The sequence below is a fragment of the Rhinatrema bivittatum genome, chromosome 3 (genome assembly GCF_901001135.1).
Source record: "Rhinatrema bivittatum chromosome 3, aRhiBiv1.1, whole genome shotgun sequence".
Taxonomy (NCBI): domain Eukaryota; kingdom Metazoa; phylum Chordata; class Amphibia; order Gymnophiona; family Rhinatrematidae; genus Rhinatrema; species Rhinatrema bivittatum.
This window is the reverse complement of record NC_042617.1, coordinates 494,573,902-494,718,080: the sequence shown is the minus strand read 5'-3', so window position 1 is coordinate 494,718,080 and position 144,179 is coordinate 494,573,902. Positions and strand designations below refer to the sequence as shown.

The window sequence follows — 144,179 nt, the reverse complement described above, 5'->3', positions numbered from 1 at the left end:
CAGCACATCATGCTAACTGAGAGCACACTCACAGCGATGATGTTTCTAAATAGTTTAGAAGAATAAATCATGAATCTGCTGCTCTTAAGTCACAACATGCGTATATGAAAGTGAACAAAACAGGAAGTATATAATAAGAACACTATACATGTATATATAGTACTGCAATTGTATTCTGAAATCTTTCCATAGTTAGTAGATGCCTGACAGCAACCTGACAATGAAAGGTAAGAAATACCCTTGTTTTTGGTAATGCATGTCACATTTTAAAGTAGCATATTACGGGCCACATGTTAAATGGATTTCTTCTATTTTATGCTTATGGGAAAAATGATCAGTACCTCTATCACTATGAGCTTTTATTCATTTAAATCCTATAAAACAATTGTTTTAAATGTTGTTTTTTTTTTTTAATTTTTTATTTATTGAATTTTTCAAATATTTCAAAACATTGAAACTTTAACAAGTAAATAGGGAAAAAAAAACCCAAATACACCTTTCTCAAGTAATACATTTCCCAAAAAGCAAATAGTTCCCATATTATAAGTAAATGGGAGACCCAGGAAAATATAGCGATAGTAGAGGCAATTTTCCAAATAATATTAACGCACGGTTATTTGCTGAATTTACTACTTCAAGCTAACACTTCAGGATATTAATCAGAGTGAGAGTCTAGATATACACGCAATTGTTCCAATTCAGTAAATACATATCTGTTATTATTGTGTACCAAAATACACCAGCAGGGGTATTTTAAGAAAAATTTTGCACCCCTAGCTACTATTTCATTCCTCAAGGAAAGAAAGGCTTTCCTTTTTTCTTGAATTTTTCTTGTAACATCCGGGAATACTCTAACTTGGTATCCATAAAACAATTCAGACTGTTTCTTAAAGGATCTCCTCAGCACTTCATCTCTATCTGACATTTGTAGAAAAGTTAAAGAAATAGTTGCTCGTTCTGTGATTCTTGCTTCATAAGATTTTTCAATAAAGTCTGTTAAATTATCAGGGGAAATAACTTCTTCCGACAAGGCTTCTTGATGTTCTCTCTCTTTCACTTTCCCTCCAAAAGTGTAATACATTCTTGTCATAGTTGGTGTTTCTTCCGTAAAAAGTAAAACATTTTTAAAGTAACTTTTAATTAAGTCCCTTAATGGTAGCCATTTTGTTTTTGGAAAGTTTAGTATTCTTAAGTTATTTCTTCTTAGTTGATTCTCCAAGAAATCTATCTTTCCATTAACATATGAATCTGATTTTATTAAGTTGGTATTCACTTCCTTGATATTTCTGATATCTTGCTCTAGCGATACAATATGTGAGTCATGTTTCTGCACTTCTTTTTCCAAGCACTTAGATGTTTCTATATTCTGTTTCACAACATTAGTTAAATCTACTATAGCTTTTTTCATTTGCATCAACGCCTTCCATATTTCTTCAGATGTAATCTTTTTTGGGGTTGTATTTATATTAGGGCAAAGTTTTTGTACATTTTCCTTGTTATTCAGTTGATATTACTGATCTTGCACACTGCAGATATGAAATTTTATAATTAAAATCTGCTGGGGTTTTAAATACTGGTAGAACCCTTGGTTGGATGTGGTGGCAGATGGGCGATAAGGGGGGAGAGGGGAGATTTCTTGGGACCGATGTTCAACCACTTTTCTTCTTCTGTTTGTATAAGCTATGGAGATGGGTGGGGGGTTGCTATGGGGAGAAAAATGTAATGATTGTAATGATCTGTATTACATCTGTCCTGGTGTGTATAAGAAAGAACTGCACACTGGGTGTTATTTCTATGGTTCTTGTATTATATAATAAAAAGATTTAAAGAAAAATAAGCATTTACAAGAGGACTAGGTGTCAAGATAAATGGGACATGATAACATACCTTTTACTTCTAGGTCAATAGTTCAACTTAACTCAGGTTGGTAGAGACCAAATGCCTTTACTATATGTAAGTTATTTGGTGATCGTATTGAAAAAACTGGTGGTCTCAGCTCTGCGTCAAGTAGTTAGACATCCAGATTACTAAAATGGTCATTATAATTTGAAACTATTTTGCACTGCTTATTTAAATGATTGAATTTATAAGTCATTTCCATATCCAAAGCTTCACTCCAAGCAGGGAGGCCAAAATTATAGGATCAATGAGCATAGGTGGAATTTAGTAGGGTGTGGTGGGAGAAATGCTCCCTCAAATACAAGAGACCAGTCTGAGGCTGGATTATGTTGCCAGTAGCAACAGCAGTAGCTCATTATTAAAACATTTGCTCCAGAGACTGAGCTAGCATGCTCCTGTCAAACTCTGGCCCCACCGTTCCAGGCTTCTGAATGGACCTGGAAGAGAACAAACTAATTCAGTTTCTAGCCATCGGCCTTCAAAATGAGTTACTGTTGCTGCAACAACTGGGCTAGAGATTGCCTCTGCTGAAGAAAAAAAAGATACCCAGAGCAAGCGAGATTGGGTGTTGCTGTCTATAGAAGATGGGGGGAGGTAGATGGAGAAATGGGGACGAGTATGTGGCTGGGATAGATTTGAAAAGAAGTGTGCGAGCACTACCCAGTGCGCGGACATATAAGCCCGATTTTATAACATGCGCGCGCAGGCACGTACATGTTATAAAATCCGGGGTCGGCACGCGCAAGGGGATGCACAATTCTGCAACTTGTGCGCGCCGAGCCATGCTGCCTTCCTCCGTTTCCTTCCCCCTAACTTAACCTTCCCACCCATTCCCCTAACCTTTCCCCCCCAGCCCTACTCTAACCCCCCCTTGACTCTTGTCTTACCGTTTGCGCCTGCTTCCAGGCAGGCGCAAGTTGTGTGCACCAGCAGCCTGTCGGTACGCTGTCAACCGACAGAGCAGTAATGGCCGCTCTGTCAGTGGCCTCTGGCCCCTCCCCGCCCCTTTTTGCAAGCCCTGGGATTTACACATGTCCAGGGGTTTTACGCATGCCACAGGCCTTTTTAAAATAGGCCCGGGGCGCGTAACCTTTTGAAAATCCGGCCCACTGTTTCTCAATCATCTCAATCATCATGGTGGCAATCATGATGGTGGCAAAAATGGGTCTTTACATAATATACATATATTCATATATACATATATGTATATATGTATCTATATATGTGTATATTTATACATGAGCCTATACATACATAAGAACATGCCATACTGGGTCAGACCAAGGGTCCATCAAGCCCAGCATCCTGTTTCCAACAGTGGCCAATCCAGGCCATAAGAACCTGGCAAGTACCCCAAAACTAAGTCTATTCCATGTTACCATAGCTAGTAATAGCAGTGGTTATTATCTAAGTCAACTTGATTAATAACAGGTAATAGACTTCTCCTCAAAGAACTTATCCAATCCTTTTTTTAAACACAGCTGTACTAACTGCACTAACCACATCTTCTGGCAACAAATTCCAGAGTTTAATTGTGCGTTGAGTGAAAAATAACTTTCTCCAATTAGTTTTAAATGTGCCACATGCTAACTTCATGGAGTTCCCCCTAGTCTATCTATTATCTGAAAGAGTAAAAAACCGATTCACATCTACCCATTCCAGACCTCTTATGATTTTAAACACCTCTATCATATCCCCCCTCAGCCGTCTCTTCTCCAAGCTGAAAAGTCCTAACCTCTTTATCTTTCCTAATAGGGGCACTGTTCCATTCCCCTTATCATTTTGGTAGCCCTTCTCTGCACCTTCTCCATCGCAATTATATCTTTTTTGAGATGCGGCAACCAGACTTGTACACAGTATTCAAGGTGTGGTCTCACCATGGAGTGATACAGAGGCATTATGACATTTTCCGTTTTATTCACCATTCCCTTTCTAATAATTCCCAACATTTTGTTTGCTTTTTTGGCTGCCGCAGCACACTGAACCGACAATTTCAATGTGTTATCCACTATGACACCTAGTTCTCTTTCTTGGGTAGTAGCACCTAATATGGAACCTAACATTGTGTAACTATAGCATGGGTTATTTTTCCCTATATGCATCATCTTGCACTTGTTCACATTACATTTCATCAATCATTTTGATGCCCAATTTTCAAGCCTCACAAGGTCTTCCAGCAATTTATCACAATCTGCTTGTAATTTAACTACTCTGAACAATTTTGTATCATCTGCAAATTTGATTGCCTCACTTGTCATATTTCTTTCCAGATCATTTATAAATATATTGAAAAGTAAGAGTCCCAATACAGATCCATGAGGCACTCCACTGCCCACTCCCTTCCACTGAGAAAATTGTTCATTTAATCCTACTCTCTGTTTCCTGTCTTTTAGCCAGTTTGTAATCTACGATAGGACATTGCCACCTATCCCATTACTTTTTATTTTTCCTAGAAGCCTCTCATGAGGAACTTTGTCAAACGCCTTCTGAAAATCCAAGATTACTACATCTACCAGTTCACCTTTATCCACATGTTTATTAACTCCTTCAAAAAAGTGAAACAGATTTGTGAGGCAAGACTTGCCCTAGGTAAAGCCATGCTGACTTTGTTCCATTAAACCATATCTTTCTATATGTTCTGTGATTTTGATATTTAGAACACTTTCCACTATTTTTCCTGGCACTGAAGTCAGGCTAACTGGTCTGTAGTTTCCCGGATCGGCCCTGGAGCCCTTTTTAAATATTGGGGTTACATTTGCTATCCTCCAGTCTTCAGGTACAATGCATGATTTTAATGATAGGTTACACATTTTTACTAATAGGTCTGAGATTTCATTTTTTAGTTCCTTCAGAACCCTGGGGTGTATACCATCCAGTCCAGGTGATTTACTACTCTTAAGTTTGTCAATCAGGTCTACCACATCTTCTAGGTTCACCGTGATTTGGTTCAGTCCATCTGAATCATTACCCATAAAAATCTTCTCCATTATGGGTACCTCCCCGTACTGGGGAGGTATACACACACATATATAATATGTGTATATGTATATATATATATATATATATATATATATATATATATATATATATATATGTGTGTGTGTGTGTATAGATACACACAGGTAGTCAAACCATAACCTAAAGTGATTCAATATAGACAAAGGCTAAACTAAGCACGACAATGAACAATAATGAAAACAAATATTTCTATTTAAATAAAAAAAAGTATATATCTTTTATTGCTTTTTTAACATACATTAAACAACACATTAGTCAATGACACTTTCCTAAAAATTTATTTGAAAAAATCTTTAGTTTTTACATGTTTTTACATGTTTAGTAAATCCATATTTACTAAACATGTAAAAACAAAGTAAATGTGAAAATCAAGCGAATGTCTTAAATCAATAATCCAATCCCCTGCTAATGTTCGAATAAAAGTCCTTGCACAACCACTTTTGACTCTTTAAAGTTATTGTCATCTGAACACCCAAATCTTCTTTTTATATGCAGATGGTTAGATGATATATCAGAGATCTTGTTTGAATCATCCCTCACATGTAGCTGATACTGAAATGTCACTTGATTTGTTTGGTGAGATTTGAAGCTCCCTCTAGTGTTGGCTGTTGGTAAGGCTGTCAGGGTGTTGGCCTTTGATCCTAGCCCCTGGGAGGATGGGAGGGGCTGCTCCCTCTTCCTGTCCTGGGCTGTATTGGGAGGTGCAGGTATGTGTGTGTTTAGTGAGAGACTAGGGCTGATTTAGAAGCTAACACCTCTGCTCTTCCCATGCCTTAAACATTTTCCTTGGTTCTACTAAACTCTCCCTGTCTTGAAAAAAAGGCTGATTGTGGCGCTGTGTTGTGCACCCCCACCGATCCTTAGCGTGGTGTGGGGTCAGGGGTACTGCTTGAGTTGTGCTTGGATACTTGTCTCTTCAAAGCACACTCAGCTTTGAAGAGACAAGATTTAGCATTACATTATCTATTTTTTCCAATAAATGGATCATACTTTGGGACAGTTGCAATTGGTACCTAGATTCTTTTAAATCAGATATCAATTCTTGCTTTTCTTGCTCTAACTTTAAATTGTCTTCATGTAACTTTAAATAATATGGGCATCCAGTACCTCACTCATCCATCACCGCCTTTCACATTCCAAATATTCACAGACACATTAGTTTGGGTAAACAAGGCCGCAGCTTTATTATATGGAAGGCCCGAGTCTTACATACAACTTAACACCCCCCCCCCCCTTTTTCTTCCAGCTTTCCCCCCAAACCCCCTCTATCCGCTGCTCCCCCTGGCAGGATAGCCTTTTCCAGCCAACTGGCTCACTGTTCCAGCACTCCCCCCCGGATTAAACTCCCGCCGCCTGCCTACAAGGAGCCAACCCGGGTGGACTCCCGCCGCCCACCTGCAAGGAGTCCGGCTGGATCGCTCCCGCCACCTCGAGCAAGGAGCCCTTCACGGACAACGGCACCCAGTTGTCAACCCCCCCCCCCCCCCTCCACCTTAGCTGAAACCCTCTTTAACCATTAACACAACTCCAAACAGTTCTGACTCGGGCCAACCGCCCAACAACCCCCGCTGCGACAACACCCCCAACCTTGAACACAGTACACACAATATGCACGAGGGCGGGTGGGAGGGAATCTCGCCGCGCTGCCTGCCCTTGCACCTTCCCGAGTCCGACTGCCTTCCCCCACGCCCTGCTAACTCCCTCCTCCCCCCTTGCACTGCCTGTCAGCCAATCAGGGCTGCCGTTGCCTCGCAATGCGCCCTGCCATGCCCTTCCTGTCCCTCCTTCATTTCCTCCCTGCTTCTTCGCCCCCCCCCCATCTCCTGCCCTTCCTCTGACCTACCGGTGCCCCCACGCTAACCCCACTCCTCCTGCTGCCCTCCCCCCCCCCCCCCCCGACTCCTGGGCGGCCCAATTCCCGAGTGGGCCTGGGCCCACATTATACTGCTCCGAGCGGACACTAGGTCCGCTCGGGCGCCATTCTTCCTGGAGTGGGTAATGATGAGCTGCATCTGTTTACTTTCTTTGTCTGCAGAGAGCTTCTTATCTCTCTCTATTCCAATAAGCATTTGAATCTCTGCAAGCTGGGTTAATTTTTTATTTACAGCTTTTAACAATTCAACCTCAGTAAGATGTGTCTCCTGAAGAGACAGGCTTTGGAATTCAAGCTGTTGGATTCTTTGATCCTTCTATTTTCGCTATCATTTGCAGCTAATTGTGGTTTAAATTCTGCCAACTGGTTTTCTAAAGACTTAATCTTTATTTCTGATTCTTCTTTCTGCATTTTAATAGCTGTACAAATTCTATAAATCACAAGTAGCTCAGAAGCTTAATGGCACAGACAGTTTAAGATATCAAACACAGAGTTCCTACTTTATAGCCTCATCCCATAGCTGACAAACGTCTGCATGTCGAGTTATGCACCTGTACTTTTTCTCTCACATAAACATGCAAAGACATTGCTACAGCACTGCTGACATCAGAGTGCTCACTTAGAAGGCCTTCACTTATTGTCTTTAGTGAAGCACTTGTGCAACATTGTTGCATTCCCACAATGGTCACAGGTCCTTACAAGCTAGCATAGCTCTTTGTGGTTGCATGCACCCATACATAGATGCTCCAGCTATACCTACCTCAGCTAATTGTCAAATATCATGTCCGGATGGTGAGTTCCTTGGCAGTTGGAATGTCATGTTAGTGAGGTAAGCTTCTTGGGGAGGCAGCACAAGGATGCTGGGCATACTATGTGAAGGCAGGATTGGGAATTAGGGATGTGAATTGGGCTTCGGACGATTGAAAATATCGTACGATATTTTCAAAATTGTCAGAAATCAGGGACCCCCCCCCCCAAACGATAGGAAAACCCCACAATATTGATCATGTGGGTTCTCTTATCATTTTGGGGGAGGGCGGGAAAAACGGCACACAAAAATAACCCCTAAACCCACCCCGACCCTTTAAAACTAATCCCTTAGCTTCCCCCACCCTCCTGACCCCCCAAAAAACTTTTTACAGGTACCTGGTGGTCCAGTGGGGAAGCTGTCGGCTGCCACTAATCAAAATGGCACTGATAGCCCTTTGCCCTTAACATGTGACAGGGTATCCTTGCCATTGGCCGGCCCCGTCACATGGTAGGAGCACTGGATGGCCCACGCCATTTTTAAAGATGGCGCCGGCCATCCAGTGCTCCCTCCATGTGACAGGGGTCGGCCAATGGCACGGATACCCTGTCACATGGTAAGGGCAAAGGCCATCGGTACCATTTTTATTAGTGGCAGTCGAGGGCCCGAGAGCGGGAGTTCACTCCCGGGACCCCCACTGGACCACCAGGTACCTGTTAAATGTTTTTAGGGGGGTCAGGAGGGTGGGAGAAGCTAAGGGATTAGTTTTAAAGGGTCGGGGTGGGTTTTTTGTTTATCGGCTCGGGTGCAGCCGATAAACAAAACCACGATCGGGCCGGACGAAAAAAAAACCACGATGTGAATCAGAACCGGAATCCGAACCGATTCTGGTTCTGATTCAAATCTCTATTGGGAATATATATTTGCAAGTCACCTCAGAAATGCCCTCATCTCAGTATAGTTTCTAATGACTCTAAGAGCACCCAAATGTCTCCTAAGAAAGGTTTACATCATTGAATTCAACACAAAGCTGTGTTATAAGCTATTTGCCTCACATGTCGCTGGTAGCCTTAGTCAGATATGGAGATGTCATGGTGCTGCAAGGTCGCTGGCCAGACAAGCTCAGGGCTAGTCATGTGGTGCTGTTGTATGTATGTGTGTATGTATGCACCTAGAAAATATGCTGAGTACTTTGCTTGTTGCATTTTGCGAGTACCAGTTACCATCCTTATGCTATCTGTGGCCATCATTGAAGCACATAGGCTGAGGACGCCTGAAACGAACTGCTTGCAGAATGATTCAATTCCAAGGTTGGTTACCACCTATCGGGGATTTTATAATTGCAGGCCCTTGCTGATCTATATGGCTGAGAGGACTTGGGGCCAAAAAGGAAAGGTTGCTGTCTTAAAGGCTGTGCCTCATGTGTTGTTTGTCATAAGAACATAAGAAATTGCCATACTGGGTCAGACCAAAAGTTTATCAAGCCCAGCATCCAGATTCCAACAGTAACCAATCCAGGCTTCAATAACCTGGCAAGTACCAAAATACTAAGTAGAACCCATGCTATTGATGCCAGTAATAACAGTGGCTATTCTTTAAGACAATTTGATTAATAGCAGTTAATGGACTTCTTCTCCAAGAACTTATCTGAACCTTTTTTAAACCCAGCTACACTAACTGCACTAACCAAATCCTCTGGCAACAAATTCCAGAGCTTAATTATGCACTGAGTGAAAAATAATTTTTTTGATTCGTTTTAAATGTTCTTCTTACTAACTTCATGGAGTGCCCCCTAGTCCTTCTATTATCCGAAAGAGTAAATAACCGATTCCCATTTACCCATTCTAGACCTCTCATGATTTTTTAGACCTCTATCATATCCCCTCTCAGCCTTCTCTTCTCCAAGCTAAACAGCACTAACCTCTTTAGCCTTTCCTCATAGGGGAGCTGTTTCATCCCCTTTAACATTTTAGTCACCTTTTACAGTTAGTGTTAAGCAGGACAGGTGTGCTGATAAGACTTTCAATCATCAGCTCTGTGTATGCTACAAAAGGTAGAGAAGCTGTTGACAGCTGATGACCTCAGGGGCCTACAACCTGCCTCATTGGGAAACTTGTCATTGGTGCTGAATGTCTGGGCAACTGCTCCCAGAGGTGTCATGTAGTTGCCATGATGGCTTATGCACTTTCTTTGTTGGCCTCTTTCAAGACAAGCATTTCTTGCTTTCTGAAGGCTTGAAGGGCCCATATCAGTATTTCTAATAAAGTTCTTATCAGATATGCTTCTCATGCTGGCAGGTGTATCTAATCTTCTGTTCATACTTTGAACTCTAATTCGCTCATTATCATTATCATGTAATGACCAGGCAGTCAGAGACAGAGCTGATGTTGGATAACAATCATGCTAGGAACACACTCAATGGTCATGTATTGATGCACAAACTGCTGGATGTAATCTGTCCCCATAAAAGGGCCAACAGATATGTGTGACTATATGCACCTGTCTTAGTGACATGCTGTTTTCGGCTTGGTTTTCATCTGTGTCTGTGGATGATATTTGTCTCGTTGTTGATTACCAAATCTATGCATACCCCAGAGTAGGCAATGTGTGTGTATCCATTTTGCACAGAGTGTCTTCCAGTTCCAACACAGGGGATCCTATGCTTCCACTGTTTAGAACGGAGGCCTCAGAGATATGATTGTATTGGTGGGGGAGAAAATAGGCTCACGGTTACTCAAAGATCATTCAACCTACAACTCACACTCTTTATTCCTTGCGTTGATGGGGTGGGGATCTGAAACTTAGCATATCTGAGGTCTGACACTGTTGTGTCACATTTCTGGATGAATAGATATCTTCCTGTTGTGTACACATTCCACCCCCCCCCCCCCCCCCCAAAAGCCTGATGCTTTTCCACCTAATACTTGGAGTGGGCCTAAATTTCCTGTACTTTCAGGGTGTACACAGGTCCAAGAGCTTCAGCTGTCAGCCGGGTTAGCTGTTTTGGAGGGAGGGGTTGCTTGAAGCCTGCTAACACTCCTATTAGAGGTTGCCTTTTTGCAGTCCTTGGCCTATTTACTCTCCTTTCTGTAGAACAGATCCTGGACACTCCACAATAGGATGTGCCACAACAGGCCTCATCCTTTGCGCCTTACTCTGCCAGCTGTATGGGCATATGTAGCTCGATATGTTGAGTGTACATATATAGAAGTGCTGGCACATTTCTGCAGTTGATTTTTGGGGACTGGGTTAGCAAGCGATTTTCCCAGCATGACTTCACTGTATATAATCTGTGAATTATACACCTCTGTCTATTTGCTGGCTCCTCTAACACCATATCAGCAGCTGTGTGAAAACTGAGGAGGAGTGATGGAGTTATTTAGGTAACATCAACCCCACAGCATAAGAGCAGACAGCTTAGATGCCTGCTGTTGCTTGAGAGCAAGTAGACCTTCACAGTCTGGCTGCCTCCCCTATATTGGCCTGACATGTGGATCTGAATAATACTTGTTAGCTAAGGCTGATATTTTGTCCAGATTGCCTTTTAGGTAAAGTGAGGACCCTAGTAAGGTTTCCAATGTAAAGTATTGTGGGGTGATTAATTGCCCTTAACACCACTCAGGTTTTACATTTACAGTATTTACTCTCTGTCTGTGACACCTATATGTTGCGCTTGGGGGTGGACCCTTGTCCTGGAGCAGAATGGAACGGCTCCCTGGTAGGGACGAGGAAGCACCTGCCCCACGGGGCGGAGCACTGGAGGAGACAGAGGTTAGGATGAGATTCACCACTGGAAGCCCGCGGTCCCCCCAGGTGGAGCCCATAGGGACCTGGGCCGCTTGGACTTAGGTGGGCCTCGCAGGGTCTCCCAGAGAGGTAGTAGAGAGGCGTGCCCATGAGCAGCAAGGGAGAGCAGTTGGTCACTAGGCTGTAGGCCTGGAGAACCAAGGAAGGCCAGTACAGCGTAGGCGATGACAAGGCAAGGGACAAAGCCAGAATCAAAGATATGGTCAATGGCAGCCGGGGTCAGTTCCGAGGATCAGTCCAAGGAATAGTCAATGAAGCAAGGGTCAGGGTTCCAGAGGTCAGATGAGGTCACAAGGCAGGCAGAGGTCAAGATCCAGGCAGCGAATAGAATGGTCAAGGAACAAGCAGAGGTCAAGATCCAGGCAACGAGCAGAATGGTCAAGGAACAGGCAGAGGTCAGTACCAGAGGGTCAGTCCGGAGGTATTACCTGGGAAGACAGATGCTGGAACAAAAGGACGCTGGAACAGGGCTGGAACAATAGGACATTGGAACAGTAGGATGCTGGAACAGTAGGACGCTGGAACAAGACTGGAACAAGACTGTGAATGCAGAGGCAAACTAGTACACTTACAGTGCCGACCCGATTGCCAAGGCAAGAAAGTGCAGGCAGGAACTTCCTTATATCATACGTTCAATCAGGGCGAGCCACGGAGCTAGAACCCGCCCTTGCCCTACAAGAGACGGGCGGACTGCATGCACATAGGGGCGAGGCCAATGCTACCGAGGACGCCGAACTCTGGCATGAGGCCTGGTGCGCAGTGGAAGGCCCGGCGACCGCCGCTGTGGTACGCCGAGACCCTGGATGAGTTCGCGACTGCTGCTGGGGAGGCCGACACGTGACCTGCAGAGGAGTTAGCGAGGTGAGCAGGCCTGTGCGCGGGCTGGGAGTGGACGTGGCTAGCAACAGTACCCCCCTTCTAGGCCTCCCTCTACACGGTCATGGCTTTTCAAGGTAGGTCCTGTAGAATGTCCTGAGAAGTTCTTTGTCAAGAATGTTATGGAATGGTTCCCATGAGTTCTCCTTGGCCCCATAACCCTCCCAGGCTAAGAGGTATTCCCATCTGCCTCGACACTGATGGAGGTCGAGGACCTCTTTTACCTGGAGTGACGAGTCTGGTTCGGTAGAGATCCGTGGAGGTGAAGGATCTCTGCGAGAAGATCCAGGAGAGGACCAATGGCTTCAAAAGGGAGACATGGAATGTGTTGTGAATGCCCATGGCATGAGGTAGTTGAAGTTGATAAGATATTGCTCCCACTCTTCGAAAAACTGGAAATGGGCCGATGAACTTGGGAGCCAGATGATGAGAAGGGAGTCTCAACCTTATGTGTCAAGTGCTTAACCACACCTCCTGACCAGGACGGAAGAGTGGAGCGGGTCGTCTGTGGGCATCTGAAGTGCGCATGGAGCGCTCAGCGGCCTGTGTAAGGCATTCTCTGACTTGATTCCACACCTTGCGGATGGTGTGGGCCATGAATTGTGTGGCTGGAGATGGAACAGTCAAAGGAACTGGAAGTGGCAACCGAGGTTGTCACCCGAATACCAAGGATAATGGAGAGACATCGGTGGCAGCAGCGACCCGGGTATTATGCGACAACTCAGCCCAGGGTAACAAATCGGACCAGTTGTTCTGCTGGTCATTCACGTAGGAATGAAGGAATGTTTTCAAGGTCCGGTTGGTTCTTTCAGCTTGATCATTGGCCTGTGGCTGATAGGCCGACGTGAAATTCAAGGCAATATTGAACTTTTTACATAGAGAGCGCCAGTACCTGATGGCAAACTGTGGTCCTCGGTCAGATATGATTTCCTTTGGGTGTCCATGGAGATGGAAAATATGTTTCAGAAACAACTTGGCTAATTCTGGGGCCGATGGGAGGCCCGGCAGGGGAATTAAGTGACCCATTTTTGAAAAATGGTTGATGATGACCCAGATTACAGTATTGTTCTGGGACAGAGGCAGGTCTGTGTTGAAGTCCGTTGAGATGCTGGACCATGGCTCGCTAGGTGCTAGAACTGGTTGGAGTAGGCCCAAAGGCCGTCCTGTAGGTGGCTTCTGTTGGGCCATGGGACATGAATCTACATAGTTACGAGAATCTTGCACCATGTTGGGCCACCAGTAATATCTCCGCAACATCTCTAGGGTCCTGGTACAACCCGGGTATCCTGCCAACTTGGAATCATGAGCCCATTTCAGAACTCGTTCACGTAACCTACGTGGAATGACGGTTTTCACAACTGGAACTGTAGTGGTCATGGCAAGGGATTATGCAGGCAGGATCTATGATGTGTCTGGGAACATCAGGAACATCCTCTGGTTTGAAGGATCTTGATTTGCATCAGCACGGAGGTTCTTGGAGGCTGGGCGATAAAGTAGTTAGAAATTGAATTGTTCAAAGAAGAGCGCCCATTGGGCTTGTCCAGGATTCAAGATCTGAGCTTCTTTAAGATGCTTCAAGTTCTTATGGTCAGTGAAAATGGTAAATTTATGTTGCGCCCCTTCCAACCAGGGGCGCCACTCTTGGAGAGCCAGCTTGACAGCTAGAAGTTCTCGGTCACCAACGGTGTAGTGCTGCTCTGTAGGAGAGAACTTGTGTGAGTAGAATGAACAAGGTATCAATTTATCCTTTGGAGAAAACTGACTTAAGATGGCCCCTGCTCCAATTGCAGAGGCTTCGACTTCTACGATGAATGGGCATCTTGGGTATGGGTGCTGGAGACAGGGACCAGAACAGAATGCTTCTTTTAGCATCTGAAAGGTGGCTTGTGCTTTGAGAGTCCACACACGAGTGTTAGCCCCTTTCTTGGTCATGGCAGTGAGTGGAGCAGCTAGGGTAGAATAATTGGCAATGAAGCTCCTGTAATAGTTAGTAAAACCAAGGAAACTTTGTAAGGCCCATAGGCCTACTGGCTGGGGCCAGTCTCATATCCCTGGACTTTATCTGGATCCATGGAGAATCCTCGATCGGATATGATGTACTCGAGGAAGGGTAAATGATTTTGTTCAAAGAGGCACTTATCTAGCTTGGCATAAAGATGATTTTCTGTTAGACGTTGGAGGACGATCCGAACATGATCTCGATAGGATTCAAGGTCATTTGAAAAGATCAGGATGTCATCAAGATATACGACTAGGAATGAGTACAGGAGGTCTCGGAGGATTTTGTTCATAAGGTATTGAAAGACCGCCAGGGCATTACATAAACCAAAGGGCATCACGGTATATTCATAGTGACCATCCCTCGTGTTGAATGTGGTCTTCCAGATATCTTCAGGTTGGATGTGTACCAGATTGTACGCACCCCTCAGATCCAACTTGGTGAAAATCTGTGCCCCTTGATGGCTGTCAAACAGCTCACTGATAAGGAGCAAGGGGTACTAGTCTTTTTGGGTTATGGTGTTGCGCCCTCTGTAGTCAATACAAGGGCGTAACCCACCATCCTTTTTCTTAATGAAGAAAAAGCCCATTCCGGTGGGAGAATTGGAGGGTCAGATGAATCCTTTCTCCAAGTTCTTTTTAATATACTCAAACATGGCTAGGCTTTCTGGATGAGACAATGGATAAGTTCTGCCCTTGGGAGGCATCATGCCTGGCAGAGGTTCTATAGGACAGTCCAACTTGCGTAGCGGAGGTAGAGTGTCAGCCTTCTGTTTCGAGAAGACGTCTTCGAATTCCGCATACTGGGTAGGCAAACCAGATAGGGTGGTAGACTTCAAGACGGAGACAGTTGGAGATACTTGGCGTAGACATGTCTTCTGGCATTTGGAACCCAACTGCACCAGCTTTAGGGAATGCCAATCAAACTGGGGTTCGTGGAGCTGGAGCCAGGGCAGACCCAGGATGACTGGATGTGTGGAACATTTTAACACATAGAAGGACATCTCCTCCTCATGGAGAGTGCCCATGGTAAGACGGATAGCCACTGTTCAATGGGTGATTAGCCCTGGAAGAAGTTCACCTTGAATGGAGGCGATGCAAAGGCACACATCTAATAGCTGGAGAGGAATGTTCAGAAGCTTGACGATGTCATCCATGATGAAGCTACCACTTGCTTCTATATCGACAAGAGCAGTGGTGGTGAAGGAGTGGGCCTCAATGCCCAGAGAGACTGGAAGCAGGAGGTGGGGACTGGTGACAGTAGCGTCTAGGCTCTGGACCCCCGCCAGGCTCAGGCATTGCAGTTTTCCAGATGGACCAGACAGGACTTCCGAAGATATCCGGAAGCACCACAGTAAAGGCAAAAACCCTCCTTCCTCTGACGGAGACGTTCGGTCAGAGACAATCGCCCACGGTTCACCTCCATGGGTTCCACCATGGAAGACAGCGGTGGCGAAGGAGGCTTAGCTGAAGGGCTCTGGACACACGTGAGGCATGGTGTACAAGAGCAGGTAGCCTTTACTTCTAAGTGCCATTGCCTGAGTCGATGGTTGATCTTCCCGCTGAGGAAAATCAGGTCCTCTAGAGACGTGGGAGTCTCACGAACAGAGAGTTCTTCTTTGAAAGCACTGGAGAGTCCATCTAGGAAGATGGCTTTCAGACAATCTTCTTGCAACCCGAGCTCAGTAGCCAGGGTCCTCAATTCCACCATATACTCAGAGAGGGTCCGTGACCCTTGGTGGAGCTGGAGCAGATTATGGCTGGCTACAGCTTGGCGGCCTGGCTCTCCGAAGGTCTGCTTGAAGAGAGCAACAAACTCAGATAACTTGGAAAGCATGGGATTGGAGTGTTCCCACAATGGAGAGGCCCATGCAAGAGCCTTCCCTTCTAGGCGGGACAGAATGAAGGCCACTTTGGTTGTTTCCTTCAGGAACAAGGAGGGTTGTAGTGCAAATTGCATGAAGCACTGGTTGAGGAAACCACGACAGGAGCATGGTTCCCCATTGTATCGTGGAGGTGCAGGGAGCACCAACGATGCTTTGGGTAGCATAGTGGCTGATAGGCCCACGGGATTGTCCAGGGCTGTATCTCGCAGCTGGGAATGAAGCTCTTCCACGGAAAGTGATTCCAAAGCCCTGTGATGATCTTGGACTGTGGTGGCCAAACCCGGTAGGGCCCTGGAGGCGGGAGTCTCCGCCGATTCCATGGCCTTGGCAACCTGTTACTCTTGGAGGTGGACCATTGTCCTGGAGCAGTGTGGAACGGCTCCCTGGTAGGGGCCAAGAAGCACCTGCCCCCATGGGGCGGAGCACTGGAGGAGACAGAGGCTAGGATGAGCTTCACCACTGGAAGCCTGCAGTCCCCCCAGGTGGAGCCTGTAGGGACCCAGGCCACTTGGTCTTAGGAGGGCCTTGCAGGGTCTTCCGGAGAGGTAGTAGAGAGGCGTGCCCATGAGAAGGAAGGGAGCATGGTCGGTCACTAGGCTGTAGGCCTGGAGAACCAAGGAAGGCCAGTACAGCGTAGGCGATGACAAGGCATGGGACAAAGCCAGAATCAGAGATGTGGTCAATGGCAGCTGGGGTCAATTCCGAGGATCAGTCCGAGGAGTAGTCTATGAAGCAAGGGTCAGGGTTCCAGAGGTTAGACAAGGTCACAAGGCAGGCAGAGCTCAAGATCCAGGCAGCGAGCAGAATGGTCAAGGAAAAGGCAGAGGTCAGTACCAGAGGGTCATTCCAGAGATACTACCTGGGAAGACAGACCGGAACAGAAGGACGCTGGAACAGGAGGACGCTGGAACAGGACTGGAACAATAGGACGCTGGAACAGTAGGATGCTGCAACAGTAGGACACTGGAACAAGGCTGACACAGTAGGACGCTGGAACAAGGCTGGAACAAGACTGGAACAAGACTGGAACAAGACTGTAAACGCAGAGGCAAACTAGTACACTTACAGTGCCGACCCGATTGCCAAGGCAAGGAAGGGCAGGCAGGAACTTCCTTATATTGTACGTTCAATCAGGGCGTGCCACGGAGCTAGGACTCGCCCCTGGCCCTACTAGAGGCCGGGCGTTCCACGCGCGAGCACATAGGTGCATGGCCAATGCCACTGAGGACGTCGAACTCCGGCATAAGGCTTGCACAGTGGAAGGCCCGGCGACTGCCGCCATGGGACGACGAGGCCTGGAGGAGCTCGCAACTGCTGCTGGGGAGGCCGACCCATGACCTGCAGAGGAGTTAGCAAAGTGAGCAGGCCCGTGCATGGGCCGGACACGGATGGGGCGCGCAACACTGTAGCTGCACATTTCTGCTCCCTAGAGATAAAACACACCTAAGGATTTATGTCATTTTCAAGTAGCCCTCTAACTGAAGACTTATGTCATGATAGTATATGGTGCCAGAGCCAGAGAGAAGGGCCATTGCTTGGACAGAGGTAATATATCTTCACAATATTACAGGCCAGAGGTTTGTAATAGGTGCACTATTACCTTTGCATAGCTAGACAATGCATTGGTCCCCAACAGAGTGAAGATATAGCAGCTGCACATCCAGGCATACATTTCTACACCTATTCCACCAGACTGCATATGGAGATGAACACTAGCTAGAGCAGAGCTTTCCAAACTTTTCATGTTGGTGACACACTTTTTAGACAAACATAATTTCGGGACACAGTAATTCATCTACTAGCAAACCAGAGGTTAAAGGTTAAATGAACAAAATGTATTTTGACAATTTACGTATGTTTCCTTAAATATATACATAATAAAATGTTTCACGACACAACCTATCTTGTGAAAACCTTTCATTTATATTAAAAATATATAATATTCCAAGATTAATGTTATTGTTATAATTTATGAGTAACAATAATAAAACAAAGTTATTGTGTTATTCAATTTACCTCTTTAATGAGATATATGAGCTTGATGGACACAGCTTTTGAATATTTGATGTTAATAAAAAAGTCCAAAAGGTCTTCTGCGTAATTTTAAAAAGCTGGCCAGTTTCACACTATAAAATTATTGATAGCCTCATTCAACTAATTCTATATGGCTATGAGAGTGAAGTCTGGAATTTATAGGAAGGGACAGAATGTCAATATAAATCCTGCACCTCCAGTTCTGTAACTCTCTGCATCCACTGAAATTCCCCCAAACAATGGAGCTTGGATGTTTCCCTTACAGCTCACCATACTAAAAGATATTTTCAAATTCTGGTGTCACCTCACAGTAACAGCAGCACAAACACCTTCCACTGCCAGGCACATTGTGAACTAACACAAAACCCCGCAAAAAAGACACTCAAAATCTATACTGCAATCCCATCATAACGTAACAGTAATAACACCAAGGACTCAAACAACAATACCCTACATGTGAAAAAGCAAGGGTAAATATTAACTGGGTCCTAGAATACCAATATACCACCTACTAAGGAAACAAAACAAACCAGATTGCTATAGATCCCTATGCTAGCAGAATCTCTCATCATGGTCACACACACAGAGCAGAGACAGACCCTCACCAAATACAGACTACAAAATAAAGGAGCACAAATTAGACAAAAACTGAAATGGAAATCCCAAGAAGCCAGACTCTCTGTATTAACAATGGAAAAACAGAACCACCATTTCTCATAAAACATAAAATCAAGAAACATAAAGCATCAGTTATAATAGTAAAACCATACTAATAAAAGAATATTTTAAAACTATTGATACATAGAATTTCTATTAATTAAAATCATATACATTTTTTACAATTTCCCAAACACCAATAAAATATTTCAAAACAGCACATTTATCAAATAACACCCAATAATTAAAACTAATAAGGATTTTAAAAAGCCCCTGCTGTCCATACTTTGGAGCTCTTGATTTCCAGTCACCCTGATATTGTCAAGGATTAGGAGGTTATCCTCTCTCTCTCACACACATACTCACATGTCCATTCTCTCTCACACATACACTGTCACATACATACACATTAATGCTCTTATATCCACCATAACCTCTCGCTCTCACAAACACTGACACACTCTCAGGCTCTAAGACACTCTCTTCCCCTCCACACACACCCCCCACACAAACTCTTACTCCCCTGGATTTTCTCATACACACTCATGCTCTCACTCTCTCTGGCTCCCTCACATACACACACACATACCCAGGCAAGTTCCCAATCATTCTCATACAAACACACACACCCAGGCAAGCTCCCAGTCATTCTCACACACTGAAACTGACCCCCAGGCAGGCTCCCATTCATTTTCATACCACTCCCTCACCATCCCCCAGGGATGCACACATTCATTCTCACACAGACACCCAGGCAGGCACCAATTCATTCTCACACACACACAGACCCCCAGGCAGGCACCAATTCATTCTCACACACACACCCATACACCACACACAGGCAGGCACCTCTTCTCACACATACAAACCCCAGGAAGACACCCATACATTCTCATACACAGACACACCCTCAGGCAGGCACCCATGCATTCACACACATACACCCCCAGGCAGACTCCCATTCATACACATGCACACGAAAGGCAGACCCCCTCTCTTTCTTTTGCCAGCAACCTCGGAGCCTCTCTCATTCCTCTGCTGCCACTGTCACTGATGCCACATGGCTACTGGGGTGGCGCTGATTGCTGCTATTGGCACTGAAGCCCATTCTGCTGCCTCCTCTGTGCAGGCCCCGTGGCTTTCCACTTCCTCCAAGTTGATCTCGTACATTGTGAGATCCGCATAGAGAAAGTGCTACTCTTGCACATTACCAAAGATTACATGTGCCAATCAGTAAAAAGTAATTTATTATTATTTTTTTTTTACCTTTGCTGTCTGATCTTAGTTTTCTAATCGGTTGGTCCCAGGCTTTTTTGTTCCACCCCCCCTTTATTATTTTATTTGCCAATTCCTTTCATATTGTCTTTTTTTCTATTTCTTTTCTCTCCATCTATCTTCTTCCCTCAAACATACAGTCAGGTTCTCATTCTCACATGCTTTCTCTCTCTCTCTCACACACACACAGGCTCTCACTGTCACATGCTCTCTCTCAAACAATCATTCATACAGTCTCTCACTGTCACATGTTCTCTCTCATACAATCATTCATCACAGTCTCTCTCTTGCACATGCTGTCAGACTCACACACACAGGCTCTCTCTCACTCCCACATGCTGTCTTGCTCAAGCACAGGCTCTCACTGTCACATGCTGTCTCTCACACACACACAGGCTCTCACGTGCTGTCTCTGCAAACATTCAGGTCCTCATTCCCACACACAATCTCTCAACTCATCTCATACACGCAAACAATCTCTCAACTCATCGCAAACACGCACTCTATGGGCCCTCAGCTTCTCTCTTACCTCTGGGCCTCCTCTTCACGGGTCGCTGCAGGATGGGCTCTGCAGCGGCCGCCCTGCTCTTCTCGGGCCGATCCGCGGCAGCGGCGGCCCTGCTCTTCTCGGGCCGATCCGCGGTGGGGACCCTGCTACCGGGCCTCCTCCTCCTCTTCTTAGCTAGCAGCAACAACGCTGCTCCTCTTCTGCACGTGGCCGACGCTCCTCCCCCTTCCTGCCCGTGCGGCTCCTTCAATATTTTTCTTCCGGGGCCGCATGGGCAGGAAGGAGAAGGAGCACCTGCACGTTTAGACGTCACCTTTTTCTTCTGGCCGTGGTGATGTGAGCTCCACCACGGCCTTGCCGATCTTCATTCCGGCACGCAGCACAGCGATTCTTCAGTACTAAGCCGCCAGTGGGATGAGGTCCACCGGCGGCCGCATTGGCTCCCACTTGCCGGTGTGTCACGTGCACCGGGCTTGCGCGACACACCGGCACACTGCAGGCGACACACTAAAGTGTCGCGACACACACTTTGGAAAGCTCTGAGCTAGAGAGTACCCATCTCACATACATGCCCATGTACCCAACAGTTAGCTAAGAGTACGCTCCCTGAAGAAGGCAACTGAAGCTACACAGTAAAGAGCTTCCTGTTGAGCTTTTGCTGTCTTCCTTGGGAGCATATAATCTGCTTTTGGTTCATATGGTCTTGCCTGCCAGAAAAGTGCCTACTTAGAATGGCCACTGGCACTTTAGCATGCAAGGTCATGTGGATCTCAAACCTTTCACCTAGTGTCCTTAAGAGAAAAAGCACACAAGAAAAACTGAGAAACAGAAAGTGTTCTTTCAAACCTGTGACCACTTTATTACACAACAAATGTCAACAGATTGAAAGCAAGTCAACATTTTTAGTAATTACATTCTGCAAGACCAAGAAATGTAATTGCACATGACATTTTAACTTAAATGAATAGCACATCGCTTGAATACCTCTGCATACATTGTTACAAATGGCAACATTACATATAAGTATTTGCATCTTATCCTTTTGCACATTCATGATTACATCAAAGAACCTAGGAAGTGGAAATGGCACTCCGGTAGCTACAGTACAGCCCAAATGTTAGCCGCACAACTATGTTATGTAAACCAAAAGGTTCCCAGATAGTCCATGTTGAAAGAACACACACAAAATGGGGACAGTCTAAGGGCCAAGGAGCAGAGTTCAAGTGAAGGCTCCAGACAGTGCATGTTGAAAGAGCACACTCCAAAGGGCACAGCCTAAGGGTCAAGGCAGGAAAGGTTAAGTTGCAGGTAGCAGGACCAGGACTATAGAAGGCAGCATGGAGGCCAAGGACCAGGCAAAGACACTGCAACATGAAGGCAGGAACACCAGGAGAAGACACAGCATCATGGAGGCAGGAGCTCCAGGCAAATAGACCACAGCATGGAAGTAGCAGCCCCAGGACAAGACACAATAGCATGGAGGTATCAACAACAGCAGGAGATGAGACACAGCAGCATGGAGGTAGCATCAGCATGAGATGAGATGATATGAGACATTGCAGCATGGAGGTTCCAGAAGCATGAGATAAGATGAGACACCAGCATGGAGTCAGCAGCAGGATGAGATGAAAGAGACAGACACCAGCATCAGGAACATGCAATGAGACATGATGCGAAGAGGCAGCATAAGAACATAAGAAATTGCCATGCTGGGTCAGACCATCAAGCCCAGTATCCTTTTTCCCAGAGGCCAAACCAGGCCACAAGAACCTGGCAAGTACCCAAATACTAAGAAAATCCCATGCTGCTGATGCTGAACCATGACTGGAGACTGCATCAAGGAGGCTGGAGTATGGGCAGAGCATCAAGGAAGGCTTTAGAACTAGGAAGCAGGACAACAGAGGCAGACAGAAGACCATCCCCTTCAGCAAGCTGGCACAGGAACTCTGTAGTGATTATGGACCTAGCTGTTTATTTTACATCTAGCTGGCACAGAAACTCTGTAGTGTGGATGGGCCCAGCAGTCTTCTTCCATCTAGCCAGCACAGGAACTCTTTTGAGAGTCCCAGTCAGGCTTGTTGAACAAGCCTTGTTTCTAGGCATTTCAGGGCATCATTTGTGAATGTTCATGGTCCTTTGCCACACCCTCGAGTCTTGGGATGCTGTGGAAGGCACTGGTGGAGGCATCATTTGTGAATGTTCATAGTCCTTTGCCATTCCGTGGAGTCTTGGGATGCTGTGGAAGGCACTGGTGGAGGCTCCGACATTAGTTGTAGAATCTGTGAGGACACTGGTGAGGTTATTTAAAGACATTGCCACTGTGGTGTGAGCTTTTGTGTGGGCTACCATCTGGTCACACATGTCCTGGATCTGCCCATCGACAGCCATCCTAAGGTGCAGTTGCTCTGCCAGTATGTGATGTAAATGGACATTCTGGCTCCTTTACAGCCAGTCTAGCTGTTCATGTATTGAGGCCTCGCTTGGTGCCAATTTTAGTGCTGGAGCTGGTGCTGTGTTGGTCATGGGCAGAGTGGAGGTTTAAGCCTCTAGAAGTGGCATGAGGGGAATGGTGTGATGCTCTGTCTCTATGTGTGCTGCCTCATGCTGGCCATGTGGTATGCTGGAGCAAGGTTGCGCTGGCTCAACTGTATGCCACTACAGGCTGGGTTCTTCCATGAAGCTGGAAAGATTTAGGCTCACATTGAGTGGGTTTGCTGAGCCAAGAGCTTGCAGGTTCTGGCTGTGCTAAGGAGGCTGCTGCTGCTCCTTCTCCTGCTCTTCCTCGCTGAACTGTGTATCAGTGTCCATAAGCAAGGGGACATGGAAAAGTGCTGCTGCATGGCTAGTAGGGGTGTGCATTCGGATTGACCGCATTAGTAAAACGCAACTCATATTTTTTTTTTACTTAAAAAATTGATTCGACATAAACGATCGGATTTCCCACATATCGAACATAGATATGTTCGATATGTGGGAAATCGCGATTGTTGAGCCAAAATAAAAATTTAAACCCCCTCACCCTCCTTAATCCCCCCCCAGACTTACCACAACTCCCTGGTGATCGAGCGAGGAGTGAGGACGCCATTTCTGCAATCCTTGGCGAGAAGCATGTGACGTCGGCGGCACGTCGAGTGACGCCGGCGTCGGGTCAGGAGGCCGGGTCAGGAGGCCGGGTCAGGAGGCCCCCCCAAGCTGGCCAAAAGTTCTTTTTGGGCCGAACGAGCCGTCCGGCGCGAACTCGCCGGGAATCACGTGACGCCGCGTCACTCGACGTGCCACCGACGTCACATGCTTCTCGCCAAGGATTGCAGAAATGACGTCCTCACTCCTCGCTCGATCACCAGGGAGTTGTGGTAAGTCTGGGGGGGGGATTAAGGAGGGTGAGGGGGTTTAAATTTTTTTTTTGCACATATGTACATATACCCAACTCATTGGATTTTTTTTATGTCCATATTGGCCGCAAGTGGGACCCCCTTTCGGACATAAAAAATATGAACATAAAATTTTGCTCTGCACATCCCTAATGGCTAGTCCTAGCTCTTCACTGCTGGTCCCTGGGGCTGCACAGCTGGGGCCAGCAGAGTTCTGGGTGAGAGCTGTGGAAACAAAGAAGAAGACAAAAGTTCCAAAGCCAAAGGTACACACATGGACCATTTGGCATGAGATGCACACTTTGCATGTCAATCAATTTGTACATATTATGCCAAATGTTGTGCATAATATGTACAAATGTTGTAGCAGCCTTGGCATTTACAGGTGAGGTGAACTTCCTGGCTGCAGCTTGCATGGTGTCCAGCGGCTCTGCTATTCCCTTGAACACTCATTATCAATGCCCAGCTCTACACTTTTCACCTTGCTGTAAAATTTGCATTAAAAAGACTTCCTGGATTGGTGAGTGTGTAAGCTACTCCCACTTTGGCCATATTCAAATCCAGCCTAAAATTTATTTTTTGTGAGGCTGCTTTTAAATCCTAGCCACTTCTCTACAATAATTACTTCCCATTGACTATTTTTTGTCAAACAAGTTTGTCTTGATCAGATTGTAAACTCCATGGAGAAGGCGCTAGATATTTCAGTTAGCTCTATAGAAATGATAAATAGTAGTAGGTGAAATAATAGGTGAATCTTATATTCCATATAGGACAGTAGGCCATAGCAGTTTAAAATTTTATAACAAGAAAGAAAGAAATTCAAAATTAGAAAATTAATAAAAATCACAAAATTGAACGATATAAAATGTATTTATTTATACTATTTTAAATTAAAAAGAAAACTTTTTTTAGTGCTTACTGGGAATATTGTGTTCTTCTTTTTCAGGAATAATCAGAGTGACAGCTTTTCTATCTATGGTGATGTTGCAGCTTTCACTTGTAGAGGTACGTACTGTACTTTAAAAAAAATATCTTGCTTTATTTATGCTTACAGATTTTATGGAATATATATGCTTACACATGTTCTTAAGCCCACTGCAATACTTGGTCTTTGGTTTCAAAATTTTCTGTGGGAGTCAGGGCAGATATTTTGGATGTTGCAGTTGGAGAATTTTTTTTTAATAATAGACAATTCCTCTTAATCAGTCTACTCCTTTTTTATTGCAAACAGCTGAAGGCAAACAGGACAAGCCATGAGCTTCTATATGGTCTTGTTATGTGCCCTGTCCGTGCCCGGTCTGCGCAGGGCCTGCTCACCTAGCTAGCTCCGCTGCAGGTCACGGGTCGGCCTCCCCAGTGGCATCCGCGAGCTCCTCCAGGCCTCGGTGTCCTGAGGTGACGGTCGCCGGGCCTTCCAGTGAGCACCAGGCCTCATGCTGGAGTTCAGTGTCTCCAGGGGCGTTGGCCACGCCCCTATGTGTGCGCGTGTGGTCCGCCCGGAATGTTGTGGGGCCAGGGGCGGGTCCTAGCTCTGCAGTGCGCCCTGATTAAATGTTCAATATAAGGAAGTTCTGCCTGCACTTCCTTGCCTTGGCAATCGGGTCAGCACTGTAAGTGTACTAGTTTGCCTCCGTGTTCACGGTCTTGTTCCAGTCTTGTTCCAGTGTCCTTCTGTTCCAGCGTCCTCGGCCTACCCTCATCCACTATCAAACCCTTACAGATGTTCCAAAATGCCATTGCCAGGGTTATCACCAACTCATGGAAAGCAGATCACATCACCCCTATACTTAAAGAACTCCACTGGCTCCCTATCGCATCCCGCATCCTCTTTAAAATCCTTACTATAGTACACAAATCCATCCACTCGCACAACTCTAACTGGCTTGACGAACCCTTCTATCCCATACGCTCTGATCGACCCATTCGATCTATCAATAAAGGTACTCTATCTATTCCCCCATTAAAAAAAGCCCACCTCTCCACTACAAGGGTTCGTGCACTATCCATTGCAGGACCCAAACATTGGAACGCCCTCCCCACCTCGCTCAGGCTTGAGCCATGCTACTCCAAATTCAGAAAAAAACTTAAGACATGGCTCTTCCAACAAGCCTACCCAGACTAATCTTCTCCACCCCCCCTCCCCCCTACCATCCTTCACCCACCCTGTACCTTTGTATATAGACCCCTGTAAGTAACCTGCTTAAGCCTCCTGTATATACCTGTAAATAGACTGCCCCTCTTGTTAATTGCTTTATTTCCTACCTTCCTGCTCTATGTATACTCCTCCCGGTTTCCCCTTCCCGTTGATTGTAATTTCAGCCTTCTAGTTACAATGTGAACTGGTATGATGTATGCTTACGAATGCCGGTATATAAAAGTTTTAAATAAATAAATAAATAAATAAATGTCTAGGCCCAAGTCCAACACAGAGGCCCAGCCAAGGATAGGTCACTTTGCTGATCTCCGGGCCTGGGACTTGGCCTAAGCCTGTTGTCGGGGTCCTGTCCGAGGCCAAGTCATTGTCAACAAGGCCCAGGTCCAACCTTGAGGGAAATCCAAAGGCCAGTTCCCAGTCGATGACATTACTGCGGTGCCAGCTCCAGAGCAGTTGGCACCAATTTTTATACAAGCATACAAATGTACAATTGTATGGATATATAACAAAATTGCACTATCCTATCTAGAGGAAGGCACCACAGTAACATCATTGTGGCATGTCCTCCTGGTGAAAGATTTCATTTAATCACTGGATTAAGAAAGAATATGCCAGACGGCCTACCCTTGGGCCTCTTGACTGAGGCCTGGGACCTGGGCCTAGCCTTGGCCTGGGCTTTGGTAACGAGACCTGGCCATGGTACCATCATTGCGTTCTGCATTGAAAATTATATTAGTGATTCCTATTCACAAACAGACTTGACTAACAGAATCTCATGAATGAATGTTTGGTGTTGGAGATTTATCATTGTGGACTTTGACCAGATGGTATACATCCCAGAGTGCTGAAAGAACTGTGAAATGAAATTGCAAACCTGTTATTGGAAATGTGTAAACTATCAGTAATCATCTATGGTACCTGAAGACTGGAGGGTTGCCATGCAATGCCAATTTTTAAAAAGAGATCAAGTGGTAATCCAGGAAACTACAGAGCAGTGAGTCTGTTGTCTGTGCCAGGCAAAATGGTTGAAATGTTCCTAAAGATCAAAATTGCTGGACATATAGATAGGCATAGTTTAATGGAAAAAAGCCAACACCAACATGGAATTAGCCAAGTGAAGTCTTGCCCCACAAATTTGCTACATTTTTTTGAGGGCATAAATAAACATATGGATATAGGTGAGCCAAATGATATATATATATCTGGATTGCCATAAAGCATTTAACAAAGTCCCTCATGAGAGAATTCTTAGGAAAAGAAAAAGTCATGGGATAGGGGGCAGTGGATTATTGTAGATTGCCAACTGGTTAAAAAATAGAAACAAGAGTAGGGCTAAATGGTAAAATTTCCCAGTGGAGAAAGGTGAATAATGGAGTGCCTCAGGGATTTGTTTTGGGCTACTGCTTTTCAATATATTTATAAACAACCTAGAAATGCAGGCAACAAGTAAGGTGATCAAATTTACAGATGACAGAAAATGATTCAAATTTGTTAAATCACAAGTGAATTGTGAGAAATTGCAAGAGGACATTGCAAAACTGGGCATGCAAATGACATATGAAATGGACAAGTGCAAAATGATGAACTTAGGGAAGAGTAACCCAAATTATGGCTACAAATATAAGGTTCAACATTATGAGTCACCAATCATGAAAAAGATCTAGGTGTCATCATTGAAAATAAAATGAAATCTTCTGCTCAGTGTGCAGCAGCAGCCAAGAAAACAAATAGAATGTTAGGGATTATTAGGAAAGGAATGGAGAATAAATCAGCGAATATCATAAGTATGCTCCATGATGTAACCTCATCTTGAGTATCGTGGGCAGTTCTTGTTACCACATCTCAAAAAGATATAGCAAAATTAGAAAAGGTACAGAGAAGGACAACCAAACAGATAAATAGGATGGAACAATTCCCCTATGAAGAAAGGCTAAAGAGGTTAGGACTCTTCAGCTTGGAGAAGAGACAGCTGAGGGAAGATATGATAGATGTCTATAAAATGAATGGAATGAGTAAACAATCAGTTTACTTTTTTTGAAAAGTACAAATGCCAGGGGATGCACAGTGAAGTTACTGGGTAATACATTTAAAACTAATAAGAGAAAATATTATTTTACTTAATGCATAATTAAGCTCTGGAATTTGTTGCCAAAGGATGTGGTGAAAGCTATAATTTAGATGCGTTTAAAAAAGGCTTGGACAAGTTACTGGAGGAAGAATCTATTAGGGATGTGCGAAGCCCAAACCTATTGGTTCGGGCTTCGTTTTTGGCCCGTCGTGGGAAAACTCGTATTTCCCACGGTTTGGGCCTTTAAAATTAAGGGAGACCCAAATTTCAGTTTAGTGTGCACTAACGGGGTTTTGGGCTCCCCGATCCAGGATGAATGCACATCCCTAGAATCCATTAACCATTATTAAGGGAGAGTTGCAGAAATCCACTGCTTATTCTTGGGATAAGCAGCTTGGAATCTATCTACATCTTGTAATTCTGACAGATACTGTTCCCTCCAAGGAGTGACTAGGTGTGTGCAAAGTTTTTTTTGTGTTAGCAACAATTTTTTTTAAACCAACAATTTTTGAGCACCAGTATTAGTGTTGCATTTCTCTACACAGCACAAAGAACAATTTATGAGTGACCATGTAAAACCTTTGTACGATGCTCTGAAATAAATAAGCGATTGCTCACATGCTCAGCTTAGAGGGAACTATGCTTGGGATCTGTATTAGCTACTGTTGGAAACAGGATACTGGGTTTCATGGTCCTTTGGTCTGACCCAATATTGCAAATCCTATATTCTTATGTCTTAGTAACCAGATTTTCTCAAATTTCAAAAGATGTATGTGTTAGGAAATTATTGAAAACATAGCTTTTTGCCTCTGCATTTTCTACTTGATTATATCGAGTAGTCTTTTAAAGTTATGCTTTATTTCTATTCCTTAGCTACTTTGCAATTTATGACTGGTGTTGATTGGTAACATTGTTATATGGTCTGTGATGTTTTATGACTCTGTTTCTGTTTTAAAGTGTTTTCTTTGTTTATGTGTTTTAAAAATTGTCTATGCATTCTTGTAACCTATTGAGCTCTGTGGATCAGCAAGTGATAAATTTGCTAAATAAATAAATACATGCTTTGTTGTTGGACCCAGACTGGTTTGAGATGACTGGGACATGCCCTCAAACCCAGCCATGGCATCAGGTATAGGCCTTGGCACAGACCCAGACCTTGAACTCAGCAAGGGGACTGGGCATCAGATCCAGGCTTAGGTATCAGGCCTAGTCTGGTACTTGGTGTATAGAACCATTCCTCATGCCAGGCCCCAGCATCAGCCTGGGATTAGGCCTATGCATTGGTGACTGGACTCGGCTTCTCCTCAGCTTTGGAGCTTGGCCTGGTCCTCAGTGACTGAAACACAGTCTTGAATAGGGCTCCTTGCATCTTGCTTAACCTTATACCTAGAATTGGGCCTTGGTGTTGGAACCCAGCCTTAGACTTAGGCTGGGTCACAGTCATTCATGACTAGGCCAAAGTCCAGGCCCCACTGTCAAGCCTAAGTCTGGGTTCAGGATTAAGTCTTTGGATCAATACCCAGCCTTGGGCCCCAAAGTCAGACCTGTGCCTAAGCCTCAGATCTAGGCCTGGGCTTCAATGATCAGGACCCAGACTCAGGCCAGGCTCAAACTTCGGGCTTATGCATAAATCCTGGTTCAATCTTCAGGTTCAGGACCTGTATTTGTCAGGGCACCATCATCAGATCCAGGTCTAGACTTGGGCTTCAGCAACTGGGATCCTGCATCAGGCTGTCCCCTGTTTTAAGCCTAGCCCAAGGCCAAGACCCAAGCTTCATCATTGGAGCCCAGCTGTTATGATTTTGTATGGATGTGACCCCTGGGTCGAGATGAGCGATGTCTCCGCCCACAGGATGGTGAGGCCCACAGGGCCTCACCGCCGATAGATGGAATCTCAGCAGCGTAGGACACAGCTATAACATAGAGACTTTATTATATAGGAAGGAAAAGGCAGAGCCCACAGAGCGGGAGCTGTAATAGTACAGTTCTGAGTAGAGAAGTATACCAGTGTGATACTACAGCTGAGATGATCCAGAAGTGACCCGCAGAGTGGGGTACGCCAGTAAGTCCCTGCAAGGGTAGAGGTAGCCTCAGTTGTGCAGATCCAGTAATGGCCCGCGGAACGGGATACGCCGAGGAAGCTGTACTGTAGATGAAAAGACTGAAGTGCAGGAACTTGGAAGTGGATCTTGTAGCTGGAGCGGCAGTACCCTGCAGCTCAGAGTGTATTGGAATGGCTTCACTGAAGGAGGAGCGGTAGTGGCCTGCGGCACAGGGTACTCCATAGGAAAGCTTCAGCCAAGCTTAAGTCGTTGAGGTAGTAGAAGGTACTCACAAGTGGAAGTTCCCAAATAAGGTCCCAAGGTAGAAGGCCATCCGAGAAGCGGATAGCCAAGGATGCGGAAGAGCCCCCGAGAAGCGGGTACCTGGAGTGTCCAAAGTCCAGAGAGAAGTCCAGAACTGAAGTCCAAAAGTAGAGTGGATTCAGCAATGAGGAAACTCCTTGCTAACTCTTAGTAGCAGAGGGCCGGTCGGTTTAAGTACAGCATCAACTTGATGTCATCCGGAGGGGACGCCCCCGAGGTTCCCGCCATGATGTGTACAAAGAAGGCCCTGGTGTGCATGCGCCTTAGGTGATTCTGGATCCAAGATGGCCGTTGGCAGCACCCACGCCATCCTGGGGATGCTGAGGAGGTCGGCGTTGGCTGTCGGAGACTGCCACTCTTCCAATGATTGATGGTGCAGGGAAAAAAGAGGTGAGCATTAGAGGTCACAGCCATCTGCGACTGACAGGCGTAACACCAGCCTCAGCTGGATCAGACTAGTTCTAAGCTTCAGATCTAGGCCTGGGCCTCAGCCTTGGTTTTAAACCTCAATTTCTGCCAGGCCCATTGGATCCAGACCTAGGCCTTGTGAACTGGGATCAGGTATCAGACTGGGCCTTGGCTTTAGCCTACACCTAGAAATCCCATGTGTGTTAGGTAAGAGTATAATGATAGGAGTATACTACCATCCACCTGGACAAAATGGTCAGACAGATAATGAAATGCTTAGAGAAATCAGGGAAGCTAGCCAATTTGGCAGTGCAATAATAATGGGAGATTTCAATTACCCAAATCAGAAAAGTGCAGATCATAGAACTTTTAGTCCTGATCAAGGAGGATTCCAAACATTTTATGTGAAGACAATTTATAATTTTTATTGCGGCAACTCCACTGCATAATATTATCACAGAAAGTAATTTTCAAGGTGCCCCAACACGGTCCCGTGTTTCGCCGGTGGCTGCATCAGGGGGGACCAAAGTTTGAACACTTTGCACCAAGATTTACTGAATGTTGGTCCCCCCGATGCAGCCACCGGCGAAACACGGGACCGTGTTGGGGCACCTTGAAAATTACTTTCTGTGATAATATTATGCAGTGGAGTTGCCGCAATAAAAATTATAAATTGTCTTCACATAAAATGTTTGGAATCCTCCTTGATCAGGACTAAAAGTTCTATGATCTGCACTTTTCTGATTTGGATTTCTCTGTAGTGCAGAACCCTGCTTCTGGTTTCTTAGATTTCAATTACCCCAATATTGACTGGGTAAATGTAACATCAGGACTTGCTAGAGACAAAGTTCCTGGTTGTAATAAATGACTGCTTCATGGAACAATTGGTTCAGGAACCAACAAGAGAGGGAGCTATTTTAGATTTAATTCTAAGTGGAACACAGGATTTGGTGAGAGAGGTAACAGTGGCGGGGCCACTTGGCAACAGTGATCATAACATGATCAAATTTAAACTAATAACTCAAACACTAAACTTTCAAAAGGGAAACTTTGATAAAATGAGGAAAATAGAAAAAAACTGAAAGGTGCAGCTGCAAAGGTTAAAAGTGTTCAACATTTATGGACATTGTTTAAAAATACAATCCTAGAGGCACAGTCCATATGTATTCCAAACATTAAGAAAGGTGGAAGGAAGGCAAAACGATTAACGTCATGGTTAAAAGGTGAGGTAAAAGAGGCTATTTTAGCCAAAAAAACATCCTTCAAAAATTGTAAGGCTCCATCTGAAGAAAATTGGATAAAACATTGATAAGACAGGTGAAAAGAGAATTTGAATTGAAGTTGGCCATAGAGGCAAAAACTCATAATAAAACCTTTTAAAATATATCCGAAGCCAGAAACCTGTGAGGGAGTTGATTGGACCATTAGATGACAGAGGGGTTAAAGGAGCTCTTAGGGAAGATAAGGCCATTTCAGAAAGACTAAATGAATTCTTTGCTTCTGTGTTTACTAATGAGGATGTTGGGGAGATACCAGTTCCGGAGATGGTTTTCAGGGGTGATGAGTCAGATGAACTGAACGAAATCACTGTGAACCTGGAAGATGTAGTAGGCCAGATTGACAAACTAAAGAGTAGCAAATCACCTGGACCAGATGGTATGCATCCTAGGGTACTGAAGGAACTAAAAAATGAAATTTCTGATCTATTAGTTAAAATTTGTAACCTATCATTAAAATCATCCATTGTACCTGAAGACTGGAGGTTGGCCAGTGTAACCACAATATTTAAAAAAGACTCCAGGGGCGATCTGGGTAACTATAGACCAGTGAGCCTGACTTCAGTGCCGGGAAAAATAGTGGAAACTATTCTCAAGATCAAAATCATAGAGCATATAGAAAGACATGTTTTTAATTGGTTTTTTTTTTATTTATGCATTTCAGAAAACATACATGAAGAGAATAATATTTAAGGAATACAGGTATTATGTAATCATTTATAACATAGTCTATTATACCATAGTACAGAAACATATAACTTATCTGTATTCCCTATCAATATAAAGCTAAAGAAATACCCTTAGAAGGAAAAGCAAAAATATAGCAGTTACAAGGAAAAAAAAAGGGATTCCTTAGTACAACTGAAATTAAGATATTCCTAGTCTCTTTCCTTCTGCCTCGATTCCTAGAGCTGGAACTCATGGGATATGGGAATCTAGGAAGCTACGTAACTGTGAAGTTTCAAAAAATACATAATTCTGATTTTGATACGTTATTTCGCACCTACACGGGAATTTCAAAATCATTTTAGCCCCCTTATTCTCTATTTCTGATTTGAAAGTCAGGAATTTCTTCCTTCTTCCTTGTGTTAACCTAGAGAAGTCGGGGTATATCCATACTCTCTCCCATGAAAATTTTCCATTCTCCTTCTCATATAGAGGCGAAACACCGCATCTCTGTCAGATGCAAAAGCAAAGTTGACATGCAACACTGATCTTGTGGTAATAGTTGTCTCTACTGTCGCTTCAATTATAGCTGTCAGGTTCAAAGATGATTCCTTAGATTTATTATCTGGAGAAGAATTACTTCTATTTAAAACATAATAAATCTTTGAAAGAGGAGGCAAAGATTGTTGGGGCATTTTTAAAACCTGCATTAGGTATTCTTTAAACATATCAGATGGATGGACTAAATCTAACCTAGGAAAATGTAATACCCTGAGATTTAGGTATTTTTGTGAATTTTCAATAGCCTCCAATCTTTTATCATACAATATTTTACTTTTTGTAAGTCTTTGATGACATGTTTCAAGTTTATTCATCCTCTCTTCCATTTGCTGTCTTTCTCCTTCAAATTTAACAATGGAGGTCTCAATTCCCATAAATTGCTGAGTTGAATCTAAGGATATTTTAATCAATTCTGAAATAGCTGCTTCCAGTGATTTAATCGCTGACCACAAAGACTCAAGTGTAATTGTACTAGGTTTCTCCAGTTGCTGTAATATCACCTTTGTAGATCCAGATTCACATAATCCCTTTTCCGCTCTATCACCTCCTCTCCCCCCTTGAATATCCTCTAGTTGTAAAAAGTCAGAAGGAATTGCTTGTGGTGGAGAGGGGGTATTCGGGGCACCGGGGCTTAAAGATGTCTCAGCCGGAGGTATAGGCATCCGCTCCAAGCCTAAGTCCTCAATGGCTTCTCTCACCGGTTCTCTACTAGAAGCAGGTGGGAAGAATGATGGTATTTGAGACTGTGCAGGCTCAGATACTGGAGATGCTGTTGCACTCACCTCTCGTATCTTTGCCTTGCATTTGGTGTGGGGCATATTATAAGCAATGTTCTGGCCTCAATGTCCATTGTTCTCCCACTTTAATCTTAATTTATTTGTTTCCTTCTTGGGGTAAGGAGGACTTGGAGTGAGTAAGTTAGGAATTTAAGAAATCAATATAGTACTCACAGTTTAGTATCGGTGTGTTTCAGACTCAATGTTGTTATAAGGATGAGGTGTGGTAGATCTCTCAGACAAAGCCGCGCGCCCCTTTGGAGCGCGCGGCTTTGGCAACGCGCCGGCGGCGTCGATGCGCCGCAGGGGGCTGGCTTTTGAATATTTGCCAGTCGCCCCTTGATGACGTCAGCGCACCAGGTAATTGCAATTTGGGGGATGGGGAGTTCTCCTTGCCCCTTCAATGCGTCAGAAGAAATTTCAAAGAAGAAATCCAAACAGGTTCCCGCCGTAGCGTCCTCACTCCTCAGCCTCGAAAGACATGTTTTAATGGAACACAGTCAACATGGATTTACCCAAGGGAAGTCTTGCCTACAAATCTGCTTCATTTTTTTGAAGGGGTTAATAAACATGTGGATAAAGGTGAACTTGTAGATGTAGTGTATTTGGATTTTCAGAAGGCATTTGACAAAGTCCCTCATGAGAGGCTTCTACGAAAACTAAAAAGTCATGGGATAGGAGGCGATGTCCTTTCATGGATTACAAACTGTTTAAAAGGAAACAGAGAGTAGGATTAAATGGTCAATTTTCTCAGTGGAAAAGGGTAAACAGTGGAGTGCCTCAGAGATCTGTACTTGGACCGGTGCTTTTCAATATATATATAAATGATCTGGAAAGGAATACGATGAGTGAGGTTATCAAATTTCGGATGATACAAAATTATTCAGAGTAGTTAAATCACAAGCGGATAGTGATACATTACAGGATGACCTTGCCAGACTGGAAGATTGGGCATCCAAATGGCAGATGAAATTTAATGTGGATAAGAGCAAGGTGTTGCATATAGGGAAAAATAACCCTTGCTGTAGTTACACGATGTTAGGTTCCATATTAGGAGTTACCACCCAGGAAAAAGATCTAGGCATCATAGTGGATAATACTTTAAAATTGTTGGTTCAGTGTGCTGTAGCAGTCAAAAAAGCAAAAAGAATATTAGGAATTATTAGGAAGGGAATGGTTAATAAAATGGAAAATGTCATATGCCTCTATATCGCTCCATGGTGAGACCACACCTGGAATACTGTGTACAATTCTGGTCACCGCATCTCAAAAAAGATATAGTTGCGATGGAGAAGGTACAGAGAAGGGCAACCAAAATGATAAAAGGGATGGAAAAGCTCCCCTATGAGGAAAGGCTGAAGAGGTTAGGGCTGTTCAGCTTGGAGAAGAGACGGCTGAGGGGGGATATGATAGAGGTCTTTAAGATCATGAGAGGTTTTGAAAGAGTAGATGTGAATCGGTTATTTACACTTTCGAATAATAGAAGGACTAGGGGGCATTCGATGAAGTTAGCAAGTAGCACATTTAAGACTAATAGGAGAAAAATCTTTTTCACTCAACGCAGAATAAGGTTCTGAAATTTGTTGCCAGAGGATGTGGTTAGTTCAGTTAGTGTAGCTAGGTTCAAAAAAGGTTTGGATAAGTTCTTGCAGGAGAAGTCCATTAACGGCTGTTAATCAAATTTACTTAGGGAATAGCCACTGCTATTAATTACATCAGTGGCATGGGATCTTCTTAGTGTTTGGGTAATTGCCAGGTTCTTGTGGCTTGTTTTGGCCTCTGTTGGAAACAGGATGCTGGGTAGGGATGTGCAGAGCAAAATTTTATGTTCATATTTTTTATGTCACTCAGACGCGGCGTCACGTGATTCCCGGCAAGTTCGTGCCGGACGTCTCGTTCGGCCCAAAAAGAACTTTTGGCCAGCTTGGGGGGGCCTCCTGACCCCCCCAAGCTGGCCAAAAGTTCTTTTTGGGCCGAACGAGCCGTCCGGCGTGAACGAGCCGGGAATCACGTGACGCCGACGTCACGTGATTCCCGGCAAGTTCGCGCCGGACGGCTCGTTCGGCCCAAAAAGAACTTTTGGCCAGCTTGGGGGGGCCTCCTGACCCCCTCAAGCTGGCCAAAAGTTCTTTTTGGGCCGAACGAGCCGTCCGGCGCGAACTTGCCGGGAATCACGTGACGTCGCGTCTGAGTGACGCGGCGCCACGTGATTCCCGGCTCGTTTGCGCCGGACGGCTCGTTCGGCCCAAAAAGAACTTTTGGCCAGCTTGGGGGGGCCTCCTGACCCCCCCAAGCTGGCCAAAAGTTCTTTCTGGGCCGAACGAGCCGTCCGGCGCGAACGAGCCGGGAATCACGTGACGCCGGCGTCACTCGACGTGCCGCCGACGTCACATGCTTCTCGCCAAGGATTGCAGAATGGCGTCCTCACTCCTCGCTCCATCACCAGGGAGTTGTGGTAAGTCAGGGGGGGGGGGGGGGGGGGGTTAAGGAGGGTGAGGGGGTTTATATTTTTATTTTGGCTCAACAATCGCGATTTCCCACATATCGAACATATCTATGTTCGATATGTGGGAAATCCGATCGTTTATGTCGAATCAATTTTTTAAGTAAAAAAAAAATATGAGTTGCGTTTTACTAATGCGGTCAATCCGAATGCACACCCCTAATGCTGGGCTTGATGGACCCTTGGTCTGACCCAGCATGTCAATTTCTTATGTTCTTAGGCTTGGTTACAGCACCCAGCATCAGAGCTGGGCCTAGGTTTCAGGCCTAGATTGAGCCTTGTCAACAGGATCCAGATTCAGTCCATGTCCCAGTGTCAGGCCTGAGCCCTGGCCTGTTTTCCTTTTATATTAAAATCAATGATGCTTTCCCCTGTTTACTTCATCGGAAAACAAAAATGAATGAAAAATATTAACGAATAAATATTTTCATTTTTAAACTAATGAAATGAACTGAGGTACCCCTGAAACAAATTAATGAATCAAATCAATGTTTATCTTTTTGCATATCACTAGCAGATTGTCATATTTGGAATTTATTATGATTTATCAGTTTATATTCATTGCTTGGTTTGGGCCAGATAGTCTATAAATTAATTAATTTAACTCACTTTTCATAACCTAACCCCAGCCTTGAAATCACTCACTTTTTAAGAATCTAAATTTAATAGCCTAAATTTAGGTGCTTAGCTGCAATGAGTTTTCATTTAAGAAGATCTCCATGTCTAACTCCTTAAGGGCCTGATTCACTAAGCTGTTTTCCCATAGAAAGAAATGGGGAAAAAGCCTTATTGAATCAGGCCCTAAGTTAGGTGCCTAAATCTTTTGAATATAAGCCCCTTAGTGCATGGCCTACATATTGAAGAATCTTAATATCCATGGATCCCAAGTGGTTTTAGTTCCAAAGGTGTTATAACAGAAAGAATCTCACTGGCGGGGCTATATAGCACACTGTCCTGAAAGTTTCTTTCTGGGTCCTGTTTTTGGGAAACTGCAGCAAAAGCCCACAGGGTACTCTGGGCTTAATTGCTCTGTAAAGCCGACTTTGAATGTATCTTTTTTCACACTCCTGGGAATAAGCCTAGAGCCTGACTCACACATGATCATTTATCGCTTGGACCCAGGCACCAGGGGTTTTAACACAGATATCTTCTCAGATATATCAACAAAACAAGGATCTCAATACAAAAATTCATGGAAAGAAATTTTATAAGTTAAAAAATATATATATATATTTGTTTTTTTAACATAAGTGGCACTGCGTAGATGCAGCTGGTGAAGTGTGATTTATTTCTGCCCGAGGTCACAGTAAGCAGTGTTAGTTGGAAAGCTTCTGGAGCCAGACAAAATGATGAGTCTAAAATTAGGTGAATGATTCTTATGAGGTAGTTCTGAGAGGAGCTGACAGTGTTAAGGAAATGCCTGTGATGGAAAGGAATACGACGAGTGAGGTTATCAAATTTGTGGATGATACAAAATTATTCAGAGTAGTTAAATCACAAGCGGATTGTGATACATTACAGGAGGACCTTGCAAGACTAGAAGATTGATTATCCAAATGGCAGATGAAATTTAATGTGGACAAGTGCAAGGTATTGCACATAGGGAAAAATAACCCTAACTGTAGTTACAAGATGTTAGGTTCCATATTAGGAACTACCACCCAGGAAAAAGATCTAGGCATCATAGTGGATAATATTTTAAAATTGTTGGCTCAGTGTGCTGCAGCAGTCAAAAAAGCATCAGAATGTTAGGAATTATTAGGAAGGGAAAAGTTAATAAAATAGAAAATGTCATAATGCCTCTGTATCGCTCCATGGTGAGACTGCACCATGAGTACTGTGTACAATTGTGGTCACCGCATCTCAGAAAAGATATAGATGTGATAGAGAAGGTACAGAGAAGGGCAACCAAAAACGATAAAAGGGGATGGGACAGCTCCCCTATGAGGAAAGGATGAAGAGGTTAGGTTTGTTCAGCTTGGAGAAGAAACAGCTGAGGTGGGATATGATAGAGGTCTTTAAGATCATGAGAGGTCTTGAACGAGTAGATGTGAATCGGTTATTTATACTTTTGGATAATAGAAGGACTAGGGGGTATTCCATGAAATTAGCAAGTAGCACATTTAAGACTAATCAGAGAAAATTCTTTTTCACTGAACGCACAATTTAGCTCTGGAATTTTGTTGCCAGAGGATGTGGTTAGTGCAGTTAGTGTAGCTGGGGTTAAAAAAAGGTTTGGATAAGTTCTTGGAGGAGAAGTCCATTAACGGCTATTAATCAAATTTACTTAGGGAATCGCCACTGCTATTAATTGAATCAGTAGCATGGGATTTTCTTGGTGTTTGGGTAATTGCCAGGATCTTGGTTTGGCCTCTGTTGGAAATAGGATGCTGGGCTTGATGGACCCTTGGTCTGACCCAGCATGGCAATTTCTTATGTTCTTATTGTTTGCGCGTCCCGGCCGCGTCCGCTCCGCGGCCGGCCCTGCTCACCTCACTCTCCCATCTACAAGCTCTGGGCTCTCCTCCACCGCAGTCGCTGCTAGTTCGCGGCGTCCCCCAGCTCCCCCGTTCGCAGTCTCCTGTGGCAGACCTCACAAAGGAACTTGCGTCGGGGCTCCGCATCCTCAGTATCGTTGCCCTGCCCTAGGTGCGTGCGCAGCCAACCTGCAGCCCTTTAAATGGCCAAGCATGGGACAACCCCGAGAGGCGCACGCTGATGACAATCACTGAGACTCCATAGATAAGGCAGGGCTCAAAACACATGATCCCTGCCTTGGCAATCAGGACATACACTCCGGTGGTGTCTAGTTTGCCTTCCAGCGTTCCAGTGTCTCTTGTTCCAGTGTCTCCTGTTCCAGCATCTCCTGTTCCTTCGTCTCTCCATTCCTGTTAGTGCCCTTTGACTGATCTCACGGTACTGACCGTTGCTTGTTTCTTGACCTCGTCTGTCTGCCGCCTGGATTCGACCTCTGCTTGACCTGACTATTCTTGGTCGCTGCCTGGAACCTGACCTCTGCCTGACCTGACTCTTCTTGATCGCTGCCTGGAACCTGACTTCTGCCTGACCTTACTACTCCCAGATTGACTACAGGTACTGACCCCTGTTTCGGCTGACTATTCTGGATTGATACTCTGGCCTTGATCCTCGCTATCCACTCGGACTCTCTGTTCTGGCCTCCTGTGACCTCTGAACCTTCCTGTCTGGACCTCGACCGCGCACCCTTGTTCATGGTGGGAACTCCCCTGTGCTTCATCTCTAGAGACCTTGCGAGGCCCAACTAGGACCAGGTGGCCCGGGTACCCAAGGGCTCAACCTGAGGGAACCCCAGGTTGCTAGTGGTGAAGCTCCAGCTAGCCTCTGTCTCCTCCTGTGCTCCGCCTCCTGGTGGCAGGCACTCTCCAGATCCGACTGGAGGGCTGTACCAATCCTGCACCAGGCCAAGGGTCCACCTCCAGCGCAACATTTATGGCCTGTTTCTAAACCAGTCAATGAAAAAAATCACAAGAGCATTAATAGACATGCATTATAAAATCTGGAGTGTCACCACAAAATGAAGTGGCTTCATACACATCAATATTTTTGCCATGGTTTTATATTTAAAGCATTATAAAAATGTAACCATTCAGACTTTAAGGTGATATAGTATTCAAAGACTCACTTTTGGGTTCTAATTTACATACCAAGAGACAACCATTGCTCCTAACATGTCACACTGCCAACTCAGACGAAATTCATCATCTTTATTTATCTGTCTTTAGAAAGGAAATTATACGTTATGCAACTTTTTAAAGATTATGTTAGAAGCAAATGAAAAAGTTAAATTGGCACTGCAGGACCAGTTTAGAGTAAAATATTTCCATGTTTAAATACAGAATTAGTATCTGCAAACAGCAAAATGCAAAACCAGATCTCACACCTGAAATTTATCAATGCAATCCTTAAAGAGTGTTTTTCAAATTACATACACTCAAAAAATTGAAACCCTTGCTTCACGCATCTGATTTCCGGACAGTTCTACAAGCCATGTTGTTTTCCAAAACAGATTATTGCAATTCACTCCTCCTAGGCCTACCTAAAAATGCCATCCGCCCCTTACAAATCCTGCAAAATACTGCAGCCCGTATCCTTACTAACACAAACTCAAAGGAACATATTACGCCAGTTTTGAAGGAGTTACACTGGCTCCCCATTCAATCTCGCATACACTACAAGACACTAACACTTATCCATAAAGCCATCCACAATCCTGAAATGAAATGGTTTAATAATTCACTACAAATTCAAACTTCTATGAAACCTACCAGAAATCAATACCTCGCCACATTACAGACCCCTTCGCCCAAACTATATAACCATGCTTCCACCAAAGCACGAGCGCTTTCCTTTGCTGGCCCTTTGTTATGGAATACCATGCCCACAGAACTGCGCCTTGAACCATCTCCCAAAACATTCAAGCAAAAACTCAAGACATGGTTATTCACACGTGCCTATACTTGAAATATATATGTCTTTCCTCTCCTTTATTTGCCCTGCCTTATATACCCAACACCCCCTGTCTAGACACCATCTCTAATTTCCCCTATTTCTGCTCCTACTGTAAATACTCATCCATATAATTGCAATTAATTGCACTTGAAGCGCTTTCTCCCCCCTCTTACCACCTCTAATTTAGAACTCCATCTCCTCCCAACCCTTTCCCTAACCTCATACCTAATTTCCTAGAATCCCTTTACTTTCCAGTTCTGCTTAATTTAGTTCAGTTAAGTTACACCTAAATGATAGTTCTGTTTTAAAAGACGCTACTTGTTTTATGTTCAAATATTTATATACTTACCTTTGTTAAATGTATAACGCTTATATAACCCTGTTAAATGTAAAACGCTCCGGCGTAAGTTCCTGTTCACTGTACACCGACGTGATATCTTTGATGAACGGCGGTATATAAAAAATTATAAATACATAAATAAATAAATTATGTTTTTGCAGGCTGGTGCTTCACTCGGTTTTTTCTTAATTGGTAACAATGTAAGAATCAGAAGAGCTCTTGAACATAATAACACATCAGGGAGACAAGTGAATTTTTCTATTAGCGACATACTAAAAATGGTAAGACTAAAAACTTTTAATGCTTTTTTATGATGATTGAAATCAATGTACTATTTTAAAGCAGCAGCTCTGGATCATTTTTTACCACTATTTTGTAAAATATATTACTGTAAATAATAAGGGCATAGAGATCATATTAAACTATTTGCATGCAGCCACACAATCTGTTTGTTTCTCCCAAAAATTGCTGAATCAGTAAATGTGATTGAATGAGCCTTATTTTATCACTAAGTAGGGCCTAGATTTATCATATTGCTGTAAATATCATATATGGTAGAAAAAGAGGTGTGTTTTATGGTAGTTTCCTAATTATCACAATGTGGGCTATGCATAGATATTACTGCAAAGTGCATTAATTTTTTGCCACTGGAGAATGAGGGAGAGAGAGACTATCTATAAAGCTGCTTGAAGTAGTTAGCTATTTATATCTTTATAGGAGGCCCACCTAATAACTCAAGGTGAGGTTTAGGTAGTAGTGTAAGGGTTAGGGGCCACTTTTACATGCAGAGTGAGACGTACGAGCAGAACAGTGCACTCTTGTGAAGATTTGATGTCCTTCGGAGTTAGGAAATTCACACAAAGATGAGATTTGGACAATGTTCTCTCAGCCTAGCTTGTTGTAGAGAGTCCAACAAGCTAGGCTGAGAAATTGTACAAATCTCATCTTTGTGTGAGTTTTCTCACTCCCAAGGACATCAAATCTTCACAAGAGTGCACTGATCTGCTTGTACATTTCACTCTGCATGTAAAACCCCTACACTTCTACCTAAACCTCACCTCAAGTTACTAGGTGGGCCACCTATAGTAGCATAAACAGCTGCTTACTATGATGTAACTCCTAGAGCCTGTCTTTCTCCACTACCCCAGCTACAAATTGCATTATGGGCATATCATATAGCTTGACACCATTGAAAAGGTATAGTTATTTTCAGCAATCTCATGTGTTACGGCTTTCAAAGCCAGCCCACTTTTTCAGAAATCCCACCCCAGACTCCTCCTCTTTAAAAAATTTGCATGGCGCCATGCGTTATAGTACTTAGTGTGTGCGTTAAGGTGTTTTCACATGCGTTAAAGCGATTTTCGCATGGGAAAACGCGTTAACGCATGTGAAAATGCCACAATGCGATTTGATAAATGACCATGTAGGTGACCAATGCTATTATTTATAGAGTGGCTTCATGGTTAGAGAAATAGTCTGAGAGCTAGCAAAACCAGCATTAAAATCTTGCTTCTTGCATGGATAATCCTTATGACGTTGGGCAAGCCACTGCATTGTTAATGTGGGGTTTTAATGCATTTTAGTGCCCAAGGGATTTGCTAATCTGTAGTAAACTGGTTTCATGCACAAATCTCCAACTGAATATGATACAATTCAGTACATACTTTTATCCAGGTAAAGTTAGGACAGTGATTATTCCAACCAGATTTATGCATATAACTTTATCTAGAGAGAGTTCAATTTGTGCACTCACCGGGTATAAGTTTAACTCTGCCCTGGATCATCCCTTTCAGTCTAGATAATTTTTATGCACCCAAATGTATGCTTTTGGTGGGAGGAAATATTGAAAACTAGTTTTTGTGCACATAACTTGAAAATTTACACGCACAAAGGCTTTCAATGTTTATAAATTTTTAAATTGAAGCAATTTCTCTTGCTCTGAACTCTTTTTTCACATTCACTCATTTTTCATTTGTAATCAGATTATAAAATTTAAGACTCTGGAAATTCAGTGTACCCAAGCAAAATAACCCCTTTGTTTTTCTAGCCCAGATTCAATCTGAATTCAACAATGACACAACCTTTGATTTTTTTTTTTTGTGGATGAAAAGTCAGTTTTTATTGACGATATTTCCTCTTGGGGAAAACATAAGTTGGAGTGCTCTGCATCACTAGTTCATCAAACTGATGGCCATCAAACTATCTGCTGGATATTATGAATGACAAAACAGTTCCTTGGTAACCAAAACCAGGCATTTAAAGAATGGCTGGGAATGATCTATTTCATCCTTGTTCTTTTGAGGTTTGATATCTTTCATTCCACTGGAATAAGAATTATTATTTCATTATTAATATAGCATCCTAAGGGGGTTATTTACTAAGCTGCAGAAAATGCCACAAAGATTAACTAACTAAAGTACAGTATTTGATACCACAATTTAATAAACTCCTCAGTCCTTTCTTCAGTGGTAAAATACTGCGGAGAAAAATACCATGGTCTATTAGCCCCAAAATGCCGTCAGATGGCAGCCCCTTTCCCTGCGACCACCATTTTGTAAATGGTCTGAGCAGGCTGAAGAAAGACCTTACTCCAAAGTATACCAAATCCCTGGGAGTCTTTTGAGATCCCCTGTCCCACCCCCCTTGCCACATCTAGAGGTGGCCCTAATGAAAAAAATAAAAAATATATTTTTTAGAATCACATGGCAAATGCCCCTCCTCACCTTTCACAACCTTGTTCCTTTGAAAAAGTTGCTTCCTCTGGTTTCAACACCCCCATCCCAAACACACACACATGTTATGCTCCTGCCCACAAGAAGCGTGTGCAGGCTCTTACCTCTCACAGCCACAGCCAGCCGGCTGCTGACGCTGCTTCTTTCTCCCTGAATCAGCTGTTGCCATGCGGTCTGCTTCTCTGCTACTGTTCCTGCCTTCTCCCGACGTGCTGCTGTGACCCCGGGTCCTTGCCTGGCAGAGAGCCGTCCCGGCCAGTGCCTGCACCTCTCTGTTCTCTCTCACAGTTCCCTGCAGCCAGCACTTCTCTCTTCAGCCTTGCAGCATGGAGCAGTGCCTGTAGCTTACTACAGCTTTCCACTCTGCCTGCGGTCTTACCTCTCCTCCTGGGGCTGTCCTCACGGCATGGAGCCGTTCCTGCAGTCAGCCCTTCCCCCGCTTCCTCTGCAGCCAGCCTTGTCTCTCTCTGCTTCTGTCCGTGCAGCTGGGAGCTGCTCCAGTGACCTGCCTTCACCCAGCTCCAGTCCGGGGCTCCTCCGCGGCCTCCTTGCGCCCTCCACGTGGCTGAGGACGCCACCAGCTTCCAGCTCTTCTCTCCAGCCTCCTAGGGCGCGAGCGCGTGCCTCTCTGCTCCTCTTAAAGGGCCAGCCAGGTGTGGCCCCCTGCTGACCCCTCCCTGGGCGTTGTCCACCTCAGCCCTACTAAAGGGCTCAGCTTTCACTCTGTCTTTGCCTTCGCAAGGAGTTGGTTGCTCCTGAGATCCTTTGCTCCAGGAAGTTGTCCGTGTTCCAGCACTTCTGCAAGGTCCTCTGTTTCATGTTCTCTGTTGGAGCTCCTCGTCCAGTCCTGATGTCTGCCTGTCGTTCCAGTCCCAAGGTCTGTCTCTTGATCCAGTCCTGATGTCCATGTTCCAGCCCTGAGGTGTGTCTCCTGTTCCAGTATCAATGTTCCAGTCCTGATGTTCCTCTCCTGATGTTTCCAGCCTGATGATGCAAACCTTGTTCCTGTATTCGCCTGAAAGCTAAGTACCTCGATCTTGAATCTCCTGTAAGCTAGCACCTTGTTCCTGTATCTTCATAATGTCCTGGTGCCTCGCGCAAGCCATGTCGTGGTCCGTGACCAGCCCAACGGGGCGGGGCTGTGTAGGGGCGCTTCGTGATGCAAGCCATGCACCTCGTTTCTAAGTCCGTGAGAAAGCCTTACCTTGTTCCTGAATCTTCTGAAAGCTAGCACTTCATTCCTGTATCTTCATAATGTCCTGGTGCCTCGCGGCAAGCCATGTCGTGGTCCGTGACCAGCCCCACGGGGCGGGGCTGTGTAGGGCGCTTCGTGATGCAAGCCATGCACCTCGTTTCTAAGTCCGTGAGAATGCCTTACCTTGTTCCTGAATCTTCTGAAAGCCTGGTATCCTGCGGCAACCCCTGTCGTGGTCCGTGACCAGCCCCACGGGAGGGCTGTGTAGGGCGCTTCATGTTGCCAGTCTCATACCTCGCCCTTGAGTCTCCTGTATGCATCATACCTCGTTCCTGTCTCCACGTCTATGCATCCAGCACCTCGTCCTGAGTCCACGTCTGTGTATCCAGCACCTCGTCCTGAGTCCACGTCTTGCATCCTGCACCTCATTCCTGAGTCCATGTCTACGCCTGAGTCTACGTCCTTCCTGAGTCTCGTCTGTATCCATGTTCCAGTCTTCACTGTCCTGGCCTCCATCTGGCCTGCCGCTTCGTGCCGTACCCTGCGGCAGGTCCGAAAGGGCTGGGAACGGTTGGAGGACTGTTCACAAGACCAACATTGCGTTGTTGGGTCTTCCGAAGCGCGCAGGTCCAGAGGAGGGCCTGTCAGCCAGTCTTCACTCCAGCCCTGCTCCCGTCCAGCCCATGCTCGGGCATGCCACGCCTCCCGCGGCACCTCTCCAGACCCCTCTGGCGTCGAGCCACGGCCCAAGGGCACACACATCTCTCAGGAGTGGGATCGCTCTCCTAGCGCTCCACAACACACACATACATAAACACACCACTAGTCATACTTTGAAATCACTTGTTGATTAATGGAGCCTGGAACATTCCTTAGGTTCCAGGCCCTGTGCCATCTGATGAAAAATGGTGTTGGCAGGCCACTAGTCAAGTTAGGCACCTATCAAGTAAACTTCAATATCGGCTGGCCAGTGCCATATTTAATCAGATAGCATAGGGTTCAGAGCCTAATGGATACTTCAGGCCCAACTAGCTCACCAGTGATTATCAGATTAAGGCTTTTTCAGTTGGAATAACCTTCCCTAGAAATTACAGACAGTCACTTGTATTAAGATCTAGACATTCCTATTCCAGTCAGCCTTGACAAATGGGGCAACCTTGACATAGAATTGTAGGGATATACATTTGTTTGAAAAAAAAATTTGAAAACACGACAAATGAACCTATTTTCATTTTGTTTTAAACAAACCAAATATTTTTTCCCAAAATGAAAAAAGTGTGAATTTTTTGTTTACAGTATATAGAGTGCCCTATTAGCAAGTAGGGCAAATTATTTAAAAAACGGGCCTTAGGCAAGACTAAGCACTGACACAGACCCATTGCCAGGGCTCGGCCCAAGGCTGGGCGCCATCACCAATGCCCAAGCCTGAGGTTCAAGCACAGGCCCTGGACCAACACCAGGGCCTAGCCCAATGCTGGGTCCCTTCACTGACACCCAGGCAGAAGCCCTAAGTCAAAGCCCGGGCCTGATGTTAGGACCTGGATGAGGCCAGGAACCATCACCAAGATCCAGGCACAGGCGCAAAATCAGAGCCCAGCCGATGCCATGTCCTGTCACCAAGTCTAAGGTTTAGGCCGAGGCCCATTCTCAGAGGACCAGGGTCAGGCCTTCCACCATATTTTTCTTCCTCTGTCCTCTTCAAAATGACATTGTCTGTTGGAAGGATGCACCACAAGGAGTTCACTGTGGTGCCATCCTCCCTACTGGATGACATCATATTGCTGTACGACTATTGAACTGTGCAACTGTACATCAGTATGGTTCTGTCTGCTTAGAAAGAATGCGCCACAATGACCTCCCTGAGGTGAGTCCTTCCTTAAGATGGCATCACTTTTAAAGAGGACAGAAGAATAAGAAGAAAGAAAATGGCAGAAAAGCCTGGTCCTGGAACTATGGACCTGGTTCTTGGTGATGGGACCTGGCTTCAGCCAGGGTCCTGCATCAGGCCCAAGCATTGTCCTAGGTATAAGGCCTATGCCTCAGTGATGGGACCCAGCCTTGGCAGGGCCCCAGCTTTTGGCCTGTGTCTTGGGCTTAGACCTAAGTCTGGGTCTTGACAATAGAACCCAGCCTCTGCTTGGTCTTAGCATCAGGCCTGTGCCTAGGCTTCAGTGACAGGTCCTGGCCTCATCTGGACTCCTGAATCGGACCTTGGTGTTGGAGCCTGGGTCTCAGCAATGAGACCTGGCCTGAAGCCTGGGCTAGGCCACAGTAATGAGATCTGGCCTCAGGTCAGGCCCTAGCATTATGCCTAGGCTAGGGCCTCAGTGCTGGGGCTCGGCCTTGGGTTGATCCTCATTTTCAGGTCTAGGCTTAAGCTCAAGCCTCAGTGAAGGGGCTTGGCATCTGGTCGGGCCCCAGCATCTGTTCTGGGCCTGGGCTTTGACCTTGGTAGTAGTTCCTGGCCTTTCTGGGCCCCATCATCAGGTATGGGCCAAAGACCTTGTCCTCAGTGATTGGGACCCAGCTTGGATTGGAGCCTGGCATCGGGCTAGGCCTGGGTTTCAGTGATGGGACCCTACTTAAGGCCAGGCATCGACATTAGGTCAATGGGGCCAATTGATTGCTTTCCCTATTGATTAATGTTCCATATTTGTTTGATTGCTACCCTACCGTTGACATGTTCATTAGAAATGACACATACAATTTATAATGAATGTGTCAACAGTAGAAGGAATTTTAAAGGCTTTTATAATAACATTAAGCAGTTGCAGCCAGTTCAGATGCATATTTGATCTAAAGTCACAGTTATGTTAAAAAAATAAGTTTATGCCTTTTTTGCTTTCTCCTTGAAATACATAATCCCCCTGAGGAAGGTGTTTGTTGAAAAAGGAGCCTTTGTAGGACGTTAATATGGGTACAAATTAAGCAGGGGTAGTAATCAAGCAAATATAGAATATTAATCAAGTATATATGTACAGTCTTGGACTTCTTTAGATTCATGTCAATGGAATGTGCTTTTAGCGCAAGGGGACTTTATTAAAGTATACACGCATGGGCTGGGGCTTCATTGTTCCTAATAGTTTAACTGAGTTATGTTATACTTTAGAGATGTTTTTTGTCTATAAGGTATATAAATTAGTAAAAAAAAGCTCTTCTGATGGGGTTTTTTTTGCCAGTAATGATTGTAAATTATCTCACCAATTAATGAAATGTGTAATCACTACTATGCCACTTTGTGTGCTGGAGTGAGGATGTGAACTGGCTTTTTTACCCTTTGTGAGGTTTGTGGGGGTTCCTGTGTTTTTCTGCTAATATATATAGAGAGAGAGAAAGATAAAACTCCTGTTTAACTCTTGGATTGGATACAAAGATAAAGCTGGGAGTTGTAGGGCCATCATGCACCCCTGGGTCTCCCAGCTTCTTCTGCCAGAGAGGAAAAAGTGTCATGGCTCTTAGATTGTGAATTCTCTTTTATCTTTAGTAATAAAACACATACATACCACAGTTGGGGATCTTTCAATACAAATTTACTGACATGCTTGTGGAATGGTAATTATTTGCATATCTTTCTGTTAAACAATAACCCACTATGCAATAACCTGATATTGGGGGATACCACCAATAAGAGCTGCCAAAAAAATGGGGGATACCACCAATGGGGGATACCAAAAATGGGGGATACCACCAATAAGAACTGCCAAAAAAATGGAGTGTCAAAAAAAGTTCACAAAAATGTTTGTGAATGGAATGATTTGTAATGCTACTGCAGGCTCAGCCACAATGCTACTTTTCTCACATATGCTCTTTATTATGATGGTCTCTTGATGTAACATGCAATTAATTGTGTGAACGATTTGGACACTATCAGGTAGATTTTTAAAACTGCACGCATGGAAAATGAGGTTACGCGCATGGCTGGGACTTGTGTGCGCCACGCACATCTTCAAAGATACGCGGCCACAGCGCATAACTCCTGTTACGTGTAGAAGTGCCAGGTCGAATGAAACGGGGGGGGGGGGGGGGGGGGGGGGGGGGGGGGGGGTGGGACTGGAGGCAGCCGGTACAGCAGCCATGGCCGCTGAACCGCAGAAGAGATCGCCAGCATGTGCATGTTGCTACTGCTCCAAAGGCGCAGTAAGCAACAAAATAGAAACAAAAAAAGGTAGGACAAACGGTTTAGAGGGTGGGGAGCAGAGGGAGAAGAGGGGAAAGGTAAGGGTGGTTAGGTAGGGGGGTAGGGAAGTTCCCTCCCAGTCTGCTCCTTAATTGGAGCAGACTGGGAGGGAGCGCGTGCTATCTATCTATCTATCTATTTATTTATTTATTTATTTAAAACATTTATATACCGTTTTACCAAATACAAGAAATGACCGAAGCGGTTAACAATACATTTCCAAATTAAATTAAAATTAACTAAACTAATTCCTCAATTACTTAAAAATAAAATTAAAAGAAAATTAAAATTGTAATGGAATAAAAATTACATTAAACTCATGATCAATTTTCAAAAATAAATTAAATAAAATAACTTTAACCATTAATTTAATTTATAAACAAGATAAAGAACAATAATTATCCAATCCTATTAAAACATAAAGAATGAACATAAATAAACGTTTAGAAACCAAAGAGGTCTAACCTTCGATGGGGTCTAAATTTCCAAAGGCTTCTTTAAAAAAGTGTGTTTTTAAAGCTTTTTGAATTCTTTTTTTATTCTGAATTTGTCTCAGAGGGTCAGGTAAGGCATTCCACATTAAAGGCCCTGCAACAGAGAATGCCCTTTGCCTGGTGACGCTTAAGGTTTAAGGCATTTAAGGCTTTGCCTGGTGTTGTAAATTAGCCACATCCATGTGTACACGCTGGGAAGTATGCGCACATGGATGCACATGTGTAAGTTTAAAAATCTTCCCCTATATTTTTTGGCACTTCTTATATTGTTCTATCTTTTTCTAGTAACATCCATAAAGAACAAAAATACAAACAGACTGGGAGATTATTGTAAAGTATCCTGAAGGGGTTTTGGATGTTAGAAGACATAGCTGTAAGTTAGTGTCTATCTGACTCATAAGAACATAAGAAATTGCCATGTTGGGTCAGACCAAGGGTCTATGAAGCCCAGCATCCTGTTTCCAACAGAGGCCAAACTGGCCACAAGAACATGGCAATTACCCAAACACTAAGAAGATCCCATGCTACTGATGCAATTAATAGCATTGGCTATTCCCTAAGTAAACTTGATTAATAGCCGTTAATGGACTTCTTCTCCAAAAACTTATCCAAACCTTTTTTGAACCCAGCTACACTAACTGCACTAACCGCATCCTCTGACAAAAATTTCCAGAGCTTTATTGTGCATTGAGTGAAAAAGAATTTTTTCCGATTAGTCTTAAATGTGCTACTTGCTAACTTCATGGAATGCCCCCTAGTCCTTCTATTATTCGAAAGTGTAAATAACTGATTCACATCTACTTGTTCAAGACCGCTCATGATCTTAAAGACCTCTATCATATCCCCCCTCACCCGTCTCTTCTCCAAGCTGAACAGCCCTAACCTCTTCAGCCATTCCTCATAGGGGAGCTCTGATTGGGGATTCTTTCAGCACTACTACCACCTTCCTTTTAACCTCATTGCAAGATATCTAGGAGATACCAGCACTATTAGAAAGGGCTAGTTTTAAGACACACCCCCCCCCCTTACCTATATGTACACTACCAATATATGTAGAATACTTCTACCTAGGTATTTGGTTCTTTCTTAAGTATATTGGACTTTTCTACAATATAACTGATTTTTTTTTATATTAATGCACCATTTTAATATCCTCTGGCATACCATAGAGAATAATAGGATAGCCTGTGAGTGCCTGCCACTTTTCTAGAGAGCATATTATAGTTATGTTAACATTATTGTAACTATAATGTATATCTTAATATCTGAAAAACTAGTGTAGTAAAAGCATACAATGTCTTATTTCAGTGAAGTCTTTTGTTAGCACCACTAACTTTATATTGCTTCCTAAAATGTGTATGTAATTTTACAGAATTATACAGAATATAAAATACACCAATCAAATGAGTCTAATTGATTTTCTTTGCAGCGTGATGTTCCATTTTCGTCTCTGTCAACCAATAAAACAGAAAATCAAAATGATATTGTTAATATACACAATAACTTGAGAAGACAGGTGGATCCACCTGCAAGCAATATGCTAAAAATGGTAAGTTAACTTCTAAACAAGGGTTCAGTAATTTAGTCACCTGACTGCCAGCTCACTTTTGGAGTCATTTTCAAAGCCATTTATGAGCATAAAGCTATTTTTTCTTGCAGCTAAAAGTTTGCATACAAATTAGCACATGTGCACAAAGTTGGTAACTTTTAAACAGGCATGCAGTCACACGTGTGTGCGTTCATTGGCCCACACCCAGGGGCATGACCATTTTATAACATACATGTGTATATGTGTGCATGTTATAAAATAGCCTGAAGACTTGCCCATTAAGTGGATGCGCACCTATGTGCACAAATGCAGCTTCTACTGCGTAAGAGTGTGTGTGTGTGTGGGGGGGGGGGGGGGGGGGGGGGGGAGGTTTAAAAGACATGTGCGCTAATACCATTACCAGTTTCACCAGTTTGTTCCCCTTTCACCCTGGTAAGGAATAGGACTTACAAACCTCCCTAGTTTGATAGCCTCCCTTTTCCCCTGTTAGCCCCAACCCTTAAAACCCTGCTGATTTGTTTAGTTTTTTTTGTTTTGTTTTATGAATGTCATCCATAGCAGAAGTAAAATTAAGCGGCAGGGATCCCCAGTGTGTTCCTGTGTGCTTAAGTATTTACGTGCAAATTTCAAAGTAATATCCAAGAAGGCCCATACCCTGCTCAGACCATGCCCATGCACACCCCCCCCTCCCCCCAACCTTTCTGGAATTTTTTTGTGTACACGGGCAGCTTTTACAATCCACTTGGTGCATGTCAGCCCGGCTTGTGCGTGTTTCTCCCGGTTTTAGAGTGTGCTGAGCTTTTAAAATTCATCATAAATGGGGGGGGATAAGATGGCATCCTAGAGGCTAGATGCTGTAAAATTGAGCTCCTGCTTCCCTTTTCTTTTTCTTCATTAACTTGGATTTGCTTGGTTATGGGTAGGAAGAGGAAAGGGGGAATTTGCCCCCCTTCTCCACAAGCTTCCTCCGGTGCTTTATTGCAGCAATCGATACTTCAATTTGCTTCTTTGGAACTCAGGCACTCCCGGGTCAGGTTCTCTTGCTACAGGGAGTGGGAAGGAAGCCTCCTCCCAGTCTGAGACCAAGGTGTCGCTCAACCCAGATATGCGGTACTTTCTTCCATTCCCTAGATTATTGGTGAGCCTGAATGTGGTAGCCCTGGGGGCTATGGCTGACCCGGAAGAAGTGGAGTCCCTGGAGGAAGGAACACAGTTAGTCCTCACCAGGTATGATGAGGTCTTTGAAGTAGGAGGTGGTTCAAGGAAGGAGTCGGCTGGAGTGTTGGAATGTCAAAGGCCTCCAGTAAGACCAAATTGCCCCATGAAGGGGCAAGTTCTCCTCATTCACTCCTGTAGCCTGGACCTAGTGTGGGGGTTTGCAGAGGACAAGGTGAGATTTCCCTAGTGTCCATCTGGAATGCTACTGGCAACATGGGCGTAGCGTCTATACACAGGCACCAACCAACTTTGAAACAGTGTGTGCCGTGCACCACTAACTGTGCACACAGCAGGAAAATGTCAGCCAGGAAGAGGAAGAGGTCCACGAGACCACTAGCGGACCCTATTACACTGGCAGCCAAAGAAAGAAGAGGTCTGGGAGGCTGCTGGTGTCCAAGAAGAGTAGCAGGTCCAGGAGGCCGTCGAGAAGATTAGCAGGCCTGGGAAGCTGCCAGCAGCCAAGAAGTGGAAGAATCCCATTCTAACACTTCTCTGTGTGCTGGCCTTCAAACCACATGCAGTCCATATGAACTCTCTGCTGATCTCATGCATTATAAGGTCAGCATAGAGGAAGTACTAGCCCACAAGTTTTGAATAGCACAGAGCAGGCATGCAAGGAGCAGCGGAAGAGCAGGTTTCTTCTTCTTCTTGGCTGCCGGTGGCCTCCCAGGCCTTCCCTCATTTTCAACCATTGGTGGCCTTTTGGACCCGATGGGGAGCCTGCCTGTGAGTGGTAAGCTGCCTGGGTGTGTGTGAATGGAAGCCTGCCTGGTAGTGAGTGTTTGAGTGGGACCTACTTGGGGGAGGGATATGAATGAAACAGCAGACCAAACTTTGATGTCTGTTGTACTGACATTTCTCACTAGAAGGCTGTCTAATAAATTTAGATGGTCAAAATATCAAAACAAAGAACTACCATGCTACACACACAAAAAAGTAAGATGAGAGACAATCATATCTCAGAACTAATCAGGAGCAATAAGGCTTAAGGACAGAATCATATGTCTTTCTGAATACTGTCCAATTTGTTATTTTTAGTTTAAGAGTTATTTTTATGCATTTAAAACTACAAACTACATATAGATATAAATACTTAGGGGAAGATTTTCAAAGCGTTATGCACGTAAATACCGGGGATTTACGTGCACCGGGCCAATTTTCAAAGACCCTGACTCGCACGTAAATCCCAGGGATGCACGTAAGTCCTGGGGCCTCGAGAAAGGGGAGGGGCAGAGCGGTCCGGGGGCGGGGCTAGAGGCCCTTGGCACAGCAGCCATTTGCCGTGTGCCCCGAGACAGGCGCAAAAGGTAAAATAAAGATTTGGGGGGGACTGGGTTAGGGCAAGGGGTGAGTAGGTTAGGGGAAGGGAGATTAGTGTAGGGAGTTGGGAAGTTCCCTCCCAGTCCGCTCCGAAATTGGAGTGGACTGGGTGGGAACTGAGGATGGCTGCAGGCGTCTGCGTGTCCAGGATACACAAGTGTGCCCCACCTTGCGCATGCCGACCCCCCGATTTTATAAAATGCATGCATGTGCTCATGCATGTTATAAAATTGGGCGTCCATGTGCGCGTTCTGGGTTGCGTGCATACATGGACACGTGCACACAATCTACCCCTTAGTGCATAATGCAGCATCAAACCTAGACCCAAAAACAGGTCATATGTTTCACACCGAACTTCTTCAGGGGAGTTAGATCTTGCCTCTGGCTGATGTGCAAGTTCACCAACATCTGTGTGCTCAAAATGGACCTGAATAGAAAAGATGGTTATTTATAACAAACAATGATATTTGAAAGGACCAATCAAAACAAAACAAATAATAAATCCCAGCCTATCACAAGTAAGAAAAAACAAAATGTGTTTAAAGAACAGTAGACCACTCTATTGCTTCGTTAATTCTATATGGTTGTATAGCATTAAGGAACAAAATCTAGTGTCTCTATAATTAAGAAAGGATAATAATCAACCTGCCTTTCAGATACTTGTACATGTTCAAAGATGGACCAATGTAAGTCAGTAAACTCATGCTTTTTAGAAACATGTTTGACATTCTTACTGGTCCTAACACAGCTATGATGCTCTCATAAAGAGAGGTGTACAGATCTTTTTCTATATTATGCAACATACAGCTGAGGACATAGCCAATGAAGTAGATAAATAGCATGAGAAGTATTGCAGTCAGTGTATGTTTCATGAGAAATCACTTGATGTGTCTCCGGATGCATGTGTGTCCTTCCAAACTAAAGGCACACATCATAATTTTTTGACATAAATAATGGCCTGGTCAAAAGAGTATGAAATCATGGAAGTATAAAGGTTTATCACACAACATGATCCTTAATGCTGTTAACATGCTTTAAATATATCATGCATGGTTAATACATGCTAATGACAGCAAATACTTGCAGCTATGATAACGGACTTGTTAGAATACTTAAGACCACACAAATCATGTCACTGAATTTGTGGAATTATTGTAATAAATTGTTGCAGTCTGGGAAGCTGCAGTCCAGGTGTGAACCCTTGAGCTGAACTACCCTGTAGGCAGAGTAGATTGGGAGGCGGAGCCACAGGCAAAGGTCTTCACCCGGGAACCAGGAACCCCCCAGGAGGAGCCCGTAGGGTCCTAGAACCTTGGGACTTAGGTGCACAGTAACAGTCCTTAATAGAAAGAAGGCCTGGGCAAGGAGTGAACCACAAAGTCCAGGAAATAGGGAGCTGGAAGGCCAGCTAGAGTCTCTGGCTTGTGGAATAGAAACAGTCTGTGAGCAGGCCTGGAGTTTGTAGTAAGCTGTGGAGTGGAACAGCGGGTTAACAGGAGCAAAGTCTGTAACGTAATAGAGACGGTAACCAGTTGGAAGCAGGACTGGAGCCCGGAGCGTGCAGTAGGGCTGAAGCGGGTGATGAGCAGGAATGGGGCGAACCCCGAACAGGCTGGTCAGCCAGTAGGAGCAGTCTCAGGAACAGGCAAGGTCGGAGGCAGGCGGCAAGCAGGAGCAGAGTCGGGCACAGGCTGTAGTCAATGGCAAGCAGAAGCAGAGTCGGGCACAGGCTGTGGTCAATGGCAGGCGGCAAGCAGAAGCAGAGTCGGGCACAAGCTGAGGTCAGTGGCAGGCAGCAGGCAGAAGCAGAGTCGGGAACAAACTGAGGTCAGTGGCAGGCGGCAGGCAGAAGCAGAGTCGGGAACAAGCTGAGGTCAACTGGAACGTAGAACAGCAGAAGCGCAACTAAGAACTACTAGCAGTAGTGACCCTTGTTGCAAGGCAATGAGTAGGCAGGTGAACGCTGGTTAAATCAGGCTTGGGGCGTGACGTCGTTAAGCCAGGCGGGGCCAGACTTCCGGCGGCCATGCGTCCAAAGTGCGCGTAGCATCGGGGAGATGATCAAGCAATGGCGGACGCCCGGATGACCCAGGGGAGCCGCGGGAGCGGCGCTTCCCCCAGAGAAGGTGAGCCCCAAGCATCGCAGATAGAGGGGGAAGCGGTGGAGACCGCAACATAAATCATACACTACTCGTGATGCCAACATTAAGAGACACGTGTGTAAAATCCAATGACACATCAGAGGTTTTTCATAAAATATATACTAACTGTAAAACTTCTCATTAGGGGTATGTAGGAGTATACATTTTGTTTTGCTTTTTCATTTTCTTTTGGGGGAATTTCCCTCACAAATTTTGTTTTGTTTAATGTTTATTTAGTTTTAAAATAATAATTAAAAAAAACTCAGAAAAAATAAAATAAAAGAAATGGGGCTTCTTGAGGCCTAGCATCCCCACCACCCATACCTCCCATCTGAAAAAATGCCGGGGCCTGGATCCTCCCTGGCTTCCACTTATGTGGTTTGGGGGTATCCACCAATGAGACTTAGGCTGTGGTAGGTCATTTTGACCTTGGCCTATGCACTATGCAAGGCCCAGGTTTGGAGGCCAGGTCCCAACACCAGGGTCTCAGCATAGGCCCGGACTTGGACCTATGCCCGATGCCAGGGACCAGGACCCAGCCTCTGTACTGACACCTGGGCTTAGGCCCAAGCTCAGGCCTGATACAGAGGCCCAGCCCTGAGGCTGGGTCCCAACACCTGAGGTTGGGCACAGTCCAAAGGCTGGGTCCTGATGCATGGGCCTCAGCCAAAGCCCAGGCCTGACACCGGGACCCAGCCCAGAGGCCAGATCCCAAAGTTTGGGCTTAGGCTTAGGCCCAAGCCTGACGCCTGGGCCTCAACCCAGGCACAGGCTCAATGGTGGAAGGCCAAGAGGTCAGGTCACGACACTTGAGCCTTGGCCTAGGCTACACCTAGGCTTAGGCCTGTCTGCCAGAGCCAAGGCCTTGTAGGTCTTCTTCATTTTCATTCTTTTCTCTTCTTCCTTTAATTGATGGTATCTTCTTGGGATGCATAGGAGTTAAATTACTGCAGCACATCGTCCTCAGTGAGGCGTGCCATTTTCCTGCATGGCAAATGGCGCCTTTCGGTGAGGAGGATGTGCCACAGCTAATTTAGTACAGCACATCCTCAGCAGATGTCATCATTTCAAGCAAGAATACTGAAGAAAGAATATGATGAGGACTTACAAGGTCAGGTTTCTGGCAGCTAGACCTAGGCCTGACCCTGGGCTGAGGCCCAGTTGTTGGGTCCCAGCTTCTGAGCTGTGACCTGGCATTAGGCCTGGGTACAGGCCCTAGCCTAGGCCAAGGGCCAGGCACTGGGACACAGGCTTTGGACCGGACCCCAATGTTGGGCCTGTGCCCAGGCATCGGTACCCCCGGCCTCCAGGCCAGGCCCTGGTGTTGGGCCTGGGCTTGGAGTCGAGGCCCAAACATCAGGACCCAATACCCGAGCCGTGCCTGGTGTTGGTCTAGGGCTTGGGCCAGTGCAGTGGCATCACGCTCAGGCTTAGGCTGCCGCCCCTGTATAAAATCTCAGCATATTCCCTTTGCAAGACTCCAGCTTTGGGCCTTGCCTAGGACTGATGGGTTACTGTTTTTTTTTTCCTGATTTTCAAAACAGAACGAAACTCCTAAGAAGTTTTGTCAGAATTTAAATCATTTCATTTTGAAAATACCCTGAAACCAAATAGGAAATTTCAATTCATTTCCTATTTCATTTCTCCTGAAAGCACATCCCTACTTTTCACATTATTTATGGAATGCACTGCCTGTGTTCTCAGATGTATGTTGTATATACGAAAAGATCTTTATACCTTTATTTACGAGAACATTACAGCTGTGTTAGGGCCAATAATGAACAAGCACCTATAGTCTAACATTGTGCATCTAAAAACGTGAGTTTACTGACTTACAGTGGTCTAACATTGAACATGTACAAGTATTTTAAATGGGGTTTGATTTATTATCCCTTCTTAATTACAGAGAGCAATACTGGATTTTTTTTTCCCTTAATGCTGTACAACCATATGGATTGATGAATAGAAGAGAATAGACTAGTGTTCTTTAAGCACACTTTTTCTTACTTGTGATAGGCTGGAATTTATTATTTGTTTTGTTTTGATTGGTCCTTTCAAATATGTTTTTGTTATAAATAACCATCTTTTCCCTGCAGGTCCCCCTTGAGCACATGGATGTTGCTGAGTTTGCACATCAACTAGGAGCAAGATCTAACTCCCCTGAAACAATTCAGTGAAATAAGTAGGTAACCTGCTTTGGGTCTGAGTTTGATGCTGCATTATGTATAAAGTATTTTTATCTATATGCAATTTTTGGTTATCAGATTCATGAAAAACTTTTAAAATAATATCTTGAACATTATTCAGGGAGACCTATGATTATACTCTTGAGCCTTATTGCTCCTAAAAACTGTAGATGCTAATGCTCATGTCTGTGATATGATGGTCTCTCATCTTTTGTGTATGTGCAGCTTGAGCGTGGTAGTATTTTGTTTTGCTATTTTAATAAATTAAAGTTCATCTGGACTATTTCTCTAATTTTATGCTTAGGAATCAAATTTTAAAAAATGGAATTAACATTCATTAATGTCTTTGTTTACAGTATTATTTAACAAAGAACTGTTTCTATCAGTTGATAAAATGTTTCAGGGTTGAAGATGATCAGAAGCAGGCAATACCTATTTTATACATTAATCAGCCAGATGGCTCCAGGTTATCAGAGACAGGCTAAACCACTTTAACTTCTTCTATTAAAGTGCATGTAAAACTTGTAGTAAGATTTTCTTAGGAAAATAAAAAATCATGAATCTAAGAGATTGTAATAAATTGCAAGTTAAATTAAAGAATCTCCACTAATTAATCCAGAATGTGATGAACTAGAGTTTATTCTAATGTAATCAGTTCGGTATTCAGACAAAGTCAAAAACACATACAAGCAACATAATAGAAATCTTTTTGTTTTCTGGAAATTGCTGTACTCCTCAAAATACAAATTTTATATTGAATTCTTCTAAATGAAATTATGAAATACCATCTTTGCTTCCTAGACTATAATAGAAAAAATGCACACAGAAGTCAAATTGCATGGCTACATGTAGTTTAGCTCAGGGGTGCTCAAACCTGCCCCCCCCCCCCCCCCCAGCCATTCAGATTTTCTGGTTATCTATAATCAATATGCTTGAGATATATTTGCATGCACTGCCTTCAATGTATGCAAATATTTCTCATGCATGTTCATTGGAAATATCCTGAAAACCGAACTGGCTGGGGGTGGGGGCCCGAGGACTGGTTTGAGTACACCCTGCTGTAGTTTATAAATAACTTATCAGCAAAATCCATCTGACTGATTTTAATAATTATTAAATCTTGACAATGTTTGTCTGATTCTTGCCTTAAAACAACACTAATAGCAAACTAAAATGTCCTGTTTGTACCTCGGATCAGTCCAGACAAGTGAGTTTATGCATTCCTACCAGCAGATGGAGGCAGAGAACAAAGGTTTGAGGCACTGCTACATAACCAAGCGTGTCACCTGCAGTCCCTCAGTATTTCTCTGTCCCCAGAAGATGACAAATGTGCAAACCTGCAGTCTGCAAAAAAAAAAAAAAAAGGAATTTAGGTTAGAGAGAGAGAAGCTTTTCAGAGAAGTTCCAGAACCTCTCTGAGGTGTTAGGCTCTTTCATGGGACCATCCATCAGGTAGAGCAGGGAGACCGGGGGGGTTGGTAACTCCTGGTTAGTGTTCGTCCTCAACTGGCCAGAGGTCCTGATAGCCATCTCTCAGGGACTCTGATGTCTCCTCCTGAGTCTTCACTTACCTGTCAAGGAAGTACTCTGTTTGCCTTTTAGGCTGTTTAAAAAAAAAAATAAAGTTCTTTTTTATTGCAGCAGCTAAAGGGAACAGTCTGAGGTAGTGAGTGCACCTGGGACAGCGGGAGTTGTTGGCGTTTTCAGGAGAGGAAGGTTGAGGGGATTTCCCTTGTTCCTCTTCCTGGGGGTTCCGGGGGTTTTGAGGGAGATAACGGCTGAGCTGGTAGGGAGTCGCGGGTGCAGCTTACATTTGCTTTGTGCACTGTTCAGGTCAGCGTTGCTGCGGGGCTCCATTGTCGGGACCGACTGCCTTCGCACCTTCTTTCCTCCTCGCTATCTGGGCCAATTTCACTTGAATTACGGTGTGCAGCATTGCAGCCGCATGGGCAGCCTGCTGGGCCTGTTGTGTGTGCCATTTGTGTGCACGCGGTGAGACTTTTTCAGTGGCGTTCATGGCTTGGATGAAGCGCGTCAAGTACCTATTGGCGCCAAACCACATGTGGCATCTGCCTTCATTCGTTCTTGCCCACACACCTTCTGGACCATCTGGTCCCGTTCAGGAGGCCCCGGCGGGGGGTCAGAAAGGACAATGGCCATTGTATCTGCTCATGGAGCATCAACTAAGGAGTTACTCTCTCTTTTCCCCTCTGCCTATTTTTGGCACTGGCCACGGCAGCAGTATGGAGCCTCCCTCTAAGCACAGGAGATGGTACAGGGTCTGTAGTTTGAGACGATCGCACCTCAACAGAGCCTCATTGTGTGCTGTTTGTGCTTCTGGAGGGACAGGGTTCTCAATGGGAGACACAGCTGTCATCATCTATGGGAGGCACATTTGAAATTAGCTGTGCTCAGCCATCTGGTCCCATTCAAGAGACCCCAGGGGGGTCAGAGGGGACAGCAGCAATGTTGACTGCATGTGGAGCAGTAGCGAGGGATTTACTCTCCTTTCCCACTCTGTCCTATCTTTGGCACCACCAGTGGCAGCAGCAGAACACTTTCTACTCAGTGCAGGAAAGAGGCAGGACCTGTGGTTTGAAAGGTTCTCGCCATAGTAAGATCTTGTGGTGAGCTGTTTGTACCTCCAGTGGTGAGGAAACCTCTGTGGGAGGCATGGTTATCAAGCACTGCACCTGGTCATCGGGTTCCATTCTGGAGGACCTGGAGGGGTCAGACGGGATGGTGGACATTTTGAATGCATGTGGAGCAACAGCTTGGGGGTTAGACTCCCCCATCGTTCCCAGTCCCCAATGAGGTTTCACACTCCTGCGGCTGGTCTGAAGGTGGCTAGGGCCATGGCAAACCAGTTCCCCTAGTCAGAAGAATGCTTGGAACTCTGGAAGTTTCCGAAGGTGGATGCAATGGTGCCGACAGAGACCAAGAGAACGACTGCTCTAGTAACAGGTCAATGTGCTGTAGGGCATCCAGGATCAGAAGTTGGAGGTCCATTTGAGAAGTCTGTTTGAGGTCTCAGCCTTGTGTCTTCGGGATGATATTTGTGCTAAGTCGAAAACATAAGCAACTAGGTTTGTTGCAGGTATGCCCTGGGGGACAGATGTCCTGTATGTTTTGGTGCGGCTGTCAGCCCGAACTATGGTTTCCGATATGGCAGTTTGGAGGCTCCTGCGGATTTGTGATTTTGACCTCAGCTTGGTAATCTCTCCTTCAAGGACAACCTGGCAGATGTGTGGTCCGAGATGCAGCTGGATAATTTTTCTTTAAGGGGAAGCAGTTATTTGGTATAGACCTGGAACAAATGTTGAAAACTCTGAAGCATTCCAAGGGGAATAGATTGCCAGAGGACTAGGAGGCTGTCAAGAAGAGTTTTCCGCCATGGGCCCAGATTGGAGATGAACGGTGTTTTTAGGTTTGGCAGGTTGGCCATGGGCATGATGCAAAAGACAGACTTGGGCTGGCAGCAGTCCTTTCGAGATTTCCAGTTTCGGGGCCCCTTCCCTTTGAGTTGGCGACAGAGCCGCACACGTTCACAAAAGATACTGGTGGTAGTGGTGGCAATGCTCAGGAAGGAAGGTATCCTGGTGCACTCGTACCTGGATGATTGGCTAGTACAGGTGAAATCGAAAGTGGAGTGTTGGCATTCCTTTTCAGTGGGCGCTGCCACTCCTGGATTCTTTGGGCTGGGTGTTGAATTTGAAAAAGAGTCATTTGAAACTGGACCAATCATTGTATTTATTTTATTTATTTATTTAGGTTTTTTATGTACCGGCATTCATGATAAGATCACATCATGCCGGTTTACATTTGAACAAGGAGTGCAGGATAACAATAAAACTGAAACTAGTGCATAGGAAATGAAGTTACAATGAACAAGGGTAATGGAACTAGGAGAAGAGAGAGAAAGACATAAGTAAGTTAACATCATAATTAATTATTTAATTGTAATATCTGGGTGCTTAAACACCCGGTTAGGGAAGGTGTTTCTGACTACGGAGAGGGTAGACAAGTTGCAGAGTCAGATCCTTTAGCTGCTGCAGTTCCTGGGTTCCATGGCTTATACACTAGTATTGGTTGCATGGGACTTTGCTCACTTGTGCCCTCTGTAGAGGGCCCTGTTATCCCTCTGGAATCCACTTTTGAAGGGATTTCAGGTTCATTTGCCGTTGCTGGAGGAGACCAGGTCAAGTCTTTCATGGTGGATGTCTCAGCACAAACTGGAGAACAGAATGGATTTTGAGGTGCCCGATTGACTGGGTGGTGGTGACCACGAATACCAATCTCTCTGATTATGGGGACAATTTGTCAAAGAAAATTGGCCCAGGGTCAGTGGTCTTCAGAGGAGGCGACCTGATCCATCAATCGGCTGGAAACCAAGATAGTGCGCAAAGCCTGGTTGGCGATTCTCCAGCACATTCAGGTCAAGTTGGTACGAGTGTTATCGGACGACAGTGGCATACATAAATCATCAGGCATCTAGTAGTGCTGGAGGTACAAGAACTAGCTGTTTGCTTGGAGAAACATCTGGTAAGAATAGCTGCTTCCCATGTGGCTGGAGTGGACAATGTGCAGGCGGACTTCCTCAGCAGACAGTCAGGATTTGGGAGTGTAGGAGTTGTCAGTGGATGCCTTCGTCTTGCTGTAGGCAAGGTGGAACAGACCAGTGGTGGACCTCATAGTGACTCCGGGAAATTAAAAATAGATTGGTTTTTCAATCGCAGCAGAGAGGTCGGATTAGAGGGCTTCGAAGCTCTAGTTCAACTGTGGCTGACACATCAGTTGCTGTACATGTTCCTAGCATGGTCCCTCATAGGTCAGGTACTGAGTCACATTGAGATTCATCCAAGCAGGGTGATTCTGGTGGCATCCAAGTTGCTGGGCCAGTTGTGGTTTGTGGACCTTCTTCATCTACCGGTGGATGGTCCTGTTCGCTTGACCCATCTATCAGGGTTGCTGTGACAGGGACCCGTATTTTCAGATCAGGAGGATCGCTTCCATCTAGCGGCTTGGCTTTTGAGAGCAACGGCTCTGCTTGAAAAATTATTCGGAGATTGTGATTGTGACTTAGCTTCAGGCAAGGAGGTCTTCCACATCTTTGGCTTATATCAGTGTGTGGAGAGTCTATGAATCCTGATGTTTTCAGAGCAAGATGCAGCCTTTGAAGGAGGATGTTCTGCAGAATTTAGGTTTTTTTTACAAAGCGGTTTGGCTAAAGGTTTGGCCTATAATTCCCTTCAGGTTCAGGTGGAAGCCTTAGGTTTTCTTCGAGGTAGGATTCAGGGAAGTTCGTTGGCGTCTCATCTGGATGTGGTTTGATTCTTCAATGGGGCAAAACATTGTGTCCTCCGGTTCGGAAGATTTTTCCAGCATGGAATCTGAAGTTAGTTCTTTGGGTGCTGTGTGGTCCTCCCTTTGAACCGGTTAGAAGGGCTTCGCTAAAGGATTTAACCCTGAAGGCTGTTTTTCCTGGTGGCTATCTGTTCAGCCAGAAGGATTTCTGACCTACAAGCTTTGTTATGTAGGGACCCTTTCCTGCATTTTTGGAGGAGGAGGTTTCTTTATGTATGGTTCATTCCTTTTTGCCTAAGGTGGATTATTCCTTTCACCTAAGCAGGTGAATCGAGTTACCGGCCTTTCTGAATTTGTAGGCAGATGCTCTTATTGTGAAGGAGCTTCACTTATTGGATGTACACAGAGTTCTTTGTGATATCTTATGGTGACAATGCCTTTCAGAGAACTGATCATCTGTTTTGTCCTGTTCAGTTGCGCTAAGAAGGGAAATAAGGTGTCCAAGGGCACTATTGCATGATGGCTGAAAGAGACCATAGCTTCGGCTTATATCTCTCGGTGCTGGAGATGCTCTCTGTGCTGGAGATGTTGAGAATGCATGCCACTAGGGTGCAAGCATCCTCGTGGATGGAGTGGTCAACTGCTCTCTTCGCAGGAGATTTGTCATGTGCCGACATGGAATTCACTTCCCACTTTTTTCAAAACATTACCAGTTGGATGTAATGGGCCCTGGAGGAGGCAGCTTTTGAGGAAAGTGTGTTGCGCGTGGGTCTTTCGAGTTCCCGACCAGAATAGAGGGCTTGGGTACATCCCACGTATCTGGACTGATCCGAGATACAAACAGAAAAAGAAAATTGGTTGTTACCTGCTAATTTTCATTCCTGAAGTACCACGGATCAGTCCAGAGACCCTTCCCCTTTTTGCGAAAGACTTACTCACTTTCTGGATGTTGCTGAGGCTGATATGTAATACATTCAGATTAATGAGATATTTACATAGTTTGTTATGTGCTTTGTGTTAAATCAAAGAGGCCTAGTTTTCATGGTGCTCCAATTTTAAGACTCTGTTCACCCAAGGTTCTAGGGGTTTGTTAAGGTATACATCTTGGCTTAAGGTACACATGTTGGCTTGGGTACAGGTCAGTATTGAGAGACCGCAGGTGGCACTCTCGGTTATGTAACAGTGCCTCAAAGTTTTGTTCTCTGCCTCCATCCGCTGGTAGGGATGCATAAACCCACTTGTCTGGACTGATCCGTGGTACTTCAGGAACGAAAATTAGCATGTAAGAACCAATTTTCCTTTAGATAAGATGGGGGCAAACATTTTTGACTGGATTCCAAATTGGACAACCCAGCCTAAATGGCAGGACATAACATTTTTGTGGGGAGAGGAGGGGGTGGAATTCTTCTCAGTGCCTGGCCAACATCACTTCCACTGGCATGCAGATGTCTCTTCATTTCATATGGTTTGGCAGAGTGATAATGCTGCTGTGGGTCACATGAAGCCTGCAGGCTGTAGTTTGCCCACTCCTGCTTTAGATAATTTGCACAGCAGTTTTGATAAGCAGATAAAATATAGGATTATTTTCTGGATTTTATTTTAACCCCGAGGAATGAAAAACAAAAAAGAGAAAAGAACATTAAGTTCATGGGCAATACAAGAAGCCTTATACACTAAAACTTTGTGTGCCACTAAGGATGTTTGATACACACACTAAATTGTTTGCTATGTAATAGGGCCAAGCATGTATGCTACACCAATCTCAAAAGCAATTAGCATGTACATAAGAATTACCATGCTGGGTCAGACCAAGGTCCATTGAACCCAGTATCCTGTCTCTCACAATTAGCAATCCATGTCAAGTACCTGTAAGATTGCATAAAGTAAATCTAATCCCTGTTACTCACTCTCATTTATCAATAGCTTTCTTTAGTCTACCTTGCTAATAATATGATAGGAACTTTTCTTCCAGGTACTTGTCCAAAAACCTTTGTGCTTAGAAGAATTTCTTCCCCAATACTGTACCTTTTTCTTGGCTTTTTGCAGCCTAAATGCATTACTCTGCACTTTTTAGCATTAACTCTTAGCTGCCAGACATTAGATCATACCTTGAGCTTCAGTAGATCCCTCCTCATGTTTTCCACACTTCCATGACTGCCCACCCTGTTACAGAACTTGGCATCATTGGCAAAGACAAACCTTACCCAACAATCCTTCCATTATTTTGATCACAAAAATGTTGACAAGAACCAGTCCAAGGATTAATCCCTGAAGCACACCGCTGATTACATCCCCCTCCTCAATGAAAACTCCATATATCACTAACCTTTTGTATTAGTGTGTATAATATCTTTTATGAGAGAAAAATACTGTCATGTCACTAAGAAACTGTTCTGCTTCATGCTTACAAAATCAGCATGCACACAGGCAGCCACCCTCCCTTCTCCCTCAGCTTCTGCTAGAAGCAGCCCATGGCCCCCCCTTCACACAATTCCCCTACCTTCTACCCCCTTCAAAGATTCCCCATGACCCTCCTTCACACAATCTTACCGCCTTCTCCCCCCTTCACAGATTCCCCCATGGACCCCATCACACAGTACTCCCTCCTTCTTCACTCACAGATTCCTCATGGTAACAAACCATGATGCGTGCTAAAACATCTAGCAACTGTCCAGGGCAGAATGTGTTAGGTTTAAAGACAATATGATGATTATAAGTGTTAGGAATTGTGGACCCTTGCTCCGAGGTGGGGTTGATGCTACCTGAAGGGTTGGGCCCCCACAGGTCCTCACCGTCAGAAGGCAAGGCTGGCTGGGAACAGAGGCAAGCTGGGATTTCGCCAGTACCAGCCCTCGTTCCTTGCAGGTTGGGTGCCATCTTTGTGGCATCTTTGTGGCTGGTCCCAGAGAGAGCAGACGACTGGATGCAGAGAGTGTCAGAGAGGTTAGGGGCAGTCCAGGACAAGAGCACTCTCGGAGGGAGAAGGAGAGAGTGTCTCAAGGGGTGCAAAGCCACTGCAGATCCATAGAGCTGGGCCACGTGGGAGTGGCCTCGAGATGAGGAGGTGAGGGTGTGGAGCCTTGTGCTGAATAGGGGCTAGAGCGGGGAACCCACTGTAGCAGATGCCAGAAGAGTAGCAGGACAGAGGTACTGCTCGAGACACGGAAATGCGGTGACAGGACCTTCTATAGCAGAAGCGCTGGGAAGTGCCCCGAGAAGTGGGGACAACGAGACTCAGTCCGATAGAGTACAGTGCTGAGCCAGGTCTTGATGAATAAAAGCACTGGAGCAAAGTCCTCAATGTAGAAGTGCCGTGGGAGTCCCGAGGAGCAGAGGGCACTGCGGTAGGGGCTCACATGTAGAGGCGCTGAGCCAGGCCCTGAGGAGTGGGAAGTGCTGAGAGAGAGTCCAGGTGAAGTAGCGCTGAGCCAGGCCCCGAGGAGCGGGAAGTGCTGAGAGAGAGTCCAGGTGAAGTGGCGCTGTGCCAGGCCCCGAGGAGTGGGAAGCGCTGAGGGAGAGTCCAGATGAGGTAGCGCTGAGCTAGGCCCCGAGGAGTGGGAAGTGCTGAGAGAGAGTCCAGATGAAGTAGCGCTGTGCCAGGAACTCGGGTGGAGAAGCTCAGAGATCCGAAAAGCAGGAACAGGTCTATAGAAAAAGAACTGGCACCTATAGGAACCAAGGAACTCGTTGCCAAGTTGTTAGTGGTGGCTGGAGGTGAAGCTTAAATATCCCGGGCCTGTGATGTCATCTGCCGGGGACAAGCCTGAAGTTCCTGCCATTGGCCCTTTAAAGGGAGGACAGATGGTGCACGCTTGCGCCTAGGGAGGCTCAGGGTCGGAACGCTGCTCGGTAGCATCCCAGCTGCCACGTGGAGCACAGGGAGCCAGGAGGAACGTGGCGGCAGCGACTGGCCACCACCGCGAGTGTACTGGGTTTAGTAAGCCAAGCATGACATGACGTGAGTTGAGTCTGCTGCGGGCAGCCTCGGCCGGTGGCCATAACAATAAGTGGTGGACAAAAGACAAGAAGTCTTTTGTCTACCATTTATAATGCATGGGCATCCATGCGCATGCGGTTGCTGGTGCGCGCACATGCACATGCCGATTTTATAACATGCGAGCGTGCATTGTATAAAATCCACCATCTGCGCACACATGTGCATGATTTTATATCCAATAAAGGAGCGGTCTGGGAGGGAACTTCCTAAACCCCCTACCTAACCTGCCTCCCTTTTCCCCTATGAACCCCAATACCTAAAACCCCGCTAACTACCCTGGAGTTTTTTGTTTTTGTAATTACCTGCAGTCTGGAGCAGCAGCAACTTGCGCAGACCAGTTGGCTTCCAGCGCGCCCTGTCCTGGCCCACCCATGCCCCACCCAGACCTCGCCTCTGGCCCACCCCTTTTTCAGAAACCCTTTCTTCTGCATGTACCAGGAGATATGTGCATGATCGCAGTCATTTGAAAATCCGCGCAGCAAGCACGCGTCCCAGCCATGCGCGTATTTCCCAGTATAGGTGTGCTTACGCATTTGAAAATTCAGCCTAAAGTTTTATCATCAGTAATTTGGCAATATTTCAAGAACGGCTACACAAAGAAGTCCAGACAGTGCATGTCCTATCCCAAGGGGCATAAAATTCCCACCACTTCAAACTCTAGTCAGATTCCCTGCAGATAACTGATGATAGGGACCTCCAGCACTGATCTGTGTCCAAACAAGAACTTGCTTGGCTGATTCACCCAGGAAAGGTGACAGCTTCCACTAGGCTTTTGCCTACAATTCTACCCTGTTAGTTGTGGAAATTACTTTTGCTTATTATGCTGATATATTTTATTTTACACATACATATATATATATATATACATACAAAAAACCTCCAACGTGCAGCCGTCAGAGACCATAAGCACTATTTATTAAATTGAATAAGTCTATTCAAATGTGTGATATTTTTCAAAAAATATGAATCTTTTATTGACTGCTTTGATAAATAACAATAATTTAAGCAAAAAATTGAATTACAAAACATTAAATATTTCAAATGTGTTAAAATCCACTTTTAGACCTATCAGTTATGACCCTCTATCCTCTCCTATACCTATCCTCAATCTGACCCTGATTGGACTAAATAAACCCTAACCTCATTGATGTTAAAGTTGGTCTATACAAAGAATACACCACTTGTGACTTTAACAATGTTATCCCATATCTCTTGAATTACATTCCTTAATCAAAACAGTTAACATATATCAGTGGTGTATCACATTTGGCTGATGCTTTCTCCTGTCCCGACAAGGTCCTCGTTTCGCCAATGTTGGCTTCTTCAGGGGAATGCCTTTATAATGACCAAACATCAATGAAAACCAATAACATCCATCACTTGTATCTGTATTGTGAATGGAGTGGATTCAGGAAAAACACATTCAATTCATTCCGGCTCAATTGCTCCTAAATGTTTAATATATGAAGACTCCCGAATATGAATGTGTACCTTTCTATCTCACCATACTTCCGTCTTCACAAACTTCTATCCATGAACGCTCCTCTCAGAGTTTCAATTAGTTCCACCACACCTTATTTGCAAAGAATGCTGTTATTCTCAAGATGGAGTCACAAATACCACGCTCCAAACAAACTTCCAGCCAACTCAGTATTCAACCGCACAGATGAGGATTCGTATCCATTTCACAATGGTTCAAAATCTGCCCCGATATTCCTCTGCCACTTATATTTACTCCCCAGAGCTCCAATAACTGTGCGTTGTCCTCAGAACATGTTAATAGAGGTAGAATTGCCAAAAAATTTTTTTGCTATATATATATATACAGGGTGGCCCATGGAAAAGTAGCCTGCCTCCGGCGATAGTATGATAAGATGAACGAGCAAATGGATTGGAATAGGAAGGCAAAATAAAGCCGGAACACTGCACATGGGGCGACACCACAACGCCAGACAGACGGACATTCGGCAAACAGAGAGCAAGGGGCTATGGCCTCCTCCAAAGAGTGTGGCACTGGTATTGGAGGTGGGCTACTTTTCCATGGGCCACCCTGTATACATATATATATATATATATATATATATATATATATATATATATATATATATATATATATATATATATATATATATAGATATATATATTAGGGATGTGAATCGTTTTTCAACGATTAAAATTATCGTCCGATAATGTTTATATCGTCTTAAATCGTTATAGAACACGATACAATAGAAATTCTAACGATTTATCGTTAAAAATCGTGTTAGTGCGCACTAACTCCCCGTTAGTGCGCACTAACTCGATTTAGTGCGCACTAACTGAAAATGATACAAATAAACACTTTCCAGGTCACTGAAGGTCAGTTAGGAATGAATATGTGTTCCTATTGGCTGGCTGCCCTCTTATCTATTGATGTTACCAAGGTTACCACTGAGGTGATGGTTGGGGGGATGGGAAATGGAACTGGAAAACTAACGAACACCAACAGAAAATGAAACAAAGTGTTCACACTTCCCAGGTCAGTAAAGGTCACTTAGGAATGAATATGTATGTATGTATTCCTATTGGCTGGCTGTGCTCTTATCTATTGATGTTACCAAGGCTAATACTGAGGTAATGGTTGGGGGGATGTGAAATGGAAACAGTTGGAAGCTTGACAAAAAAAGTAATGTAATGATCAGCACTCACGTGACTAGAAGTTGTTTGTTTATTATTTTTGTTAGCAGGCACCTGAAATGCTAGTGCATGTTGAATTTGCCAATCACTGTGCATTTTAGAAAGGTGGTCCTGGCTGGAACTGTACACAGTTCAAATATATGTAATTGATTGTTGGTAAGTGTATTTTTTAAGTAACCACACTGGCACAAGTATGTTTACTTTTCCTCCTACTTAACTCACTAGCTCAGCTTTGTAAGAAGGGCTTCTCTGCTTGTGTGTTGTTTTTGTTTGGTGTGAGGAGAGCAGAAACATCAGATCTTTATTCAATCTACTACAGTCATCTCTTACAGTGCCCTATCCCTATTAATACCAGGAGTGTTGTGATCTTCCTGCACACAGTGCCCTAACCCTGATACCAGTCTGAGACAGCTCCCTCCCTGCATTACTAGTGAGAGGCTGGCTTCACAGACAGGGGGGAGCTGCCTGACCCTCACTCCTGACTTCCCCCATGTCCCAGCTAGTGAATGGTGTGTGGGTGAGGGGGGGGGGGGGGGATGGTGAAGTCTGAGACAGCTCCCTCCCTGCATTACTAGTGAGAGGCTGGCTTCACAGACAGGGGGGAGCTGCCTGACCCTCACTCCTCCGGGGTATTGTGATCTTCCTGCACACAGTGCCCTATCCCTGATACCAGGGGTGTTGTGATCTTCCTGCATGCAGTGCCCTATCCCTATTAATACCAGGAGTATTGTGATCTTCCTGCATGCAGTGCCCTATCCCTATTAATACCAGGAGTGTTGTGATCTTCCTGCATGCAGTGCCCTATCCCTGATACCGGGATGTGTGCAAGAAGATCACAACACCCCCGGTATCAGGAATAGGGCACTGTGTGCAGGAAGATCACAACACCCCCAGTAATCAGGAATAGGGCACTGTGTGCAGGAAGATCACAACACCCCTGGTATTAGGGATAGGGCACTGTGTGCAGGAAGATCACAACACTCCTGGTATTAATAGGGATAGGGCACTGTGTGCAGGAAGATCACAATACCCCTGGTATCAGGGTTAGGGCACAAGTTCTAGTCACATTGACTGATCACATTACTTGTTTTGTCAAGCTACCAACTGTTTCCATTTCCCATCCCCCATATACTGTCAGTAGGAAGCTTGGTAACATGAATAAATAAGAGGGCAGCCAATAGGAATACATATTCATTCCTAAACTGACCTTAACTGACCTGAAAAGTGTCAAATTGTATCATTTTCAGTTAGTGCGCACTAACTCCCAGTTAGTGCGCACTAACTCCCGTTAGTGCGCACTAACTCGAGTTAGTGCGCACTAATCGGAAAAAACGATTTTTAACGATTTTTTAACTAAAAAATCGTGCCTAAGACGATTTTCTTGCCCTGCCACTCGATTTCTATCGTTAAGACGATATGGAAAACGATTCACATCCCTAATATATATATATATATATATATAGATAGATAGATAGATAGAGATACAGATATAGATGTTATTTGTCTCAGGTATTCTCATAAGCACCTGTTGTGTATGAATATCTATCTAATGGCACTGTCCCAGTCTACCCATGCCGCATCCAGACTGCCCCAGCCCACCCCTTTTTCTTCTAGCCGGTCTTTGGTGATTACTAGGAGATGCATGTGTATCTTCCGCTTTTCATGTGCACTGACGTTTGAAAATTGGCCCATTAATATTTTACTTATCTTAGGGTTTTGTTCACCCATCCCGATGATTCTAGATTAAAGCTCTCCTCAGTAGGTTTGCCAACCTGTGTTGAAAGATACCGTGTCCCTTCTTCAGCAAATGGATCCTATTTCTACTTAGCAATCCTTGACATATCTCATTATCTAGGAAGCCAAAATGCTCACATTGACACCATCTATGCAGCCATTCATTTATCTCCAGAATGAAAGCTTCCCTTCCTAGGCCTTTATCCTTAATTGGGAGGATTGAGGAGAATCCCACCTGTATACTTATCTGCTTTACCCTCTCTTCCAGAGCCATGAAGTCACTTTTGATATGATCTGTGCGATATCTAGCAGTATCATTCATGCCAACAAATATAAGCAGCATCAGATAGTGGTTAATAGGCTTGAGGAGTTTTGGCAATCTCTCTGCAATGTCATGGATTTTGGCATCCAATGGACAGTACACTTCCTCGGACAACATATCTGGATGGTAGATGGATGCCGCATTGTCCCTGCTATTTTTAGTGGTTGCTATGCCCGCAGCTTTGGGGTTTGCATAGCCTGGTTCCTCTTCATCATGGGATGACATCCCCTCCTCCACTTCCAGGGCTGCATACCAGTTCTTTAGTTCAATGGAAATCATTGCCATGGGGTGGGTTTTAGTGCCATTGTAATCTGGGTCCAGTTGTCATCACATGGACCAGTTTCACCTTCCACTCTGCTTAAGTTCTCCATCTTAGATGCCTTGATAAGCAATTCATTGATGTAGTCCTCATTCTCCTGGATGCTTCTTAGTCTCATCACCGCATCTTAGAGAACATAAGAACATAAGAAAATGCCATACTGGGTCAGACCAAGGGTCCATCAAGCCCAGCATCCTGTTTCCAACAGTGGCCAATCCAGGCCATAAGAACCTGGCAAGTACCCAAAAACTAAGTCTATTCTATGTAACCATTGCTAATGGCAGTGGCTATTCTCTAAGTGAACTTAATAGCAGGTAATGGACTTCTCCTCCAAGAACTTATCCAATCCTTTTTTAAACACAGCTATAAGAACATAAGAACATGCCATACTGGATCAGACCAAGGGTCCATCAAGCCCAGCATCCTGTTTCCAACAGTAGCCAATCCAAACCATAAGAATCTGGCAAGTACCCAAAAACTAAGTCTATTCCATGTTACCGTTGCTAGAAATAGCAGTGGTTATTTTCTAGGTCAACTTAATTAATAGCAGTTAATAGACTTCTCCTCCAAGAACTTATCCAATCCTTTTTTAAATATAGCTATACTAACTGCACTAACCACATCCTCTGTCAACAAATTCCAGAGTTTAATTGTGCGTTGAATAAAAAAGAACTTTCTCCGATTAGTTTTAAATGTGCCAGATGCTAACTTCATGGAGTGTCCCCTAGTCTTTCTATTATCCGAAAGAGTAAATAACCGATTCACATCTACCCATTCTAGACCTCTTATGATTTTAAACACCTCTATCATATCCCAAATCAGTCATCTCTTCTCCAAGCTGAAAAGTTCTAACCTCTTTAGTCTTTCCTCATAGGGAGTTGATCTGCAGACATCTTTTTCCTACTGAACCAGTTCCTCCCTGTAGATCAAGACATCTGTCTTGACAGCAGAACTAGTAACTGGAGTGACAGGTTTGATGATATGACGTTTCCCGGCCATCCTTCAGTTCCTGGTAGCTAGTGATACTTGTTAAAAGAAATGCAAAAGAACTGCCAAAGAACCTCCCTTTTCCTCAGCTGTTCTAAAAGTAAAATTAGTTAGCCTGTGGAATCTAATTTATACCTCTACCTTCAAGGACCCAGCTGGCAGACCCATTTGAATGCTCACTTGATGATTGGAAGCAATAAGTATCTTATCTTATTGTTTCAGACTGCAATTTATATTTATAAATTTATGAGTTAAATAGTTTTAGAATATACATAGCAACATAAGAAAAGCCAAACTGTTATGAAAGTGGACCCTTGTTTCGAGGTAGTTGCTACCGTCGAAGGGCGAGGCCTTTTGGACCGTAGAGACTTGCTAGAAGACTTCACACTGGAAGCACGTGACCCCACCAGGAGGAGCCCGTAGGTGTCCGGCCGCTGGGACTTAGGCGACTCCTCTGAAGACTGGAAGAGGTCTGGATGCAGGTGCCTCCTGCAGGTCATGGGTTCCAGACGGCTGGCGCCTCCAGCAGGTCATGACAGTCTGAGAATGGAATCGAGGAAGAGTCCAAAAGCCAGTCCAGAAATCAATATACCAGCGGGGTCCGAATCCAGTCCAGGGTCGAAGCAGGAGAAGGGTCCAAAGCCGTACTGGGGTCAAGACAGGAGAAGGGTCCGAAGCCGTACCGGGGTCAAGCCAGAGAAGAGTCCAGAGCCATACCAGGATCAAGCCAGGAGAAGACACGTCCACCAGTCCAGATGTCAGCAGCCAAGAATCAATCCACGGAGCAGGGGAGAAGAGCGGGACGAAGAAGCAAGAACCAGGAGCCAGGAACACACTCAAGGCAGGAACCTTAATACCAAGGCAAGGACTGAATGCTCAGCCCTTGCCCTAAGTACAGGAAGCCGAAGGAGGAGCTTCAGGGGGAGCCATGACACTTCCTGCATGGCTCCTTTAAGAGTTTCCTATAGCTGCGCGCGCGGCCCTAAGAGGCAGAGGGGGAGGAGCCGGATCGCCGCGGAGCCACGCTGCCAACTCAGCGATGGCAGCAGCCATGGGAGAAAGAGGAAGGGCTGCCTGCCGCCGCAGGCAGCCTCAACCCAAACCCGGTGATCCGGGTGAGTTTAACCTTGCTGCGCCTGGTTTTGCCTCAGTCGCGGCCGACCGCGGCCGGTGGCCATGACACCCGATCCCGTTGCGGCCTGCCGCGGCCGATGCCGCTAACACAAACTGGATAAGACCAAGGGTCCATCAAGCCCAGTATCCTGAATCCAAAAGTAGCCAATCTGTCACAAGTACCTGGCAAGTACCCAAATATTAGATAGATCACAAGCTACTATTGCTTATTAATTTACAGAAATAGCAGATTATGGATTTAACCACTAGGATCTTATCCAAACCTTTTTTAAACTCAGTTACACCAACTGCTGAAATCACATCCTCTGGCAATGAATTCCAGAGCTTAATGGCCAGATTTTAAAAGCCCTGCACGCGTAAATCCGGCCAGATTTACGTGCGCAGGGCACGCGTGCGCCAGCATGCCTATTTTGCATAGGCTGCTGGTGCGCGGATAGCCCCGGGACGCGCGTAAGTCCCAGGGCTTCGTAAAAGGGGTGGGAGGAAGCATGTTCGGGGACGTGTCCGGGGGTCATGGGCGGTACGGGGCGGGTCCGGGAGCATGGCGCCGGCCTGGGTGCATGGCCAAGGCCCCCGGACCAGCCCCAGGGTCGGATGATGGCGTGCTAGCAGCCTGCTGGTGCACGCAGATTTACGCCTGCCTCTGGCAGGCGTAATCTGCCAACAAAGGTAGGGGGTGGTTAGATAGGGCCGGGGGGGTGGGTTAGGCAGGGGAAGGGAGGGGAGGGGTAGGTGAGGGGAGGCAGAAGGAAAGTTCCCTCCAAGGCCGCTCCGATTTCGGAGCGGCCTCGGAGGGAACAGGCAGTGCGCGCCAAGCTCGGCGCGCGCAGGTTGCACAAATGTGCACCCACTTGCACGCGCCGACCCCGGATTTTACCAGATACGTGCGGCTATGCGCATATCTTATAAAATCCAGCGTACTTTTGTTCGCGCGTGGTGCGCGAACAAAAGTACCCCGCTGTTTTTGAAAATGTACCCCAAACTATACGGTGTGTGAAAAATAATTTTCTTTGATTTGTTTTAAATAAGCTACTTCCTAACTTTATGGAGTGCCCATTAGTTCTTCTATTATATGAGAGAGAAAATATCTAAGAACATAAGAACATGCCATACTGGGTCAGACCAAGGGTCCATCAAGCCCAGCATCCTGTTTCCAACAGTGGCCAATCCAGGTCATAAGAACCTGGCAAGTACCCAAAAACTAAGTCTATTCCATGTCACCGTTGCTAGTAATAGCAGTGGCAATTTTCTAAGTCAACTTAATTAATAGCAGGTAATGGACTTCTCCTCCAAGAACTTATCCAATCCTTTTTTAAACATAGCTATACTAAGTGCACTAACCACATCCTCTGGCAACAAATTCCAGAGTTTAATTGTGCGTTGAGTAAAAAATAACTTTCTCCGATTGGTTTTAAATGTGCCAGATGCTAACTTCATGGAGTGCCCCCTAGTCTTTCTATTATCTGAAAGAGTAAATAACTGATTCACATCTACCCGTTCTAGACCTCTCATGATTTTAAACACCTCTTGCATATCCCCCCTCAGCCGTCTCTTCTCCAAGCTGAAAAGTCCTAAACTCTTTAGTCTTTCCTCATAGGGGAGCTGTTCCATTCCCCTTATCATTTTGGTAGCCCTTCTCTGTACCTTCTCCATCGCAATTATATCTTTTTTGAGATGCGGCGACCAGAACTGTACACAGTATTCAAGGTGTGGGCTCACCATGGAGTGATATAGAGGCATTATGACATTTTCCGTTTTATTCACCATTCCATTTCAAATAATTCCCAATAGTCTGTGCTTTTTTTGACTGCCGCAGCACACTGAACCGAGGATTTCAATGTGTTATCCACTATGATGTCTAGATCTCTTTCTTGGGTTGTAGCACCTAATATGGAACCTAACATTGTGCAACTATAGCATTGGTTATTTTTCCCTAAATGCATCACCTTGCATTTATCCACATTAAATTTCATCTGCCATTTTTATGCCCAGTTTTCCAATCTCAGAAGGTCTTACTGCAATTTATCACAATCTGCTTGTGATTTAACTACTCTGAACAATTTTGTATCATCTGCAAATTTGATTATCTCACTCATCGTATTTCTTTCCAGATCATTTATAAAATTTTGAAAAAAATAAAAAATAAAATTAAAAAAAAGAAGTAAGTGTCCCAATACATATCCCTGAGGCACTCCACAGCCCACTCCCTTCCACTAAGAAAATTTTTCATTTAATCCTACTCTCTGTTTCCTGTCTTTTAGCCAGTTTGTAATCCACATCGCCACTTATCCCATGACTTTTTCCTTTTTCTAGAAGCCTCTCATGAGGAAATTTGTCAAATGCCTTCTGAAAACCCAAGTATACTACATCTACCGGCTCACCTTTATCCACATGTTTATTAACTCCTTCAAAAAAGTGAATCAGATTTGTGAGGCAAGACTTGCCTTGGGTAAAGCAATGCTGACTTTGTTCCATTAAACCATGTATTTCTATATGATCTGTGATTTTGATGTTTAGAACACTTTCCACTATTTTTCCTGGCACTGAAGTCAGGCTAACCGGTCTGTAGTTTCCCGGGTTCCCCTGGAGCCCTTATTAAATATTGGGGTTACATTAACTATCCGCCAGTCTTCAGGTACAATGGATGATTTTTAATGATAGGTTACAAATATTTTCTAATAGGTATGAAATTTCATTTTTTAGTTCCTTCATGATTTTGTAGACTTCTACTATATTCCCCCTCAGTTGTCTCTTTTCCATAAGAAAATAAAAAATTGCCATGCTGGGTCAGACCAAAGGTCCATGAAGCCCAGCATCCTGTTTACAACAGAGGCCAAACCAGGCCACAAGAACCTGGCAATTACCCAAACACTAAGAAGATTCCATTCTACTGATGCAGTTAATAGCAGTGGCTATTCCCTAAGTAAACTTGATTAATAGTCGTTAATGGACTTCTCCTCCAAGAACTTATCCAAACCTTTTTTGAACCCAGCTATAATACTGCATTAACCACATCCTCTGGCAACAAATTCCAGAGATTTATTGTGTGTTGAATGAAAAATAATTTTCTCCGATTAGTCTTAAATGTGCTACTTGCTAACTTCATGGAATGCCCCCTAGTCGTTCTATTATTCGAAAGTATAAATAACCATGTCACATCTACTCGTTCAAGACCTGTCACGATCTTAGAGACCTCTATCAAATCCCCCCTCAGCCGACTCTTCTCCAAGCTGAACAGCCCCAACCTCTTCAGACTTTCCTCATAGGGGAGCTGTTCCATCCCCTTTATCATTCCGGTTGCCCTTCTCTGTACAGTCTCCATCGTAACTTTATCTTTTTTGAGATGCGGCAACCAGAATTGCACACAGTATTCAAGGTGTGGTCTCAATATAGAGCGATATAGAGGCATTATGACATTTTACATTTTCTTAACCATTCCCTTCCTAATAATTCCTAACATTCTGTTTGCTTTTTTTTTTTCTTGCAAGCTCCTCCTGTAATGTAACACAGTCTGCTTGTGATTTAACTACTCTGAATAATTTTATATCATCCGCAAATTTGATAACCTCACTCATCGTATTCCTTTCCAGATCATTTATATATATATATATATATATATATATATATATATATATATATATATTGAAAAGCACCAGTCCAAGTACAGCTCCCTGAGGCACTCCACTGTTTACTCTTTTCCACTGAGAACATTGACCATTTAATCCTCCTCTGTTTCCTGTCTTTTAATCAGTCTGTAATCCACGAATGGACATCGCCTCCTATCCCATGACTTTTTAGTTTTCATAGAAGCCTCTCATGAGGGACTTTGTGAAACGCCTTCTGAAAATCCAAATACACTACATGTACTGGTTCACCTTTATCCACATGTTAATTAACCCCTTCAAAAATATGAAGCAGATTTGTTAGGCAAGACTTCCCTTGGGTAAATCCATGTTGACTGTTTTCCTTTAAACAATGTCTTTATGCTCTATGATTTTGATCTTCAGAATAGTTTCCACTATTTTTCCTGGCACTTAAGTCAGGCTCACTGGTCTATAGTTACCCGGATCATCCCTGGAGCCTTTTTTCAATATTGGGGTTACATTGGCCACCCTCCAGTCTTCAGGTACAATGGATGATTTAATGATAGGTTACAAATTTTAACTAATAAATCAGTAATTTCATTTTTTAGTTCCTTCAGTACCCTAGGATGCATACCATCCGCTCCAGGTGATTTGCTACTCTTTAGTTTGTCAATCTGATCTACTACATCTTCCAGGTTCACAGTGATTTCATTCAGTTCGTCTGACTCATCACCCCTGAAAACCATCTTCGGAACTGTTATCTCCTCAACATCCTCATTAGTAAACACGGAAGCAAAGAATCCATTTAGTCATTCTTATCTTCCCTATGAGTCCCTTTAACCCTTCGGTCATCTAATGGTCCAACCGACTCCCTCACAGGTTTCGTGCTTCGGATATATTTTTAAAAGCTTTTATTATGAGTTTTTGCATGTATGGCCAACTTCATTTCAAATTCTCTCTTCCCCTGTCTTATCAATGTTTTACACTTAACTTGACAATGCTTATGTTTTATCCTATTTCCTTTAGATGGATCCTTCTTCCAATTTTTGAAGGATAATTTTTTGGCTAAAATAGCTTCTTTCACCTCACCTTTTAACCATGATGGTAATCGTTTTGCCTTCTTTACACCTTTCTTAATGTGTGGAATAAATATGGACTGCACCTCTAGGATTGTATTTTTAAACAATGTCCATGCCTGTTAAACACTTTTAACCTTTGCAGCTGCACCTTTCAGTTTTTTTCTAACTATTTTCCTCATTTTATCAAAGTTTCCCTTTTGAAAGTTTAGTGTTAGAGCTGCAGATTTACTTATTGTCTCCCTTCCAGTTATTAGTTTAAATTTGATCATGTTATGATCACTGTTGCCAACTGGCCCCACCCACCGTTACCTCTCTCACCAAATCCTGCATTCCACTAAGAATTAAATCTAAAATAGCTCCCTCTCTTGTTGGTTCCTGAACCAATTGCTCCATGAAGCAGTCATTTATTACATCCAGGAACTTTTTGTCTCTAGTAAGTCCTGATGTTACATTTACCCAGTCAATATTGGAGTAATTGAAATCTCACACCAAAAATTAACAGTTAGTCTTGATGCACAACGAGTACAATATCTCACTCTAAGATGTTATGAAATCCTGTTTTTTCTTCAATGTGCAATATTTCAATGTACAGTTTTTCATATATATGACTTTATATAGAGGACCATCATAACACCCGTGGGCATAAAAGCAATTTTTGCTTTATGTATTGCCACACCAGATCACATTTAATCATAGGTCCATGTCCTTTATTGCTGAATATATCTTATTTTTATGAACTTTTCTTTAGTTTTTTTCTTAAAATAAATGTGGAATGATACTTCCTTGTATGTTGCTCAGGAATTGCTTCTTTCAAAGGGCGCTAATGTGCTCCAAGGAGCTGTTTCGCTCAGAAGACAGTTGGTCCTTAGGTCCAGTCTGACATACGTTTCGCTTTGCTGCTTCAGGGACTGTAACAAACGAAAATTCTTCCGTGCTATTTACTGATAGGTTGCGCTCATCATATCCACTCGCTTGGCTGCTATTTAATTTTCAAAGCTTGCCACCTTTCCTTCTTGTCGGCATCAGGCTTGCCTAGAATTGAGGCGTTGGGCTTAGCACAAGGATTCCAGATTCTTGTGATTCGTATAGATGATCACGGGGTATTGGGCCCCCTCCAGCCATTGTCGCCACTCCTCCAGTGCAAGTTTAATGGCCAGGAGCTCCTTATCGCCGATACTATAATTTCTCTCCACCAGAGAGAATTTTTGGGAATAATAGGAACATGGTAGGGATTTGCCTTTTGTGGATAACTGGCTGAGAACAGCCCCTACCACCACATCAAAGGCGTCTACTTCCACGATGAACTGATGCTGCGGATTTGGATGGTGGAGACAGACATTGAGGAGAAAGGCTTACTTCAGCTTCTGGAAAGCATCTATTGCCATCTGGGACCAATTCTTCACCTCGGCACCCTTCCTGGTAAGGACTGTAAGTGGTGCTACCATCCGGGAGTAATGGGGTATGAACTGGCGATAGGAATTGGCAAAGCCCAGGAAGCGTTGTAGGGCTTTGACCCCTACTGGCTGTGGCCAATCCCGAATGGCCGCCACTTTATCAGGGTCCATATGGAAGCCCGTGGATGAAACAATATATCCGAGGAATGGCAAGGACTCCTGCTCAAACTGGCAATTCTCTAGCTTGGTAAAGAGACGATTGTCCCGAAGTTTCTGTAGTACTTGCCGCACTTGTACTCGGTGCGTGGGCAAATCCTTAGAGTATATCAACACGTCGTAGAGGTACACTATAACCGAGGTATGCAACATATCCCTCAAAACCTCATTCATGAGGTTTTGAAAGACCGCAGAGGCATTGCACAAGCCAAAGGGCATGACTAAATATCCCTAATGCCCATCTCTCGTATTGAAGGCAGTCTTCCTTTCATCGCCAGGTCATATCCATACCAAATTGTAGGCACCGCAGAGGTTCAGCTTGGAAAAGACCTTCACTCCTTGCAGCCAGTCTAGTAACTCTGGAATCAAAGGCAAAGGGTACCTGTCCCGTCGCATGATGGCATTGAGGCCATGGTAATCGATGCAAGGACGCAGTGGCCCATCCTTCTTGGCCACAAGGAAAAAGCTGGCCCCGGCAGGGGAGTTAGAGGGCCAAATGAAACCTCTGTACAAATTCTCCTGAATATATGAAGACATGGCCCGAGTTTCCAGAAGCAACAAAGGGGTAAATCAGCCCCCTGGGAGGCGTCGTGCCTAGGACCAGGTTAATGGCACACTCAAAGGGCCAGTGTTCCAGGAGAAGTTTAGCCTTCTCCTTAGAGAAGACATTTTCAAAGTCTTGGTACTGTGGTGGGAGAGCCATGGGCGTGGTCAAGAGAGGCACACTGGGATGAGGAATACTCGTGAAACAGGAGTCAAAACAAGATGGGCCCCAAGCTGCAATCTGAAGGGTATCCCATTGTATGACTGGGGAATGTTTCTGTAGCCAGGGTAAGCCCAAGATAGTAGGATGCATGGACTTCTTCAGGATAAGGAAGGAGATATCTTCCACGTGCAGGAGACCGGTACGGAGGACCAAGGGCTTGGTGCAGCTAGTAATGCTCCCCAGCAGGAAAGTACCATGAATCGAAGATACCTAGATCGGAGGAATTTGGGGTTGGACCCCAAAGTGCAGCTGCTGGATGAGGTCTGCGAGAATGAAATTCCCTCTGGCTCCAGAGTCGACGAAAGCCAGCGTATCAAACGTACCCCCAGGGTAGACGAGGGTAACCGGTACAATACATGAGGAGGCGGAACATGTATTACCTAGATTCAGCTCCCCATTGATCTCTAGGTTCTGGAATTTCCTGGCCGCTCACCACATCGGGCTAGGAAGTGCCCCTTGCCACCACAATATAGGCACAGACCTTGAGCGCGGCGTCACCTCCTCTCTTCCTGTGAGATGGGCCTCAGCCTACCTGCATAGGCTCTACATCTTGGTTTCCGGGAGAGGCAGAGCAGGAGGGTACCGGTCAGGGAAAAGTATGCCCAGAGTTACTGGGCTTACGACTGGGCCTCCCTTCCCAAAAACGCTGTTGGATATGGCGGTCCACCCGTCCAGCCAGATCAATCAGACTGTTCAGGTCATCTGGGAGATCTCTCGCCGCTAGCTCGTCTTGGAGTCTTGAAGAGATGCTTTCCAAGAATATACTGTGGAGGCTGTTGTCCCCCCAATCTAGCTCAACTGCAAGGGTGTGGAATTCTACCGCATACTCGGCAAGGGACCGGTTGCCTTGGCGTAGCTGAAGTAACTCAGAGGTGGCAGTAGGTCTGCGAGAGGGCTCGTCGAAGATATGTCAGAAGGCAGCGACAAACTGTTCCAGATTCCCTAGCAGGGGATCTTTGTGCTCCCATAGCGGAGAAGCCCAGGTCTGGGGCTTCCCACGCAACAAAGAAATAATGTAACTGGTCTTAATCTGATCTGACGAAAACTGGGAAGGAAGCAACTTGAATTGGATGAAACACTGATTGAGGAATCTGCGGTAGTACTTTGCTTCCCCTGAGTACCGTGAGGGTGCCGGCAGCTGTGTAGGCGTTACCGTTCTGAGATCGGCCGGGGCAACTGGTACCGGAGGTACGATTGCAGGAGCTCCATCTAAGTGATTGGCCAGTCTCTGTACAGTCTACATCAGGGAATCAATGCAGATTTGCTGCTGTTGCAATCACTGGGCAATTCCGGGAATGACCTTTAAGCCCGCCATGTCTGCCGGGTCCTTGGCCTTGCAAACTGTTGGATTCATGGACTCTTGAGCCAGCAGGGACAGATGAAGACTCACCGTGGGAAGGCCCACAGTGGATGTCGAAGCCGGGAGGTGGCACTGAACACATGACCAGAGGGATTTTCACCACTGGAAGCCCGAGGTCCCCCCAGGAGGAGCCCATGAGGACCCGAGCCGCTTGGACTTATGTGCGGACTCCTATAGGCCGGTGACAGAAGAGGAGCTCCAGAGGATCCAGAAGAGTAGAGCGAAGCCAGGCGGCCAACTGGAACTTCACCACTGGAAGCCCGCAGTCCCCCCGAGAGGAGCTCGTGAGGACCTGAGCCGCTTGGACTTAGGAGAGGCCTCCTGGAAGAAATCCAGTAGTCGGAAGCCAGTAGTCGGAAGCCAGTAGTCAGAAGCCAGTAGTCAGAAGCCGGAGTCGGAAGCCAGTAGACGAAACAGCAACTAGTAACTCTCACCAGAGAGTGAACCTTGTTGCAAGGCAACGTCTAGGCCAAGCTGCACGGTTTAAATACCCGTGCAGTGTCTGACACCATCCGAGGGCTCTCCTCCTTCTTCCCGCGCTGGCCGCTTTAAACCTCGAGCCCCCGCGCACGCGCGCGCCTAGGGAGGGAGAGCTGTGGCAGAGACCAGGATCTGGCCTAGATGAGCAGGGAGGCGCTTCAGCAGCCCGGGCCGGCCTTAGGTGAGTGGAGGTACCAGGGCACGGCCCGGGACCGGAACAGTGAGGCAGCTGTTATCGCCTGCGGTAGGGCGTTATCACACACAATAAAGCCCTAACCAACGCGATAAGGCAACATTGTGTTTTGATAAATGACCCTGTATGTGAGATACCTGGATCAGCAACAATGTTTAGATTTACCTGGGGTTCTGACTTGTCCAGATAAGGCGCAGTTTAGCTGCTACTTATCTGGAAAAATGCAGAACTTGTCTGGATAAGTGCTATTTATCTGGATAACGCAAAGTTTGTCTGAATAAATGCTGATTTGAAGATTTAGCTGGATAAATCAGAATTTATTTGGATAATTTGTGCATAATTGATATACTCACATATTATGTCTCTTTAAAAACATACACATAGTGATTTTACCTGCATAATTTAGATAGATTTCCCCCTGTAAGTTGAGTCTTATGCATGCAAATCAGGAGATTTTCTAATGCTACCTTATACTACAAACTTTTCCTACGTTCTGAGCTGGGCTGGCCTTGTGCTGTCATGCCCCCCTAATAACATCATTACCAGGCGACAGCTCTTAAGAAGTGCGGTGACGCCGGAGGGGCTTACCAGCCTGTGCCTCCACCTGCTCTCTTCAACACCAGGAGAGCCCCGTTGTTCTGCTATACTCACTGAACATTGCTACCTCATTCTACAAACTTTCCCTGCGTTCCAAGCTGGGCTAGCCTTGTGCTGCCACACCCCCCTAATGACATAATCACATCAACAGCTCTTAAGCACAGCGATGCCGGAGGCGCTTACCAGCCTGTGCCTCCACCTGCTCTGCTCAACACCTGGAGAGCCCCATTGTTCTGCTCTGCTCAGTGGAGATTGCTACCTAATTCTACAAACTTTCCCCATGTTCCAAGCTGGGTTGGCCTTGTGCTGCCATGCCCCCCTTATGAATCATCACCGGGTGACAGCTCTTAAGGAGCATGGTGATGCCACAGGCGCTGCACACTGGTGTGTCGCGTGACAAAGGGGTACGCCCCTTTGTTCGCCCCTTCATTTGCTCCTGAGGTTCCGATACCTTCTACGCTCTTTACTTTTTGTTTTTTATCATGGAAATCCCTACTATATTCAACAATGGTAAATATGGGTCATAAGAACATAAGAAATTGCCATGCTGGGTCAGACCAAGGGTCCATCAAGCCCAGCATCCTGTTTCCAACAGAGGCCAAACCAGGCCACAAGAACCTAGCAATTACCCAAACACTAAGAAGATCCCATGCTACTGTAGCAATTAATAGCAGTGGCTATTCCCTAAGTAAACTTGATTAATAGCCGTTAATGGACTTCTCCTCCAAAAACTTATCCAAATCTTTTTTGAACCCAGCTACACTAACTGCACTAACCACATCCTCTGGCAACAAATTCCAGAGCTTTATTGTGCATTGAGTGAAAAAGAATTTTCTCCGATTAGTCTTAAATGTGTTACTTGCTAACTAGTCCTTCTATTATTCGAAAGTGTAAATAACCGATTCACATCTAATCATTCAAGACTTCTCATGATCTTAAAAGACCTCTATCATATCCCCCCTCAGTCATCTCTTCTCCAAGCAGAACATCCCTAACCTCTTCAGCCTTTCCTCATAGGGGAGCTGTTCCATCCCCTTTATCATTTTGGTTGCCCTTCTCTGTACCTTCTCCATCGCAACTATATCTTTTTTGAGATGCGGCGACCAGAATTGTACACAGTATTCAAGGTGTGGTCTCACCATGGAGCGATACAGAGGCATTATGACATTTTCCGTTTTATTCACCATTCCCTTTCTAATAATTCCCAACATTCTATTTGCTTTTTTGACTGCCGCAGCACACTGAACCGACGATTTCAATGTGTTATCCACTATGATGCCTAGATATTTTTCCTGGGTGGTAGCTCCTAATATGGAACCTAACATCGTGTAACTACAGCATGCCTCTTGTTTTCTCTTCTGAAAGGTGCCGCTATCCCTCTAAATCTTTGTACTGAAAGTCATTGGTGTCCATTATGCCTGCTTTAACCTCTACTACTATAGTTTTATCAACTGTTTCACTTATATTTTGTAATGCTCAATCAGTTAGTAAAACAACTCCGGTTATATTTGATCTGCTACCCAATAATAACACTGACTTCTTTTTGATCACCAAATCTTGGCTCACAGACTCAGATAATGTTACTATAAACAGCTTATGCCCTGAGGGATATACTGCTATTTCTGAATTCCAACCAAACTGTAAAGGAGGCGGCCTGTTAGCCATCATAAAATCATCTTTTTGTCCAATAAAAAAGTAACTTCCACCAACAGCTCCATATGAAATTTTACTCATCTCTACCATTGTTTTAAATATTGGTATTATATCCTGTCCGCCTGACCTTTTACATGCAGATCTATCCAGTTTACTAGAACTACTCTCCTCCTTGTCCATAGATCTATCTCGAACCATATTAGTTGGCAATTTCAATCATCATGTTAATTCAACTCCCCCTTCATCAGTCATGACCTCCTTCTTAGATGCCATGGCTGGCCTAGGATGGGACCAGCTGATCCAAATTCCCACCCATATCCATGGGTATACTTTAGAGTTTGCTTTCCATATCCCCTCCTTCGCATCTCCAATTCCTGAGAAAACACTTGTTAACCCAATCCTCTGTTTGGATCATCACCTTATCTCCTATACCCTAAAACTGTTAAAACTATCTCAAATCCAAAACACAATACTACAGTAAAGAAAAGGAGATTTGTATCTTCAGAATCTTTCATTGAGTCTTTTATTCCGATTATGCATTCTTCGCCCGCCACTAATATTTACAGCTTGGAACACTGCCATCACTACAACTCTAGACTCTATAGCTCCATTAAAAGTCTTTCACATCAGGAAGAAGCCAAGTTCCCCTTGGTACTCAAACTCTTTTCACTCCTTTAAAAATGTATTGAAAGAAAAAGAACGTCATTGGCGAAGTGAAAAAACACCGGAGGCAAAAAATACATACTTCCATACTTAATTCTGTTTAATATAGAAGTAAATCTAGCCAAAAAAACGTATTAAGCAATAGGGATGATCATTTGTTTTGAACAAATGCGCAATCCACAACGTATAGGTCCCTATTCGTTGCATTTGTGGGGTTCTGAAACATATGGCAAACCCCCACGAATGCAACGTATCATTAACGAATAAAATCCCCACTCTCCTGACCCCCCCAAGACTTGCCAAAAGTCCCTGGTGGTCCATCAGGGGTCCTGGAGCATTCTCCTGCACTCGGGCCGTCGGTTGCTGGTATTCAAAATGGCGCCGATAGCCTTTGCCCTTACTATGTCACAGGGGCTACCGGTGCCATTGGTCGGCCCCTGTCACATGGTAGGAGAAATGGATGGCTGGTGCCATCTTATGCTCCTACCATGTGACAGGGGCTGACCAATGGCACCGGTAGCCCCTGTGACATAGTAAGGGCAAAGGCTATTGATGCCATTTTGAATACTGGCAGCCGATGCCCAGAGTGCAGGAGATCACACCTGGACCCCTGCTGGACCACCAGGGACTTTTGGCAAGTCTTGGGTGGGTCAGGAGGGTGGGGGGTTGTAGTTAATTAAATTTAAAGGGCTGGGATGGGGTTTTTTTTAACTTTAATGGGAAACGAATACCATATGTAACTAATGAATGAATTGGGGTCCCCCAAAAACGGATGTAACGGATTTGGGTCCTGACAAATATGAATACCGAATTGAACGTATCCATCCCTGCTGCACATCCCTATTAAGCAAACAAAATTTCTTCTGCTAATGGAAATCTTTCCATGCTCTTTAATATTGTCAAGTCACTAACCACATCGGACACCAGCCATTATTCTACTTATGATGTCCCTAACTGTAATAAGATTGCCAATTATTTTAAAAGCAAAGTTGAAAACATAACCAAGGAATTTGCTCACTTACCTTACCCTACTTTTAGTAGCCCCTCTTCTGACCGTAATTGCTCTGTATTTACTCTGGTATCTACATCAACACTACTGTCTGCGATACAAAGACAAACAATCTCTAAATCTCCAATAAATCCTTGCTCTGATTTTCTTTTTAAATCTATTGGGTCTTTTACCTGTAATTTCCTCTGTACACTGGTAAACCAATTCCTCGAGTCAGATATTTTTCCAGATAGCCTAAAACAAACCTCATTCTCCCATTTCCCTCTTTAGTCAAACTCATAGAATCAGTAGTACTATTTCAACTCTCACATTTTCTCACTGAACATGACATTCTTTACTCTAGTCAGCATAGGTTCTGTAAAGTTCTTTCAATGGAAACATTATTCCTCTCGTCCTTTGATTCACTATTAAGTGGCTTTTATTCCAACACTGATTTCATTCTAGTTTTCTTAGACATTTCTACAGCCTACAACACTCTTGATCATCAAATCCTTTTATCTGGTTTACATTCTATAGGTATTTCTGCTAGAGTTCTAAACTGGTTTTCATCCTATCAGATTGTACTCAAGAAATCAATATTGGCAATCACTCTTCTAACCACTATACGATCTCTTCTGGTATCCCACAAGGGTTTCCCTTTCTCCAATACTTTTTAACATTTACTTGCTCCCTCTTTGCCATAGTCTCTCCTTGTTAAACATCAAATTTTAAATATATTCTGATGACATTCAGTTTTTGGTTTCCTACAACACTTCATGTTTTTCCACTCTTTCAATGGTCACTCTATACATAAACACAATCAATACTTGGTTATCTCACATTCACCTTAAATTAAATCCCTCAAAAACAGAAATTGTATATCTGACATCCATTGTGAATCCCTCAAATGCCCCCCCCCCCCTCTCATCTTTTACTAAACAGCATTCCTATTTCTATCTTAAGTCATGCTCGTAGTCTAGGAGTGTTGATAAACTCAGCTCTCTCACTAATACAACACATCTCCGCTACACTTAAAAAGTAATTTTTCAAATTACATATGTTAAAGTGCCTCCATCCTCTGCTTTTTTTTTTATCAAGACTTCTGTACGGTTCTTCAATTCCTTGTTTTCTCTGGACTCAACTATGGCAATGCACTCTACTTGGGTGTACCTGATTCAACCATTATCCTCTCCAACTAGTCCAAAATGCTGCAGTTCGTACATCATCTGGTACTTCATTGAAAAATCATATAACTCTACTCTTTACATTGACTCCCCATCAAATTCAGAATCCAATATAAAACATTATCCATTATTCACTCACTCATACACAACCCATCTTCAACCTGGCTGTGTTCCAATTTGTGAATCTATAAATCAACAAGACATGTAAATTCCTTAAATAAAAATATACTAGATGTTACATCAGTCCACTTTGCAAGGCTGGACATTACTTGAAAAAGAGCTTTTTCTGTTGCAGGTCCATGTATTTGGAACAACTTGCCAAACACCATCAAATTTCAAATTCACATGAATTCAAGAAATCACTAAAAACGTACCTTTTTCTATTAGCTTTTGACACTCTCATATCAGAACACTCCTAACTTATTTCGATTATTTATTTATTTATTTATTTATTTTAGTTTTTTTCTATACCGGCATTCACTGAGTTCGTATCATGTCGGTTTACATAAAACAAGGGGTGATCAATAAATTATAACGTACATAACTATAACATGAGAGTATACATTTACAAATTATAACAAATTATAACAAGTGCGCAGAAAAAAGCAGTTACAATAAAACAAGGATGGTTCTAACTGGGAGTAGAAGAAGAGGATGATAGAAGTTTAACAAGAAGTAGAACGTGCAGTGGTTGGTAACTCTGTGTCAGTTTAGTGGGTGGTAATCAGTCTTGCTGTATTTGGTGGGAGAGCATCAGTCAGGGTCCGGAAAGGCTTTCTTGAACAGCCATGTCTTAAGTCTCTTTCTGAAAGTTGGAAGACATGGTTCCTGTCGTAATTCTAAGGGGATTGAGTTCCATAGTGGGGGACCTGCTGTAGAGAAGGCCCTGTCTCTCAGTGTTATATGTTGGGTGGTATTGGCGTGTGGTACCTGTAGATATTCTCTGTACGCTTCTCTGATGGGTCTGTTGGAGGAGTGTTTTTTGAGAGCTATTTGTAGATTGAGAGGAGCTAGTCCATGAATATTTTTGAAGATTGTAGTGAGGGATTTATGGAATATTCTGTAGTGGATTGGCAGCCAGTGAAGGTCTTTAAGTACTGGCGTAATGTGATCTCTTCTCCTCTTGTTCGTTAGGATTCTTGCTGCCGTGTTCAGAATCATTTGGAGAGGTTTAGTATGGGATGATGGTAGGCCTAGTAGAATAGCGTTGCAGTAATCTATTTTCGCAAAGATTATTGCTTGGAGCACTATTCTGTAATCTTGGAAATGAAATAGGGGTTTTATTCTTTTTAATGTGTGTAGTTTGTGGAAGCAGTCTTTAGTTGTTTGATTAATAAATGATTTTAGGTTTAGTCGGTTGTCTATTGAAACTCCTAGATCTCTTACTTTTGAGATTTGTAAGTTGGTTGGCAGGTTCGTGGTGATTTTGCAGTTGTCTGGAGAGATTAGCAGTAATTCACTTTTTGATTGGTTAAGAATTAGGTTTAAGCTGGATAGAAGGTCATTAATTTCTTGAAAACAGTTTTCCCACAATTCTAGAGTTTTGTTGATGGATTCTTTAAGGGGGATCACAATCTGGACGTCGTCGGCATAAATAAAGTGTTTTAGGTTCAATTTGTTTAGAAGTTGGCAAAGCAGGAGAAGATATAAGTTGAAGAGTGTTGGTGAGAGAGAGGAACCCTGAGGAACTCCTTGTGAAGATGGGTATCTATGGGATTCTTTGTTGTGGATTTTAACTTTGAAACCTCTGTTGTCTAAGAAAGTCTTGAACCAAGTCAGCGCTGATCCTGCAATACCGATGTTCGCCAGCTGGTTTAGTAATATGGCGTGGTTTACAGTGTCGAAAGCCGCCGATAGATCTAATAGGATCAATAGGAAGGCCTGTCCTTTGTCGAGGCCCAAAGTCAGGTAGTGATTCGGTACTTGAGGCTTTTCTGAAACCGAATTGAGTAGGGAATAGAATTTTGTGTTCTTCTATGTAATCCGATAGTTGCGTGTTTACTAGTTTCTCCATCACCTTGGCAATGAAAGGAAGATTGGAAATTGGACGGTAGCTGTTAGGATCTTTGGGGTCCAAATTAGGTTTCTTGAGAAGCGGTTTGATGGATGCTAGTTTAAGGTCATCTGGATAGTAACCCTGGGTGAATGAGCAGTTTATGATGTCCGCTAGAGATTTGTTTATGGTGTCTGGGATTAGAAGTAGTAATTTAGATGGGATTTGGTCAAAGGGATGAGAAGAAGGTTTCATTTTCTTCAGAAGTGTTTGGATCTCTGCGGAGGTGGTGAGTTCAAAAGATTGGAGGGATATTTCCTTGTTGTGGAGTACGTAAGTGCTGGCTGGAGTGCCTGTATTGGGCTTAAGTTGTGTTAGAAGGTTTGTAATTTTATTATTGAAGAAGAGTGCCAGCTCATCAGCTTTTGATTGAGCTTGGTTGGATGGTATGTCCGGTGTATTGGCCTGAGTTAAATTGGAGACGAAAGTGAAAAGCGCTTTGGGGTCGAAGATAATGTCATGAATCTTATGTGCGTAGTAGTCTCTTTTTGTTTTTAAGGAGGAACTCTTGTATGAGTGGAGGGCGAGTTTGTAAGAAGAAAGTGTAATAGGGGAAGGGGCTTTACGCCATTTACTTTCTTTCTGACGTAAATTGAGTTTGAGGTTTTTAAGTTCGTTTGTAAACCAAGGCTGCCTTTTTGACGCACCTTGTTTGACTATTTTTGTTATCAGTGGACATAGTTTGTTTGCCACATTTTCTGTTATTGTTGACCAGGAGTTTATGGCTGAATTAGGTGTCGTGACGTCTATGAGTGAGAGATCCGTGATTAGATGATTGCTGAGATCGTCAAATGAGCATACTTTTCTGTAGAGAAATGAGTGTTGAGGGGGGTGGTTGTTGCTCATCTTTCTCATATTTCTCAACTATATTACCCAACAATATTTTTTGTCTTTTGTCCTTTTGTTTACTGAAACTGGATATTAATTTTATTCATTACTCATTTTTTTAGTTATATTTTATCAGTCTGTGTTATTTTTGTTAATTATTCTGTTTTAAACTATATTCTGTTTGTTTTTGAATTTTCTAATATGATGTGCATGTATGTGAACCATTTTGATCAATTTTATTTTGTAAAAGCAATATCTAAACATTTTTAAATAAAAAAATTAAATAAATAAATATGCGCATGGCAATTAAATGACTAATTTTATCAATCAGTCTACCAGTTCGCCCAGTCCATCTGCTGGTCAACGAGACCCTCCTGGCTCTTCAGTCTGAACTCCCCCCATTTCACCCAGCCTTCCTCACCCAGTCAGTATTTCACTTTTAAGACCTTTATGATCACTTACTCCAGATATACACGAGGAAGCTGCCAAAGATGGCTGTGTAAATTGTTTATAAAGTTGCAATTTGCTCTCATAAATGTTGGCCCCACTCTGGAATGCCCCGGCCTGTACCTTTTTTACACGTGCAAATTTACTCATACACCCTTACTTACGTGTGTATTTTGAGGCTTATAAAACAACAGCATATACCTGAGGATATGCTATTTTACTCGCACATAAGCTGAATTTTTAGCAAAGCAACTTTTGAAAATTCAATTTGATATGTTAATTCTGAGGCAGATTTTTTCCTATTGTTTCCAATGGACAAGGGCTTTGTAAGTGTTTCAGAGCATATTAAATGAAGCAGTAAGACAATTGACATGTGAGTATGCTCTGAACACTTCTTTCAACCTATACTAGATGTTGTTCAGCAGAGTGACTTTGCATTTCCTAAAAGGGATATGATTTTAATTTAACCGAAGCATGCAACACCTGTTTTGCTTAAAACTTTTCCTGAATGGAGGAAATATGGCCTCTTCAAGTCAAATAACCTTATGTTTTTCATATGTGATCTCTAGTTTTTCATATTTGACATTGATGCATTCAAATCTGACCTTTGCTTTGAGCTCCCTTTGGGAAACTTCCCCACTTGAAACCTTTTCTGAAAAAACAATTTAAAAAATAAATCCTTAATTTATTTTTTCATCTAGAAGTGGAATGCTGAAGCGGCAAAAACAGCTGAACAATGGGCAAACACCTGCAATCTGTTTCACAGTTCTAAGGACAGGAGAAAAATTAAAGGTTAGTAGTAATGTAGTTAATCACTATGAGCACCCACATCATTAAAGCATATCAGCAAATAGTTGTAATAAATGGCTTGGAATCCATTCTTGGACAATTAGGGACAGATAATCACACTACCCCCAGCCCAAAACTGCACAGTTTTATCCACAGGATTATTTGACCTCGATAATCAAAACAAAAACTATCCAGATTTGCTTTATTGCCCTACTCAAAACTACAAGCACAAATTTGCATCTGCATTATGTACAGATATTTTTTAAGATAAAAACACACATAGGGGTACATGTTAAAAGACACGTACTTTTGTTCGTGCATCAAGCGCAGACAAAAGTACGCTGGATTTTATAAGATACGCGCGTAGCCACGAATATCTTATAAAATCCAGGGTCAGCGTGCGCAAGCGGGTGCACATTTGTGCAACTTGCGCACACCGAACCCTGCGAGCGATGCCTGTTCCCTCTGAGGCCGCTCCGAAATCGGAGCGGCCTCGGAGGGAACTTTCCTTCCACCCCCTGCACCTTCCCCTCCCTTCCCCTATCTCCCCCCCCCCCCCGGCCCTGTCGAGACCCCCCCTACCTTTATCTGAAAAGTTACTACTGCCGCTGTGTCGGGGCACTCGGCCATGCCCCCCGGACTGCCCACACGCCCCCGAACATGCCCCCGATCCGACACCACGCCCCCCTGGCCATGCCCCCGACCACCCCTTTTTGCAAGCCCCAGGACTTAGGCGCGTCCCGGGGCTTGCGCTCGCCGTCGAGCCTATGCGCGCTGCCTAAGCCCGGGGCTTGCAAAAAGGGGCGGTCGGGGGTGTGGCCAGGGGTCATGGTGTCGGATCGGGGGCATGTTCGGGGGCGTGTGAACGGTCCGGGGGCATGGCCGAGTGCCTATGCAAAATAAGCTTGGCGCGCGCAGGGGTTTTTTAAAAGGGTTACGCACGTACCTTATGCGCGTAACCCTTTTAATATCCGGCCCATAGTTTTCAATATCCGAAATTACATGAGTTGTCTCCTCCAACCTAACTCTGACCTGTTAATGCCTACAAACTAAAAGGTTGATTTTAAAATCGGCATGCGGCCGTCCATGTGTGCGCATTCAGATTTTAAAATCAGGGTACGCATGTGTGTGTAGTGCACGCAGGGGTGGGGGTTATTTATCATTAACTATGTAAGTGAGGCAATCGGGCCTCCCCCAGTCCCCATCCAGTCTGCTCCAATTAAGGAGCAGACTGAGAGGGAACTTCCCTATCCCCCTGCCTAAACTTCCTTCCCTTTACCTTCTTCTCCTCGACCCCTATCTCCTATCTAGCCTCCCGAATTTTTTTTATTTTACCACTTACTGCTCCCTATGCCCTGTCCCGCCTCTCTCTGCCCAGACCACGCGCCCCGGCCCACCTCTTTTTCTGGGCCAAGCACTTGTGCACGTACCAGGTTTTATGCGTGTGGCCTGGCCTGTTATAAAATGCGTGTTGTGCAAGCAAGGCCCAACCATGCACATAAACCCTGGGTAAAAATATAAACAGGTTTGATATATACACATACTTTTAGTTGCATAGACTATTGGCAATAATCAAATAGCCCATTTCTCATGATAAAATAGTATTTTACCCACACAAATGTCTTTGTTGTTGCTTTATCATTCTTTTTCTAAATAATTTGTCAAGTACCAAAACTTAACTGGATAACCTAGTAGTCAGCCAGTGGGAATTTTCAAATCCTGCCATTTGTCTGGCTAAATCCGATTTAAATTTACTCCACCACTAAACAGTGATCTATAACTACAAATCAATCACAATAGAACCATAATGTCCTGTCACTTTGATATTAAATAGAAATTATAATCCCAATTTTATGAAATATTTATGTTTGTTTTGAAAAACACCAGCTGTATTCTGGCTGTAATACACTTTTTTAATTTTTTTAAAAAACCTTTAGCAAATTTTAAGAAGAAAATTTTTTTTAGGGGTAAATTGAAAGTTTCATATGTTAAAGTGGTGCCCATGCACCTTGGTATAAATATAATCATCAACTTCCAACCACCTCATTATATTTTTTTTGAAAAATTTCTTAATATGCTAAAGTCCCAAAAGGTTTTTCAAAATGACATCCGTCTTTCAATATTATATCTTATTGTGTCTTGTTAATTTTATACCATCTTTAAAGTATGAAGCTAAGAACCCTACTATAAATCCTGGTTAGTTGTAAATAATCCCAACATGTACATGTTTCAAACAAACCAACCTGTAGGCATTGTAAGAACGGGTTCTTGCCGTGATGCTGTGTTGCTTAAAGCGTCTTTTCTGGCATACCAAAACAAAAAATAGATAGAATTAAATAATATTTATTTATTTATTTAGATTTATTAGAGATGTGCTTGTGGTAAAATTTTTGTGTTGGGCTTCGTTTCGGGACCCCCTTGCGGGAATATAATTTTTCCTGCGGTTCGGAATTTTTTTTTTCGGGGCCCCGATTTTCGGGTTAGTGTGCACTAACTCCCAATAGTGCGCACTAACCTGGCAGAGTTAGTATGCACTAATGGGGAATTAGCGCGCACTAATGGGAGTTAGCACGTACTAACTAAAAAATGAATTTTTCCCGAAATTTCTGAAAAAATTCAGTCGTTATTCAGTTCTCCCGAACCAGTCCGAATTAGGCAATTTCATTGAAATTGTCTAATTTGTGAAAAACAATTACACATCCCTAAGATTTATATTCCGCTTTTTGCACTTTTTTCAGCACTTTTTCAGCACTTATTTGGCACTTTTTTCAGCACTAATAAGATAATCCAGGCAAAAGTACATCAAAACTTTATTCTAAATAGCCATTTTATTATTTTTAGACCTAGATTTATCAAAAAGCTATAAATATAGCAAAAATAGCACCCATGATAAAAAAAAAAAAAAGGGGGGATGTGGTTAGGCTAATTTCCCTGCTCACACATCACACAGGTAATTTCTTCAAGCTGGAATAGATTTATCACAGCAGCACTAGTTTTTACATCACATGCTAATTAGGTCACCACAGGCACATTGCGTGAGAGTGAGAGAGAGAGAGAGAGAAAAAGAGAAAGACTGCACAGGTAGCTCTGTATCACTCTCTATTTAAACCACTGTAAAAGGGGACACTTTTAACTCAGGGTAAGATTTAGCAGGTGGAGTAGGGTTGGGGAGGAAGTTTTACATACACAGTCACCAGAGGTATGAACAACAAAGTTGACATCACTGAAGATTTTCTGTCATTTGGAGTGATGAAAGGTAAAAGAGGAGCTCAACTCTTAATAAATGCATTTAAATATTGACTTCCATATATTTAATAAGAACTTAAAAACATGCTTTTTTCCTATTGAGTGAATGAGATGGATGACTAAGTGGAGGTCTTTATTATTTTTTCTTTTTCTAAATTTAGGGCCTAGATTGATCTTTATTTTTATTTTTTCCTTTTGTTATTTTAATCTAATAAATATTATGGGTAGTGAGAAAATTAGGTTATTTAAGAGAGTATTGGTTTCTGAAAAGTGGGTTGGCTAATCCCACTGTTTGGAATTTTGTCCTTGGTAGAGATGTGGCCACATGTTAGTCTGGGTGAGAAGGTCGGAGGGGACTTGTTCTGGGGTTCCTAGTTGCATCTGGGGCATAATGAAGACACAATTTGTGCCATAATCTAAGGACACTGATATATTTAGACACAATTTAAAAGACCTATGTCCAAATTCACAGGATTTTCTAAGAATTAGTAGCCTTGTTCATGCTGAAGTTTTCTATGCATGCAAATTAGCTGTGAGCACCCAGGTTGGACTAAAAAAGATGACTATACCTCAGTGAGGTGTAGACGTGGTTATCTTTTTAGCAAAAATCAGCGTACAAAGAAGTTTTTGTGTGCTGATTTTTGCAAACATTATTAATTATGCTAATTTACATGATTTTGCATCACAGCAGCTTGTGAATATATTTAAAATAAACATACATGTGTAGTGTTTACATACCAGTTTACTACCTGTGAGGTAGCAAATTTGCATATTTTTTGTAAATGAAGCTTTCTGCAGAAAATGATGCAAACTCCCAAATATTTCTATGATATCGCATAGAGCATTTCCATTCATTTTCCATATAAAACCACACTTACAAGTTAATGAACTCCACTAAGAGGAATGGTAACTTTAAAACCAGTGGGGTAGATTTTCAAAAAATGCGCATTCGCGTACTTTTGTTGTCGCACCAGTCGCAAAAAAAAGTACGCTGGATTTTAGTAGATACGCGCGTAGCCGCGCGTATCTGCTAAAATCCAGGATCGGCGCACGCAAGGCTGCCGATTTTGTGCAGCCGGCGCGTGCCGAGCCGCGCAGCCTGCCTCCGTTCCCTCCAAGGCCTCTCCGATTTCGGAGCGGCCTCGGAGGGAACTCGCTTTCGCCCTCCCCTCACCTTCCCTTCCTCTATCTAACCCACCCCCCTGGCCCTATCTAACCCCCCCCCTACCTTTGTCCGGGGATTTACGCCTCCCGGAGGGAGAATTAAATCCCCGTGCGCCAGCGGGCCACTAGCGCGCCGAGACGCGTCCTGGGGGCGGTTCCGGAGGGCATGGCCATGCCCCTGGACCACCCCGGGCCGAAACCACGCCCCCGGGCCCGCCCCCAAAACGCCACACCGATCGGCCCCGCCCCCCGACATGCCCCCGACATGCCCCCCTCAAAAAACCCCGGGACTTACGCGAGTCCTGGGGCTCTGCGCGTGCCGGCGGGCCTATGGAAATTAGGCGCGCCGGCGCGCAAGGCCCTGCTCGCGTAAATCCGGCCGGATTTACGCGAGCAGGGCTTTTAAAATCCGCCCCAGTGTGTGGGCAGATTTGTGCACAAAGGGCCAGATTTTCGTATCTACGCCTGATTTTATAACATGTGCGCGCAGCCACGCGCACACCCGCCGAGTGCCGGCACGTGATCCCCAGGCATGGCTGCTGTGCCGGAGGCCTCGATCCAGCCCCTGCCCTGCCCCCAGACAGCCCCGCCCCTTTTTTAAAACTCCGGGACATAAGCGCATCCCGGGGCTTGTGCGCATCACTGGGCCTATGCAAAATAGGCTTGGCATGAACAGGAGCAGGAGCAGGTTTAAAAGGGTTACGCGCATATATTACGCACGTAACCATTTTAAAATCTGCCCCATAATTCGGCATGCACCCAGGCTTGTGGCTAAATTATAACTTATGCACATATATGCACACATGTTATAAAACAGCCTGGCTGCATGCAAATCTCACTTCTACCACATCAGAGGATTTTAAAAGGTGCACCTACAGGTACCATTCTCAGTTTTACCAGTTCATCCTCAGTTCGTCCAGTTAAGAGGTAGGTCCTTCAAACCCCACTAATGTAATGGCCTTCACTCCCTCCAGTCCAGTTAGCCAACCCTTAAAAGCATGCAGATCAGCCCAGTTTTCTTTATTTTAAAACTTACATTCCTCCTTAGCAAAAGTAAATTTACGCGGCAGGGGACCTTGGCACATGCCAGGGTGCGGAAGTATAACATTCTCTGGTTCATACCCTGAAACACCCACACCCTGGCCAGATTATGCCCCACCCCTTTTTGATATATTTGGAGATGTGTGCACTGTGGGAGATACATGTGTATCCGAACTGCTTTCAAAATCTCCTCGGCGCAAAAGCCCGACTTATTCATGCATCTTCTAATTAATGTGCACTGTGGGCTTTTAAAATTCACCTGAAAGGTTTTTCCTATTGATTGTTAAGGGGGCACTAGGATGAACATGGGCTAGATAAGATGGCCAAGATGCCCACCTGGGCAGCTTGGATTTCCTGCCAGACAAGTGAGATTCCTGCTGGCGGGGAAGAGATCACAAAGGGAGTCATTGGTGGTTGCTGAGGGCTTACCTGACCAATTTCTTGGTCTTCATCTGATGCCCTATGCATTGGTGAGTTCCACGGCTGACATTTTCTTGCAGAGCCTGCTCAGCATCAGGTGCTTTGGTGTTCCCACCCTCCTGAGACTGTGGGTCAAATTTTGTTGAGCTTTCTTAAGAGTTAATAATCTAATAATTTTCTTGTCACAGATTAGGTTGCTGAGATTTATGACTTCACAGACTCCTAGTTATTGGCCTAAAGGCAAGTCCCTCCTTGTTACCGAGTGGGACTCCAGGCAAATTAGGGCACTAAAAGCAATACTACTGTGGTGTCTTGTGGCTTTCTGCAGCTTAATACTGCTCAGCAGATACTTGTGTACCTTAGAGCCAAAGCCCCTGATTTCCAACAGCACATTTTTTAATATTCTGTACCAATTAAGTGGCATACTTTCATAATTTTGCATATATTTGCAATTTCAATATTTTTTTCTTTATAAAAATGAAGTCATTTTCTGATAACTGTGTGCAGTTAATTTATTTGGTTCTTTACTAGAGGAAAATGAATCCTAATGACTGGGGTTGGATAGGAAGGAGAGGAAGAGATCTGGGAATGGGAAGAGAGGCAATAGCAGAGGAGAGAAATGAAGAAGGAATCTTGCCAAGAGAGATGAGGGATGGAGGAGGACAGAAGAACAAAGGAAGAAGGAGGAGAGGATGAGAGATTCAGTAAGGATAAGGAAAGAGAATGAGATCAGAAAAGGGGAGGGGAGGGGAAGAGAAGGAGGAAAAAGGGATCAGGAGTCGGTGTAGGAGGGAGGATCAGGAATGTGTTGTTGAGAAGAAAGGGATTTTTGGGAATAGGGGTGGAACTCTCTACCACCCCCCCATATTCCCTCACTTTCTCCCCTTATTCATACCCCTCCCCCCCGTGATCCCCTCTCTCTATTCCCTTTCTCCACTACCCCCCTCACTATCCCTTATTTACCATCTCCCTATCAATTAATTCCTTCATTCACCCTGGTTTCCTAACCTCCACAAACCTCCCCACTCACCCTGGTTCATTTCCTCCCTCCCCTTATGAACCCTTCATGCACCCTGGTTCACTCTCTTCCCACCGCCACAAACCACAGTCACCCTGGTTCCCCTCCCGCCCCCCCCCCCACACACACCCTTCTCCATCCTGGCTCACTTCCTCCCATCCTAAATCCCTCAGTCCTGATGGTTATCTCTCACCACCTACCCCACAAACCCATTAAATCACCCTGGTTACCTCCTTCCCTTCCCTCCCCCACCCCAAGAGCCCCTCATTTACATTGGTTCACTCTTTCCTCCACCCTACAATGCCCTCACAAACCCCCAGTTCTCTACACCCCAATCTCCAGTTCACTCACTCTCTGTCTCCCACCCTGGATCTCCCCACTCACCTTCTCTTATTGCAAAATAGGAGGAAGACAGCAGCCTTGCAGCACCTAGGGCATGTTCTCCTCCTCCCCTGCTAGGGCATGATTATTGCACTTTGAACCACATGGTTCAAAACATTCAGATCCTGTCAGGGGAGGAAGAGGAGGTCACATAAGAGGCTCTACAAGGCTGCTGTGCTGTCCTCCTCTTCCTCCTGTTGCACAACAGAAGAAGGTAAGTGAGGGGATGCGGGGAGAGGGGTAGAAAAGAAAGATTGTGGTGTCCCACTGCCACCAATGTTTCTCTTTTGGGAAGGCAGGAAAGAAAAGGGGCAATGAGCTGTCCCACTGCCACTAATGCTTCCCTTTTGAGAGGGACCCCAGTCTTCCAATGCAATTTTGAAATGACTGGGCAATTCCACGGCCAAAGCTGAATTTTGCAGCCCTTACCATGGCTGTGGAATTGTGGGGGATCAGGAGTCCTGCTTATAGTCTAATTACTATGGGCTAAGATGAAGGGGGATCCGCAGTGTACAGGTTACCTCATTATGACCAGATAGGCACCAACTGCTTGGTTGGCCAAGTTCAGCAGCATACCTAAATTTGGGGCCAGTAGCACTAAGATGATATAGTTTGGCTAGTAGCCTTCAGTATATTTGAAGATCCTTATAGGGAGTCTGATAGATCTGGGAAGATGAAGAGGACTTTTATGATATGTTGGTTGTTCTTCTCACTAAATATAATTTGTACTAACCTTACAGAGTATTACATCAAGTAAAGGTATTAATGTAGCGTTTCCTCCGTTTTGCTGCTTTATCCTATACTAGGGAGCTACAGGTCTGGGTTTAGTTCCGGAGAGGGAAGACAATTTCTCTTACAAGGCCTCTGGTATTGTCTAGCACCACTTCTGTGAGACTTCACAATTAAATTCAGAACTCTCCAGGAGGTGCCAAATAGTGAGGAACATTATCAGGGAAGCAAAAATCAGAATAGCAAAAAAACCCAGAAGAACAAAAGAGTCCCCCCATACCCTAGGAAGGGAAAAAGGGGTAAACTGGTAGAAAAAAACATATTCTGCAGCAGTAATAGATGTTCAAATGAAATAGTCTTTACTGCAACTTAAAAAGATGATCTAGGCCACAATACAAAAATTCAAAAAACAGTATCAGAAATATGAATGAATATTATTCCCAAATGGAAAAAGTATGAGGCAGTACTGTAAACATCCCACCAGGGTGAATAGAATTCAACCAAATTTATTTTCATTCAAGAGAAAGGTGTTCCAATTTTTGGAAAAAATCAATATTAATCAATTGTTTAAAGGTGTCATTTCTCTTCCACCATTATCCATGGAGAACACATTTTCATCCTGTAATGCTGAGAAACTGGAATGGAGTTCCATCAAAAGTCAATCAAAAGGTAGAAAAATATCCCCAGACAAAAATTGCAGGGTAACAGTCCCCAAATATAAAATCATCCAAATCTCTACTTTAGTCAAACTCTCCAACTTCTTTCGTAACTGGGAAAATTCTCATTAGGGGCTAGGCCTTTGAGCCCTTATCTAAAACATATCACAATTTCTTCTTCCCCTTGTTTCTTCAGGTCACGCAGGAAACAAAATCCTTGCCCCAAAACTTTTGGATACCAGGAATATGCCCATCCCTTCAGACTGGTCAAGTTCAAAGTCCAAAAATCTAAGGGGTAGATTTTCAAATAGCGCGAATTGGCCTACTTTTGCTGGCGCATCAGGCGCAAGCAAAAGTAAGCTGGATTTTAGTAGATACGCGCGGAGCCGCGCATATCTGCTAAAAACCTGGATCGGCGCGCACAAGGCTATTGATTTTGTATAGCCGGCGCACGCCGAGCCGCGCAGCCTACCCCCGTTCCCTCCGAGGCCGCTCTGAAATCGGAGCGGCCTCGGAGGGAACTTCCTTTTGCCCCCCCCTTACCTTTGTCGGGGGATTTACGCCTCCCGGAGGGAGGCGTAAATCCCCACGCGCCAGCGGGCCTCTTGCGCGCCGGGACGCGACCTGGGGGCGGGTACGGAGGGCGCGGCCATGCCCCCGGACCGCCCCGGGCCGTAGCCATGTCCCCGTACCCGCCCCCAAAACGCTGCCGACACGCCCCTTAAACGCCGCGATGACCGGGCCCGCCCCCGACACACCCCCCTCGGAGAACCCCGGGACTTACGCGAGTCCCGGGGCTCTGCGCGCGCCGGTAGGCTTATGTAAAATAGGCTCACCGGCGCGCAGGGCCCTGCTCGCCTAAATCCGCCCGGATTTGGGCGGATTTAGGCGAGCAGGGCTCTGAAAATCCGCCCCTTATTGAGAAGTCCATCAATGTCCAAATATGAAAAGTGATGAGCAGAGGCCCACCCAAAAAGTATGCCAATCTTCTCTTGAGACCCTGTGAGGAATCTCAACTCCACTATTCTTCCTCAAAAATCTTGGAGAGTTTCTTTCTCCTAAGCTGACATCCTGGGGGGGGCTTCTACTTTTCCCACAACTTGCTCAAGATCCTTGGGGATCTGCAGCTGCTCTCCTCACCAACTCTTCAGCGTCTTCTTCCCACTGAAGCTCTGAACAGGCTCCAGGGAATTATATACACCCAAAAAGGTGGTGTTATAGCAAAGGGAGGAATTCTAAAATAGAAAACTCCTCCTTCTATCCCTAGCTAGAAAATCACTGGGAAATATTAGTGACTGACAAAGCCCGATCACATTAATAATGCTGTGTTCCCATTGTGCCACTACTCTAATAATTGGCTGATTGTTTGGGGTGAGTGAGATGACACCGAGTGTGCCTATATTATGGTTTTATGCTTGAGTTTAGTGTTGTTGCCTCAGACTGGTTCTGCATAATTTGTTGACCACTTTGCTTGCTTATTTGACCTCTTTCCTGGTCCAAAACCATTCAAACTAATACAATGTAAGTTGTGCAAATAGATTGAAATTCAAAAACATTTTTAATATTCAATACGCACCCTCCTTAGCGCTTCTGTCTAAATATTTTAAGTTTACTTAGGTTTGTTATCAAAGAACTATGGATTTATCATTGCAATCAATATTTTGTGAACTTTATTTTGTACTTTTTTTCATTCAATATTGGTTTGTTTGTTTGTTTGTTTCAGATTTCTCTTGTGGTGAAAATCTCTTTATGTCAACATTTCTAGCTTCATGGCCAGATGTGATTAAAGCATTTTACAGTGAGAAAACAGATTTTGAATATGGAAAAGGTGTAAAACAAGAAGGGGATGTGGTTGGCCACTATCTACAGGTATAAACAGGGACTGTACAGCCTGTTAATTTATAAAGGATGTCGATTTTATGGTAAAGCATCAGGAGGAATAACTCACATTAAAAGTCTGACAAATCTGGACCAGCCCAATGCCATAGTGGCAGTGCTCCACCCTTTTGCCTTCATATCATGTTCGAGACCTGAATTTAAATGCCACATCTAGCTTCTGCTCCTTGAGCCAGACAAGGCTGGGGATACTATGGAGCCCCATCCTCATGCAACAGATACCTAATGGCCAGACTTAGGATGCCTGCATAGAGGGTCCCAAAGGGAACTTCTGTCCGTAGTTCCTTATCAAACCCTGGGTAGATTTGAATGAATGTTCTTTGCACCACTGCCTAGAAGATATCAACTTTGATTGCCTTGAAAATCCAATGAAGGAAGAGGAAATTTTCAGGCAAAACAATATTAAGTAATAAAACAAAAAATCGATATTTTCTACATCCACTTCTTAATGACTTTTACAATGTAATAGGTTGTGCATAAAATAACAGTTTAAATATACCAAAGCAAATATTGATAAATTGCTAATTTTAATTCAGTTAGTATATTTTATGCAAACAGGATTCCTATGCAGCTCATTTAAATACTTTAAAAATATTCATGTAATCACATCATGAGAGAATGATGCAGCAGATTACTAACCAGCTAGAGATGAATAAACTAGGCATGTGAAGACATGAGTCACTGGAATGATTTACCATGATTTCTGGATTCAAGTTGTAATAATTTACAGATACCTACTCCCAAAATATTATCAAACCATGATCAATAGGTGTGTGCAGTAAAAAAAAAACATTTTTTTATTTTAGTGTGCACTATTTCTATTTTATTTATTTATTATGTATTGTATACATTGGTGGCTCAAAGCATGTTACATTCAGGTGCAGTAAGTGATTTTCCTGTCCCCAGAAGGACTCATGATCTAAGTTTGTACCTGCGGCAATGGAGGGAGAAGAGACTTGCCCAAGGTCACAAAGAGTGGCAATAAGATTGAGAACAGAGAGGACTAGTGTCAGCCTGCTGCTCTAGCCAGTAGGTTACTCCACTACTTCTAGTTAGTTCGCAGTAATTTTTTTATTGCACACTAATTCAATTTAGTGGGCAATAAAAAACTAGCCGACACTAATGAAAATGAAACAAATTAAAAGAATGCACAACCCTAATGAACATAAAGAGACAAAAAATGCATTATTATGGTAAGTGTACCTTTGGATTTGCTAATGGCAAAAGTTTATTTTGCTCACATCTGAAATATCTTTGCTACTTGCATATCATTATTTGTTATGGAAATCTTTGTTTCAAAATGTAATTTATTGATATTTATTCCCACAGGTGGTTTGGTACCGTTCTTTTGAGGTGGGATGTGCAGTTGTCAACTGCATCAACAGTGAATATCAGTTTTATTATGTTTGCCACTACTGCCCTGCGTATGTATCAATTAGCATTATATTTATTTTATATTTATATTTATTTTATATTATCAACAGTTTCTTAACAATTTCTTTAAATTGTTCACATTTGAAATGCTTGTAACAGTGACTAGAGTCAAATATAACTCAGGTAAATATTTCACATATATTTTTGCTAATTCACTTGAATTTTGGATCTGTAATAATTCTTGCCGGCATACTGAAAACACATTTAGTGCTAGATAGCCGGATAAATAGGACCTAGGCTTGGGTCTGGGCCAAGTCCATGGCAGCGGGACCCTGTCTCCAGAAGGGGTCACGGCATTGGGCCTGGGCCCTGGTTAGGCTGAGGCCCCAGCATCAGGACCTGTCCTCAGGGTCGGGTCACAGTGTGCTGCCTGGGTGCAGGTTGATGCCCTGGAATAGGGACCAGGCCTCAGGGTTGGGTTGTAGCATAGGGCCTGGGAGCAGGCCGAGGCTCTGGTATTGGGACCCAATCTCTGGACTGGGTTGTGGCATCTAGCCTGGGCCCAGGCCTTAAACCAGGGCCTTGTGTAGACCATAGGCCAAGGTCAAAGTGACCTACCATGGCCTACGCCTATGCAAGACCAAGGCTTTATCCTAGGCCTAGGCATCAGGACCATCCTGACACTTAGGCCCAGGCTTAAGCCTCAGCCTTGTGTAGGCCTACGCTGTGGTAGGTCTCTGCAATCTCAGCCTATGCTGTATGCAAGGTCCAGACTTTGGCCTGACCCTAGGCTTAGGATCCACCCCAGACCAGGTAAGTGGAGGATTGGAAGGTTCATGACCCTGGAATTTCTTTGAGAGGGATGGGTGGGGGACTTGGGAAGCCTCAGGAGGCCCTATTTCTTCTTCTTTTTTTTTTCTTTAAATGCATATTTCATTTTTTTAATTAAATAAACAAAATAAACATCTGATGAAACAAAATTTGTGGAATATCAAATGCCGAAAAACAAATGAAAAGCAAAATGAAAATGTTTCTTCTTCCCACCCCTATTAAATATTTACCCTCCCTATAATTCTAATTAAGAGCTTCTCTCAATAGAAGCAAACATTTTACATAATTGCAGAAACAAATAAGTATCAGTTCCAAAAAGATAAGGGCATTCTTTTAAAATTCAGAGAAGGCCCATTGTTCCACATGACACAATACCACAGCTTAGCCATCTCAAGAAATAACTCATGATTGCAGCTCCAAAACTCAGAGCTGTCAATTTTTCAGAGGTCCTAACAGCTGAAAGCACCCCATACAAAGAATGAAAAAAGCCCAGGCGTCTTGAGTGACTCCCCCATATCACACTGCCCTTTCTGCCACCTCTAAAGGCAGCCCTAATGCAATAAATTTTTTTAAAAAATTAAAATTGCAGGCAAAGGCCCCTCTCTTCCCATCCTTGCCCTTTTGTAAAATATTCTTTCTCTGGCCTTTAACAGCCCCCCCCCTCCCCAAGGCCTGTGGACCCCCAGTCAGGCCTCAGGACCACCTTTCTCCACCATATCCCAACCCTCTGGTGGGCTAGTGGGGTCCGGAGTTCCTCCTGGGCTCCCGGCCCTGCTCTGTCTAAATAAAATGGCACCAGTCTAAAAAATGTAAAATATGAAAGATAAATATTTAACAGTATAAACAAAAGGAAGTTGAATCCATTGACAACTTTATCACATGTTTGAGATAGAAAACAGCAATGTGAATGTAGCCTACTGAATGATGAACCTATTCAGAATAATCTAGTCCTTGATATAGCCAATGAGAGCATATGTCACCATCTCCTGAGTGAACAAGACTTACATTTGAATACTTTTATTTGAATAATTTTATTTTAAATAGGCAACTAACATAACTTAGTGTATTTGTATTTCCCACCCATCCCACCCCTCTCCCACCCACTCCACCCCTCTCCCACCCACTCCTAGCTCATCCTTTAATTTATAGGCAGGTGCCACTTTAACAATTAAAATAAAAACAAAATTAAAAAAATTAAAAAAATAAAAATAAATTAGCCTTTTAACTTAAACTCAGAAATTCTCCATACCATATCCAAAGTTTGATCATTCCCTTGTACTATACTACCATATGTTGCATGCCCCATCCGTGCCCGGCCCGCACACAGTCCTGCTCACCTCGCTAACTCCTCTGCAGGTCACAGGTCAGCCTCCCCTGCGACAGCTGCGAGCTCCTCCAGGCCTTAGCGTCCTGCAGCGGTCGTCACCAGGCATTCCACTGTGCACCAGGCCTCACGCCGGAGTTCGGCGCCCTCAGTGGTCCACTGCGCACACCGCCTGGCCTCTTGTAGGGCCAGGGGTGGGTCCTAGCTCCACAGCGTGCCCTGATTGAACGCACAATATAAGGAAGTATCTGCCTGCACTTCCTTGAATTGGCAATCTGGTCAGCATTGTAAGTGTACTAGTTTGCCTCCACGTTCACAGTCTTGTTCCAGTCTTGTTCTAGCCTTGTTTCAGCATCCTACTGTTCCAGCATACTATTGTTCCAGTCCTGTTCCAGCGTACTTCTGTTCCAGCGTCTATCTGTCTCCCCAGGTAGTACCTCCGGACTGACTCTCTGGAATTGACCTCTTCCTGTTCCTTGGTCATTCTGCTAGCTGTCTGGATCTTGACCTCTGCCTGCCTTGTGTCCTCATCTGACCTCTGGAACCCTGACCCTTGCTTCATCGACTATTCCTCGGACTGATGATTGGAACTGACCCTGGTCTGCCATTGACCCACGTCTCTGATTCTGGCTTATCCCTTGCCTTGTCATCGCCTTGCCTTGTCATCGCCTTCCTTGGTTCTCCAGGTCTACAGTCTAGTGATAACTGCGCTCCCTTGCTGCATGTGCACACGCCTCTCTACTACCTCTCCGGGAGACCCTGCGAGGCCCACCTAAGTCCAAGTGGCCAGGTTCCCTACGAGCTCCACCTGGGGGGGACTGCGGGCTTCCAGTGGTGAAAGCTCATCCTAGCCTCTGTCTTCCTCTTGTGCTCCGCCCCCTGGGGGCAGGTGCTTCCTGGTCCCTACCAGTAAGCCTTTCTCTACTGCTCCAGGACAAGGGTCCACCTCCAAACGCAACACCAAAGATATAGTAAATACACTAATACATTTAAAGGACCCTAATTGTATGCAGTCCCCCATCCACAGCAACCTAAAACTTAACTAAGAACTGAGCAAATTTAAGATGAAGGCAGTAGTCCAACAGCAAGAGGGGGGACACACAGTCTTTTGCATTGAGTGTCACATGTATGATTTTTTACCTGCCGTTGAGAAGTTGTACGTGTGCATGTGATACAAAGAGCTCCAGTCTCTCAGAGAATGAGTCCAATCTCTGGAGGCTAGAGTGGCATACCTGCAGGAACTGAGGTGGACAGAGAGGTATATAGATGAGATCTTCATGGACATAGTAGCCAAGTCCCAACTCCAGGCTGGCATTCCTGGTGCTGCCTTGGAGGAGGAAAGTCTCAGATCGGGGAGCATCAACCTGGTGCAGCAGGAAATGATCCTGTAGCAAGGACCTTATCTCCAGGTGGTACATTGTGTTCTTGCACTGAGGATGTGTTTCCCATGGCTTCTGCCAAGGAGGTAAGGGTCAGGTTGGCCGTCATAGTTGGTGATTCGATTATTAGGAATGTAGATATCTGGGTGGCCGGTGGGCATGAGAATCACCTGGTAACGTGCCTACCTGGTGCGAAAGTGGCAGACCTCATGCATCACCTAGATAGGATTTTAGACAGTGTTGGTGAGGAGCCAGCTGACATAGTATATATGAGCACCAACAACATAGGAAAATATGGGAAGGAGGTTCTGGAAGCCAAATTAGGCTCTTAGGGTAGAAAGCTGAAATCCAGAACCACCAGAGTAACCATTCTCTGTAATGCTCCTGACCCCCCAAGACTTGCCAAAAGTCTGTGGTGGTCCAGCAGGGGTCTTGGAGCAATATACTGCACTCAGGCCGTCGGCTGCCAGTATTCAAAATGGTGCCGATAGCCTTTGCGCTTACTATGTCACAGGGGCCGACCAATGGCACTGGGACACCAGGGACCTTTGGCAAGTCTTTGGGGGGGTGGGCAGGAGTTGGCCCCTGTCACATGGTAGGAGCCCAACATGGTGCTCCTACCATGTGACAGGGGCCGACCAATGCAAAGTAATGCATATGGGGAGTGGAAATCTGAATGAACTGTATTCAATGGGGGGGGGGGGGGGGGGGAAAAGGCTGATGAGCAGGAGAAGGACCTTGGGTGAGAGTGTCTAATGATATGAAGTCTGCGAACACAATGCGACAAGAGGCGATAGCAAAGGCAGAAGAATGCTGGCTGCATAGAGAGAGGAATATCGAGTAAGAAAAAGGGAAGTGATTATCCCCTTGTACAGGTCCTGGTGAGGCCTCACCTGGAGTACTGTGTCAGTTCTGGAGACCGTATCTACAAAGAGACAAAGACAAGATGGAAGCGTTACAGAGAAGGGGCGACCAGGAAGGTGGAGGATCTTCAATTGGATGACGTACGAGGAAGAGATTGAAGAATCTAAATATGTATACCCTGGAGGAAGGAGGAGCAGGGTGATATGATTCAGACTTTCAGATACTTGAAAAACTTAATGATCCAAAGACAACGACAAACCTTTTCCGTAGGAAAAAAATCAGCAGAACCAGAGGTCACGAGCTGAGGCTCCAGGGAGGAAGACTAAGAACCAATGTCAGAAGTATTTCTTCACGGAAAGGGTGGTGGATGCCTGGAATGCCCTTCCGGAGGAAGTGGTGAAGTCTAAAACTGTGAAGACTTCAAAGGGGCGTGGGATAAACACTGTGGATCCATCAAGTCTAGTGGGCATAAATAAAGAGGAGGCAGCCAAACACTGCACGGAGCGGGCAGTAGCCACTGAGGCAATTCACGGAGCGGGATGCCAGTGGCCAGTAGTTGGTGTTCCACCTTCAGGCAGCAAAACACTGCACGGAGCGGCAGTAGCCACTGAGGCATTCACAGAGCGAGATGCCAGTGGCCAGTAGTTGGTGTTCCACCTTCAGGCAGCAAAACACTGCACGGAGCGACAGTAGCCACTGAGGCATTCACGGAGCGGGATGCCAGTGGCCAGTAGTTGGTGTTCCACTTTCATGCAACAAAACACTGCACGGAGCGGCAGTAGCCACAGAGGCATTCACGGAGCGGGATGCCAGTGGCCAGTGGTTGGTGTTCCACCTTCACGGAGCGGAAGGATGGAGGGCTGCCATCTCAAAAAAAAAAACAAAAAAAAAACAAGCAAACAAAACAGGGGTGGGTAAGGGGCAGGGGTGTGGTCTGCTTGTTGCGGCAGTTGCTACCCCTGATTGAGCTGGATGTTCACTAGGATGGCGCTGCTCTCTGCATTGGTGGAGGGGTGGAAGGGAATTGGGGCCGGAGGGTGCTGGAAGCCAATAGAGACGGGTGGGAGGGAGAAAAAGGGGGGAAAAAAATGGATAAACTGCGTAGCTTGCTGGGCAGACTGGATGGGCCGTTGGTCTTCTTCTGCCGTCACTTCTATGTTTCTATGTATGTTTTCTATATGTTTCTGTGACATAGTAAGGGCAAAGGCTATCGGCGCCATTTTGAATACCGGCAGGCCGACAGCCCGAGTGCAGGAGATCGCTCCAGGACCCCCGCTGGACCACCATGGATTTTTGGCAAGTCTTGGGGGGGGGGGGGGCATCAGGAGGATGGGGGGGTTGTAGTTAATTACATTTAAAGGGTTGGGATGAAGTTTTTTTTTTGGGAAACAAATACATATGTAACTAATGAATGGATTGGGGTTCCCTGAGAATGGATGCAACGGATTTGGGTCCCAACGAATACGAATACTGAATTGGCGAATCTGTCCCTGCTGCACATCCCTATTGTATGCTTTCAAGAAGACATCATTACCAGTAACCAGTAAACTATTTGAGCCCTGTTTGATACAAGGTGTATTGAAAAGGCTGTGACACAAGATGCAAGTTTTTAAGTTAGGCTATCAGCTATGGATTTTCCTGAGTTGAATATTGATGAGACAATCCACATGAAATCATTACAGGGAGATTAAATGAGCTGTTGGAGGCTGGTTCCTTGCATAGATCCCACTCATATCTAGTGGATGTTGAAGGAACTTCTTGTCACCATAATCGAGAGGAACTATGAGTGGCTGTACAGCCAGCTTCTCAAAGTTTCTGTGAACTGTACACACATGATTCAATTGAAGGGCCAATCAATTCCTCTTATGCAAGTACATACCTAAGCATGAAGAATAAATGATCTGTGAGGAACTGTATTGATGGGACCTCTGAGCAAGTAGGCGCACCTGTTAGACATTTGGGTTCAGCATGATCGCCAAGAGAGAGAACAGCCCATTGATGCCAGGCAGAGATCAGCAGTTGCATATTTGATAAGCTCTGTCTACACTACCAGTGGTAGAAACTCAAAGCTTTCGAAGACAGTGTTTCCCAGCCCTCTCCTGGAGGCACATCTATCCAGTCGGGTTTTCAGTATTGCCACAATGAAAATGCATGAGCTAGATTTGCATATCCTGGGTCTCCAATGTATACAAACATAGCTCATCCATATTTGCTGTGGATAACCTGAAAACCTGACTGGTTAGATATGCCTCCAGGAAAGGGATGGGAAACACTGCTACTAAGAGACTTAGGGGTTAATTTTCAAAGGAGTTATGCGTGTAAAAGTAACATGCTATCGCAGCAATTTTCAAAAGCCAGTTTACTTAAGAAAAGTGCACTTACTCGAGTAAATCATATACATAGTTCAATGGCATATATTGGAGCAATTTTCAAAAGCCCAATTACTCAAGTAAGTGCATTTTCTCAAATAAAACCCTTAATTAAGGCCCTTAATCTGTACAACATTTTATAATAGAAAGTTGTGCATGTACTGAAGAAAGAAAAGGGAGATGTTACATATGTTAACATAGCTTGATACCACCTTGTGGCTGATTGTTATATTTCACTGTGTTCTACTTACTGTCTCTGTTGTTACTTTTACTTTGTGTATTGCTGGGTAATACAACATGGAACCATTTCACTAGTAAGTTTCAGTTGTCTTTATTTTTACATATTAATCAATGTCTTTCAGCAGGTACTAAATAACCATTTCCTTTCTTCGATAATTCATTCAAATATTGGTCTAGGTGGTGCAGAGATTGTCTCTTCTTAAACATCCTGAAATGGTGTAAATGGATTGGGGGTTGTCAGCAATTTCCTGAATATATCCAGCTGGCCAGACTTAGCTGGATAGGTTATCCTGCTAACTCTAAATATCCGAGTTAGCTAGATAACTTATCTGGTTAAGCTGGCTCCTCTTTGGAGTGCCTCACCCCACCTGCCACTTAGCTGAATAACTAGTTATCCAAATAAGTAACTAGCTAAGTAATGGTGGTTCAGTGGGGTTGGATTTTCAGCTGCTGCTAAATTAATGCCGAATATTGCCCTCTTCTTGCCTGCAGCTATGTTGCCTATACGTTATTTTTTGAGATCTTAAAATTTAAACATAGTTTAATGTATCCAGTATTTGGAAGGAAAACCTCAAAACAAAACTGGCAACCACAAGACAAGGCCTTTAAAGCTCAGAAAATGCTCTAAGTTTTAGATAACTAATTACTTATATTCAAATAAAATGTCTTCTTCAGTTTAATGCATATACATTTTCGTAATTACAGAGGAAATAAACAACAAACATTGAACATGCCTTACAAGACAGGAAAGCCATGCGGAGATTGTCCTAATGCTTGTGACAACGGATTATGTAGTAAGTTTCCAAAAGAAACATATAGCATGATAACTGAAAATTGATCTGCATTATATTGGAATATGCAATTGCAACCCTCTCATGATATTTTTGACCATGTCTCATGTTAATAAAGTTGAATGTTAGAACAAGGACTTCCAAATAAATTAATTCAATGTGATATATCAAAGAACAATATACATCATTTCATGCTAAAATATGTTTCTAACAATTTTATCAATGCATGTGGCCACTGTTCCCTCTAAACTGTGCACGCATGCAGGTTGCAAACCCAGCACACACAGAACAACATAGCTCATTCAATAAATTCTGATCTTATTTGCATTTTACTGGCTGTAGCACACAAATTTGAACTGTTTATAAATGTTACACCAAAGAAAGGTTTTGTGCATATAGCCTGTCAAAAATTGATTATGGCCTTCTCAATCTTACATGTCTGAAAATGAATAGCAAGCCATTTTTTAAATCAGAGTAATATTCCAGATTATTTATTTGGAAAGTCATTTTGCTTATATACAATATAATAGTAGCACTTGACTTCCCAGGCCTCCTTTATTTGATAAAGCATGCACATCTCAAAAAAGATATAATTGCGATGGAGAAGGTACAGAGAAGGGCTACCAAAATGATAAGGGGAATGGAACAACTCCCCTATGAGGAAAGACTAAAGAGGTTAGGACTTTTCAGCTTGGAGAAGAGACGACTGAGGGGGGATATGATAGAGGTGTTTAAAATCATGAGAGGTCTAGAACTGGTAGATGTGAATCGGTTATTTACTCTTTCGGATAGTAGAAAGACTAGGGGGCACTCCATGAAGTTAGCATGGGGCACATTTAAAACTAATCGGAGAAAGTTCTTTTTTACTCAACGCACAATTAAACTCTGGAATTTGTTGCCTGAGAATGTGGTTAGTGCAGTTAGAATAGCTGTGTTTAAAAAAGGATTGGATAAGTTCTTGGTGGAGAAGTCCATTACCTGCTATTAAGTTCACTTAGAGAATAGCCACTGCCATTAGCAATGGTAACATGGAAACATGGAATAGACTTAGTTTTTGGGTACTTGCCAGGTTCTTATGGCCTGGATTGGCCACTGTTGGAAACAGGATGCTGGGCTTGATGGACCCTTGGTCTGACCCAGTATGGCATTTTCTTATATTCTTATGTTCTTATCTGGCAAACATCTCTATGTAATAGAGATGTGAATCGGAACCGGAATCGGTTCCGATTCACATCGTGAATTTTTTTGTGCGGCCTGATCGGGTTTTTTTTTTATCGGCTGCGCCCGAGCCGATAAACAAAAAACTCACCCGACCCTTTAAAACAGCTCATTTAGCTTCCCCCACCCTCCTGACCCCCCGCCCAAAACATTTTAAAATTACCTGGTGGTCCAGTGGGTGTCCCGGGAGCGATCTCCCGCTCTCGGACCGTCGGCGCTGATGGCCCTTTGCCCTTACCATGTGACAGAGTATCCGTGCCATTGGCCGGCCCTTGTCAGATGGTAGGAGCACTGGATGGCCCGCTGCATTTTTAGTAGTGGCAGCCGATGACCCGAGAGCGGGAGATCACTCCCGGGACCACCAGGTAATTTTAAAACGTTTTTGGGGGGTCGGGAGGGTGGGGGAAGCTAAGGGAGCTGTTTTAAAGGGTTTTAAAGGGTCGGGGTGGGTTTAGGGGTTGTTTCTGTGTGCCATTTTTCCCGCCCACCCCCAAAATGATAAGAGAAACCCAGGAACAATTTTGTGGGGTTTTCTTATTGGTTTCGGGGAGCCCCCAATTTCTGACGACTTTGAAAATATCGTACGATATTTTCAATCATCAGAAAAATGATTCACATTTATCAAAGTATCAAGCTAGTTTATCTCAAAGTGGTTGCAACAAAATAATAATAGGGTTCAAACTAGTCCCGCTGAACATAATACAAGAGAATGTAATGTTATTGTTTCACTTTAGCTTTTGTTTAATTTGTCTTATAGTCATAAAACACTAATGGATCCAGGTTGTATGGTGTGTAGATGTGTGTGTGTGTATATATATTTTCCACTTCAGGAAAAATAGTACTCCAGCATCTGAAGCACTTCAAATATATACATGCAGAGTTGAATTGGGGAAATAGGGGGGTTATTCATTTTATTAGGTCCCCAGTGTTTCTTGTTCTGTAAGTCTCTAAAAAGGCCAATAGATTATGCTGCATGTTTTTTTTGCTCAGAAATTACAATTTTCATTTGCAAAAGATCTTGGTAGAAAAGTTAGATGCATATATTTTCTAATGGGTGACCTTGTAAAAGTGTAGCTATCCTTTCTGTGAAAACTCACCTACAAAGCATTTTCAAGTTCATATTTTTGCAGAATTAACCTTAATGAGCCACTTTCCATGATTTTGCTTTGCAGCAGCTCATTAAGAATCAATTTTTAAAAAGCTATTTTAGTATGTAGAGAACTACGTGCATGATTTTTCTTCTTGTGAAGCCCCAAAAATTTGCAGCTTGTTTCACATGTACAAAGGGCAAATTGTCCATGTGAGACACAATACCACTGGATAAAATGAATACAATGGTCCAGCTTTAGAAAAAAAAGTCCTTCCTGTTAAATGAACTTGCATCCAAGCAAATGGCCTTATTATGCCTGTTACACAAAGCCAACTACCATCAGCAATTACGATCTGATTAGCCCATGAGCATATTTTCTATTTCAGCTATGAGGGGCGTGACAGGTTTAAAAAAACAGAGGTGAAAGAGAAAAAAAATGCATCTGCTGGCTATTTTCTCAATGCTAATTTGGTTTATCAATAACCACAATTATTTTTGTTTCCTGAAACAAAATCATTTTAGATAAACATGGAATTGGCAGAATTGCTTCCTTACCATATTAAGGCTATCATATTTTGACTTGAGTAGCAATTAAAACTGAGCAAATATCGACCTCTAGGTGCCAAAAACCATAATTATCTCTCAAGGTCCTTAGAGAATGAACTGCAGGCTTTCATTCGAATAATTACTGTATACATTAGTCATATAGGTATTCTGGTTTCTGTCCTAGTCACACTAAAAAAAAAAAAAAATATCATGTACTGTTAGACACAAGTGTGCTTTATTTACCCTTACTGATAGAGCATTCAGAGCCCAATTTTATAACAGTATACATGGAACTCTAATTTTCAAAGCAGACTTGGTGCGTTAGTCCATTAAAAAAATTAGAGGGACCGTCTGTACCTTAGCACATAGAATCATGATGGCAGAAAAAGATCATATGGCCCATGCAGTCTGTCCATCCATCCAATTAATTTAGCATTATTGTTGTGCTTGGAAGTGGACCCTTGATCTGGAGCAGTGTTGGTAGGCTCCCTGGTCGGACTCAGGAAGCTCCTGCCATCAGAAGGCGGAGCACAGGAGGAAACATAGGCTAGCTGGAGCTTCACCACTGGAAGCCCGCAGTCCCCCCGGGGTGGAGCCCTTGGGGACCTGGGCCGCTTGGACTTAGGTGGGCCTCACAGGGTCTCCCAGAAGGAAGTTCAATGGTGTGCCCACCAGGATCAAGGGTGCGTAGTCGACGTCAAAGCTGGAGGTCTGAGGGATCAGAGAAGGCCAGAACAGTGTCTCAGATGACAAGGCTAGGAGTAATGCCAGAATCAGTAGTAGCAGAGGTTAAGTTCCAAACGTCAGTCTGAGAGTAGTCAGCCAAAGCAGAGGTCAGGTTCCAGAGGTAAGATGTGGTCGAGTAGACAGGCAGGGGTCAGTATCCGGGCAGTGATCAGCATAGTCACAAGCAGGCAGAGGTCAGTATCCAGGCAGCGATCAACATAGTCAAGAACAGGCAGAGGTCAGTACCAGAGAGTCAGTCCAAGGGATACTACCTATGGAAACGTAGAACAGATGGACACTGGAACAGGACTGGAACAAGACTGGAACAAGACTGGAACAGCAATGAGACACGGAGGCAAACTAGTACACACCTGGTGTTGACCCGATTGCCAAGGCAAGGAAGTGAAGCAGGCACTTCCTTTAGTACTGCATTCAATGAGGACGCGCTGTGGAGCTAGGACCTGCCCCTGGCCCATTAAGGAACCGGGCGGTCTGCACGCGCATGCCAAGGGGTGAGTCTGACACCACGGAGGATGCCAAGCCCCACCATGAGGCATGGTGCACTGAGGAAGGCCCAGCGACCGCTGCTGCGGGACGCCAAGGCCTGGAGGAGCTTGCGGCTGTTGCTGGAGAGGTCGACCCTGGACCTGCAGGGAAGTTGGAGAGGTGAGCAGGCCCGTGCGTGGGCCAAGCTCAGATGGGGCGCAACAGTAACCCCCATTTTAGGCCTCCCTCTTAGCGGGTGAGGTTTCTCAGGGTGAGGCCTATGGAAGGCCCTGAGGAGCTCCTTGTCCAGAATGTTATGGGATGACTCCCATGAATTCTCCTCAGCCCCATAGCCCTCCCAGGCCAAGAGATATTCCCATTGTCCTCGACGCCAATGGACATCGAGGACTTCTCTTACCTGAAGAGTGGAGTCTGGTTCCATGGAGATCCAAAGAGGTGCGGGATCTCTGCAAGAGGGCCAGGATAGGACTAGCGGCTTCAGCAGGGAGATGTGGAAGGGATTGTGAATACACATGGCACGTGGAAATTGCAGTTGGTAAGAAACTGCTCCCACTCTTTGGAGGACCGGGAATGGACCAATGTACTTGGATTCCAGTCGATGTGAAGGGAGTTGCAGCCTTATATGTAGGGTGCTTAGCCACACTTTCTGGCCGGTTCGGAAGAGTGGAGCATCTGAAATGCACTTGGAACGTTCGGCAGCCTGGTTGATCCATTCCTTCACTTGGTTCCACACACGACAAATGGTGTGGGCCGTGAATTGAGCAGCTGGTGATGGAACAGAGAAAGGTACTGGCAGCGGTAAATGTGGTTGTTGGCCAAACACCACAGAGAATGTTGATACTTCGGTGGCAGCAGAGATGTGGGTATTATGCGACAACTCAACTTTAAACATTTAAACATTAATACGTCAAAAACGGAACTTTTGCTAATCACTCCAGATGAGAATCTTCAGCCTACCAACAACCTAACCACACCTCCAATGATCAATTCCACTCAAGTAAGAGACCTTGGGGTTACCTTAGACAATAGGCTGAACCTCAAAGAATTTGTCAAGAACACAACGAAAGAATGCTATTACAAACTACACATTCTGAAAAAGTTGAAACCTCTCCTACATTTTCAGGACGTTAGAACAGTCCTCCAAACAATTCTATTTTCTAAAATCGATTACTGCAACTCTCTGCTTATAGGCCTTCCAGCCATCACCACCAAACCTCTACAAATGTTGCAGAACTCCGCTGCCAGGATTCTTACTAACACCAGCAGAGTTGAACACATAACACCCATACTAAAAAACTTACACTGGCTCCCTATCAGATCCAGAATCATTTTCAAAGTGCTAACTATAACACACAAGACCATCCATTCCCAAACATCGCTTGATCTAAGCTGTCCACTTCGTCCACATGCATCATCAAGACCAATCAGAACCAGTTACTTAGGCACCTTACACGTACCTTCAGCCAAGTCCTCACTCAAGAAACGTGCATTCTCGACTGCCATCCCCCTCCATTGGAATGCCCTCCCCACGGACATTCGTCTTGAAACCTGTACTCGAACATTCAAAAAGAAACTCAAAACCTGGCTCTTTACAAAAGCCTTCACTTAAAGTTTTCGCTCAGAGCCACGTCCCAGAACTAGACTCATTCACGCATTTCATAATCACGTTAACCAGATGTCTGATGCCGCAACTCTTAATTGTATTTCTTGGTCTCATATTCCCAATCGTTAAATTTACAGCATGCTACACCAATACCTTTTAAGTCAGATGTAACCTCAGCTTTGAAGTCTACAAACCTTGAAGATGTAACCGTTAGTTCTTGTAGATTTAAACATTATTCTGAAGATGTAAACTTAGATTTTGAAGACTGTAATCTGTAAGCATTTGTATTCATTGTAAGAATTTGTATTTATTATTTAGCTATTTACATTGATCTGTTACCACTTGGTCCTGTTCTCTCCTTTACCTCAAGCTCTAAGTTCCTACAAAGTTAGCCTTGTTATTTTATACCCACTTGTTTGATGTAATTTTCCAATGTTGGTTCTGTGTAAACCGAAGTAGTACATGAACTCCAGTATATAAAAGCCTTTAAATAAATAAATAAATAAATAAACTCCTCCCAGGACAGCAGGACAGACCAGTTGTTCTGTTGATCATTCACATATAAACAGAGGAAGATCTTCAGGGTCCAACTGGTTCTCTCTGTTTGGCCGTTGGCTTGGGGGTGATAGGCCGACATGAAATTCAGTGTGATATCAAACTTCTTACATAAGGAGCGCCAGTACCTTGTGGCGAACTGTGGTCTTCGGTCTGAGATAATCTCTTTTGTGAGGCCGTGGAGGCGGAAGATATGCTTCAGGAATAGTTTGGCCAGTTCTGGGGCCGATAGGAGGCCTCACAGAGGGATGAAATGACCCATTTTAGAAAAGCGGTCAATGACCACCCAGATCACGATGTTGTTTTGAGACGGTGGTAAGTCCGTGATGAAATCCATCGATATACTTGACCAGGGTTTGGTGGGAGTTGGAAGTGGCTGGAGGAGACCCCATGGTCGCCCCGTTGGGGGTTTCTGTTGTCCACAGATGGAGCATGAATCAACGTAGTTGTGGGAGTCCTTCACCATACTGGGCAACATCTCGAGGGTTCTCGTTCGGCCAGGATGTCCTGCCAACTTTGAATCATGGGCCCAGTGGAGTACATGCTCACATAATTGGCGTGGGACAATGGTCTTTCCAGCGGGTACCGTGGTAGTCACTGCAAGAGCTACACAGGCTGGATCGATAATATGTCTTGGGACATCTGAGATATCTTCTGGTTCAAAGGATCTGGAAAGTGCATCTGTGCGGAGGTTTTTTGAGGCCGGTTGGTAGTGTAGTTCAAAATTAAATGATTCGAAGAACAGTGCCCATCAGGCTTGCCTCGGATTCAACAGTTGTGCTTCTTTTAAGTGTTCGAGAATTTTATGATCAGTGAAGATGGTAAATTTGTGTTGCACCCCTTCCAACCATGGGCGCCATACTTGGAGGGCCAACTTGATGGCCAGGAGTTCCCGATCTTTGACTGTATAGTTCTGTTCTGTAGGCGAGAGTTTGTGTGAATAAAATGAGCATGTTATCAAAGTACCCTTGGGAGAAAGTGGCTTAGTAGCACTCCAGCTCCAATAGCAGACGCATCGACTTCAACGATGAATGGACGTCTTGGGTCTGGATGTCGCAGGCATGGGCTGGAGGAGAAGGCCTCTTTCAGCGCGTGAAAGGCAACTTGCACTTTGGGAGTCCAAACATGGGTGTTAGCCCCTTTTTTTGTCATGATGGTGAGTGGAGCAGCTAGGGTAGAATACTTGGCAATAAAGCTTCTATTCGTGAAGCCTAGGAATTATTGCAAGGCATGGAGATCAACTGGCTGGGGCCAATCACGAATGCCTTGAAGCTTTTCTGGGTCCATAGAGAATCCTCGGAGATGATATACCCTAGGAAGGGCAGGCGGTTTTGCTCAAAGATGCATTATTCCAATTTGGTGTAGAGTTGGTTCTCTCTCAGGCATTGAAGTACGGTCTTGACATGAGCACGATGTGAGTCTAGATACTTTGAGAAGATCAAGATGTAGTCCATGTATATGACCACAAATGAATGGAGATCTCGGAAAATTTCATTCATAAGACGTTGAAAGACTGTGGGGGCATTACAGAGGCTGAAAGGCATCACGATTTACTCATAGTGGCCATCCCTAGTGTTGAACGCGGTCTTCCAAATATCTTCCAGTTGGATGCGCTCAAGATTGTACGTTCCCCATAGTTCCAACTTCATGAAGACCCACACCCCTTGGAGGCGGTCAAACAGCTCGCTGATAAGGGGGCAACGGGTAGCAATCTTTTCAGGTTATAGTGTTAAACCCTCTGTAATCAATGCAAGGGTGCAATCCTCTTTCCTTTTTCTTAACAAAGAAAAAACCCACTCCTGCGGGAGAGTCAGAGGGTCTAATAAACTCTTTTTCTAGGTTTTCTTTAATGTACTCAGACATGGCTAAGGTTTCTGGATATAACAATGGATAGGTTCTGCCCTTGGGAGTCATCGTGCCAGGCAGAAGCTCTATAGGGCAATTCAGTTTGTGAAGTGGAGGTATTGTGTCTGCCTTGTGCTTTGAGAAAACATCCTCAAACTCAGCATACTGGGTTGGCAACCTGGTGAGGGTGGTGGACTTTAGGACGGTTACCACTGGAGAAACTTGCCTTTAACAGGTCTTCTGGCACTTGGGACCCCATTGCACCAACTGCAGGGAATGCCAATTGAATTGAGGTCTGTGAACCTGGAACCATGGCAGCCCCAGAATTACTGAATGAGTGGAATGTTTCAGAACGTAGAAAGACATCTCTTCCTCGTGGAGAGTTCCCACGGTGAGGTGGACGGCCGCCGTTTGGTCGGTGATGTGTTCTGGGAGATGTTCCTCTTGGATGGACGCGATGCAGAGAAACACCTCTAGGGGCTACAGAGGAATGTTCAGGAGCTTGACAATGTCATCCATGATGAAGCTGCCACTTGCCCCAGTATCGACGAGGGCAGTGGTGGCAAAGGAACGAGACTCGATACCAAGGGAGACTGGAAGTAGAAGTTGGGGGCTGGTGACAGTAGCACCCAAGCTCGGGACCCCCGCAAGGCTCAGGTGTTGCAGTTTCCTGGTCGAACCGGGCAGGACTGCTGAAGATGTCCATAGGCACCACAGTAAAGGCAGAGACGTTCCTTTCTCCGCCGAAGGTGTTCAGTCGGAGATAGTCGCCCATGGTTGCCCTGCATTATTTCTTCAGCAGGAGGCGGTGATGCCAATAAAGCCTTAGATGGAGGGCTTTCAGCACGTTTAGGGCGTGGATTAGGAGATCGAGAGGCCTATACTTCTAGGTGCCATTGCCGGAGTCGGTGAACAATCTTCCCGGTTAGGGAGATCAGGTCCTCTAGAGACTTGGGAGTCTCACAGACTGTGACTTCATCTTTGAGAGCGCTGGAGAGACCATCTAGGAAGATGGCTTGCAGGCAATCTTCTTGCCACTTGAGCTCAGTAGCCAGGGTCCTGAATTCCACCGTGAACTAGGTGAGGGTTTTCAACCCTTGACGGAGGTGGTGAAGGTTATGGCTGGTTACTGCTTGATGGCCCGGGTCTCCAAAGGTTTGCTTGAATACAAGGAATAACTGTGACAGCTGGGAGAGCATGGGTCGGAACATTCCCATAACGGGGAAGCCCATGCTAGAGCCTTTCCTTCTAAGCGAGAAAGGATGAAAGTCACTTTCATGGTCTCCTTCAGGAATAAGGAGGGTTGCAGTGCAAATTGCATGAAGCAGTGGTTGAGGACACCTTGACAGAGGCATGGATCCCCGTTGAAGCAAGGAGGTGCTGGGAGAGCCAGTGACTCTCTGGGTAACAGACAGACAGAGGAACTTCTAAGATATCTCTAAGGTCCCTTAGTAGACAAGATGTATCCCATCCAGCCTAACCATTTTATCTACTTTAAGTTTAGTTAGCTTCCCTCGAACATTCTGTTCTGAAAATCGATATGAGGTTTACCTCACTTCCAATCTTTTTTGTTTGTTTTTTATATGGCTCTGATCCAGGCCCTTCTACAGTGAACATCGAACAGAAATATGTATTTAGCAATTTTTCTTTTTCCTCATCAGCCTCTACATCAGTGATGGCCAACCTTTTGAGCTCAGTGTGTCAAAATTCATAAAAAAACCGAGCATAACTCGGGTGGTGTGTCACTTCTAGAAAAATCCATAATTTTGTGATATTTGTAGCTCTAATCAACAAAGTTATAATTTTAATATATATACTGTATTTATTAATAAAGCAAAAACAAATAATTCTTTACCTTACCTGCTTAGTGACTTTTTTGTTGCTGAATTTCATTGGCTAAATCTTCAATTGAAGGTTGGTATTTCGTACACTTCAAGTCCAAGCAAGCGTTACAAACTTCATCTGTCAGTCGGTTTCTTTTATTGGCTCCCATTCATGTTCACAACACTCCCTCCCCATCTCCCAGGCATGCACACATTCATTCTCACACACACAGACCCCCAGGCAGGCACCCATGCATTCACACACATACACCCCCAGGCAGAGTCCCATTCATACACATTCACACACTAAAGGTAGACCCCCCCTCTCTTTCTTTTGCCAGCAACCTCAGAACCTCTCTCATTCCTCTGCTGCCACTGTCACTGATGCCGCGTGGCTATTGCGGAGGTGCCGATTGCTGCTACTGACATTGAAGTCCATTCTGCTGCCTCCTCTGTGCAGGCCCCGTGGGCTTCCACTTTCTCCATGCTGATCTCGTACATTGTGAGATCCGTTGAGAAAGTGCTATTCTTGCACATTCCCAAAGAGTACATGTGCCAATCACTAAAAAGTACTTTTTTTTTTTTTTTTTGCCTTTGCTGTCTGATCTTAGTTTTCTAATTGGTTGGTCACAGGCTTTTTTTTCAACTTCCCTTTCTTATTTTTTTGCCAATTCCTTTTATATTGTCTTTTTTTCTGTTTCTTTTTTCTCCATCTTCTTCCCTCAAACACACAGTCAGGTTCTCATTCTCACATGCATTTCTCTTTCTCACACACACAGGCTCTCACTGGCACATGCTCTCTCTCATACAATCATTCATATACACAGGCTCTCACTGGCACATGCTCTCTCTCATACAATCATTCATACACACAGGCTCTCACTGGCACATGCTCTCTCATACAATCATTCATATACACAGGCTCTCACTGGCACATGCTCTCTCTCATACAATCATTCATATACACAGGCTCTCACTGGCACATGCTCTCTCTCATACAATCATTCATATACACAGGCTCTCACTGGCACATGCTCTCTCTCATACAATCATTCATACACACAGGCTCTCACAGGCACATGCTCTCTCTCATACAATCATTCATACACACAGGCTCTCACTGGCACATGCTCTCTCTCATACAATCATTCATACACACAGGCTCTCACTGGCACATGCTCTCTCTCTCTCTCTCTCACACACACACACACACACACACACACACACACACACACACACACACACACAGGCTCTCACATGCTGTCTCTGCAAACATTCAGGTCCTCTCTCTCAACTCACCTCATACACGCACTCTACGGGCCCTCAGCCTCTCTCTCACCTCTGGGCCTCCTCTTCGCGGGTTGCCGCAGGTTGGGCTCTGCAGCAGCCGTGATCTTCTCGGGCCGCGGCAGCCCTGCTACCGGGCCTCTTCCTCTTCTTGGGCCGCTGCGACTTGGGATTCGCAGCGACCCACGGCGGCTCCTCCTCTTCTGCACGCACTGATTCACTTCCTCCTTCCTGCCCACGCGGCTCCGGCAACGTTTACTTCCGGGGCCACACAGGCAGGAAGGAGGAGCATCAGCGCGTTGTCTTGAGCCTCATCGCTGCGACGCATGAGCCTCCCTGCGCCCGGGGGCATTGGTGGAGGGTAGGGGGAAACTAAAAAACACATTTAAAGGCTCGGCGCAGCTGAAAAAGAAAAGGCTCGGCGCAGCCAATAAAAAAAAAAAAAATTCCTGATAGTCCTCGAAACGCTGCGCGTGTCAGCCAAAACGGCTCGGCGTGTCACCTCTGACACGCGTGTCATAGGTTAGCCATCACTGCTCTACATATTCCTTCCTTTCACCTTTGAGTGTTGTAATGCCACTTTTGCAATTTCTTCTATCACTAACATATTAAAAAAAAAAAGCTTTGTCCCCTTGTTTTACCATATTTGCTTTTTCTTTTATTTGAATTTTCACATTCCTGCCTACTTTCCCAGCTCCCCATAATTTTCCAGATATTGTTGCCTCTCTTTCTCTTTCAGCGATCTCTTGTAGTTTATGAATGTTAATTTTTTTCTCCTTTACCTTTTCAGCTATTTCTTTAGAAAACTATAACAGTTTCTTTTTCCTATTCCCTTAATTTTCAATCCAAACAAAAAGATTATTTGCTCTTATTATATCTCTTTTTAGTTTTGCACGATGCCCTTCTAGTTTCCCTAGATTTTCTCATCCAGCTAACTATTCTGGGAGGTACACCCTCAACCCTAATCCTAACCCGTGAGGTACACCCCCATTTTGAGAAAGTTAATTTTCCTAAAGTCTAGGACTTTCACCTTTGCACAGCATAGGTGCACATTTACACAGGGATGGAAACTTTAAAATGAGTGGGGTAGATTTTAAAAAGGTGCGCATGCACATGTACTCCCGATTGTATAACTTGTTTGTGCAGACACGCACAAGTTATAAAATCTGGGGTCGGCGTGCGCAAGGGGGTGCACAATTGAGCACCTTGTGCGCGCTGAGCCGTGCAGCCTTCCCCCATTCCCTCCCAGGCATCTCCAAAATCGGAGCGGCCTCAGAGGGAACATCCCTATCCCCCCCACCCTACCTTCCCTTCCCTTCCCCTACCTCCCCTGCCCTTTATCCCCTACCATTTCTTTTTCCTTAGTTTTGTTCCAAAACTTACTTAAGCTATGGGGCAGTTGGCCGGCCAACTGCTGGCTAACTGCCAGCGTGCGATCCCCGCCACAGCAGCAAATATGGACGCTGTGCCGGGAGCCTGATACCGCCCTCGGTCCACCCACACCCCTTTTTGCAAGCCCCAGGACTTACACATGTCCCGGGGCTTTATGCACGTCGCCGGGCCTTTTTAAAATTGGCCCGGCTTGTGTAACCTTTTGAAAATCCGGCCCAGTGTGTTGACGCCCATAAAGGGTTGTATGGGAGCATGAGCAGACATATGCTAAAATTTAAATTATGCACACAATCATACTTTATACAGCTTCCTTAGGACTTTGTTGGCTTTAATGTATGCAGGTAAGCAGATTTTAAAACATGCTTGCATGAAGGACATTCCCAGTTTTACCAATCAGTCCACTAGTTTGTCCAATCCAACTCAAGGTGATCCAGCCCCTCTAGTTCTTCAGCCTTCACTCCGCCAAGTTGACCCAAACCCCTCACCCAGTCGTTTTAGTCCTTAACAAAGATTTATGTAGACTTACAGCTCATCAGGTGCACAGCTAAGAGCCCACTGTGCGCTGCAGCCACCAAATTTAAAACACAGATTTACATGCATAACTGTTGGGCTTTCCCCAACATGCCCTAACTCTGCCCTTGTTTATTTGTTAGCACACACAAATAAAAAATAAATAATCTGCAGCCTTTAAAATATGCATGGCTCATGCATGGCACATATACTTGCGTTCATGGATCTTTTAACTCAAGAATGCAGATGTTTGTTATGATTCCACATGTGGGAACAAGCCCACAAGTGGCCTCTTACCTTTCCTTTTGTCAGCCGGTACCCTGATGCCATTGTTCTGCAGCTGGAGCCTCTGTCTTCAGCCTTCGCGGCTATGAGGCCGCCGCTGGTGCTCCTTCACGGTCAGAAGACCGCCCACGTCATTCACCTGCACGGTGGGCCATGTCGCTGTGCTCCAATGCAGCCTGGAGACCACCAACACATGGTCTCTTCAAGGCATGGAGGTGCTATTGACAGGACTCTCCTGCGACAGGGAGCCAAGCATGCCTCCTCCCCTGCGGCAGGGAACCGCCAACGTCGCTGGCCTGGGTTTCGGCCTGGTCCTGCTCCTGCTTCTCTTTGCGGCATGGATGCCACTTTCAGGGTCCTGCCTCCTACCTCTCTCGGCACGGGGCTGTGCCTCTCTGCAATATTTAAAGGGCCAGTCCTCCTGGACCCTCCTGATGATGTCATCGTGGGAAGTCCTCTTCAGCCCTATAAAAGGGACCTGTTTTCAGTCCACCATTGACTTTGCAAGGAACTAGTCATCCTTAGGACTTTGCTGCATCCCAGCTTCTCTTAGGCACTCTGTTCTTCGTGGGATCCCATGTCTTTGTCTCGTCGGTTCCAGATGTCTTGGTGTCTTCGTCATGGTCTCTTGTCTCATCCTGTTTCTTCGTCATAGTCTCTCGTCTGATCCGGTGTCTTCGTTATGATGTTCTGATGTTCCTGATCTTCCATCCAGATGCCTCTTTTCTTCGGCAGCGCAAGCCTCCAGGACCATCATCTTTATCCTCAAGCTTCAGGTTCCTTGATCCGAATTCTTTTGCTCCGAGTTGCACTTTGAGCTTCATTTCTCTGAGCAATCCACTCTGAGTTCCTTTTTCCAAGCTTTGGATCCTGAGGTTCTGTTCTTATCCTGACCTGGTCTCTGGAGTCCCTTGTACCTGCTTTGGTCCATGCCTGAGATCCTACCTGAACCTGCTCCATTCCTGCGTGGCCGGGCCTTGCCTTTTCTGGCTGTGGTGGGTGCGCCTCGGTGCAGGCCTCATCTGAATCTTCGCCATGTTCGGAATTGAAGCCCATTGCTTAGCTTGGAGTTTGCTTTGCCATCTGCGTTGTCTGTGACCAACCTTGAGTTGCTTTGTAGGGCACGCGGTGAGGTAGTACTCATTCAGTACTCACCGTCATCTTGAACTGTAACGTAACTTGGGTTGATATCAGATTTTGGAGTCTGCTTCGCCTTCAACGTGGTCCGTGACCTGCCTTGATTGGCTGTGTTGGGCGCGAGTTGTGGCAGTGTTGTGTCCGTCGGTCTTCGACGGATTCGCCCCGCTTGTTGCACCCCTATCTCGGCTCCTCCTGCTTATCTGGGCAAGATGGCTACTGCAGCGTCACCAAGCCAACCTCCATGGCATCCCCGGAACGGCTATGGTGCAGCCGTACGCCATTGCTCCTCCCAGGTACCTGCTAGGGTGTGCGAGCAACCCACGTCTAAGTACGCCCAGTGGCGCAAACCTCAAGGGCATTCCCTCAGCTGACGTCACGCCTATGCTAGCTCATTGAGTTGGCAAAGACTCAAATAGACTCAAACTAGGACTTGAACTGTTCTTGTCTGCGTTACCCTGCCGCTCCCTGCTGCCTGCAGGAAGCTCTCCTTCTGCCCTTCGGGGTTTGACTACTAACGTGGTACCCCCTCCTCGGGGGCCCTCTGTTCTATTTCAGGTGCCATTCATGGAACAGGTACTCGCTCCTCGAGGGCCTGCTCTCCCTGCCTCAGTGCCTGTACCTTTCTACTACTATCTGGTGGAATCGCATCCATAACAGCTAACACCGAGTGAGTATTCTAACATCTCACCTGTCTCATCCACAGTAACACCTTGCTGGGTAACCTGCTTCGGAACCTCCTGACATCATCCAGGAGAGAAGGGCTCCCTCTGCCGAGGTCCCTGAGACTACAACTCACTACTGCCACCTGGTGGCTACATAAAGCTGTAGAATAAAAGAGTTCAAATTTCAGTGTTTTGTGTATCAGAGTTTAGCCTAGTGCTGTGGCTCCTCATGGGGCTCCTCCCCATGGGAGTGGTCATTTCCACAGCACCCAAGGATCCACTAAAATACACGTAATAACAACAGGCAGCGCTCCTTCAGTATTCTTCCTTATTCTGAACCCCATCAGAATCTTCACGCAACACCCTTCACATCCTAAGTCTTCGTGTGAAACATCATCTGAGTCTTCATCTGAAACTTCATCTGAGTCTTCGTCTGAGTCCATTTTGTTCTGCCCTCAGCCTCTGTCCATCCTGTCGCATCTGCCATTCCCTACGGCAGGTCCAAAAGGGCTATCGAGTGGCCGGAGGGATACATCAGAGACCAACATCGCGTTGCTGGGTCTCTCCGATGAGCTCAGGTTCGATAGAGGCTAGGGTCCGGCATTTTCAGCCTGTCCACCCATGCTTGGGCACTCCTCACCAGCCTCGGTGCCTCCCATTAGGGGTGTGAATCGTGTGATCGATCGTCTTAACGATCGATTTTGGCTGGGGAGGGGAGGGAAATCTGATCGTCGTGTTTTGTTTTGTTTTTTAAATCGTTAAAAATCGTAAATCGGGGGAGGGCGGGAAAACCGGCACACCAAAACAACCCTAAAACCCACCCGACCCTTTAAAACAAATTCCCCACCCTCCCGACCCCCCCCCAAAAAAAGTTTTAAATTACCTGGGGTCCAGTGAGGGGGTCCCGGCGCGATCTCCTGCTCTCTGGCCACGGCTGCGTTGAGAAATGGCGCCGGTGGCCCTTTGCCCTTATCATGTGACGGGGCAAAGGTAGCGGCGGCGCCATTTTGGTTCCTGGCTCCCGACGTCACGAGTGCAGGAGATTGCTCCCAGACCCCCGCTGGACCCCCAGGGACTTTTGGCCAGCTTGGGGGGGCCTCCTGACCCCCACAAGACTTGCCAAAAGTCCAGTGGGGGTCCGGGAGCGACCTCCTGCACGCGGGTCGTATTGCCAATCTTCAAAATGGCGCCGGTGCTACCTTTGCCCTCACTATGTCATACGGGCATTTGTATTGTATCATGCACTCTAACGATTTTTGACGATTTTAAAATTATCTGACGATAATTTTAATCGTTCAAAAACGATTCACATCCCTACTTCCCATAGCTCCTCTGCAAGCACGTCGTGGCCCAAGGGTACACTTCATCTCCCAGAGGCCAGATCGCTCCCCAGCACTCCAGCAACAATGTTCACATGCATACTATCAAAATTCAAAAGTACATGCATAAATAATGTCCCTTTGAAGTATGTGTAAAATTACACATGAAAACACTTCTGCGCTTATTTTCACATGTTCAATGCCCAAATAATTTTCCAAAAAGCATATTTACACATGGAAAACCATATTTTATGCTTGGAAATGTTTTTGAAAATTACCCCTTAGACAGAATATGATATTGAAATACATACTTGTGTGTGTACACTATCCCAAATTTTTAGAAAAAAAAAACTAACCTAAAAATATCCTGGAGCATCTGCCATTAGAAATAAACTTGTCTTTAGCAAACTAAAATTGCTAAAAAATACAATACATATAGTATGAACTAGGATAGGTCTTACTACCTTGTGAATATTTAACTCTGTTCTCTTTTATTTCAGCAAACGTCTGCCCATATGAGGATACATTCTCCAATTGCCATGAATATGTTCAAAATCCTAAGTGCACTAATCAGGATTTGCTTGAGTGCCCAGAAACCTGCAATTGTAAAAATAATGAAATAAAATAAGAATAGCTTGCAAATGAATCTCTTCTGTAAATGTTTTAAACAATACTAGCACATTATCTGCTCGATGCAAAGATATGTTGTGTGATCGTGTGTCTGTCTGTGTGCATGTGTATGTATGTATGTAGGACAGTTGCTGGGCTAAACAGTGTTCTGAGTGGTTGGAAGGGATGGAACCCATTTTCGATGTCACAGCCAGGGAGGTCCTTTCCTCCCCTGCACTGCCTCCCCAACAAAGCCAAAACAGAGTTTGCCTCTGACAACTCAGTTTAAGTTGCTAATCTTTCTGTCCCCATCCTATGGTCTCTGCCCACCTCTCACCTTTGTGTCCTGACTAACGCCTCCTCTGAGAGTGGTAACTCTGCTGCAGTCATGTAAATCACTGATCAGCTGTTTGAACTATAAGGAGTTCTCTGATCTATACAGCCCAATTTGGTTCAAACACCTGGCATGTCACCTGCAGGTGAGAGAGGAACCAAGAGGAGAGGGGCACCACACTTGTCTCTGGGCGTTCCCATAGGTGGTTACTTTGCATGCCATCCCCTCCATGAGGCAACCCAATGCATATGTTCATGCATGCATGTGTTCATGTTATGAAAAGGGCTTCCAAGCAACACAGTTACAGACAATAAAGAACTTTTCTGAAACTGATAATTTAGAAACCACCTTTGGGCAAGAGAAAAATACATGGAGGAGAAAAAATATTAGATTACCATGGGAAATCTGTTATTTTGTTCATTTCAGGATAACATTTCAAAAGGACTTCTGTGGGTAAAAGGAGAAATTACTACTTACTTACCTGATAATATTCTTTCATCTAAGGAAGGAGACAGAGTAAAAACTGACGACATGGATATATAGCCCTGCCCCAAAATCAGCTCATCAGGATTCTCTGGAAAAGCCAAACTGCACACCCCTAGCATCCACATAGGTGGCCGTGATGACTTCCTTAATCCAATGGGTTATAATTGCCCATGTCACTGGTCACCTTGTTTACCTCACCATGGAGCACAAACAACCGCTCAGACTTCCAGTCAGACTTAGTAACTCCCAAATACCACATCAGATTCCACATGATTTCCAAGGTATGCAAAAGATGATATGCACTCTAATATCTGTCCCTGTCTAACATGGGCAAAGAAATAGACTGATTCAAATGAAAATCTAAAACCATCTTTGGCAAAAAAGAAAGCACAGTCTGAAGCTATACCGCTCCCAGAGTCGCACACAGAAAAGGTTCATGGCAAGAATGAGCCTGCAATTCAGAAACCCTACATGCAGAACAGATTGCCACTACAAAAACTGTCTTCAAGGAAAGCAGCTGCAAGGAGAGGCCACATAGTGTCTGAAAAGTCAGTCCTGCCAAGAAATTCAGGACCAGATTAAGGTCCTACAGAGGCACCGGCAGTCACAAGGGAGGACACAGATGTTTGACTCCCTTTAAAGCCGTGACACTTTCAGATGGGAAGACAAAGGCCCACTGTTGACTCATCTCCTCTAACAAGGGATATCTGCCACTTGAACCTTCAGAGTGTTAAGGGTCAAATTGTTAAACAATCAGTCTTGTAAAAATTCCAAAAAGAATGGAATTTCCACTTTGAGAGACCGAGAAGTTCCTCCTCACACCAGGCCTCGAAAATTCTCCAAACTCTAACATATGCCAGAGATGTAGAAAATTTACTGGCCCAAAGCAAATTGGAAATCACTTCAGCAAAATAACCATGCTTCAACAGCTAAGCCCTATCAAGGGTAAAACTGTAAGAAAAAATTGACCCGGATCTTCATGTTGAATGGGTCCCTGTCGAAACATATCCTTCTGAAGCGGCAGTATGAGGGGACTACCCACCAGCAATCTCTACAGATTGGCAAATCATGGCATCCAGGGCAAATCCAGAGCAACCAAAACTATGATCCTGCCTATTAGAGACCAGTGAGAGAAGGCATACCACATCCTGCAATGCGGCAATAGCTAAAGAACGACATCAATACCCAGCGCTTTCGGATCCCTTCTGAAACTGAAGAACTGTGGACCTTTCTGTTATACCCATCAGTCGTAGATGACTGCGACCATGCTTACTTACATCCTACACCATTCTCCATCCCTCCCCGGGTCTGCTCGCAGCACAGGCCGATCTCTACTCCCACATTCCCCATGGCTCTTCGTGGCGGCCAAGACGCTGCTGCCAGCCATGTTATCTCCGGGCCTTCCTAGGCATGCGCGCACGTCACAGGGCCCTCCTTTGAAGCCTCTTCGGCGGGAACCTCGGGGGCATTCCTGTTTGATGATGTCATTGGATCAAGGTATTTAAGCTCCACCTTTGCCCTCAGCTAGCCCACTTGGCAACAAGTTCTGTACATCTCTACTAGCTCCTATTTCGTGTTCCTGTGGCTACACTATTGGACTCCTTTGGACTTTGGACTCTGTCTGGTGGGCGCTCCTTACGTGGACCTTGTCTCCTGGCCTCCCCTGCTCCTCGGGCTGGCCCTGTGCTTCCTGAAGTCCTACTCTGCAAGGCTCCAAGCTCCTCAGGCTGCCCCCTGGAATGCCTTTACCACTCGGGAGTTTACTCTAGAACTTCCCTGCTCCTTGGGGTTGTGCCTACATGCCGTGTTGGACTGTCAGTGCTCTCCCACTCCTCGGGGCTGCATCCTCCTACTTTTCAAGAGACTCTCACCACTGTCCCGCTCCTCGTGACAGTGTCCTTGTGCTTTACTGGGACTTTCCACACCTCCCCGCTCCTCAAGGTTGAGCGTACATGCTACAAGACTACCAGCACTTCCCTGCTCTTCGGGACTATGCTTCTCTATCAATCAGACACTGTCTGTGCTCCCCGCTCCTCGGGTTTCTACGTATTTCATCATCGGAGACTGGACTCGGGCTTCCCTGCTCTGCGGGTTAGCCTGCATCACTTCAACTGTACCTTCCTCGCTCTGCAGCTCCGCCCATCAGGGGTGTTTCTCCAGTATACCTCCTGCATGCCAGTCTCAAGCCTTCCTACTCTATGGCCTGCCTGGTGCCTTCCCCCTCAGGGGTCTCCATCAAGGTATAATCTTCAGCCTGCTTGTCTACTGGGGAATTCCCCCTGACTCTTCGAGACGTCTCCACAGTTTCACCCAGAGCTCCCTGCCATGCCTGACCTTGCCACCCGACTGTGTGGGCCTGTGGGGCTCCTCCCCATAGGTGGTAACAACTCATACCTCGGGCCAAGGGTCAACAAACCCACAAACCATAACAGATTGCCAAGTCCATGGACCTGGCAGAGGTCTCAGCCCTCCAGGCCCTTCCTGGCCTGGCACAAAGTATCAGCGAACAACAGAAATTCTTGGAGTCTGTGGCAGCTGTCATAGACAACTTGAGCTCTCGTCTAGACACTACCGTGACAGCTACTACGATGTCTATCAAGCTCAATACCTCCACCTCTGTATCGGCTCCTCGACTGACTATGCCCTTGCCTGCATGCTTTTCAGGAAACCCTCTCCTGTGCAGGGGTTACTTGAATCAGTGCAATATGCACATCTGTCTGCATAAGAACATACAAAATTGCCATACTGGGTCAGCCCAAGAGTCCATCAAGCCCAGCATCCTGTTTTCAATAGTGGCCAATCCAGGCTACAAGTACCTGGCAAGTACCCTCAGTCCTGGCTCTGCTGAGGGAGGGCAGCTCCCAAGAGACAGTTGTTCTAGGAGCCCAATTCCTGCTGCACTAGACCAGTACCAATACCATCTGCTGGAGGCAAAGAAATATTGATGATTTGCTCTAGTATACCTGACTCTATAGGGTAGTCATCTTAAAGGATTGATCACTGCCTCTATCCGCCGGTCCGAGGGGGATACAACCCACCTGTCTGTACTAGGGATATGAATAGTTTTTTGACGATTTAAAACAATTGTCAGATATATTTTAAATCGTCAAAAATCGTTAGAGCCGCGATACAATAACAATTCCCCCGTGCGCCATTTTGAATATTGGCAATATAGCCCAAGTGCAGAAGGTCGCTCCCGGACCCCCGCTGGACTTTTGGCAAGTCTTGTGGGGGACAGGAAGCCCCGCCAAGCTGGCCAAAAGTCCTGGGGGTCCAGCAGGGGTCCGGGAGCAATCTCCTGCACTCGTGATGTCGGGTCACAGGAACCAAAATGGCGCCGGCGCTACCTTTGCCCTGTCATATGATAATGGCAAAGGCCACCGGCGCCATTTCTATTAACGCAGCTGTGGCCAGAGAGCGGAAGATCGCGCCGGGACCCCCCCCACCCCACTGGACCCCAGGTAATTTAAAACATTTTGGGGGGTTCGGGAGGGTGGAGGATTTATTTAAAAGGGTCGGGGTGGGTTTTAGGGTTGTTTTGGTGTGCCGGTTTTCCTGTCCTCCCCCCTCCCCCGATAAAACAATTTTTTAACCTAAAAAACTAAGATGATCAGATTCCCCCCCCCCCTTAGCCAAAATTGATCATTAAGATGATCGATCACACGATTCACATCCCTAGTCTGTACTGCTATGGCAGGATGATAAGGAAAAAGCAAAGTGCTGTTTTGTCTTTTAGCCACATCAAGAAGAGGCATTCCTGGGGGCATGCTTAGGTTTGGGGAGCAAAAGTACATGTGTAAATTGCATTTTTAAATCTACACTTGTACTTTTCAAACAAAATTCTACCAGCATAAAAAGCAGGTGCCAAGTGACCATGCATACTTTGTAAAGCCCATAGGTAAAAAGTGCAAGTAATCTTCACAGGAATGTGGCACTTTGAAAATTGCTACATTAACTGCACATTAAGAAAAGTGACTAATCACTGCCTTCATGCAAGCTCTGCATTACTGAACAAAATCAAATTTAGAGTAGGCAACTCGGATATTCAAGGGCTACAAACCAGTTTTGTTGGTAGGATACCCATCAATGCATATTCATCAGCTAGATCTGCAAGTAATTGGCCTATAAACTGGATTTGCATATCTTAATTACCTTGAAAACCAGACCTCCATGCAGCCCTCAAAGGATCAAGTTGCACTCCCCTGAGAAGCAATCAGCTTCTCCCATACTTTTACAAGGAAAGCCACCGCATAACAAAGAGAGAAGATATGTGAAAAATGCATTATTTATCTCCGGGCACAGGGCCGACAAGTCTAACTCGCTCTCATCTGCTTGGTTTTCTGGAGGGGGAAAAATTCAGAGAAAGACAAATACGTTACTCTTTACTTCTATATGATATAATTTAATTTCCTTACATTTTGCTAAAGATGCCTGTAATATTTATTAATTACTTGTATCAAATCAATGTACAAAAAAACCTGTAAATCCAGCAAAAGGATGCTTGCAGACAGAGTAGCAATTTCCAAGCTGTCTTCTATGCTGCAAAGCACATGGGTATCCTTTACCAAGGAATTTCTGCACTTGCATTTCATGCAGGCAGAATATGCAAATAATGCACAGAGACTTGAAAGTTTAATCTCCAAGCGTTATTTTCTAGAGATGTGAATTGTGTGATCGATCGTCTTCATGATAGATTTCGGCTGGGAGGGGGAGGGAATCGGATCGTCGCAGTTTGGGTTTTTTAAATATAGTGTAAATCGTGTAAATCGAAAACCGGCACACTAAAACATCCCTAAAACCCACCCCGACCCTTTAAAATAAATCCCCCACCCTCCTGAACCCCCCCAAAATGCCTTAACCTGGGGTCCAGTGGGGGGGGGGGGGTCCCGGTGTGATCTTCCACTCTCGGGCACACTAAAACAACCCTAAAACCCTCCCCGACCCTTTAAAATAAATCCCCCACCCTCCCGAACCCCCCTCCCCAAAATGCCTTAAATTACCTGGGGTCCAGAGGGAGGGTCCCGGTGTGATCTTTTACTCTCGGGCCTCCGGTGCGTTGCAGAAATGGCGCCGGCGCTACCTTTGCCTTGTCATATGACAGGTCAAAGGTAGCGCCGGCGCCATTTTGTTTTTTGTCCCCCGACGTCAGGAGCGTAGGAGATCGCTCCCGGACCCCCGCTGGACCCCCAGGGACTTTTGGCCAGCTTGGGGGGGCCTCCTGACCCCCACAAGATTTGCCAAAAGTCCAGCGGGGGTCAGGGAACGGCTTCCTGCACGCGAATGGCCGGCGCCATTTTCCGTACGCCAAAAGTTTTCCGTACTGATAATGGCGCCGGCCATACGCATATGGCCGGCGCCATTTTCCATACGGAAAATGGCGCCGGCAGGAGATCGACTGCAGGAGGTCATTCAGCGAGGGTTCCGGACCTCCGCTGAACGACCTCCTGCAGTCGATCTCCTGCCGGCGCCATTTTCTGTACGGAAAACGATTCGCGGCAGGAGATCACTCCCGGACACCCGCTGGACCCCCAGAGACTTTTGGCCAGCTTGGGGGGGCCTCCTGACCCCCACATGACTTGCCAAAAGTCCAGCGGGGGTCCGGAAGCGACCTCCTGCGGTCGAATCGTGTTGGTCTATGGCCGCCGCCATTTTGTGGTGGCCATTTTGCAAAATGGCGCCGGCCGAAGACAACACGCTTCAACAGCAGGAGCCCATTTCGGACCGCCGCTGGACCCCAGGGTACTTTAAGGCATTTGGGAGGGGGGGGGTTCAGGAGGGGGGGGGATTTAATTTAAAGGGTCGGGGGTGGGTTTTAGGGGTATTTAGTGTGCCGGTTTTCCTGCCCTCCCCCTTCCCCCGATTTAGCTATGGACCGCCGCTGGATCCCAGGGTAATTTAAGGCATTTGGGGGTGGGGGATTTAATTTAAAGGGTCGGGGGTGGGTTTTAGGGGGTTTTAGTGTGCTGGTTTTCCTGCCCTCCCCCTTCCCCCGATTTACGATTTTTTGACGATAAATCGGGGGAATTGTTATTGTATCATGGCCCTAACGATTTTTGACGATTTAAAATATATCGGACGATATTTTAAATCGTCAAAAAACGATTCACATCCCTACTGAGCACTGAAATTGAAAGCTGCATCAATCCCTTTGGCTTTGGATACTTCCTGCTTTACTTCCATACTCTCCACGCACTCAGAGATATCAGAGGGAATGATTTTAGGATTAGGAATTGCCAGCAGCGCTGCTGAATTGGTGCCAAAGTAATGTTTTTGAAAGAGGAACATTGGAAGCTCCATTTAATGCATAAGAAACTTTGAAAAATCCTAATCCCTACACAAAACGTAAAGTGGTGGAAAAGAAACCTGGGGATGGAGGGAGAAATCATTTAGATGGCATTTCCCCTTTCATATTCACTAATGCTGAAACATGAGCCAAACTTGCTGCTGCAGTCCATAGCTTTCTCAAGACCACACAATCTATCTTTCATGTAGGCTTAAAACAAAAAAAAAAAAAATCAAGGAGCTGCAGTCCTATTTATTTGTATCTTGTGCCAATAGTAAAAAGCTTCAGGGTAAACTGAAGGAGTGAGTTACCAGATCTCTCTTTCCTTCTTTGGTTGATGTAGTCTCGGACTCCAAAGTCCAGTGACAGCAGAGCTGACTTGATCCTGTTGTAGATTTTTTTGTCCAAATTCATTACAGTTAATCAGTGGACATAAAAAGGCACACAGTACTGTAACAGGTACCAACAGAATTTCCTGAAGACCTCTGAGCATGCATGGCACCAGCGTACCTCAGTTCTATGACTAAGCTGATAAGCTCAACTCCAGAAGGGGTGGAGGAAGGTATGCATCACTGGCTTACTTCCCAGATGTGATCACCAAGACTACATACATTTTGGCCCTTTTGGATGGTAAGGCCTTGGCCTGGGTGTCACCTCTCTGGAAGCAAGCAGACCTGGTCCTCCACGATCTCCCAGGGTTCCTGACCCTGTTTCGGTCTGTTTTCAAAGACCTGGACTGATGAGCCATTTCCAGGTCATCTCTTCTTCTTCTTCAACAAGACTCTCAGCCTCAAACGAACTATACTATTGAATTCCGAACTCTAGCCTCAGAATTACACTGGGACTCCAACTATCTACTTTCCATCTTTCTCGAAGGTTAGAGTCCTCGGATTAAAGACAAGTTGGCGGCTCATGAATTGCTCTCATATCGACCATTGCCTACAAGAATGCACTCTTGAGTCCAGAGCAGCCCGGAAGTCTGCATCAGGTCCATCCTGAGCCCGGCGTTCTTCTCCGTGAGTAAGCACAGCACAGAATCCATCAGAGGAGGAACCCATGCAGATGGATAGGAGTAGATTTCCTAAGGAATGATGCCATCGACAGTAGGGATGTGAATCGTTTTTTGACGATTTAAAATATCGTCCGATATATTTTAAATCGTCAAAAATCGTTAGAGGCGATATATAATAGGAATTCCCCCGATTTATCGTCAAAAATCGTAAATCGGGGGAAGGGGGAGGGGGAGGGCGGGAAAACCGGCACACTAAAACAACCCTAAAACCCACCCCAACCCTTTAAAATAAATCCCCCACCCTCCCGAACCCCCCCAAAATGTCTTAAATTACCTGGGGTCCAGTGGGGGAGGTCCCTGTGTGGTTCCACTCTCGGGCCACGGGTGCATTTGATAGAAATGGCGCCGGCGCTACCTTTGCCCTGTCATATGACAGGGCAAAGGTAGCACCGGCGCCATTTTGGTTCCTGTCCCCCGACGTCGCGAGCGTAGGAGATCGCTCCCGGACCCCCGCTGGACCCCCAGGGACTTTTGGCCAGCTTGGGGGGGCCTCCTGACTCCCACAAGACTTGCCAAAAGTCCAGCGGGGGTCCGGAAACGACCTCCTACACTCGAATCGTGTTGCCGTAATGCAAAATGGCGCCAGCCATACGGCCGGCGCCATTTGCAGTACGGCAATATGGCCATACGGGCGGTGCCATTTTTTATACCTCCTTGCTCCAATCAAAACAGAAGTCCAAATCTATCTCCGCCTCTCTATTTTACCCTCCCACCTGATTTCAACTCAGCCCTACTACACAATCAAGCTTACTTCAAAGGCAGAACTGAGAGACAACGTTTCCATTTAAAGTGAAAGAAACCCTTTCCTTTACTTATTTCTTTCACCACCCCAGATCAATGAAAATTAACCTAAAGACAAACTACCCAATCTATTTTGTCATTTAAACCCTTGGGCCACAACATTCCCAAAGAAAAAATCAGCCTTTGCTCCAAACGTAGCAATGTCTTATTAATATTACCTCCACGTCTATTGTGTATTTCTTGTATCACAAAAAAACGAAGCTCTTCCACTGTATGATGATATTCTTGCCAGTGTTTTACTAGTGGGGCAGTTTCAACCTCATTCCGAATCCTACTGCAGTGTTCTAATATCCGGATCCTAACTTTTCTTGTTTTTTTCCCCACGTAAAACAATCCACAAGGACATTGCACAATATATATTACTGAACTAGATTGGCACGTAGTCATATTTCTCAAATAAATCTTTTTTCCAGTAACCGGGTGGATAAAGAAATTTACTGACAAACTAAACTTACAAACACTACAACCTGTACATGGATAATGTCCTCCATTCATCTCTTTTCTACTTTCTCCACTCCCTAGATCTGAATGCACCAAAATATCCCTAAGGTTTTGAGATCTCTTAAAAGAAAACATCGGAGGGACTTGCATACCCACAAAACCACTGACTAAATGCCAGTGATTCTTAATAACCTGTATTAAATCCCCTACTCTATTTGAATAGCATAATACACAGACTAATGAATGGGATTTCTGAGTCTTTTTGGGTTGTAACAAAAGATCTCTATTTATATAACGCGCTCTTTTGTACGCGTGATTAACCACATGATCCGGATATCCCCGTGCCTTAAATCTTTCTTGCAAGTCCTTAGCATGTTTTTTAAAAGATGGCATATCCGTACAGATCCTTCTTACTCTAAAAAATTGTCCCAAAGGGATATTTTCTCTGATATGTTTAGGATGAAAACTATTGAAATGCAATAGTCCATTTTTATCTGTTGTCTTTCGGTATAGTTCCGTCACCAAAAATCCATTTTTCTTACCAACCCTCATATCCAGATTTCTGTCATATGACAGGGCAAAGGTAGCGCCGGCACCATTTCTATCAAATGCACCCGTGGCCCGAGAGTGGAACATCACACCGGGACCCACCCACTGGACCCCAGGTAATTTAAGACATTTTGGGGGGGTTCAGGAGGGTGGGAGATTTATTTTAAAGGGTCGGGTGGGTTTTAGGGTTGTTTTAGTGTGCCCAAGAGTGGAAGATCACACCGGGACCCCCCACTGGACCCCAGGTAATTTAAGACATTTTGGGGGGGTTCGGAAGGGTGGGGGATTTATTTTAAAGGGTCGGGTGGGTTTTAGGGTTGTTTTAGTGTGCCCGAGAGTGGAAGATCACACCGGGACCCCCCCACTGGACCCCAGGTAATTTAAGACATTTTGGGGGGGGTTCGGGAGGGTGGGGGATTTATTTTAAAGGGTCGGGGTGGGTTTTAGGGTTGTTTTAGTGTGCCGGTTTTCCCGCCCTCCCCCGATTTACAATTTACACGATATTTAAAAAAACAAAACTGCGACGATCCGATTCCCTCCCCCTCCCAGCCGAAATCGATCGTTAAGACGATCGATCACACGGTTCACATCTCTAATCGACAGCAATCCGGTCTCTGTCTGTACAGCGGCCAGCCCGGACATGCCATTGCCTCATGCCCAGTCTATCTGGGAAACTCCTGGGCCTAGGTTCTGCTGGAGGACTCCTCCTAGGCCTGACTTCACCCTCTCCTCCACTGACTGTTCCCGTGTCCATCAAGATGGACAACCAGCAGTTTCACACCTTGGCACTGGTGAACTCCAGGGCTGGTGGGAACTTCACATTAAAGCAACTCACCGAACACCTACGGATTCCCACCATCCGCTCTCTGGTGCCCTTATTACTCTCGTCTATTCATGGAGAACCTCTTCCTGGTGAGGTTACCCATACCACTGCTCCCATCCAGCTATGCACCAGGACTTTGCAGGTGGAAACCATATCATTCCATATATTGGACAAGGCCATCCATCCCGTTGTATTGGGATTGCCCTGGCTCCAGCAGCACACTCCACAGTTCAATTGGGCCACCCTACAGCTCTCTCGTTGGGGCCCAGCTTGCCTTAAGAACTGCTTGGAACCCATCTCTCCACTGCCTTGTCTGACTACAGTGCCCTCAATACCGAGCCTTCCACCACAATATGCATCCTTCTCCAATGTGTTCTCAAAGAAGGCTGTGGACAAGTTACCTCCTCATCGCTGCTATGACTGCATGATAAATTTACTGCCCAACACGGAGCTTCCTCTGGGTAGGATCTACCCTCTCTCGAAGATTGAGACCCAAGCCATGTCAGAATTCATTCATGAAAACTTGGCTCTCCAAGTCCCCTGCAGGAGTAGGGTTTTTCTTTGTAGGGAAAAAAGATGGCTCCCTCTGTCCCTGCATCAACTACCGTGGCCTAAACAAAATTACTCTCAAGGATCGCTACCTACTGCCACTCAACTCTGAGCGTTTTGACAGGATTCTTTTCGAAATTAGTCCTTCGTGGAGTCTATAATTTGGTCCAGATCTGTGAGGGTGATGAGTGGAAGACTGCCTTTAACACACACAACACTCACTTTGAATACCTTGTGAAGCCATGCCGGCTTTGCAACACACCCGTAGTATTTCAAAACCTGATGAATGAGGTTTTCAGAGATATTCTTTATCAGTGTGTGGTTGTTTACCTCGATGTTATTCTCGTCTTCTCTTAAGACCTACCTAGCCACCACCAGGACATCTCTCGTGTCCTTCAGCAGCTGCAAGATAACCAACTTTTCACCAGGCTTGAAAAGTGCTCCTTCGAACAAGAGACTGTTCTTTTTCTGGGCTACATGGTTTCTAGTCAGGGGTTTCGAATGGAAACTCAAAAATTAAAGAGCATCCGTGATTCGCCTCAACCCACAGGCCTCAAGGCTCTCCAGAGATTCCTTGGCTTTAACAATTACTATCACTCTTTTATCTACCATTATTCCATGCTGACTGCACCACTCATGGCCATGACTTGCAAGGGGGTCAACCCCTCCCAGCGGTCGCCCGGAGCTATGTTTGACTCAGGACCTCAAGTCTGCCTTCCTGAAGGAACCCTGTCTCCGCCATCTGGATCCTACACGCCCATTTGTGGATGAGGTTGACGCCTCCGACATTGTAGTAGGAGTGGTACTGAGTCAATACTCCACTACTCACACTCTGCACCCCTGTTTTTTTTTTCCTGACACTTCTTGCCGGTGGAACGTAATTACGCCATCAGGGATAAAGAATTGTTGGCCATCAAGCTAGCCTTTGAGGAATGGTGACCCTGGCTCGAAGGCGCACAACACCAGATTACTGTATACCCGGATCATAAAAATCTTGAGTATCTACATCATGCTCAGCGTTTAAACCATTGCCAGGCCCACTGGTCCCTCTTCTTTCTTGATTCAATTTCACACTGCGTTATCACCCAGCCAACAAGAATACTTGTGCCGACACCCTCTCCAGGTCATTTATTTCTGAGGATGTTCCTGATACCCCTTGGCATAAAATAGACCCTGCTAAGGTCATTTTGTCTGCCACCTTTCCAGTACCTCCGGGGAAAACAGTGGTCTCTCGCCTGCTAAGATGAAAGGATTTGCAATGGGCTCACGACTCTTTGACCTCCGGACATCTGGGTCAGTCCAGGACTCTTTCCACTCTGCAACGGTACTACTGGTGTCCTACTATTTGGAAGGATACCAAAGCATACATCGAATCCTGCCCTATGTGTGCCTGCCATAAGCCTCCTTCAGGAAGACTTTGGGAATTCTTACAGCTACTTCCCATTCAACTGAACACTGGACCCATATTGCTACAGACTTCAATGGATTTGCTTGTCTGCAAAGGGAAGAATACCATATGGGTTACTTTCGATCGCTTCTCTAAGATGGCACACTTTGTGGCTCTACCCGGTCTCCCTACGGTGCCCCAGCTGGCAAAATTATTTTTTCACAATGTATATAACATTTATTGAACAAAATAACACTATCACCTATATAAACACTCTAAAAACTAAACACACACATACAACCATTCATACCCATTGTTTGTTTAAAACCAACTTGCACTTAAATTAACAATATACATAAATTACAATAATTTTCAAATCATGTATTGCCAAAATAAATGATTGTACAGGAAGTTTACAGACAGTTATCTGATGAACAGTCTTATAGAAAACTAGATATTGGTTCCACTCCAGTCTTGCATCAACAAATCACTGATATTCTTGAGGCAGCTTTGCAAAAAACAATTATTACTAATAAAGAATATCATTTCTTGCAGGTTTCATTCCTTGTTACAGCATATTTTTACATCTTGCCCAAGATTCATAAAATCTTAGTTAATCCTCCTGGCCAACCCATTGTTGCTGGTATCTGCACTGTATTGGGACCTATAGCCAAATTGATAGATCATTTGTTACAACCTATTGTTATGGCTACCCCTTCTTATGTAATGGATTCCACTGACTTTATAAATCTGTTGTCATTTTTACCAGAAACCCAGCCTAATTGGGTGTTGTTAACTGCTGCTATAACTTCATTGTACACAAGTATTCCTCAACAGGCAGCCTTGAACATTATTAAAATGGAGCTTACTAAAATGGGTATTTCAGCACGCAGACTTAATTTTCTTATTACCATTGCTGAGACAGCTCTTACATGTAATGTTTTCAGCTATAAATCTGATTATTTTTTACAGATCAAAGGTATCCCTATGGGGTCACACATGGCCCCTAGTGTGGCCTGTCTTTATGTTGCTCATTTTGAGGAGACTTTCATTTACAGTTCTCCCCTTTTTCAGCAAGTTATATATTGGAAGCGCTATATTGACGATCTATTTTTCATATGGAGTGGGAGTGATGAAGATTTGGAAATGTTCTTGATTTTGCTTAACTCCAGCGATCCTAATTTGGTATTCACTGTTGTTAAGAACAAACAATCTATAATATTTCTGGATATGAAAATATATATCCATGAGCGTAGATTGGTCACTAGCATTCATAGAAAGGTCACTGACCGTAATT

The 144,179-nt window shown here is 44.8% G+C and overlaps 1 protein-coding gene across 1 annotated transcript; it reads left to right on the top strand.

The window, feature by feature from the left end:
* The first annotated feature begins 47,325 nt into the window (after nucleotides 1-47,325).
* LOC115088630 (cysteine-rich venom protein-like) lies at nucleotides 47,326-130,176 on the top strand. The gene is made up of 7 exons (XM_029596891.1): nucleotides 47,326-47,349; nucleotides 51,586-51,705; nucleotides 93,230-93,320; nucleotides 103,696-103,841; nucleotides 105,198-105,292; nucleotides 112,955-113,043; nucleotides 130,049-130,176. The coding sequence occupies exons 1-7, from the start codon at nucleotides 47,326-47,328 to the stop codon at nucleotides 130,174-130,176; spliced, it is 693 nt and encodes a 230-aa protein (XP_029452751.1).
* Nucleotides 130,177-144,179: the final 14,003 nt, after the last annotated feature.

Excerpts from the sequence above, each read along its gene's own strand:
- LOC115088630 (XM_029596891.1), top strand. The coding sequence starts at position 47,326 with ATGCGCCACAATGACCTCCCTGAG. Across the intron at positions 51,706-93,229 it reads CAAGCAATATGCTAAAAATG|AAGTGGAATGCTGAAGCGGC; the intron begins GTAAGTTAACTT and ends TTTTTCATCTAG. Across the intron at positions 103,842-105,197 it reads TGGTTGGCCACTATCTACAG|GTGGTTTGGTACCGTTCTTT; the intron begins GTATAAACAGGG and ends TTATTCCCACAG.